Consider the following 108,871-nt stretch of genomic DNA (forward strand, 5'->3'; position numbering starts at 1 on the left):
TTGTAATCAATCGTTTACCTAATGGTTGTATTAGACGAGAAACGATAACGATAAGCCTAGATCTTCTAGTGCTTGATACCCATGGCATTGAAGACAAAGAAGAGGTATTATTGCTAATTCAGTTGAGAATTTCAGAGAAAAAAGAGCCCTTAATATAGCCTTTGTTAATTCATTCAAACTAATAACTTACAAAAGATATGTAGACGATACCCATGCTCGCTTCGATTCGAAAGAAAAACAAGAACTGTTCCTAAAAACTTTAAATGAACAAAACCTCTCCATAAAATATACTGTTGAACTTGAAAACGGAAAAAAATTATTACAAATACAATGAACGGATTTTATGAATTTCAAATACACCGTAAGGATGCGATAACCAATGTTCAAATAAAACCAAACTTCAACATCGACCCAAGCATAGTTACTGGGGTCTTCAAAGGGTTTCTTTGTAGAGCAAAACAAATCCGCTCCCAAAAACACCTCTTACAAGAAATTGATTTCCTCATAGATACATTTTTAGAAAACGGCTATAACAAAAGTAATCTTATTAAAATAACCAAAAACTACTTAGACCGCGTTTCAAAAAATACTACATCTAAACAATCAAATAAGCAGTTTGTTAAACTACTTTGGATACCTATTATTGGCCCTAAACTCCGAAGAGAGTTTAAAAAATAAAACATCAGAGTTATATTTACTTCACCTTCCAATTTAAATAACATACTATGCAACAACAAAACAAAACTACCACCGAACTCGAATCCGGGTGTTTACGAGCTTAAATGCTCATGCGGAAGTATATATATTGGTGAGACCAAAAAGAAAATCAGTTCAAGAAATACGGAACACCAAAGAGCCTGTAAAAATCAAAAATGGTCGAGTTCAGGAGCCACGGAACATTTTAGAACATGCCGTGGTACTTTTGATTGGCTGAATCCTAAAACCTTGGCAGTCATTCCAGAATACAGGATAAGAAAATATAGAGAATCCCTGGAGATAAATAAAGCAAGAATTCGACAGTTTGGGCAAACTGTTTTAAATAGAGATGACGGGGATAGTGTGAAAACAAAAACTTGTGGACCAATTTTGACAAAAATTTAACTGACGTCACTATTATATTATTTGATTGGTTTTTATATTTTCTGCTTTTTATTGTCTTCTTTTTTAAACGGTTGCTTTTATGCTGTTTTGTAACGTTTTATTCATTACCTGATGACGCTGACCACAATAGGTCAACGAAAATATTGTAAATATATTATTATATCTAAAATATATTTTAAAAAATAGCTATACGCTGCCTTTTTTATTAAAATCAATTTATATATATATATATATATATATATATATATATATATATATATATATATATATATATATATATATATATATTTATATATATATATATGATATATATATATATATATATATATATATATATATATATATATATATATATATATATAAAAGTTTAGAAGACAAGTACAGACAATCATAACATTACAAGGTCCACATTTAAATCCAACACGATCAATCATTAATTATGCTTAGTTACATTACATATGGCAGCATCTGCAAATGCTGATTGACTGTACTTATTTTGAGATTAAACTAAACATGTAACACATACATAAAGTCGTGTGACAATTTATTATCGACACCTATGAATTTTGATTATTTTGAAGTTTAATCTCATTTTTTTTATATGAAGAGTAAAAATTCATTATTGAAAGTTAATCTTTTGCTTAAAATAAAGTTTTAACTTATAAAATTAGTGCTTTTTTTTTTCTGGCAACACTGTTACCTTTGACAGCCATTTTGTATGATGTCATCTTAATTATAATCTTTTCGCTGTAAACTTGTTAAGCTTTATTACCAGAGTTTTGAATTTGTTTATTAGGTTATCTTCAAAATATTTATTTAAATCAGTAAAAATATTGTTTCTTGAATAATTCTTTTTTTTTTAAGGTGGTTTACCAGGAAATAAAGTTTATATTTTTCAAATTTTTCAAATTTTCAGTTTAGATTGTTTTAAGAAAATTAATTATCCCTTAATTCATTTCTGAAATCTGTTTTTCAGAAAAATAAACACAAAAGGTTTATTTTAAGATTTAAACGAGGTGGTTAAAATAATTTTCCATAGCAACGGCCCCTATCAACACACTTTTCTTTCTTGTTTTGGACTAATTTTTGTATACTTGGCATACTTTTCAAAAAATTGAATTTTAGTATGATGGTCTGTTCTATACCGTAGATTAAAAAAAAAAAAAAACTACATTTACTTTCAGTGTCATATAAGAGATGAATAAATGACAAAACTTTATATTTATGTTTACCTTTACTAATGAAGTTGTTTATGGATTTTATTTCTTTTATTATTTAAATATAGCTAATATAAAAAGTAATGGGAAATAAAAAAAATCATTTAAGAAAAGTGAAGAGGACATTCGCTGGGAACAAGTTCCGAAAAGCAAGTAAAACCGAAATAGTAACAACAACTTAACTAAAAAAATCATGTAGTGCTAAAAAGCTTAGCAAATTTAAATTGAATGAAAAACAGTGTTCAGATGATTTTAATTTAATTATGTATTTTGCTATTCTCAAAGAAATATTAATGCAAGTTGGTAGCTGCCCAGATTGTCAAAATGGAGTAACCATACAAAATGATGATTTAAAGAGAATGGGATTTTCACACAGTTTGAAAATCAAATGCACATCATGTTCATATGAATGGTGTGTTTTTACAAGTAATACTGCGGACAAAAGCACACAAAGTAAAGGCAGTAGTGCATTTGATATTAACTTAAGAATGATTATTGCTTTTCGTGAGATTGGTCAAGGGCATGAACCTATGAGTCGTTTCGCTTATATTACAAATATGAGTTGCATGAATGTATATGCTTTTCAACATAATCATAAATTGATTCAAGCTTTTTATGATTCTGCTGCTAAAGATTGTATGAAGTTTGCTGCAAATGAAACTAAAGCAAATGCTGTTGAAAAATCCACTACCGGTGTTCCATTAATCCAGGTTTCTCTTGATGGTACTTGGCAGAAACGAGGACATTCTTCTCTTAATGGTGTAGTTACTGTTATAAGTAGCGGTCGATGTGTTGATGCAGATGTATTAAGCAAGTATTGCAGAGGGTGTCAAATTTGGTTCAAAAGAAAACAACATTCTAAATATGAAAACTGGAAAACAAATCACAATTGTTCTTTAAACCACACAAATTTGTCAGGGGAAATGGAAAGGATTGGTGCTCTTAATATCTTTCAACGCTCATTGGAATTGTATGGACTCATATATAAGTACTATCTTGGAGATGGGGACTCCTCTTCTTTTAATTATGTAGTAGCAAGTGATCCTTACGCTGAGTATGGTATCAAACCAGAAAAGTTAGAGTGCATTGGACACATTCAGAAAAGAATTGGAACCCGTCTCCGTAATTGTCGTAAAGAGAAACATGGAGGGCTAAAGTTAACTGGAAAAAATAATCTGACAGAAAGGGCAGTTAATATCATCCAGAACTATTTTGGAATGGCTATTCACCAAACTGCAAAAATTGCAAATTAAATGATGCACAAAAGATATACCAAATAAAAAAGAACATTAGAGCAGTACTTTTTCACTGTACCAATTTCAACAGTCAATCACAACGCCATGTTTTATGTCCTGTAGGACCTGAAAGCTGGTGTAAGTGGAAAAAATCAGAAGATGACCAGGGAAAAGACAATTATAAACCAAAAGTTAATCTACCTATATGGGTTCATGATATTATATTAATTGATTTCAATGATTTAACTGATGACCAATTATTGAAAAAGTGTGTTCATGGAGAAACACAAAATTGCAACGAAGGGATCAATAATGTAATTTGGTCTAGGTGTCCCAAAATGTGTTTGTGAAGAAAGCTACCCTTAAAATTGGAGTGAATTCAGCTACATTGAGTTTTAATGAAGGAACATCTGGTCTTAAACGCGTTTTTGAGTATTTAAATATACCACACAGTGGTAAGACTGTAACCGGTTCATTGAAAAAGGACAAGCGTTGTGTTAGTAATATGGAAGAAAAGAAAAAACTTTTATTAAAAAAAGAAGAATTCAATTAAGGGGATTATCTAAATGCTGGTTTGATAAAGAACAAGAACTTGAAGCTAAAAAATCGTATGCTTTTGGAAGTTTTTAGACTGTTTTTTATCTTTATATTTTTAGAATGCTGTTTTCTCAATTTGTCATTTTTTGCTATTTACCTTTACGTGGAACAAGATATTTCCAGATCGGTTTAAGATATGGAGCTGAAATTTTCAGCATTTGCAGTTATAACTTAGATCTGGAGACTGAACTAAAATCAAGACATAAGGTGCTCTATTTACAGTGTTATTACTCATTGTTCATGATTTTTTCATGTAGACCCCCTGAAAAGTGGTATAAGTTATAGCAAATTTTAATAATTGGCCTTTCTACTTGTGCAATGAACTTCATTTTAGTTCAGGAACTAGATAATATAAGATTATTTGTGCAAAATTTCGAAAGAAAAAGATAATTTATCTTTGAGTTTTCTTGTTTCATCCATGTGTACAGTTTAATGCCTTTTTCGGCTAAAATTTGATGTTTTTTATAAAAAATTTCAGAAATTCAAATTTTTTTTCATAACTAGTAACTAAATTTCGCTATTGGAACTATTTTATTAAATATTCTGAAAAAAAAAATTCAATTTGACAAAAAAAATTTATTTCCTGGTAAACCACCTTAAAGTAAAAATAGTTGTATTTGAACTGATATTTTTAAAGTTATGAGTACCAAAGCAAATTCTTAACTGTAGTACTGAAATGTGATATTTTATTTTAGTTATGGGGGAAAAAAAAGATTTGTTACCACAAAAAATTGCTGAAATCAGGGCACTTTTAATAAATACTAATCTTTCTCAACGAGAAATTGCCAGAAAATATGGTATTTCTGTACCATAATGCGGGTTTCTGTACAAAATATACACACAAAAATGGCTAATACGGAGAACTTGATGCCAAAAAGGGTTGGTAAATATGGAAAGAAGAGAACCCTAACACTACACGGGGAAAGAATACCAAGATTCTAACCAAGATTATCTTAGAAAATAGACAAGGTATCAACAATAAAATAACTAAAAAGCTGAACCAATGTGGAGTCAAGATGTCAAAGAGAACGGTTCAACGCCGTCTTCACGATCTTGGTTACATTTCACGACGCACAGTGGTTCAAAATCCTTAAAAAGTGGCAAAAAAGGAAAAAAAATAAAGCCTTTAGTTTCTAAATACAAATAACTTTTAATTATGGTAAGGCCAGATGCATAACAATTTAAAACTTTTTTGAAGCCCTTGCAAGGTTATGTATTAATTTGAAGCACTTTATTGATGCTTTTTTATGACGGAAAAAAAAACGGAAATGTTCGATAAAATAGTCAGTTTTAGAAATTTATTTTATGGAGACATTAATTAAAGTGTTAGTATTTTTTTTATTAATTTATTAAAATTGTGTCAATTCACAATGTAAATGAATGATTTTTTTCTAAAGATTATTAGGTTTAAGCTATTACTCAGCATGAAGAAAAATATTAGTAAAAAATTTTTTTTTTATTAGTAACACATTATTTGTGGTACAAGAACAAATATGTTCCGCATAACTCCACGCTGATTTTAGTGTTTTTTAGTACTGTCAGCAATACACCATTTAATGGAATAAAATTTACCTGCTCCAATTTGCTCCAATCTAAAATAAAGCTTTTATCGTTTACTCGCTAAATATTATATTCAGCGAGTATACGATAAAAGGTTATACAAGTAGTTTCAATTGTATTCTACAAAATAGTGTGCCCAATGTTCTTATAAAAACAGAGCTATTATAAAGTAGCAGAAAATCACTTATCAAATTTTTTTAATCCTGATGAGTCTTTAGAGATGAAAACACAGTGTAAAATATAAAAATTTTGATAAGTAATTTTTTTATAGCTCATATATATATATATATATATATATATATATATATATATATATATATATATATATATATATTAAGCTATAATGTAAATGACAATAAGATTGTTAAACGATTGATAACTTTTGTGTGTTATGTTATAGATAATATATAAAACATGAAAAAGAATTGATCCTCTTCAAAAAATTAAAGAGCTAGATTTCAATAAAGTTAATCTGCTTGAATCTTTGTTTAAAGAAGTTTTAAATGTTTATAACCTTTACAAAGATGACTTCGATAAATCAGAGCTTACCAACTTAAAGAATAAGTTGTCTGTTTTTAAAGCAAAAGTGGGAGCTAAGTTAGATAAGCACAATAGAAACTATGACAGATTGATTTTAAAAGAAGATGTTTGGCTACAGGTAAAGAAACAGAGTTATTTGTTAATAATTTTCTTTATGCAATCATTCTATTTAATTAAGTTTCTATTTACAGGAGGAGTTTTTCCCCGATCTTGTTAAAATAATTAAATTTAAAGAAGATCCAGGTAAAAAAAATATATAGTTTGGGAAAATCTTGGTGAAAGAAGTAAAAGAGCTAAAATTGCCCATTTAGCTGAAAACACGAAGCACTGGCCTTAGCTTCTTTAAAAAGTGCAGCAACTAAATCCAACATTAATAGAACCAATTTCATTTTTATAGTAAAGAAGGCTTTGGACCCAGATAAAACAAATGAAATTAGGAAAAACATGTCTATGCTTGAACTTGTTAAAATGAAAGTTGAAGATGCTCTCAGGCTAAAAATTCAATGTGATCTGTCCGATGAACAATACCAGATAATCAGAAATAGCTCCTTATTACAAAATGCAAACATCTATCCGTCTCTTCATAAAATTTTAATTGAAAAAAAGAAATGCTATCCTGATAATATGACTTTTTCAGAAACATCTGCAGTTTACTCCCTTCAATCTCTTTTTAATCACACACTGTGTAGAATCTTGAGTCTAAATAGTTGCAATAAAATATTTTCTGAATTATTGGTTAAAGATATCAATCAACATGGAATGATGCATTTCAAAGGTGGTTTTGATGGAGCGTCTAGCCAGAGTCTGTATAAACAAAAATATTTAGATACAATTCTAGATGAAGTTATTAAAAATGAAGAGAATATTTTCCAAACATCTATTGCGCCTCTTAAACTGACTGTTAATGGTACAGTGAAATGGTACAACAAAAAACCATCTAGTACACATTTCTGCAGACCAGTATGTTTGCAGTACAAAAAGGAAATAGATATGCTAATTAAAGAAGAAGAGGAATGATTACGAATTGAGATTCAGAAACTTGAACCATATGTAGTAAGTTTAGAGTCAGAACCGGCTGATTCATCTATGATGACAGCAATTATAAAGTATAATTTGGATTTAACTATGTTTGATGGAAAAGTTGTTAATGCACTGACAAGTACTACATCTTCTCAAAGCTGTAATGTATGTTCAGCAAAGCCAACAGAGATGAATGACATTAAATTGATTAGATCTAAACCTGTCAATAAAGAAGCTTTATCTTTTGGCCTTTCACCTCTTCGCCTTTGGATAAGATGCTTTAAGTACATTCTTCATTTTGTATATATATTGAAAATTAGGTCATTTTATGCTAAAACCTCTGAGCAGAAAGAATCAGTTAAAGAAAGAAAAGCATTTATCCAAAAGAAGTTTAAGGAAGAACTAAGTCTTATTGTTGACATGGCAAAACAAGGTTTTGGAAACACTAATGATGGTAATACTGCCAGAAGAGCCTTTGAGGAATCGATTACTTTCTCTGAGATAACTGGTGTAGATGTTGACATCATTTCTAGACTTAAAACAATTTTAAAAGCAGTTTGTTCAGGATATGATTTAGATCCAAGCTCTTTTCAAAGTTATTGTAATGAAACATCAGATAAAATTCTTTCTGAATATAATTGGTATGTTATTCCTCCAAGCGTTCACAAATATTTAGAACATGGTTTACAGATTACCGATGCATTAGAACTTCCCATTGGAGTTTATTCAGAAGAATCACTAGAGGCTCTTAACAAAGAGATTAGAAATGCAAGATTAAACCATTCATGCAAAATTTCAAAGATAAATGTTATGAAAAACCAGTTTAACTATCTTATGATAAGGAGTGATCCAGTTATATCGAGCATCCAATTCACTAACCATAGATGTGAAAATGGGAAATTGCTTCCAGTAGAAGTTCTTTCTCTTATTAAACAGTCTGATTCTTTTGTGAAATTTTTTATTTATAGTTAAATTTGCTATCAAAAATTAAATTTTTATATGAATTAAAATTTACAATAGTTATAATACTAATGCTCAGAGCATTCTATTATATACTCTTTGTTGATGACTAAATTATTATTATTATTATTATTTTTTTTTGAAAATTCTTTCAATTGTTGTTTTTAGCAAAAGGGGAGGGGCCCGGTAATAATTATGACTTAAATTTGGATGGTCGTGTACTGTGTGATCACGCCTGATTACAAGTTGGAGTGAGTTAAAAAGAGATTTAAAAGTAAATCATGTATTATGCAAACTATTACTTGATTCGAGAAGTAAAATTAGTGATCGATCGAAACCGAAATTTGAGCCGAAACCGAAAGTACCAAAATTTCGGTTCAGTGAAGCCGTAGCCGAAACCGAAACCGAAATTTCGGCCGAAATTTGAAAATGATTGTTTAAAATCCCTGAACCTTTTATGATCACCGAATTAAAGCAAAAAAAAATATTTTACATATATCTAGCCAATCACCATGTTAATCACTCCTGCTTAAAAGGCAAGCGCTCTAACCACTGCGCCACAGTCGCACAAGAAACTTCAGACCTTCTTTGAAGTTTGAATCAATTTTTGAGATTTATAGGACTGCCGGTAGTTGTATTGCTTTTTCAGTTAAGAGATTTTTTAGAGTAAACCACTTCTTAAATGTGATGAAAGTCCGCTAAGTGATTGAAGTTTTGGATTGTACGATCCACGAGATATTTTCAAATTGCAAGTTCCGTATTTGAAATCACTAACTGTCACGGTAAAATGATTCCATAAACCAGTTTTTTATCGATTATTTTCCATTGTAAAATTTAGCACTGAGAAACTTTTGATGAAACTATTGGTTTGGGTTGCTTTACTTAAATGTTAATTCATTTTAAGAATGATTTGAGAATAGTAACTTAAAACTATTATGTAACGTGATTTCAATTAAAATTTTTACAATTGTTATAATTAAAAATTGATTTACTAACAAACAATCACAATTAGGAAATCGTCATGATCCCACTCTAAATTAAAACTTAAAAAAAATCTTATAAAAGTTTTGGTCCATTTCGGTTGCGGTTTGAACCGAAATTTCGACCGAAACAGGAAAAGTAAAAAAATTGTTGAAGCAGAAATTTCGGTTTCGGTTTGTTGAAGCCGAAAGTTTCCGTTCACTAAGTAAAATTAAAAAAAATCTGCTTGCGCGTGTAAAATTTCATACGCGCGTGTTTTTTAGATACGCGCACGTTTTGCTGGTTGCTGCGCGTAAAAATAACTTAAAATCACATAATTGATTTTTAGGCACAAAAAAAAAAACTATTCATTTAATACATATTAAAATGCGACGGTTATATAATTTTTGCCGTTTTTTCTTCACTTTGAGTTACTGTGCGACGTCCAGCTTAGAAGCCTAAACTGACACCAAAAATGATGCTAAAAAGTCTGAAGTAGGCAAAAAACTATAGGAATTTAACAGAGGATAATTGAAAATTGGCAAAATTAATTTAAATGATTTTAAAATATCCACATTCTTAAATCTAACTTTAAAAATTGACTTAACAATCCTTGTATAATATTTTAAGGTATGCTTTAGCAACGAGATTACTTTCCAAGTTTTAACAAAGAAGGCTCAATATGTAAAAGGAAAAAAAGGGGAAAAGTACTTATTGGACTGCATCATTCAAACTGTTAAACACCCCACCTCTGTGATGATCTGGTCAGTAATATGTGGAAGAGGAATTGGAAGGCCCTATATTGTCGAGGGAATAACGAATCAGTTAGAATTTAAAAAAAGTCCTGGTGAAAAAAAAACCTTCATGCAGGACGGGGCACCATGTCACACGGCTAAATCAATTAAAAAATATCTATCAAAACAGAATAATCCATTACTTGATTGACCAGGAAATTCTCCTAACCTAAATCCTATAGAAAATGTTTAGGCGCTCCAAAAGAAGCAACTATCCACCCAAAACAAAGTGTATTTAATAGAAAGAATTATTCTCCATTGGAATCATAATAAAAAAATAAAGGAAATGGCTGAAAAATGCCTTAAAAGTATGCCAAAAAAGGTTCTTGCAATTATAAAGGCAAAAGGGAGAATCGCCAAATATTGATCTTGAATATATTTGCAGTAATATTAAAATTATAAAATTTATTACCAATTTGTTAAACGTTTTTTATTTGTCAAAAAAATACCTATTTCTTATATAAAAATTACTTTTGAGTATATAAATCACAAAAAAAAAAAGAATTAAAATAATAGACTTTAAAACTTGATAATGTAAATTATTGTGGTGACCATAATAAATTGTCACACGACTGTAAATACATACATACACATACATACATACATACATACCATTCCAAACATTTACGACTCTACACGAAAAGAAATTATATTTAGCATTACTCTTACAGTATGCCTTTGTTAACTTTTGGTTATGACTAGAAAATTGTAAGTTTTTAATTGAACTTCAGATATTGAGTCGTTTATCCAATTTATTTCCTCATAGCCGTTCTATATTTTATAACGAAAAATAAGATCTCTTAAACGACGCTCTTCTAGAGTTGTTAATTTCAATAACTGTAGTCTTTTTTCATGTGGCATTTTTTTAACAGCTGGTATGAGTTTTGTTACCCTTCTCTGTACTTTTTCTAACTTTATGATGTCTTGCTTATATATATATATATACATATATATACATATATGTATATATATATATATATATATATATATATACATATATATATATATATATATATATATATATATATATATATATATATATATATATATATATACATATATATATATATATATATATATATATATATATATATATATATATATATATATATATACATATATGTATATATATATATATATATATATATATATATATATATATATATATATATATATATATGTATGTATATACATATATATATATATATATATATATATATATATATATATATATATATATATATATATATATATATATATATATATATATATATATATATTACTTTTCTGGCAAATTTCTCGTTGAGAAAGATTAGTATTTATTAAGAGTGCCCTGATTTCAGCAATTTTTTGTGGTAACAAGTCTTTTTTTTCCCCATAACTAAAATAAAATATCACATTTCAGTACTACAGAAGATCCATAAATGATAGAAATGTTGGTTGCCTTTCGTGTCTATTTCTTTGCAAAAATACGTATTACTGTATCAAGTCTATATCATCGGTATATAAGGTATACAAGGTAAATGCGCTAAGTCCATTTTTGGCAGTATGGAATTATTTATACCACTATTTAGTATTTTAAATTCTCTATTGTTTGATATACCACACAAATTTAATAAACCGATTATTAATAAGTTAATAAGATTTTTTATTTCAACTGTTTCACAAAAACCTAGTATTTTAACTATTACGCAAAGATTTATTTGTTCATTATCTAAAAATGATGTTTTTAGACTTAGTGCATTTCCCTTGTATACTGACAATACGTTTTGCAATGTCAGACACAATACTCTGTCTTGCTGGGACGTTAAGGCGATCCTGACTCATGGTAGACTTGAGATAATTTTTAATAAGTTTAGCTTGTTAAAGTTCCTTTATGCTGATGCTACTGTTGCTGGTGCTGTAAGAAATATCCTCAAACTGACACTGAGATTTGGAAATAAACTTCCTAGTTTGCACTCTGCCAAATAATTTAAAATATCCAGTGCACCAAATGTTTTGCCCCAAAATTGGCTTTGTAAATCATTGCTATGTGTTTCATTTCTTGCACAAAGTCTTTACTGACTATACCTTTAGAATATTTCTTCGCAAATATAGCTGTTTCATGTGTTAGTTTCTCCTCTTACATTATTAGGTAGTTCCAAAGAAAGCCTAAACTTTTGAAACATATGGCCTATAGAAATTCTATAGAACTTTTTGTTCTGGGGAATGTTTCAGAAATCTGTTTTGTGGCGCCAAAATGAACTATAAGTTCTCCATTAACATTATCCAATAGTACATAAAAAGTTTGCTTTCGGCGTTGGAAGATTCGCCTGCCTCACTCATTTTACTCACATTTATCTTGTGAAATTGTATTCTGCTATCGTTCCTAAACAATTTTATTTTTATATCAAGGCTAGATGTAACAAGCTTAGCTTTATTCCACATTTCTTTCCAGCTGTCACGAATAGCTACTAATTGTGAAAGTAAGCTTTCCATATTTGAAACTTCTATATCTATATTCGCGTTATTAGCTTGAATGACTTTGTTGCAAATGTCAATAGGAGTTTATGTTCTGTGCCACACAACTGACATTATAATGCAGGTATAGGTTCTGATATAACAAATTATTGCACGAATCTCGTTTCAAGTTATTGGAATAAGATTTAGTTGGAGCAAGTCTTCCAAAACTGAGTATATTGTAAAGGTGTAATTGTTTGCATAGTTCCGAAGTAGTTTATGGCTTCTGGAATACATTCAGCAGCATCATTACCACATAGATTAAGTATGCGGCAGCCACAAGGAAAAAAAATTGCAGTTGGAAACTGTTCTTTTATTATAGCTTGTGCTCCCTTGTATTTGCCTGACATATTTAGCGCATTGTCATAACTTCGAGCCCAACAATCAGCAAGTGGAATAGCATTACTTTATAACGTTTTTGTAATCATTTAAGCAATTGATTTTGTCACTACAAAGATTGTAGTGACAAAAACGGTTCTACCATTTTTGACACTACAATCTAAAAGTTTCAAAAATCGTTCCACAATTTTATATTGCGATTCATGACAAACTTGGTAACGTAAAATAAATATTGTTTGCTCAACATGTGATGAACCTGTTGTAGAATCCAAAATTTTTCCAATTCCACTTTAATTGATGATTCAATAAAATTATCGATACCGTCTTGCTTGGAAGACGCCGTTCTAACTCACGCCATGCTAGATAGAATTCTCTATGGCCATTACTCTTTTCATGAACCCTGTTACATAATGTCCGCCAATTGGAACTCGTTGGCTAGCCTTCAGCTGTAGTTAATGCAGATTCGGAAGCAATACTAAACTTTGAACAAACACTGTTCCTCAATAACCGGCAAGAAAAGTGATATAAAGAAGCCATATGTTTGCTCCATACAAGGCAGTCTCGGGTATGCTGTTCTGCATTAATGTTTCTAAACTTTAACATATCTTCTGGAAGTTTTTGATTATTATCATCTTTTGGCAATTTTAAAGGTAAGTCAATATGATCTCTTGTAACAAAATTATTTATTTCTAATTGAGAAGGAAATTTTGTTGTGATGAATTAAATGTCAAGTTTTGTACTTGATTGGTTAAGTTCTGTAGCGCAAGGTCCAGGTTCTGAATCAATATCTATATCAATCATATTTGTAAAAGGCTTTTTTGTTTTTTTTTACACTAGTTGCTATTTCATTTTTGCGATAGGAATTTTTTTCATGAATGCCCTTTTCATTTTTTTCTTTTTCCAAACTTACATCAGGATTTGTTTCTAACTCATATTTAGTATTTGTTTCTAATTCAACTCGTTTTTTTACACCTTTTTGAAAGAGTGTCCGCATTTCTTTTCTTTCATTGTATATGCGTTTCTTTTTTTCTTTTCTTTTTTGTGCTCCCGATTAGGGCTTCCAATTCGAACATGTTCAGGCTCGAACGTTTGATTTTTTGCCATTTTTTAAGAGGTTCAAGTTCGAACTTTTTTTCTCTAAAAGTTCGAACATTTGTATATGTCAAAATTAGGTTCTTTATTACCATTTTTTAACAGTTAAACCAAAATCTTTTTTAAACTGTGACTTTTTTAGACGGTTTTTGTTACTCTTAATTCTTGTTAAGCAATACTTTTTTTTAAAAGCAACACTTAAAGTTTAAGTCACAAATGGAATAATTGTAAACAAATGATTTAAAACGTTACTTTTAAGTTTTAAAGTTAAAATAGTTAGTGGTTTACATATTTCTAATTGTTAAAGAAATTCCATGGTGATACCCATAAAATAGATCGTTAAATCTTCGGAATTTAAAAAGAAAAGACGAGTTAATAAAAGTTTTAGTTGTACGAAAAAAAAAGTATGGATAAGTTTAAAGATGTAAGCACAATTAGAAGATTTATTTCGAATTTTCCGAAGAATTAAAAAGAGTTCAAAGTGTAAACTCTGTAAAATTATTCTCAAAACACTTCAACAACAACAGCTATTACAACCCAGGAAAAAAAGTTTTATAGAATTTACATAAACTTTCTGAACATTGGTCTATAGAAATTCTATAGAATTTCTATATAATCTCTGTTAATTTCTATAGAAATTCCAATAAAAATTTTTTTTCTATTTTTTATTTTATAGAAAAAAAAGTTTTATAGCAATTTCTATAGAAATTAATAGACATTCTATAGAAATTTTATAGCATTTCTATATAGTTTATATAGGCCATATGTTTCAAAAGTTATAGAAATTCTATAGAACTTTTTTTCCTGGAAAGGCATTTAAAAAATAAACACAAAATTTCTTAAATGCGAATACTCTGCGCCCAAGGCTGCAGCAAACATTATTGCTGCCAAAATACGGCGAATTGAAATTTTTTTTCAAGGATCACCATAAAACTTTACCTCAAATTTTGAGTCGAATTTCAGCTATTGATAAACTTTTCACACAATTGCTAAAAGTGAAACTGCGTTTTGTGGTAAATAACATTTTAAGATTAAAAATTTTATTTTAATTTTGAAGCAATGTATGAAAATATCTTTGCAATTTTTTACTTTTGAAACATTTTTTTTTTTGTATCTGCAAACTAATAATGAATTATATAAAACGTTAAAGTTTCATCGTCATTACAATTAAAATGTGGGAAAACAACGATAAAAAGTAAAAAATGTGGGAAAACTTAATTTTTTTATATATAGAAATGAAGAAGCGTTTTTTTTTAATTCTTTTTTGATCAGCATTTCGTGCCCAGGGATACCAAATCTCTCAAAGTCCTAAAACCGTTTGCGATCTTGCCATTAAATACTTCTGGTTAGTCAAGAAACAAGTTATAAGTTCTTTGAAAATGAAAACTTGAAGATAAACGTAAATTTAGTCTTACATTTGATAAGTATACTTCAGCAAAAAATAGAAGATATATGAACTTAAATCTACATCATAATGAAGGATTTCAATTGTTTGGAATGTTTAGAATCTAAGGTACAATGCCAGCAACAAAAGCCATTAAATTGATCAGTGATAAGCTTAATTCATTTGATTTAAATTTGGACAAGGGCATTGTAGCTTCTGCTACTGATGGAGTGAACTTCATGGAAAAAATGGTCATTAGACTAAACCTAAACATCAAATGTGTTACAACCACGCTATAAATCTATGTGTGATTGATGTGCTCTTTACAAAATACAAAATCGATGCACATGATTCTGATAATAACCCTATTGATGGTGATATGGAAGCTCTAGATTATGATCAAGATTATGATGAAGATGGGACTAAAGTTAGTGATGATATTCAAACTGCTCATGCAGTTAATGAAAATTCTATTCCATTATTGATACTTGAATATCAAGAAACTGTGGCAAAAATAAGAAAATTGGTTAAAAAATTTCATAGATCACCAGTAAGCAATGATGATGAACTTCAACAAAACATAGTTGAAAAGTTTGGAAAAGAAAAAGCTTTGGTTTTTGACTCAAGGACAAGGTGAAGCAATACTATTGATATGCTTGAACGTTTTTAGGAGTTGCAAACAGTAGTAGCTCTGATTGGTACGAATATTGATTTTCCTCTAACTAAAAATGAGCTTGATGTCATAAATAAACTTTGTGTTGCTTCAAAATCACTAATATTGTCCATTAATATTCTTTCAAAAGGAGATGCTGATCTTTTGTAATCTGAAATTGTGATTGAATTTACAAGGAAAAAACTTTATGAAGCACTTATAAATCATCTTGTTAAACAGATATTTGAATAATTGAAAGAATAAACATTTAATTCATCTCATGAAGTGTTTGTCAAATCTGAATGTCTTAAATAAAGATGACCTATTTGGCAACAAGGTTAAAAAAAAGACGTGTTCTAATCTTGCTACTAATCTTATTCAGAAATTATTTCAGCCATCTGATGATAGCTAATAGATAGATAATGACAAAAAAATTAAATACTGATAGTATAACTGATAAAGCAAATAGTATCAAAAATGAATTGAATTTAGCTCAACAACTCAAAACTTTTTATTGAATACTCAGACACTGAAATGAAACCTGACCATCAAGAAATTGGAACAACCTTTGTTTAAAAGGAAATAGCTGTTTTTGAAGCTAGCAAATCAAGACCCATGTATTAGATTTACTTTTCAAACCTCTTCAAACAATTTCTCCTACATCCGTAGAAGCTGAGAGAGCTTTTTCAAGCTTTGGACTTTTGCTACTAAAATAAGAAGTTCTTTAAATAACAAAACTTTAGATGCTCTAACTTTTCTAAAGCAAACTATAAAGAGTACTCATTGATATTATTTACTTTTGTCCTAATAATGATGATAAACAAATACAAGTTACTAATATCTATGCTTTTTTCATGTCGACGATATTTTTAGTACGTGTTGCGTTGTGTAATTATAAGAAACTCTTACTGACAAATTTAGAAAAACCGACTTTTACTGACAAATTTTACTAGAAAAACTTCCAGAACATGTGTGCAGGGGCGGATTAGGCCACCGGGACACCGGGATATTTCCCAATGGGCCGTCAGCAATACAACATTTTAAATTTTTATAATATTTTAAAACGTATTTTCTTTAATTTTTTTAATAAATTTCTAGAATAGTAATAAAAATTATGAGTTGAAATTTACTTCAGATTTTGCTTTATTCAACTTTGTTTTCACTATAGATTATTGTTTAAATAAAACGAGTTAAATAAAAACGCGTTAAATAATTTATTATACATATCATATATAGAATTTTTAATTTAATGTAATGCTTCTTTTATAATTTATTATTTTAATAAACATTTTCTAAATCAAAACAATATTATAAATATAATATAAAATATCTAACAAAAAAAGTAATTAGGTATTTATATAAATATTGGTTTTTTATTGATACGGTATTTTACTATTTAAAAATTAAAAGTAATCTATTTATATTTTATATAGTATGTATAATATTAACAAGAAATCTCTACACAGTTTATAAAATAAATATGAATGATTTATTATTAATGAAGATGTAGGTTTATTTTAATAAATATGTAGGTTTAATAATAATGTAGGTAATAATAATGTAGGTTTAATAAAATGTAGGTTTATTTAAAAAAATATTAAAATTAGTATATTCTAAAATTTTAAGTTATATTCTTTAAAAATAATCAGATTAACAAACTTCGCACAAATAACAATACAGTCGCAGGTCTTCCATTCATAACACTTATTTAAAAATAATCAATAAAAACTATCATAGTAGTTAAAAGGCTAATACAAATGTTTATTTTTTTATTTTTTTACAGGTGTGATGTCTAAGCGAAAAAGTGTACATGAAAAGTTACGTGAGAAAAACATAAAGCTTCTGCGAGAAGATGCTAAAACAACTAAATATCTACTATCCATGTTTTCTAAACTGAATTCAAATACCCTGCAACACCATGCTGATGCTGAGCCTGTTGATGAGGTTTAATCTCACGTTGCTAAAGAGACCCAAACAGACCTTGATGATGAAGATGGCGTTCATACTGACACAAATGAAATGACCCAACCAATCCTCATTCTAAACATTACAGCTTCTTCAAGCATGGTTGAACCTACTGGTGATAACAAAAAAACTACTACCCGAGTGAATGATTGGTTTAATAAGCCTCACCTGAATGAACTGACAACTTTTTATAAATATCACCCACATTAGCCTGAAACACGTCACTTTAATTCAAAAATGGTATATTATCGTCCTGAAGATGGTATGCAGCGTATGTTTCTTTCATTTTCAGAAGAAGAAGAGTGCCTGTTTTGCAGTGTTTGTTTGGCACATGGAAATGAGAAGCAGAAACCAAGTTCGTTTGTAACAGGTTTTAACAGTTGGACTCATATTCATCAACGTATTGTGGAACACGAATCGTCAAAGAGACACCAAGAATGTGTCGAGGCTTATCTACATTTCTCTGCTAATCGAACCATTCTAGATATGGTACAAGGTCAGCAATATAGTCTACGAAAACAGCAAGTTTTACATCGTAGATTGATCGTGGACAGAGTAGTGTCAATTGTCAAAGTGATTGGTAAACGTGGTATGCCATATCGAGGTAAGGCTGGTTGCGAAGCCATCAATGTTTTGGCTAACGACAGAGTGGATCATGGAACATTTCTTGAAATCGTGATTCTTGTTGCGAAGTACGATGAAATTCTAAAAGCGCATTTGAAGGAAATTATCGACAAAGGCATGCTGAATGATAAACAGGATAAGAGGAATAGAGCTAACAGAAATACTTTCATTTCCAAATCCACTGTAAACCAAATTATATTAGGAATTGCTAAATTAATGAAAAGTGCCATTGCTGAAAAAGTACAACAAGCGGGAATATTCTCAGTGCAACTTGACACAACTCAAGATGTAACACAAGCGGATAAATGTGCGATAGTCCTACGATACGTTACCGACAAAGTTGAGGAGCGACTTATTGGTGTTGTCGATTCACATTCTGGATAAGGCAGTGATCTGTGCAAATTGATGTCAAATGTTTTGGAACAAAATGGCATTGATATTACTAAATGTGTGTCAGATATTACTGATGGCGCGTCTAATATGGCCGGGGCATACAATGGATTTACTACATTCTTAGAAAAAGCGTCTCCTGGACACATTCACACATGGTGTTATGCGCATGTTTTAAATTAAAACGCCACCAGCAGTAATAAAGCTTCAATGACACTTTTTGGTATACTTCAAAAGGCTGCTATGTTTTTTCGTGAGTCCTACTTGAGAATGGACCTTTGGACTGATCACATAAAAAATGGCCAAAACATTCACAAACGACTAAGTGTTATCGGTGCTACTAGATGGGGGTCCAAACACAATGCTCTTCAAAAGTTTTTTGGTACGTTTCGCAACGGTGAAGGAGCATTATACACAGACGTCGTTCAAGTACTGGAAATAGCAGTCTCTTCCACTAAATTAAGTGTTGAAGCACGCTATGATGCGCAGTGTCTATTAACGTCCTTATTGAAGTATAAGACTGTACTGACGGGATTTGTATATCTAAGAATAATGGAGTCAACCACACCACTGTCCAAATACCTACAGACGTCTGGATTGAATTTCATAAAGGCGTTTGAGATGGGTAAAGTAACTATTTCAGAAATTCAGACTCAATCAATTTTGATCAAGTTAAGGTGGCTGCAGACCATTTCATTAATGTGTCCGCAACCATTCTTGACGAGAAAGAATGTGATTGTGTTACACAGACAGATTTGCCAATGGTACGCAAAAGAATAAGAAAAGTAATGGCAGGAGAATTAGCAAATGATGATCCACTTACAGATCCTTTAAAAAAGTTTGAAGTAAAGGTCCACAATGGTATTCTAGACACAGTGTTAAGAAGTCTGTCGACTCGGTTTGCATCACACGGTGAACTGTACTCTGATATGAGTTATTTTGACCCCAACGGATTTTCTGAGTTATTAGAATGTAATATTCCAAAAAAAGCCCTTCAGAAAATCTCATGTCATATTTCGGCAACAGGTGTGTAAATTTACTTATAAATATAATTGATTGGTTTCTTGTTAAATTTTATTAGTAATTAAGTATTTTTGTTTTCCAAATTGGTAAACTTCATTAAATTTTTAATTAGCATTTGATAAGGTTATCTCTTTTGTTCTTTATTTTGAATATTTATAAGATTATCTTTATCTTTTTATATTTTAGGCGAAGAAGCGCAGCTGTTGCTTGAGCTGTTGGACTTTGCAAAAAAGTGGCAAGTTTTAAAAAAAAAAATTGGAAGAGAGTTACGATTGCTCTGATCAAATCACGATTGATGAGGATGAGGTTGAAAATGAAGATGACGCCACCAACCATAAATGCGGCCCTCTAAAGAAGTGTCGCTCGTGCATTTACTGTTGCTACAATGTGCTTCGAAAATATAATCTTTACGGCAAGAGCTACTGCATGCTGCACAGGGCTTACAAATTCATGCTCACAATTTCAATTACCCAAGTGGCTTGTGAGAGGAGTTTCAGCAAGTTGAAATGTGTCAAAACAAGATTGCGAAGTCAGTTGACAGAAGATCACTTGGACTCACTGTTGATGATGTGCATTGAAAAGGACATATTGAGTAACATAACCAACGATGAAATTATTGATGAACTTGCTAAATTGAGTGGTGAATTAAAAAAGTTACTGTTTTTATGATTTTTAGTTTTTGTGATTTAAATATGAATTTATAATACAAATATAACACATGTACTTAAATGACATCTTTATTGATTTTAAACAAGTGTATACAAGTCCTTATTGTTCAATAGTGTTACAAAAGTATTTAAAAGTGAGGTTACAAGCGAATACGATTTAAAAAAAAAGGTCACTTGGTGGGCCTTTTTCATGATAGCATTTCCCGGGCCTTTTTAAAAGCCTAATCCGCCCCTGCATGTGTGCCATATATTTACAAATAAATTATAAAGTGATGAATATGGTCTTGAACTTTGCTAATAATAGTTTTTGTAAAACAAACTTATTGTATTTATCTGACAATTTTTTTCCATTTTTTTGTTGTTTGAAGAATTACTGCTCTTTTAAATTCTAAGACTTAATGTGGTAGCAGTGTAGTGGTAAAGCGCTCGCTGCATAAGCGAGAGGTTCCTAGTTCGATCCCCACCACGTCCCTGGTAGTACCGCGCTTAATGGGGAAACCCCCTCTAAATTTACCCAAATTTTATAAAAAATATTTTTATTTATTTATGCATTTTAATGTATGCAGAATTCAAAATTATTTGTTTTTTACTGATTTTAATCATTAAATCCTTCAAGTTTAGTATTTTTTTAAGGTACCTTAAAATTTATACCATAGCAATGGCCATAGCAACGGTTTAGCACCCCATTAAAAATTCTAATAACTTATGTGTATTTTTAAATAGCTGCAGTAAAATGCTTGGTTTGGCTTATTTACTTATCCAGCGAGCGAAAAAAGTCTGGTTTATCAAGTCAGATTACAGTTTTCTGTTATTCTGAAGCTTTTAAAATTGTCTATTTTCTTAATTTATTTAAAAAATGGGTAAAGCGTGTAGAATAAAATCAAGAATAATAATTAAAAAAAGGAGGAGAGGTTTCTTAGGGAAGAAATTTAACAGTCTTGGCAAAGAAAATATTGAAATGGAGTTAAATGATAATCCTTCTGTAACAATTTTGATTGATTCAAATAATACAGCTGTCAATAATATTAGTAATAGTCAATAATAGTAAATAACGAATCTGGAATAAATTTATTTTTTACATCTGTATCTGCGAAGAAAGTATTGAATGTTCCAGAGCTTTTACAAGAATGAAAATATCTGGATATAGGATTATAGATTGCTCTATATCTGATATATTTAGTGCTTTAGCATGCCCTCAATGTGGCGAGTGTTCATCCTTGTCATTGTCCGAAAAAATGCAAGCCAAAAAAGACTTGCCTCAAAGTTACTTATCAAGTACTTTAACTGCAAATATGAAAATGAGTTTTATACTTCAAAACAATGTAACAGAGGATATGATATTAATTGTAGAACAGTATACGCAATGCGTGCACTTGGACAGGGACATTCTGGTATAAAAATATTCACCACTTTAATGAATATGCCACAACCAATGAATCAAAATAATTATGATAAGTTACCTGTGAAAATAGGTGCTGTCACACAAAAAGTTGCTGAAGATACCATGTTTGATGCAGTAGCAGAATTGCATAAACATGTTGCTAACGATGAAGTTTTTGATATTGGTGTGTCATGTGATGGTACTTGGCAGAGAAGAGGCTTTTCATCATTAAACGGTGTCTTTTCTGCATTATCAATGGACACTGGAAAGGTTTTGGATGTCGAACCAATGTGCAGGTTCTGCAAAGGTTGCTTTTTAAAGAAAGATCTTTTAAAAACAAACCCTACAACCTATGCCCAATGGAGGAACTCTCACATTTATAAAAACAATTACAAAGGATCTGCAAGCAGTATGGAGACCACTGGTGCAAAACGTGTGTTTTTAAGATCTATTGACAAGTACAAACTGCGATATGTGAATTTTTTAGGAGACAGGGACAGTAAAAGTTTCATTAATGTCATAGATACTTACCCTGGCATTCAAGTTAATAAGTTAGAATGTGTGGGACACTATCAAAAACGTGTTGGTACACGACTACGAAATTTAAAGAAAAGAGAAAAAGGTCTCGGTGGGCGTGGTTGTCTTACATATGCAGTAATCGATCGTCTGCAAAATTTCTTTGGCGTTGCTATTAGGCAAAATGCTGGAAACTTAGCAGGTATGAAGGCAAGCGTATTGGCTACATTATTTCATGTTGCATCTTCCAAAACAAATAACTGCACTTTCCTCACTGTCCTACCGGCATCAATAGTTGGTGCAAGTTCAACTTTGATAAAGCAAATGAAATCAACACAATCAAACTGGGTCCAGGTCTTCCAATGAACGTAATTTTGAAAATTAGACCTATTTTTGAGGATCTTAGCAAAGATTCAGAACTAAAAAAATGTTTACATGGGAAAACTCAAAACGCAAATGAATCGTTCAACAGTATGATTTGGGACCGATTATCGAATACCAGATATGTGTCACTCGATAATTTGAAATTTGGTGTATATGATGCGGTAGCAAATTTTAATATTGGTATGAAAGATTCAGTGTTAGTTTTTGAACAATTAAATATGTTACCAGGTGCTTTCATGGTTAAAGGTTCCAATAAAGTAAACAATAAAAGAATAAAACAATCTAATTATAGAATGAATGAAAAGATAAGCTGAGGCGACAGTTAAATAGAGCAAAATTTTTTTAAAAAAATGACAATAATTTGGAAAAAGAGGGTATAACTTATGAACCAGGAGGATTTTAAATACTGTTTTTTAGATTTAATGAGGTTAATGATTGCTTTTTTATACATTTTTTGGTGTTATTTAATAAAAAAAATTAATAATTTGTTTTTTTCTCAGTATGAAGTATTTAAGACGCCGGCCAACATTGCTTGCCAACCATTCAAGAGTCGTTTCTAAAATTTTCAGTGGTTGTTTATTAACTGGTATAGAGTGTTTTAAGTTGAATAGTTTTTTTTTTTTTTTACACCTGTTTATGCTGTTTTAATACCATATTATTGAATATTGGACTTTGACTTCAAAATACCTAATTTTATATTTGTAAAAAAAATTCTGTTCAACTAAAAACACTCTTCTTCTCTATATAAACACCATATAAAAATTTCAACTTGTGTTATTTTGCTCCCTGCCCACAATATTGGCCGGCGTGAAACCTGTTTTTGCTGTTTTTTGGTAATTTTTTATGGTTTCCATAGCAACATGTTACCATTTTATTTTTTTTGTACATTTTTCTTATTTTTTTATATATGCTATTGATCTGACAAATTTTTTTTTTCTAAAAATTGATTTTAAAATTAGAGGGGGTTTCTCCCTTAACTTATTTCTCCGCGCAGCGCCCTTGTTCGTTAAGGTTCGTGTTTCGGAGTTATAGAGTTGAAAGAGGGCTATAACCACTACTAAGTAGCCTCCTCATCTGTCATTATTTGACATAAGTATAAGCATATAAATGTTTGGAGTTTGCTCCATGTCTAGAAGTTACCTATCTCGAACACCAAAAAATTCTTTCTACGCCTATGAACAACACCAACAACAAAAATTATACTTAATGTAATATAAAAATAGAAGCTCTTGTATCTATGAAAATAGAAGTTTTTTACAATAACATTTTTGATCCACATTGGGCAAGTTCGTGTACTTAGGGTTGTTCCACTTTATTTGAAAATTTTAAAGTTCTAAGTAATGCTTTTCAGTGGCTGATCCAGGATTTTTAAGGTTGAGGGAGGGGGGGGGGGGGGAGAAGTCGAAATATTTTTGTATTTGTACCACATTTGCGTGTGTTAAAAAAAAGCAAATGTTTCTCTATTTCTAAGATATTTTAGGACTTTCAGATTCTGATGGGGATGCATACCACCATTTCCCCCTACCCTTGGATCCGTCACTGATGCTTCTCAGTCAGGTGATTAGTCATCAAAATATTTATTTTTATTCTTATTGTGATTCGCAGAGAGCGTTGCTACGGCAAGTTATGATCCAAAAACGCGTTTTGATGGTTAATTTTTGCCGCTGGTATTTTAGATTGTTTTACAACCTAAGAGGAAATACTTTTCTATAAGTTCTTGTATATTATATTGTTTGTTACTTAAGTACTGAATGTGATGTTCAATAAATTTCCTCTCAATCGGGGTTGTGTGGGTGAGGAGTTTGCTTGACGAGGTAGATTATTGAACTTTGATTGGTGCAGATTTTTTTCTCGCGCTTCTTTTGGGACTATGATTTTAGGCGTTGATTATTTGTTAATTGTGCACAGAACTAGTGGCCAATTTTGTTATTTATTTAAGTGTTGCAATTAGGTAACACTAGATAAATTTTTTGAAAACAGTAGAGAGATGTGATTATATCAATGTCACTATTTTTAGACAAGTCTGAGACGTTGAATTTGGGCATTGAAAAAATTCGACCCTAGGTAGACGAACTTCCCCTAAAGTTGGGATATCCAAGATACATCATTTTTATATAGTATTTTTTATAGAACTTAAAAATCACTCAAAAAATTCTCTTTAAAAGTGCTACACAATTAAATTTAAAAACTGTTTATACTTAATGAGTACCATGACCCCCTCATGATCATTACCTAAGAAAAAACGAATATATGTTCCTTAGATAAATAACGCAATATTTTTTTCTTTCCATGTATTACTACAAGGGCTTCACAATTTCTATTGACCTATTTAAGACGTTAAAAATGTTTCTGAACAAGTTTAGTTTTAACAATTTAAAAACATGCTAAACGTTTTATTTAAAATGTTTTTATACAAAAGTTAACTTTGTATTGAACACAAAGCATGCTCTTCGATGGTTGCTTGGACAGCCCATCTTTCTCTTAACAAACGAAACAAAAGAAAGTAACTAAACACAGATATAGGCAGCATCGATAAACATTGATACCACAATGATGAGTACGTCATTACATAGAGCTGATAAATTACTGTAAAAAATTGCAATGCTGCAAGCCAGGTTAACAAACGCACAGGGCTTTTGAATATAAACTGAAACAAAAAAAAGTTAAATTATGCCGATTTTATTCAAATGTTAAAAAAATATTTGAATAATACAAACGTTATGTGAATAAAAAAAATATAATAGAAAACATTTAAAATGAAAATTAAAATAGAATTAGAAAAAAAAAAAAAAAGATAAAAAATGATAAAATGTTTTTGTTGTAAAACAATAAAAGCCATTTTGTTTATGTTATGTATTTCTTTTTTATACCACGAAAATTATGTAGTCAAAAGTCCCTGATAAGTCGAAATAAGGTTGATTATAAAAGGCATTTATACGAAGATTTCTTCAGATTTTTCTCTAGAATATTGAGATTGCGTTTTGTGAACATAAAAATTTAGGATATGAAAAATTACTCACATAAAATCTAGAATGATGTTTATCACCAGGAACAGCTGTGTTTTGCTTTTCTAAAGCTCGAAACACATCCTTGTTATAATGAACTAATGCTGAGTGAGGCCATATAGTTAAAGGAGACCATCTAAAAAAAAAAAAAGGAAAGTCAAACGGTAACAAAATCATTAACTATCAAAATTTCACATTTTCAACTTAAAATATTTCGTGACTGTAGGCATCAGAGAATTAGTAGCTTTTAATTCAACTTCTATTTCAAGAATAGTAGGTTTATTCATTATTTCAAGAAATGTATGGAATTGAGGATGTTTCTGATTTTTATATCAAATTATCTAGAATTCAGATTCATTTTATTAAGTATATTTATTTACTTGGTCTGATTATTTATTTACTTCGTCTTGATGATTTATTTATTTGGTCTTGATTATTTATTTACTTGGTCTGATTATTTATTTACTTGGTCTGATTATTTATTTACTTGGTCATTAATATTTATTTATTTGGTCTGATTATTTTTTTACTTATCTGATTATTTATTTACTTGATTATTTAACAAAATGTTGTAAAAGATTTTTTTGTTTACACCTGTTTTTCTGGTTGTTTTTCTGATTGTTTTTTTTTCACAATGAATTTTATTAAAATGTTTTAAAGTGTTGCTAAAGACTTGAATTGCAAATCTTTCTTGTTTTAAATTCCTTTTAATACAAATATAAAAAAAGATCACATTGATGTGAATTAATCCAAAAAAGTTTGTCTAATCTTTTTACACAAGTGTGTGAAAAATATACTAAAATACTTAAGTATTATAGTATATTTTCAAATGATATTTAAAACATAATCTTTTGGTTGTAGCAATTTACTGTTTCTTTGTGTGTGAGGAGGCAATTGCACACTCCATTATTTTGCACCTGGAAATTTTTTAAATTGACATTTAACATTTTGGAAGATGTATTGTATATATTGAAAATGTACAGGTTAACCCATTGTAAGAGATCCACATCACTTTAACTACCTATCTACTGGAAAATAGCATCTGCTGTTTTCAATTTTAAAAACTCTGATCCCACCAACTATCATGATAGTTAATACTTCAATATTTTACTTCTACGACTGACTTATTCACCGACTTGTGAAGTGAACACTGAAAGATTCTCTTGTGTATTAGATAGAGGTAGCGAGACAAGTTCTTGAAATATGAAAAGGTTTTGATAAAGCTTGGCATGCTGGTCTTCTCCTTAAACTTGCTTCATATGTTATATCGGGGAGACTTTTTGAGATTATTAATTTTTCTTTTTTACAACAGCAGTATTATAATCATCCTCAATGGGGAAAACTTTTTTTCCAATAATTTCTGGGGTACCTCAAGGTTTAAAATTAAAATTCTAAATAAGCTAAAGTTTGACACATAATCTTGTAATATCATTTAGTAACACCAACACCAAAAACAATTTGGTTTTTCCTTTGGGGAAATTGAGTTATTGAAATTTTTCTATAAATTTAAACTTTACATTTTAACATATTAATTCAAAATATTTATAATTTTAAATATTATTAAAATTAAAATAGAGAAATAACAATTCCATTAACATATATAAAATAATAAGTAAAATATCATAACTCATTAAAAAATGGAAGAAAAAATGTTTAGAAATTCAAAAATTTGATTAAAACTATCGATTCTAAAAGTGATTCGAATATTTTTCAAATGGTTTATTTTTATTTTTTTTTAAGCAATCAAAAACATAAAATAATAAAAATTCCATGTCCACGGAATGAAAGTTAAAACCAAGAAACATAAAAGGTAATTAAGATTATTTTAATTTAAAAATTTTTATTTAGCACTTTTCTGTTTTAAATTGTTTATCCTGTTCTTTAGAAGTTAAAATTTTTCAACAACAATGGATGAAGACAAAATAAAATCAATTATCTATAAAGAATGTGGCCTTCAAAAATATTTATGCCATCCTGAATGAAATCCAGTGTTGATTGTTACTACATTGGAACAATAAAACAAAAATGAGCTGTGACATTTTTACAATATTTTTGCAGTGCTGCAAATATATTGTAAAAATGTGTCAAAAAAGTTTAATTAATTTTTTACCAATTTTTATTAATTATATTTTAGGAACAAGTGACACAGTCAAGCAAAGATGAAAGCAAAAGTGAATTTTCCAATTTTCCACTCTCATAATATCAAATAGTAATATCAAAATTGTGACAAATTTCAGCTTGGGTTATTTTTTCTAAAATGACTGGATTAAATAACATTATAAAGATCTCCCATAAAGGAAGATAAAACTAATATAAGTATATATAAAGAAAAACAACAAAAAAAGCATGACAATTAATTGGCTAATTACAAATTCAATAAGTTTTATTTGTTTGAAAATTATGCCTAATTTTTGTCACCAGTGTTTAACATAAACAATAATTTAGGTCTCATAGCATAAAAAATTTATGTCCCTAAACATAACTCCATGTTTTTGAAAGTATAAATGGAAATTTAATTTACATTACAATATGTTGGAAATATTATCTATTTATTATACAATAATCTAGTCTGCATAAACATAGTTTAATAAATAGTTATTACTGAAAGTCGAATTTCATGTGAATAATAGTATAAAACCTGAATAAAAGAAACAAAAAACATTAGAAAAACAAAAAAGAATGAATTGGAATAAGCAAATACTTTGAAAATAATGAAGTTAAAGTTTATACAATTTTAACAAAAAATTTTTATAACAATAAAAAGAAAATATTAGGAAACTTTTGTATTACTGGTACATCAATCAATTAAAGATGGTTAATACTCTATGCTCAATAATTTGAGTTTTTTTTGTTTTTTGTTTTTTGTTTAAGATTATGTGTAGTTGGGCAATATGCTACCAAAAACAGTTGTTAACATATTTCCTTGTAAGTGTAAGATGTGAAATTAGCCAATGTATTAATTGAATTTTTGAAGATGCTTTTATATAAAATATGAAAATTAGATTACAATACAACATAACCCATGTCATTTTTATCGCTAAATCAATCACTTTTTGATAACATTAATTTTACAAAATAGTGTGGTTTAGACCTCAGTACTATTAAGAATAAATTTAGAATAAACCTTAAGATTTTCCTCTGATAATGAAAAAATTATCTCATGTCTACAAGACTCAAAAAAATATTTAAAAAGATTTCTGAAATTACATACATATCAGGTGTTTGTTTTTGTCCATCATATACTTCCCAACCTCCAAGGTGTAGAGCGCATTTGTGGAGACCATCAATATAATGATGTGGTACCATAAAATTCATAAAGAAGACAAATACACTTACAAATACAATTAAGATATGTTGTATTGCCCATGATTTATCAAAAAACAAAGATTTATTCTAAATTAAAAAAATATATATTAACAACAACCTGTTCAAAAAAAAATAAAAAAATTTAACAACAAAAATATTATTAAGAATTAATAAGGTTGCTCAAAAGAATGCTTGATAAAAAAAAATTGCAAAGAAGGCCTAAGGTTTGATGAAAAAAAGCAAAGATCACACAAAAGAATATTTTATGAAAATGAAATGATCATACAGAAGACTACTTTATAAAAAAGCAAATATCATATAAACAAGTTAAAGAGTGAATGTTTAAAAAGCAAAAATTACATATAAGACTCAATACTTGATAAAAAAGCACAAGTTACATTAAGACTCAATGCATGATAAAAAAGCAAAGGTCATACAGAAGAATGTTTGATAAAAAGGTATAAACTCAAACAATTTTTTAAACAAAATTTACTTTTTTTTTTTAGAAAATATTTTTCTTTCATATTTAAGCTCCTATAATTTCAAGTTGGCCAATTAAACTATTGGTATAAGAAAAACCCACTTAGAACCTAAATCTAATTTTTAATTTTAATGTGCCTATAATATAATGTAAAATCATTATTAATCAAAAATGTATAACCAGTTGTTAAGTATTAGAAAAACAAAAAGAAATGTGAAAACACATTAAATTTTATAACTTTAAAAAAAATATATTTTTATCTTAAAAAAGGTTTTTTGACTTGATTTGTGTAAAGTGAAAAAATGACACTGTGTAAAATAATTTTTTCTTTGGATTTAAAGTGCTATATTTCAATCGCTTATATCTAATGACTGTGAAATTTGTTTTTATTGAGACAGAACAAGAAACATTTTATATTTTCATTCAATTAGTTTGATAAGAACAATAACTGCATATTGAATAGACAAAGACAGTAAAAAATCACTAAAAAAGCTTCAAAAATGAGTAGATTTTTTAGATTTGCAAGTCTACTGTAAATCACTTTCAGTCCCCAATCGTAGTCTCCCATCATATTTTTGTTATACTGTAATCAATAATTAGGGCTGTCAAAAATACCCTTTAAACCTATGGACATGCAAAAAAAACAGTCAAAAAATTTTTTCATTTAATAATGTCATTTATATAGAGATGTTCTTTTACTGACTTTATTTTGCTGATTAGCAGTGACTGGATTTGAACTCGTATTGCATAACAGTCCAGGTTTTAATATTTCATTTGACATTCTAACCAACTGAGCTAACCAGCCACGATAATATTAATCATTGAGGAATAAATTATCTGATGTATCTGAATCAAAAACTCAAATAACTTTCCAAATCTTATGCTAAATGTTTTCAGAAATTTTAATGATTATAAAAAAACTGATGATAAAACTGATGATTTAATGATGATATAAAAATGATGATAAAAAAAACTGAAATTTTTAACAACAAGATTTTGAAGATCTTCTATTGCAAACCTAATTGTTAAATTATACTATTGTTAAATAATTGTTAAATCAATTAATGATTTTAAACTTTAAAAATGAATGAAATGAACTTTAAACTTATCAAATAATGGTTACTTGATACTTAATAATCCTACATGGCCAATAACTAACAGGAAGGTAATCGGGTGCCCGGGTACCCATTAACAACTTTTTGATAATGATATTTAAAGTCCAATATAACTTGATGAAATTACTCTGTTTGTTCCTTTGAACAAGTCCATGTTCTTACTGACTTAAAGTGACATTCTGCATCCCATTTTTATCCAGTTGCATAATTCTCCACATAGTTTTCATCTAGTTACTACACAAAAAGCCATGAACAACTGCAACATAACCGTTTTAAGTCACTCTCTCTGTCCTGTTCATCACACTCTATGAACCTCTTGATATGTGGTCTAAAAAAGATACTATATTGAAAAAAGATACCAAACAAATTTCTTAATAAGACCTAACTTGATGTGTAGTGATGACATTAGCATTTTCTGACGCTCAGTCAGCAATTCCTACTTCACATTACTATTGTCCACAGACCTGGTCCATTGGCCAGTCCTTTGTGTAATAGTGCACTTTAGTATCATGACTGTCCCAGAGGCAAATGAAACAAAGAAATTCATGAAACTGCCTTGTAGACTCATGATGAATGACACCGATTCCAAGTCTCTGATAATCTTACATTTATAGTTGTCATACTTCAAGAAACTCAGCAACATCTTGACACTAGTGATGGCTCAGAGTGATCATCTCTTGGAGATACACAGAGTAAGCCATCAGAATGAACAGGTAGTTGTTTCTATTGTTAAACAATATGGCTTTGAGGTACAAGGACGAACTGTCTATAAATAGGCACCATTCACTCATGTGATACCAAAAACCCTAAAAAGTCTGGTAACACCATCGCAGAAGAACAGCTCTATTAAACTAAAGAAACCAGAAAAGTTGCATGTTTTTATCCAATAAAATTTACTGTTTGAGCCTGGATATGAACTTGAAGCTAAGCATTCAACTTAGTAAGACCTAGGTCTCTGATTAAATTGTAGGTGTCTTTCTGGAAGTATGCCTTCATCTTCTCAATCACACCTGTGAAAATATAATCTCTAATACCTTCAGGAGAACAACAAGGCTGAAAATGATTTCAGTCTTGCTGTTCTCCTGAAAATCACTATGCTCTCCTGAGGTTGTCAGAGTAAATTTTGATTTACTTTAATTTTTCTAGTTTAATTACTATTATTGGGTTTAGTAAAGTGTTTTAAAATAATTTTTAAAATTTTAAATCAATTTTTAAAAATTAAAATTTGAGATTTAATTAAGTAAAATATCTATTAAAAGTGTCATTTTATGATTACATCTTCTATTCAAAACTAGGCTAACCAGAATACTCTTTTTTACGTAAAAGAACACAGCGCTGAAACTTATTCAACTTAATTTGTTGTTATGCTGTCCTACATAAAAAAGAGTATTCTGGTCACCCTAATTCAAAACGGATAAAAACTGTTTAATTGGTGCTTGTTGTTTTATTGCCTTTAGAAAAGGATCAAAAAAACTTATTTAAGTAACTCTTGCAATATTATATAAATATATATATATATATATATATATATATATATATATATATATATATATATATATATATATATATATATATATATATATATACACATATAGAGAGAGAGTCAAAAATAATGAATGGGACAACCCTTAGTAATGTTCCTATTGATCATAGAAACTACTGTACAAACTATACTTAAAATATTCCAACATAATTAGGAGATAAGCAATATAATTCTTGAAAATAAAATAAAACAATCATGATAAAAAGTCATTATAGAAAAAGCATTAAAATTTTTATAAGTGTGTTAAATGAGAAACATTAACATAACAATACCTGTGTAAATTTTAAAGGTATAAATGCAACATAATATGTACTAACAACAGAATTAAATAAAATCTGTTTCATGCGCAAATTAAAATCATTTCGTAAGCATTCAGTTTCGTATCGAACACTATCAGGTGACATTGCACAATGATCAGGTGACATTGCACAATGATCTTGACAACTTGAAATTGAACTACTTTTTATGTATCCATTAATTATGTATTTATCTATATTTGTATTGTTTTTTTGTGAAGATATATTATTTTCTTTATTTTGTGTATTTTGCATATTAGAAACTTGAGTGATTACATTGACTGGAACTTGTAGAGATATTGCTTGATAAAACAGAGAAGCATTTTCTAAAAGAAGATTTTGAACAAATTTGGTTTGATGAGTTCCAAGTTTGTAAAATAGAGGATAGTTAGAAACACTTAATGAACAACCAAATGTCCATATGTAAATAGCAAACCTGAAAAAAATAAGTTTGTGATGATTAGAAATTTGTAAAATGCAAACAAGCCCTCAAAAGTGCATAATAAAAGAGCTTATAAGTAGACTTTTACAAACATACATAAAAAATCACACGTATAAAAGTATACATACATTAGCATATAGTATACATATATACTATACATATATATACGTATACATATATATACGTATATATACTATACATATATATACATATATATACGTATATAGTATACATATATACATAGTATAGCATATAGTATACATATATACATTAGCATATAGTATACATACATGTATACAATCATAAATACATGTATAAAATCATGCATACATGTATACAATCATACATACATGTATAAAATCATACATTATAAATACATGTATAAAATCATGCATACATGTATACAATCATGCATACATGTATAAAATCATACATACATACATGTATACAATCATACATACATACATACATGTATACAATCATACATACATACATACATACATGTATACAATCATACATACATACATGTATACAATCATACATACACACATGTGTAAAATCATACATGCATACATGTATACAATTATACATATATGTATAAAAGCATACATGCATATGTACATACATACATACATATACACACATACAGCCCTCGCAAATGAGGTCAGCATTCAGCAATAGAATGCCAACCTTATTTGCGAGTCAACCTAGAAGTGTTTCAGATTAGCAAAAAATTGCTGACCTTGTTTCTATGTTTTGTGGTTGAACCTTAGTTTCACATTTTTTCTGCTGACCTGATGCTGACCTTACAAAGAATCAGCAAATTATTGCTGAGCTTATTTTTTCTAATTCCAAGGGCACATACAGCACATACAGCACATACAGCACATACAGTGCGCATACATACATACAGTGGTGGAAAAAATTTTTCTTATATAACTAACAACTTTGTTAAAAGTAGCTAAAAATTTACTAGAAAAAATAATAAATACAGAAATGGTTAATTTTTCTTTTTCTTTAACTTTCGACTACTATTACTTTTTAAATATGTGGGTTAACTCTGATTATTTATAACACCACATGCACAGAAAACAGAGTGACTATTGACTAAATATGGGATCCTCCCATATTTAGTCAAAAGGAGGATTACTGCTACCCCTCCCCTTCAAACCTCCAACCCTGGCTTCTTCAGTAGTCTCCTCCAACTGCCTAGCCACTGAGAAATGTTATACACTGTTAAAAAATTTGCCATAGATTCAACAGATGAAGCCCAGCAGCAAAGTAACAGCACTTTCTCTGTAAAAATTAACAGTTTCCATTGTTTCTATTTTCTGTAAAAATCAACAAAAAAAGTCTGTTAAAAAAGATACAGGACTTTCTCCAAATAATTCACAGTCTCCATATTTCATTTTTCCATACAAACTAACGGAGAAAGTCAGACAGCAAAGAGACAGCACTTTCTTTGTAAATTTATGGTTTCCATATTTTGTTTTTCTGTTCAAATTAACAAAAATATAAAAAACCGTTTAAAAATTACAAACTTTGGTAGAATGAGTTCTGACATTATAGTACAAGAAGAATTGGTTTTACGTAATGTAAAACCAATCTCCACTATCAAACAATGAAAGGAGAAATTTATTTTTGTGACTGCATTTAGAGACTAATTCGCCTCTTTTGTTTAGGAGATTGTTTCCTTTGTAAAATAATATTTCGAATTTCTCATTTAAACAGATAATTTCTAAATGGTTTTTTATATTTTTGATTTTGTACTTCATGGCTGATGATTGCCGATAGGCATGAAACTTTAAGTTCCATTAAAAATTGCTTTTTCTAAAAATTAAGTATAAAATGCTCTATTTTTGAAAAAATATATATTTTCTTAAATATTGAGCACTCTACAATGATCAAGAGTTTAGTATTTTTAATACTAAATCATACAACAACAATTGTGCCTAGTAAATAATGAAGATAAAATGTTGAAGATATGATCTTTTTTTTCTATCCTATTCTTTATTCGAAGTTTATACATTTTCTATGCACATGCTAAATTTCAAAAAGTTATTTTGACTAACAGATACCCTATTTTTACCCTTACTTTTAGTACCTAAATTTTGTTTTTCTAACTTCATTTTGGGGAGAGGGAAGGGGGGGGGGAGACGCTGGAGGATATTTAACACTTGTTTATAGAAGCCAATAATAATTATTAAAATTTTATTCTATATTAAATTAATTCTGATTTTTCTATATAATGATTTTGTGATATAAGTATTAATATTACATTTATAAAGTATCAATATAAAAGTAACATGCATTATATATAAAATACATGTTATATATATATATATATATATATATATATATATATATATATATATATATATATATATATATATATATCATATATATATCATAAATTAGTAAAATATTACTAATATTTGTCTAGTAATATATTGACATACAGTGAACTCCTGATATCTTGAACTTCCAAGGGACCAAGAAAATAGTTCCAGTTAGCGAATGTTTGAGTTATCGGGACATTTTATCACACAAACTTTTGCGGAAAAGTAAAAAAAAAAGTTTTGATCTCAAAGGTAAAAACAATACATTATAAATTAAAATATGTCCTAATGTCACTGTCTTAGTTTTAAAGAAATGTCTCTAATGAATATAATTGAGACTGCATTGAGCTTTTGTTGAATTTCTTTACCCGTAAGGCTGAAGGGCATATAGTCATACAACACCTGCAGTGCCTCCCGAATATCACTAACTTTTGGGCTGATCGATTGCAATATCATCATCATTATCTTCCTTGTCATTAGCATCATATTCATTTGCTGCATTTTTAACTTCTTCTACCAACTGTTCATCTGTAAGTAAAAGTACTATGCTAATTAAATTTTCATCTGCAAAAATAACATCTTCAGCTGTTGTACCTGGAGGGTAAAAATTATCAAATTTTTCTATATGATTTTAGATTTAATTTCATCTAAAACTGAAAAAACAGAAAGATCTTTTCTTTTATCAATAGTTACAACCAGCCTTTGCAATGCCAAAGATCTGTAATAAACTTTCAAAGAATGTATAACTCCCTGATCCATTGGTTAAAGTTTAGATGTGGTATTCGGTGGTAAAAAAATGAGCTCAATAAACTTTAGATTATCAACCATTGGGTGTGCTGGGCAGTTATCTATTATGAATGCTACTTTCTTCCTTTCTTTTGTAAACGTTGTATCCATTTCTTGTGTCCACTCTTCAAACAGTACTCTATCCATATAGATTATATTTTGATTTCTATATCTGCAAGGTATCCTTTGAAGCAGCGAGCTGATTTTGATTTTCCTATTACAAACATAGAAATTTTATCACCCACTACATTTGCTGGGACCATCTCTATAAAACGAATTTTACTGTGCTTTTCCCCTATACACACCTCAAATTGATTTAGTGACTTCTTAGGTTGCATACGAAAAAACAATCGAAATTCATCTGCATTTCATCAAGTTTATACTTGGTTAAAATTGTAGGGAGAGTTGTTTCCTTCCATGGCGTTGTCATTTCAGCTGTACAAGAGTTACCCTCTCCGCATACCGTCTTGAAAGAAACATACCTGTTTTTCCAATGATCAAGCCAACTGTTTTTCCAATGATCAATCAGACACTTGAAATCCCTTTATATTTATTTTTTCAGCAAGTTCTCTGGCTTTTGCTTTAAGAATTGCTGCTGATACTGCCACATTTCTACTTCTTACATTTAAAAGCCATTTAAAAACAAGATTATATAAATTTGAAAATGTTCCTTCTTTAATTCTCATGTGTTTTGATTCCCTTGCGTCTTCATGCATACAAAATTTTTTTCTTTATTTTTGATCCATGTTGACGGTGTATTTTTTGGAATGTCATATTTCATAGCAGACTTTGACAATCCTTCTCCAATTTCTCTTAAAGCTTTTCTTTAATTGATTTTGTGTTCATTTTTCTCTTTTCAGCGACAGTAGCCATAAAATGTTAACACAACAAATTTTATTATAATATTGCAATGCATGTTAGTATAACTTATACTATAAACTAAACTATCAAACTATTATTATCGTTTACATTGCAATGCAAGGGCTTCATTGCGGTTTTTTTATATTATTTTTCTAAAGTTCGAGTTATCAGAAAAATATTAGCCACGGGAACAGATAAAATGGTTCGACTAAGCGAATGTTCGAGCTAACGGGTGTTTGAGTCATTGAGTTTTTTTTATGTGAAAGTATTAGTAAGGGTTCAATGGGAACTCAAGTTACTGGAAGTTTGAGTTATCTGGGGTTCAAGATATCGGGATTTCACTGTATTATATCTAATATTATTGGACATAAATGTATCGATATAAAACTTACAAAGTCTGTTTAAAATAAAATCATGTTATTTAACAAAAATAATATAATAGCTCAAAATGCAATCGTTTATGACAAATTTGTCTCTATCAGATAATATTGCAGGCAGTGCTTATATCAGTTAATTTAGTTTAGTAATAGTATTTAACCTTTAGTTTTTTACCTTTTATAAAGTGATTTGTTAAAAGTATAAAAGTATAAAAGTTTTTATTTCAGTTTATAAATAAAAGTATTTCATGTTTTAAGATTTCTTTTACAATCACTTTATACATTACAAAAACTCTCGCACACGCACACACATAGAGAATCATAAGTATTATGATGTAATCTCCATGTTTATCTATTTCTTTTTGTCAGTAATCAAGTTGGCCATTTTACACAGGTAAATAAATTTTAATCACATAAATTAAAATAGTATATATATTTATTTTGTATTTAAAATTGGTTTTTTTTTTCTGTATATTATAAAAGTTGTTCTAAAATGAATTTTACTATAAAAGCAACTATTAATATTTTTTTTAATATTGTAATTATGTTATAATTGTTATTATTATCAGATGATAAAATTGTTATAATTGTTATCAGATGATAAAATTACTGTATAACAATTAGAAATAAAACATAAAGTTTTTTTTTAATTTTTCTTATTTTGTTGTTATATCAGTTTTACAGAACAAAAATGATATAACAACACACAATTGCAGTCTAACAACAATTCAACATATTTAAAAGTAAGTTTAATTTATGTGCGTTATATTTAAAATTCTCATAAATAAACAAAAGTTGAATTACTCCACTCTTACAATACTTAAAATTCTCATGTGTCTGTGTTTAACTTTACTTTGTTCATTTGAGACTGTTAAGAAAATAAAACTTTGTTGTTGATATTATATTGTTAGTAGAAACTATTTATTGTTAATAGAAATTTATTGTTAATATAGTATTGTTAATAACAATATTGTTAATAATAATATTGTTAATGATAATACTGTTAATAACAATATTGTTAATAACAATATTGTTAATAATAATATTCTTAGTAATAATATATAATATAAATGTTAATAATAATACAGTTAATAGATATTTATTGTTAATAGAAACTTTGTTATTGGTATTTATAACATTTTAAATATGGGGCTAATCAGTATACTAAATAATGACACCAATGATGTGTCAGATAATGACACCAATGTTGTGTCAGATAATGACACCAATGTTGTCAGATAATGACATCAATGACAAAAATGTTGCGTTAGATAATGACACCAATGATGTGTCAGATAATGACATCAATGTGTCAGATAATGACATCAATGTGTCAGATAATAACATCAATGTGTCAAATAATGACATCAATGTTGTGTTAGATAATGACACCAATGATGTATCAGATGACACTAATGATGTGTCAGTTAATGACATCAATGATGTGTCAGATAAACTAAAAATAAAGATTGTAATTTTTTTCTTAAACTTTTATTATGTTTTTTATTTAAAGCATTCTTTAATTGATATTGAAAACTTAGTTACTGATCAATCAACGCCAGTAATAATAGACGCAACACTGAGTAGATGTTTATTACTTAATCACTATACAAATTATGTTTACACATTAACATTAATGTTTTTTTTTTCATTCTTAGGCCTTACATTGTTATATGCATACTTTTTATTTTCTAGTCAATTTTTTTTTTATAAGTTTTTGTTTGGTGATATATTTGTTGTAAATCTTTGTTCATTTTAAGTTTTTATAAAAAAATTTAATTTATTATTTATTGTAAGTACTGTTTGGGTGCATTGTCTGTCTTATACTTTTTTAAATATTCTTTTCTTAATCTTTTTTTTTGTCTTGACAACTGTTAAAATATGCTTTGTTTGAAAAATAATTCTCCTTTGTGTTAATGTACTTCATTTTTCTTTCAGGTGTTCAATGCTCGTGTTTGACCAGCGAGTTTATATGCCAAAGTTTGGAAATAACAATAAAATTTTTTAAAGATTTTTAAAAACTCCTTTTTTTTCCCGTTGATTTTTGACCTCAAAAAAAAATATATATATATGTTTCTGGGTCATCCTACTCTTGGCAAAATTATTTAAGATTTTTTAAACTTTAAACATATTTAAATACACCTTTCCAACTTAAATTCTACCATTTTGCACAGCCGGGACTGAACTATAAGTGTGGTGGTAAAAATCTGAATATTCGGTAAAAAGGCTTTTCAAATATTTGTAAAAACTGAGTGTTTATGCCTGTTAACAAATTCAACACAATGGAAACTGTGCAGTCATAGGTTGTTCGAATAGCCATAATAAACTTATAAGTGGAAAAAACAAGAATGCAATGTTCATGAAGGTTTAAAAAAAGAACAATGTGGTTGTAATTGTCCTTTCAAACTTTACTGTTTTCCAAGTTCTTTAAGAAATTCTAAAGAAGGAGAAAAGTGGAAAGTTTTATTAAAAAGGGAAGGAAAAAATAAGAAAAAATGGACAGTGATGGTTTATGTTCTTATTATTTTGTAGATGGAACTCCTACCATTGCCAATCCAGATCCTACATTACATATGGGATATAATTGTACTGATATAAAACCAAGAAAAAGTTTATTTAAATATTTTCCAAAATCAAACTTTTCAGTTTCGAAAGATATTAGCACAAACAATAATGGAATGAATAGTTATACAACTAAAGATAATACCATTGAGTAATGTAATATTAGTGTAAAAACACAGTTATGTAATATCATTGAATTATATAATACTAATAATGATAATACAATTTATTTACCACCACCAAGCTGTGAACATTCATATGCTAGACATTCATTGTTAAATATGTGCGAAGGATGTAATGTAAAAAGTTCTTTAATTGATTCTCTTGTTAAAAAAATAAACTCCTTGAACATATCCTTGAAGCAACTAAATTAAAAACAAGTTAATCAAAGTAAGAAATTATCAAAGTAAGAAATTATAGTAAGAAATAAAGAAGTAAGAAACTATAGTAAGAAATAAAGAAGTAAGAAATTATCAGTTTTTTCATGTAATAAAGTAAAAGCAGAAAAAAAAACAACTTTTTTACAGGGATTTCTACAATAGGTTTATTTAATGCTTCTCCCTTATTATACCTTTCCTTCCATAGCTGAGATACTGGCGAGAACCCAAACATACCCAGATTTTTTGCAAGTTAAAATGCAAATTTCATTCACCTAAATATAGAAAACTTACAAATCGTGATGAACTTTTTTTAACACTTATATGACTTCGCCTCGGAATTCTTAATGAAGACATTGCAGAACAATTCGGGATTTCTCCTACTACCTCCTCTAACACATTTACTACATGGATTAAACTTTTAAGCAGTGTGTAAGGTAATGCTCTTATTGTATGGCTTCCGTATGAATCCATAAGTGAAAATTTGTCTACAGTATTTAAGAATGCATCACAAATTTTGTGTGATTATTGAATGTGCTGAAGTTTTTATTGAACAACCAAAATCTCTACTAGCACAAGCCTCAACTTGGTCTGATTATAAACAACATAAAACTTTTAAGTTTCTTGTTGGAATTTCTCCCAGTGGTTTCATCACTTTTTTATCTGATTATGGCCAAAGATGCTCTAATAATTTTATAACTGTTATGACCAACGATGTTCTAATAATTTTATAACAAAAGATAGTGGTTTTTATGAATTATTAGAGCGTGATGATGAAGTCATGGCAGATCGTGGATTTCAAATCCAGGAAGAACTTTTATTAAAGTTTTGTAATTTGATCATTCCTCCAGGTGCTCATCTTAAAAGTCAAATGATTGCATCTGAATGTAAATAAACTAAATAAATAGCTAACTTAATACAAGTGGAGAAAGTAATAAATAGATTGAAAACTTATAGAACTTTAAAGAATGTTTTTCTTTTAACAATATTGCGTCAGGTTGATATTGTAAGAGTGTGTGCTGCACTATGTAACTTAAAACCTGTGTTGGTCAATAATGCAAGAGATGGAAATATAAAAACTTAAAAATTTGAATTATACAGGGTGATTTAATCAAAAGTATAAACTTTAAAATTGAATAAAAATTGTAGATCAAATCAGATTATTAAGTCCGATACACCATTTTAAAGATAAATTAAAAGGAAATTGAGTGATAAGAATTTATTTTTTATTTTTTATCAATATGACCTCCATTTTTTCAAATTAATAAATGATATCTTTTTGTAAAATTCAAAAACGTTGATTCCAAAGCCGAAGTGTTTATTTTTTGGATTTCTCTCGTGATGTTCTCTTTTAAATCATCCAAAGTCTTCGGTAATGGCTTATAAACTTTAGACTTAAGATAACCCCATAGGAAATAATCACATGGATTGAGGTCTGGTGATCGTGGAGGCCATTGTTGCTTGGTAATGAATTTCTCCCCAAATTTTCTTTGTAACCACTCTTGAACCATATTAGCCGTATGCGGAGTAGCCCCATTTTGTTGAAAGTAGTATTTTTTGTGACTCAACTTTATAGTGCTTAGACCAGAAAAAAATTTTAAGCATATCCAGGTAATTGTGCTGATTTACCGTTCCTTCAAAAAAGTAGGGTCTGTAGATTTTTCGGCAGGAAATGACACACCAAACCAAAACTTTGGCATCGTGCAACAGTTTCTCTATCCAATCCTCAGGTCTCTCATTTAGCCACATTCTGTTATTTTGCTTGTTGATCGACTCAGTAAGGTAAAAATAGGCTTCATCTGTAGTGATCAACCATTTGTGAACATCCTTTTCCAAGTCCAGCCACCATTGAGCAAAAATGACACTTTTTTCATAATCAAGTGGCAATAGTTGATGAGCACTCTGGTATTTATACGGTTTGAGTTGTAAATCTTTGAGAAGAATATCACGGCAAAGGCTGTATGAAATTTCAACATCAACTGAGGTTTTTCTGATCAACAATGTAGGATCTTCGAAGAAGAGTACTTTCAGCTTATTTCTGGCATTAATTCGAATGTCTTGCTCATTCCTCGGTTTTGGTGGCAAATCAAGTATTGTTCCGGTTGTATCAAATTTTTTAGATAATTTTGTGATAGCTGTTGCCGTTGGACATGGTCTGTTCTTAAATTTACTTCTATAAGCTCTCTGAACCAGACTTACGCTCTTCAACGCGACCAATTTTTTTGTTAAAAATATGCGTTTTTGAATATCTCATGGCTATGCTGTTATTTTAATTTTTTTGAAATTATTAACATTAAATTTCCTTTTTAATGAGCTTTAAAATGTACTATCGCATGTAATGTATTTGCAATCAAAAAATTAATTATGTTAATTTAAAGTTTATACTTTTTTTTAAATTAAATCACCCTGTATTTTATTTGTATTTTTTACAATATTCCCCCTATTTCATAATAGACTTAGCACTTGGAGTAAAGCATTTTGCTTAGTTGCTAGTTTTTTTTAATTTTTATTCCCATGTTTCCCCACTTGTGTTTGGAATTTAATGCTGTTATGCCATTTATGTTGGCTCTACAATGCTATTTAAATGCCATTAATAGTTGAAGCAATTTTTTACCCTTACTGATGTTAACGTGAAGTAGCTTGCACTAGATTACATGACCAGTAACAGGTTGCACTAGCTTACATGACCAGTAACAGGGTGACTTGACCTATTTGCTAAATAATATTAGGTTCTTAAATTTTGTTTACATATTGATTAAAAAATACATTATCTATTGTTGAATATGAAATTATTTCAATAATGCATACAAACGCATTATTGAAATAATTTTGTTTATAATAAACAGAAAGTAAACGGAAAAAAAGAGGGGGTAATAATATGCGATGTAATTTTTAATATAGAATGAATGGCTCCAAAGACTGACTTGATCATTATTTAAAATGCAAATTAGAAATTAAAAATTTTTAAAAACGAAGAACTCACAAATTAATATGGTTAATCTAATTTATAAGGTGTAGAAAAACAAGTCAATGTTCATTGAATTCTTGATCTTGTGATTTCCACAAACTTTTCAAATAAAATTTTACAATGATAAAATTTATTGATCATATGCTAAACCCTCCAGCAAACGAATATGAAAAGAAAAAATTAAAATTATTTTTATATTTGTTAGTAAAATATTTATATATTCAGAGCCAATGACACCAGGGGGCACTGACCCTCCCAACCACTTTTTTCTAAAAAACCTTTTTTTTTTTAAATTTCTATATATAGAGGACTTTTTTTTAGAAATGGACAATTGTAGCCCTCCATTCTAAAACTCATGACATCAGCCCAGATATATATAAGTATTATTAAGTTTGTAAAAAAAACTTATTAGTGATAAATTTTTTTTGCAAATTTTCCACTGAAATTGAGAGTTCATTTATGCCCATTGTTCATTGTCCAAAATATTGGTTTTAATTTCAAAAAATATTGTAATTAACTGGGGGAGGGGTCCCCCAGTTAAAGAGCAGAGCTGACAACACTGGAGGGCACGTGCCCCAACTTTTTTTCTAAAGGACATTTTTTTTTTTTTTTAAATTCTAGATATGGAGGACTTTTTTAAAAATTGACAATTGTTTCTCTCCATTTTGAAACCCGTGTCGTTAGCCTTGAAGCAATTCTATTGTAATTGTCACTTCTAAACATAAAGAAATTTTTAATCTTGAATGTCTGAAATGTTATAAAAAAGCTACATAGCTAAAGGGTTTCATTGCTTAAAACTGATAATAATTTTGTTACATTTTATTTTAAAATAAATAATGCAGACTTTTTGGTTAGGGTGATTGTCCTGTTGCCTACAAAACAACTTTTCAGTATATATGAGAACTATGTATTACCCATTGCCCTTAACAATCATTAGATATATAGTAATAATTTTTGAAATCCACTAAGACTTTTCCTATTGAATCAAAATTCATTGGTAGATTTAAAACAATAAAAAAATCTAGAAATATAACCAAAATTTTTTTTGTAAAATAACAAACAGCGCCACATTGCAGTCTATTGTTGACTAAAAATTGTGCTCAAATAATAATTATAATAATTCTTTTTAAAATTACACTTGATTGCATCCATTTTTTTATTGTCAAATTCAATGTTTAATAAAATTTGCATGAGGTGTCCACACCATAAAATATGAATGATGATGCCTTGTTGAAACAGCCATTTGTGCAAGGCATTGCATATAATATGCATGATTCTTGTTCAAAGAAATGCCAACATCGTTTTTAATTAAATATGGAAGTTTTACACTTTGATCAAGTGAGGACAAGTAATTTATAGAAAATGAACATTTTACTTCAAGACATGCAGGTGGACAACACAAACAAGTAACAATACGTTCAGGACTACTACCAATGAAAAGAATATCTCTATCTAAAAATAATCCACAATCAAGCAATGCTACCCTTTATGACTAATTTTTAAAATTTCATAAAAATGATTTAGAGCATTTTCTTCCATTTCTCTACCATACTTTAATGCGGGTATAATTGGATTAACAAATGACATCCCAGATATACGCTGATTTAATTCCCACATATCTGCAACTATTTTATTTTTTTTGTTTATTTTTGTTCAAACATCTTTTTGAAGCTGTTATAATACTTTTTCTAAATTTGTACCAGTTTTTATTTTGATTTCTGGTTAACTGCTCTATTTCTTCAATATTTTTTAGTGTCATATAAATTGTTATATTTTTTTCAAATGTAAAAATATTTTTTGATATTGCCAGTATATCATCAACACTCATTACACTTGATTGGGAAGTACTAATGTCATTTTCAACTTCTAAATGAAAGTCAATCTCTGGTTTAGGTACAGCATTAAAGAGGATGGAACTAGGTGCTATGTCTTTTAACGCTACAGCAATATCCTGGAGATTAAGCTTTGTAAAAGAATCAGAAATTGGATTAAATCTTTTGTGCTAACTGTCTACAAGCAGCCTTTTTTTTTTACTATGCTCAGAAAAATCTTCTCTGCTAAAATCTAGATATTTTATTTTAACAGGCAAAACATCTTTACGATTTGGAAGCCACTGATTTGACCCATTGTACAAGCTGAATTTGTTAAACCCATTCTAACAGCAGCTTCAATTTTAAACATTGCTGCAGCCACATGGTTACAAGTTTGGCTCATTCCTGCCATACATGTACAGTGACAAGATCGAATGTCCTTGCTCTTCAAGGTTACAATTAAAGTAGCCTTCTCATCTATATATAGGCCTTCTCAGCTTTGGGGAGGTGAAGTAACTTTGGGGAGGTGAAGTAACCTTGTTATTGAAAAAAGTTTTTTATTTTAGTTGAAGCTCGCTTTTTCTGTCAAAAAATGTCAGCATAATATACACCTCAATCTACAGACTTGATAATTTATTCAAGCGTGTTTTATTTCTAAGAGTTTTAGTACATAACCTCAGCAATTTTTTGTTTGCTTACATAATCGATCTTTTACACAAACAAAAAAATCAATGAAGTCATGTACTGAAACTCTTAGGAATAAAATGCGCTTGAATAAATTATCAAGTTTGTAGATTGCGGTGTATATTATGCTGACTTTTTGGACTACAACAAAACAGAGAAGGCGAACTTTGACTAAAATAAAAAAGTTAGTTTTTCTTGGAATACATTTATTCTTTTGTTTTAATCAAAACAATTTAGCCAAACATTCTATCATTCTCTTTGATATGAACACAACATGCCTCTGAGGTTTTGGACCCCTTTAAAGATATTTAGACTTTAAATGATTTTTAACCTGGTTTCAAATTAAATTTAATTAAAATGCAGTACTTTCAAATACGCAACTGACATAATTTAACTTTTAATGATTACGCAACAAAATCTCATAACAAGGCCTGGAATGGGCTTCATTTTCACATTTGATTTTTTTTTAAACCTCTAATTTGAATTATCAGAACTTGAGAAAATCAATTGAAACCAATCCAACCTATCTAAGCAGGAGTCGGAGCTCTGTAACATCTTTTTCAAACAATATAAAAAAATCATTTACAATAGCGATGTAACCTTTGTTACATCATTGTAAATGATTTCTTTAAAATGTTTCTTACTTTTAAACTATTTTCTTGCAACAAAAGAATTTTTTTTTGAACATTTTAAATTCACCCCAATATGCATGAGATGTTTTTTAAACGTCTAAATACCTATTAATACAATTTAATACCAAATTGGTTTAAGTTTGGTATTAAACTGTATTAATATGTATTTTTAGACGTCTAAAACAAGTATTAATATCATTCAATACCAAATTGGTTCAAGGGTTAAATCAAAAAAAGATCACGTGTTCTAAATATTTCCTTAATTACCATAATCTCATGTCAATTGTTTATTTTTATTTACAAGGTCAATCTGTAATACTCAAATTATTGCAGTAAAATAATTAATCTTAATTATTAAAGTTGAAGAAAATTTGAAAGCAAAATTTTACGTCATTTTTATAAAAACACCACAATTATTTGTCTCTTGACCCTGATAGAGGGAGAAAATTTGGTGAAAAAAACAAAACTTTATCCGAAAGTAGATTAAAAAATTCATTCAAAAGTTTTGAAAGATTTTTTTATTTCATGTTTAAAAGTAATGATCATCTAATAAATGCAACCCCCTCAAATTGAGGGGGTTGTAAAAAACTTTGATCTACTGGAGAATGCAGTTTTTTTTTTCCAAAATAAAGTTTATCATGACAGAGCACAGTGATTCAGAAGCACTAAAAATTTGGCCAAAATATAGTTTTTTGAGTAGCATAATTTTAATAATGTTATTAGCTAACTATTTTCTACTGTTTCTTGTGATTCTAATGGTATAAAAAAATAAATACTGAAATAATATATTTAAACGTTAATATACGTTTGAAATTGATCGAAAACAGCTTTTTTTTTCATTAAAATTTTATCATTATTAAAACTTAATTTTCTCCCTATATACAAAGTTTTTTATTTTAGTTTTTATAACATGCAAAGATAATAGATAATTCTATTTTAATTTATAAAAAAAATTTAAATATGTATTTATACAAGTTGTAAAAAATGCATTTAAGAAATGCTTTTTTTAACGATTTTAAACTGTTTTTTATGGTGCTAGGACTTTTTACCTTAGACTTCCTTCACGAAGCCAATTCTTTTTTTAAAGAGAGTTTGTATCATTCTATAAGAAATCAAAAAGGTTAGCTGCCCCAACTTGCCCCATTCGGAAATAATGTAGTTTTAAAAAGTTCATTTTATAGAAAAAATTAGCAACTTTCATGTTTTGCGAGTTTTTCCTGACATGTCTGAACAAAATTTTTAATTTAATTTTATTCTAGTGCATAGCTTATGTAGTTATCTCTGTTGTAGAATATATATATATATATATATATATATATATATATATATATATATATATATATATTTATATATATATATGCATACAAAAGTTAAAATAATTTATCTCTCTTTTTAGTTTAAAATGAATATAAAGTTTATTAAACATCAGCTTTATTTAGTTATTAAGACAGAGTTTTAGTCGATAAAAATGAATTGCTTCAAAATTTACTTTTTGATTACATTTTGGAAGTTAATCAGACAGACTTGCGTTCTTCTAAACAATATAGAAGTATACTAAAAATAATGGAAAATTTTATTCAAAACTTAAAAAAGAAACTTTATACTCATAATCGACATTGTGATCGCTTTGAAATTAAAGAAGCAAGTTGGCTTCAATCAGATCTAGTTATTCTAGAAAAATTAGAAGAACATTCCATTGCGTCAACTTTTAATAACATAACGTATCAAAATGAAAAGAAAACACTCGGAAGAAAATGCCTTGAATGGGAACAATCAAGCAGCAGAACAAAAAGAAGAAAGAGTGAAAAAATGGGAACAAACCATACTTATGACGAGTTGATCTTATCTGCTACAGTAAGTTCAAGGAGAAGTCAATGCTATAGTCTGTGTTTTACTTTAAACCAATTGGTTTCTTCCCCCAGTCAACCCAATAAAGTAGCTAATATGATTAAAAATGAAAAACCTATTATAAAATTATCTCCAAAAGAAGGTTTGGCTTTGATGGTCTCAGCTGGTTTGTCCCAAAGAGCTTATCAGAATAAAGGATTACAGCTAAGGAAAGAAATGCAAATATATATCCTTTATATAGTGATATTTTATTAGCAAGAAAAGAATGCTATCCTGATGGCATTATATTTATGGAGCAAAGTGCTAAAATTAAACTTCAAAGTCTTCTTGATCACACAATAGTTCGTTTTTTTCAAATTGATTCAATCATAACTCAAATTATGCAACTAGAGAATAACGATAAAACAAAAGGAATATTAAGTTGTAAATGGGGGTTTGATGGTGCATCTGGTCAAAGTGAATATAAGCAAAAATTTGGCAATGATAGTTCGAAAGACTCTGATTTATTTAGTACCACTTTTATTCCTTTGGATCTTTCATTTGGAAACATTTCTGTTTGGGCAAACCATAAACCATCAAAAATTAGATTTTGTCGACCAATACGAGTTCAATATCTAAAGGAATCAGAAGCTATTTTGAAATTTGAAAAAGAATATATTCAAAATCAAATAAATTTACAAGAGGATTCAGAGTTTGAGTTGATAAATGGTTTAGAAGTAATTGTAACTAAAGTTAAGTTTAATTTAAAATTAACAATAATTGACGGTAAGGCTGCCAATGCAATATGCTCAATTTCTTCACAATAAGTTTGTAATATATGTTCAGCTTCTCCTAAACAAATGAATTCTATTGCATGTGGCTCAATACCAATTCCAACTTCTAATATAGATAGCATTGAATTAGGTCTTTCTCCATTGCATGCTCGGATAAGGTGTTTTGAATGTTTGTTACACATTTCTTACAGACTTGAAATAAAAAAATGGCAAATTCGTGGTAATGACGACAAAGAAGTTTGTGGAAAAAAAAAACAAATCATACAAAATAAATTCATCGAAGAATTAGGGTTAAGAGTAGATTTTCTTAGGCAAGGTGGTTCTGGAACTTCAAATGATGGTAATACTGCCAGACGAGCATTTAAACATTTTGATTTATTTTCTTCTATTACAGGCATAGATAAAGAATTAATAGAACGTTTAGCAAACATTTTGAACATAATAAATTCAAGTTATGAGATAGATACAATAAAATTCAGTGAATATTGCACTAAAACAGCAAAGCTTTATTGTGAAAGATATAATTGGCTTTATATGCCTGTATCTATGCATAAGTTATTGCTTCACAGTTCTGAAATAATTTCAAAGTTCTTGTTGCCAATTGGATTATATTCAGAAGAAGCTCAAGAATCGAGAAATAAAGATAATAAACAATTCAGACTTCACCATTCAAGAAAAGATACAAGACTCCATACAATTGAGGACCATCTTCACTATCTTCTTATTACAAGTGATCCAATAATATCAACTATAATAATTTCCCAAGATAGAAGTAAAGTTAAAACAATTCAATTATCAAAGAGCGCTCTAGAACTTGTTAAAAAATCAAATAAAAATACCATTGATGAAATCCAAAGTGATAATGAAACTGATAATGAGTACAATGAGTATGACAATGAAGACGAAGATGAAGAAAATTATGAATTAGTTACTGAGGAAATAGATTACAAAGATGCATATGAACATAATGAATATGACAATGCTGATTGATTTTAAAGCTTATTTTTCAATTTAGATGAAATATAAAACGTATAGATCATGTTAGCTAATTATTTTCATAATTTTTTATTTGGTTTTCAAAATAATAATTACTTTAAAACTTAATTAGCAAAAATTGCTCAAGGGCAAAGTGGTGGGGAGGGGGCCCAGTAAAATTTGCTACCCCCTGACCATACTTAACCCTTTTTAAAATATTTTAAGTCTTCTTTCCTTGTCTACTTTTTTTACATCTTAGAGTAAATTTTCAGCAATTTTGAATAAATATTTTTGACAAAATTAATTTTGGCCTAATTTTAAGTTATTCCTGATCACTGTGCAGAGGTAAAGAATAAAAAATTATTAATTTTATTATTAAAAAAATTAAAAGATTTTAAAAACAACTTTAAATGTACTCATAAGATTTAAAAAAATTTTAAAAAAACCTCTAGATGTACTCATAAGGTTTATATAATGCTTCTATAAAAGGATTTTTTTGGTCCTTTCAGACAAGGTTGATTGTGAATTTGACAGAGTGTGTAACATTTCAAATCAAAGTATTTAGTATCAAAGCTTAGTGGACCTTTAGTATAAAAAAAGACTGACAAATAGGTAGAACATGCTAGGACTGCTGCTAGATCAACAAAGAGTTTTGGTTTGGACAGTTACACACCTTTTATGACCACATATATATTATTTTAATCCAAGCTTAATTACTTTGAAACTTAATTATATAAAAATTTAAAACTTTGATATTTTCTAATGTCTACTAAGCAAATAAAAAACAAACAAAAAATATCAATCAGTTGGATTTGAACTCTCATCTAATGCTGATATAACAGTCGCACCTCATAAATGACGCAACTAATCAACTATGCACAACATCAACATGACAATGTTTTATTTTATTTTTTTTAATTCACCTCCCCAAGGCCAAGAAGGCCACTACAGATGAGGAGGCTACTTGTGGTTATAACCCTCTCCCAACTCTATAACTCCGAAACACGAACCTTGACGAACAAGGCCGCTGCGCGAAGAAATAAGTTGAGCGCGGTACTACCAGGAACATGGTGGGAAATGTATGAAAAACCATTAGCCCTAAAGTATTAAAACACTTTTAAATTAAGTTTGAACTAATGATTTTAAATTAAGTTTGAATTATTGATTGAGGCACTAAATTAAAAAATATATTAGTTTTAAGCTTTTATTTTCTCTGCTTTATCCTTTATTTATTGTATCATTTGTTAAGTTCATTTCTCTTTTCATTTTATGGTTTGTTTATTTTTAATTTTCTCTTTAAATTAGTTTAAGTTTTTCAGCGCACTTTTTAAAACACAAATTATTAATATATTCAAAAACTGTAGCCATGTTGTCAAAAAAGACATTGTATGCATGGTCACATAAGGGTCCATGGTCAAATGAAGTTATGCTTTGACACAAATAACATCAGTATTTTGGAATGGGCATCTTAAAGTCTGGACTTGAATCCAATAGAAAATTAGTGGTATTTTATGGACAGAAAAATTGGCAAATGAGCATTTATACGCAAAGACAACTTGAAAGAAGCTATAATGAGGGCATGGGATAATATAACAACAAAAGAGACCCAAAATTTGATCAACTCAATGCCAAATCATCTAGATGAGGCCATCATAGCTAAAGGAGGCCCCACTCGATACTAATTTCCATGGAATTTGATCAATTTGACATTATTTTTGAACTGTATGATTATTTTTTTTGCAGTTTTATGCAGTCAATTTTATGCATCATTAGATCAATTGTGTAAAATGCAATAAGTTTAAAATCAATTATTTCACCAATACACAAACAAATTTTTAAAACAACACTTGATAAGATATCTAAAAAAAACTTTTAAATATTTTAACGGACATCTCAATTTTTTGATGTAATCTTTAAAATTATGATTTTTTTTTAAGTGTACAATAATTTTTTTGCATACTGTATGTATATATATATATATATATATATATATATATATATATATATATATATATATATATATATATATATATATATTTATATATATATATACTTAATAAATAAATAAATATACATATATATATATATATATATATATATATATATATATATATATATATATATATATATATATATATATATATATATATATATATATATATAATATATATATATATATATATATATACTTAATAAATAAATATATAAATGCAAACATTTTTTTATAAATATTGATAATGCAGTATAAAACTTACGGATAACATAAAAATAATAAATCTTCTATTGCACTTGTTTGCATAACATTGAAAAGTGACCAAGAGCACATTGCCATTATTAAAAGTAAAAGTGTCGCTTTCACACATACTGTAAACCAATACCCAATTGTATAAATTACTTCTGAAGCAAGAGTCTAATATCAAATTTAAAAGATTTAATGAGTATATTAAACATAAAAGATATTATGAATGCATAGTAAAAAAAAAAAAAAAAAAAAAAATTATTTTTATAAGCTTTAACAAAAAAAAATATTTATATAAAACAAATCTTAATAAATCTTAGTAAATCATATAAAATATAAAAACATCCTCAATATATAAAACTAAAAATATTATTTTTTTTATTTTTATAAATGGTTATTATTGTTACTGATAGTTATTATTATTATTTTTCTATTATTACATGCACTACCAAAATAAAATCACAATCAAAATGATATCATCATGAAGATATAAAACTTTTAAGTTTGTACCATGCTTGGAAATCATCACCAACAGAAATCAACACAAAAAAATCCAAAATCAACCTGTTAAAACATAAAAATATGCAACACATATTTTATGTACCTTGTAGAGTGCATCAAACAAAGAATCACACAAAAAGTAAATCAATAAATGTTAAGAAATTAAACTAATGTTATTATTTTTTTCTTAAAAACAAAACCTTAATGTCAATGAAATTTTTTAAAGGATAAGATCATTAATGAAAATTAATGAAAAACTATATTTGACTATTTATTTCTTTTTTAGTATTTGAATAGAATTCCCTATCTTAAAAAGTGTTTTCCCTCTCAACAAGACTTTGCCCCTAGTACTGCACTCAACTAATTTTCTGTGCAGTGGTCATAAAAATGGCTAAAATTTTCCTTTCTAAATAAATACAAATATAAAAAATTTAAAGATTTAAATAACCTTTTTTTAAACAACTTTTTTTTAAGCAGAGGATTAAACTTCCCCTTAATTACTATTCTTCTTCATTAGTGGTTTTTTTCAAAATGAGAGTAAGTTTTAAATATTTCACTTGTGATTTTTTTTGTGCTTTGTGCGCAAAATTGAATTGTAATATAAATGTTTAAAAACAAATCTTGCATAATAAAGGTTAAACCACCTAATTAAATTTGAAATTTATTTCGCTCTTTTAATTTACCTATTAATAAAAAATAATAATATTACCTCTGCTTAGTTCATGCATTATTTTTTCTGCTTTTTAATACTTTCAACTTTTTTCCTTAAAGTTAAGAAATTATGAAATTGAAACATTTTTTAATTTAAGATTTTACAAAGACAATTACAATGCCAAGCCTTTAGGTAGCAAATCTAAAGCAAAGGATATCAAAAAATATCAGTTAGAACCAAGTATTTGGACCATATCCAGAGTAGTTTTTACACCATTCATAGCTCACTTTGTTAAAAGAGTCATAATTACAAACAACTATATTATCACTCCATAAATTCTGTTGATATTGTAACCTCAGTTTTTTGGATACAGTTTAATTTTTTTTTTCTCATCTACAAATGATCCTAACCACAAATATACATATTTACATTGTTAAAAGTTACATAACAGCAGTTGTGATTTTAAAGTACCACATTTAATTAATTAAATTTAATGTCAAGTCAGGTTATCCTGCTACTGGTAACATGTAACCCAGTACAATCTGCTTCATCTCCTGCTGCCTTGTAGGATACGCTTTTTTATGCAAAAGCTAGGAGAAGCTAAAAACTCTGATTTAAAACACCCCTGCCCTGGGGCTATTGGTTGAGTAAAGGCTAGAGATGGTGTCACGATAAAAATACTCATCTTGGGCAGATGTTAATTGCATCCGGCTACTGTCTTGTAGAAAGCCTCCTAGGCAAAGACTTAAGGGGAAAACAGATTTTATCTGTTGACCAGCTTCGCACCCCTTCTTTATCTATTAGGCTAGCACATATGTATTTTTAATACATTATTTCCAGTTTAGGATGTTAAATACTGAATCTTCTTGACTCAATGCATGGGTTTTGCTTGTGTCTCTGTTTTTATGACTAGGCGACTCATTCTATTAGGTTTTTATAACGTAGTTTTATGGTTCTGAGGCCGGCTGGTAGTCAGGTTTCTTGAATTCTGTGGTAGCTCTCACAGAGGCTGATTCCATTGATAGCAGAAAAATATCAAAGTATTAGCAGTGCCATGTTGCACATGGATGGTGTCCCTGTTTATACTTTGGTGTGCATTGCAGAGGCCACATTTGGAGCCCTTTGTTGCGGCTTAGGGTTTATTAATAGTAATGAGGCAATTGTTTGGGCTATTAAATAGAGTAATGAGTACTACCCATGCTTTGAGTCAAGTTCTTTAACAAATTTAAAAATGACTAAAATACAAAAAACAATAAAACACAAAAAACTATCGTAATCACCAAGTTCTCTAAACCTATCATTCACTAATATTTGTGGTCTTCGAAGTAACTTTTCTACTGTTGAATCTTATCTCTTGCAAAGTTCACCAGACCTACTTGCTCTTTGTGAGACTAATTTGAGTTGGGCTGTCTGATCTTGTGATCTTAGTGTTGATAGTTATCTTCCTTTAATTCGTAAAGACTCCAACAGTCACGTGCTTGTCATTTACATTTGTAAGACTTTGCCCATTTGTTGGGAAACTAGGTTTGAATCCACCGACTATTCTTTTATGTGCTTTCGTTTAGCACCACTTCACTCCATCGCCTTCTTTTTTGTTCTATATTGGTCTCCTTCATCTCATATTGACCAAGCTCTCTCTCCCTTTATCTAGATCAGGTAGATTCATTGCTTGACATTCGTATCACTCCAGCTTCTCTATCTAAAATGATTTCCTGCTTAGACTCTTCTACAGATTGTGGTCCAGATAACATACTTGTTATAGTCTTGAAAAAGTCTCCGGAGCTGTTGACTATTCTTTCAAAACCATTTAACAATAGAATTTTCTCTTCTTTAACATAGTTTGGAAATTTTAAAAGTAAGAAAACATAGCATTTTAAAATTTTTAAAAAATTTAAATTTATTGACATTTGATAATAAATTCAATTTAAATAAATAAATTTAAATGAAAAGTTTTTTAAAAACGGAAAGTAGAAAAAATTTATTTAACTATGTTTTAAATTATGCATCATGTTTTCATAACTATAACTTATAATATTAAACTCTATAAGCTTTAAACTTTCTTATTTTAAATAATAGTAAAATTGCAGTAAAAGTGTAAATAAACAATTTTAAATAATAAAAAAAGTAAATAAAAGTTTTTTAAAAAGTCATAATAATCATAATAATCAAAAAACTTGATTTAAAAAGCAAAAGAAGAACAAAAATATTAACATTTGAATGAATTAATAAATAAATTGCTATACAATAAATATGCTATGTAATAAAGCTTTTTTAGTCTATTTAAAAGAAATATAAGTATATTCTTTATATAATTATTTATAAATATTATATATAAATTATCAGTTTAAATAAATATTTATTAAACGTTACAGCCATAACGCTTCTCTCGTGAGTACTCGCAATAAAGGGTACTTATAAAAGAAGCAAAAAGGAAATAAAGATGATTTTATTCTTTATACTAGTTAGTGAATAAAGCATATAAATAAAAAACAGCAGCAAAAATCAATGTTGATGTTAAAGCAGTTAATGTAATATTTTTGACTATTTTGGTTAATTATTTTTCTTTCGAAAAATGTTATTTACCCAACTGCTAGATATTAGGGCGAGGTATATTATATACTAGCTGGATTACCTGGCGCTTTGTGCGGGTTTCTGTCACTCTTAAACTTGACTAAATTTATCTTTTCCAAATTTCATTGTGTTTAATGTGAGTTAAGTTGTTTAAATTTAAGAAAATGAAATTCTTATTTATTCTGAACAGAAACATATAAAGGTTAACAAAGTTACCAAATACTACAAGTACAGTCTGTTGTTACTGGAGGGCATTCTGATACACAACATTGACTGTTTTATTTTCTGGAGCAAGTGTGTAGAGATTTTGAGATGATCCAACTCTTGAACAGGCCACATAGAGTTGGCCATGAGAAATGTATGGTCTTTTTAGGTTGATGACAACAACCTGCAAAGTTGACTTGTTTATTGTCATAGCGATTTGATGCCAACAAACCCTGTGACTTGTTTATTGTCGTTGCAAAAGAGAATCGGACTGGAAACTGCAGGTGCTTAAAGTGCAGAAGAGAATTCTTGTCATCGTGAATGAGTGGGATTCTTGGAATAAAGATATCTTCACCTTTTGCACAACCTGCTAGAATTAAAGCTTCAATTACATGTGGCATGCACTTTTTGATGCCAAGTTGAGTTCAGGTGCATCCAAGTTGCATAAAATATCAATATCAAGATGGTCGTTACATCAGTACAAATGAAGCAGTGTGGCGGATTCTTAGGTTCCCAATCCACAAACATTTTGGTGCATCTAAGTTGCGTAAAAGAATAATTGGTGCGCCAACTTTAAGTTCAAGTTTGTGGGATGGCATGCCACTTGGTTCTAAGGAATTCAAAAACTCTACAGGATATTCTACAGCATTGTTTATGTCAGTTGTGGTGTCAACTGAGGTGAAAGTATGCACCAAGAGGATATCCTCAGCCATCCAATTCTTGTATTGATCCCAGAGGGTCTGTGGTTCAGATGGGTGACAGCATGTTATAATGATGGTGAAGAGTTCACAAATTTTGAATGGTGATCGACAAACAACCGCTTCTTCAAGACAATTGCGCCAGTGTTGATCATCTTCAAGAAACCCATGCCGCAAACATGCCTCTTGGTATGACTGATATAGTACTCCGTCTACTGTCTTCAACATCTCAAAGGATGTTGTACCTCGAACTGTGAACAGGAGCAGACGCAAATGACAACACTCAGAGAAGTTGGGGTGAACCGTGTAAACCCTTCCAATGGCTGGAGACATGAAGACATCTTGCTCTGGATTTCTTGTACTTTAACGTCAACGCTGCCGTCTCTTTGCAGGAGTCCATGTGTAGTATTTTGACACCTCAACATACAGTAAAGTCTGTGCAAATTCTTCATGATGACAAAGTTCAAAAAATGCAGTCAAAGCTGTCCGAAGTGGAGCTTCAGCCTGTTGAGCCATGTTGTCTTGATGGAAATAAACTTGCTGACCATTCTCCAGGTGAACATGGAGATGTTGAACAGTTGGGAAACGCATGTGGATTGGGAAGCTAAGAATCCGCCACACTGCTTCATTTGTACTGATGTAACGACCATGTTGATATTGTTGCACCTCATCCTGGACTGCCTGATCTCGTGTCAGGCAGTCCAGAAAGTCAATTTGGTCTGGTCGAATCTTCTCCTTCAGCCACAATAGAAGGGGGGCATGGGGCAGTCCACATTTTTGCCACTCTATAGCGTAGCACCAGCACTGTGGCTAACCAAAAACCCAACCTTATGTGATCACATCCATCAGCCGAATTAGTTTCTGATTAAAGACTCAAGTGACCAAATCATGCTGCGTGATGCTTTCTTGACCAGGATACTGAAGTGTCTTTATTTCTGGCCATGCTGGATTACAGGTGAAGGTGATGAAGAGGCATGGTTGTCCATAAGTCCGCACATAAGCCATTGCATCTTGAGCATATTCATGCATATGCCGAGGACTACCAATAAATGATGGCAGGATAACCTGCTGACTGATATTTGTTGCATTAGAGCATCACCGCGAACTGCATCTACCAGGTTGATGTATTCAGTTGCTCGAAGTTGTGTCTGATTCAAGCGGATCCACTTCAATTGCTCGGATTCAACCTTTGCATTTACATCAACCAAAACCTGATGAGTTAAGTCTTCAAAAGCCATCAGCCAGTTGGTAATCCCAGGAGCACTGCTTTGAACCATTAGCATGGATGCATAGGTATCCATGCAGGAAACTGTCTTGCGTGGGTAAGGATTGCCTCGGATGATCTGTGGTATGAAGAAATGGTAACCAACTTGGCCATTCCAAAGAACCAATGGGTACTGTAGAGGATATATAACTGGTGGAATTCATCAATTCAGCTTATTGTGTTGTCATGTTTCCTTATAACAATGTCCCATCGCTCAGCATTTTGGTTGCCCAAAATAATTGCTACTTCATTTACACTTTTTTCTTTTCACTTGTCCATACAACCGTTTTAGTATTATTTGATAGTTTTTTTTGCAGCCTACTAAAAAAACACTTTACTTTTAACTAAAAGGCTTGCTTAAAAAAAAGTAAAACTTTTTTTTTTTCTTAGCTGGTTATTGATACTAATTGCTTATAAAAAACTTTTTTCCTAGCAGGTCTTTTCTTTACAAAAGAAAAGTGCAATTAAAAAGAGCTAATGTTGGAAATATTATTTTTGTTAAAATAATGAATACAAATTTCATTTGTTTTGATTGATAATAATATAAAAAGATAATAATTTTTCTTAGAAAAAAAAGTTTTACTTTTTTTTTGCGAGTGATTCAGATACCAATTTTGCGTTAAATGAAAAAATTGTCTGCTATATTTTGCCTGGCTCTTTTTCATAATTATAATTTATTTTATACTTTCTATTTAACCAACTTTAATTACTTAAAACAAAAACTATTACACCATTTTGACGTTTAATGATCTCAAACTTTTGAGATTATTAAACAATCACAAAACTATTTTGTCAAAATTCTTTTGATCATTATATTTATTAATTAAACTTTAAAAAAAACAAAAAACATATCTAGTTATTGTTTTGAATTTATTTCATTCAAAAAAATTTCTTTTCATAAAAATTCATTAACATTTCATTAACTAATAAAATGATTTTCAATCTACATTTATATTGTCAATCAAAAATATTCAGAATTTTTAACATTCTGTACTTTTGCTAAATTAATAATACTTTCTCTTTTTATAAAAAGGCTACTATCCTTTGATTCTCAAAGACTCCAATAACCACATGCTTGACTTGGGGGTTTACATACACATTAATTCACCTACTTATTGTGAAACCAGGTTTGAATCTTTTGACCATTCTTTAATGCACTTCCGCTTAGCACCTCTTCATTCTATCACCTTACTCTTTGTTCTTTATTGTTCTCCATCTTCCTAAGACGGCACTCTTTAAGATGTAATTTCTGATCAAACTGCCCTTACTCTTTACCCCTCTTCCAACATCACTGTTATTGGTGACTTAAATGAGTTGGCTCTAACACCACTTACCCTGCTGGCACTAAAGCTTTTAACTTCTACATTTCTTAATCTCTTACTCAGATAGTTAACTTTGTGACTTGTTTTCCTGACAACCCTAATCATTTACCTTCACTCTTTAATTTATGTCTTGTTTCTAATCCTAGCTTGTGTTCAGTTTCTCCCTTTTCTTCCTTAGGTGGTTCTGACCATACAATGATCTCTTTAAACCTTTGATCTCATACTTCTTTTTTTCGTACTCACCCTATCATCGCACTACTTCCTACTACCCTAAAGCTGACTGGGACTCTTTTCGTGATCTCACTCAACTCCATGGTTTTCCCCCTCTTGTGCAGCTGCTATAATTTTGATAATTTTTTTCACCTTTTTTGAAAGAACAACTCTCTTGAGAACAAACAGTTATTTATTATTGCAAGAAATTGATGTAAAAAGGTAGTCAGACACTAAGCTCTATTATTCTCAGTTCACTAAATCCTGTATCTAACTTCTCAGAAGTTAGGCTCTGGAGACTTTTGGCAAATCTTCAACAGTGTCGTTAACAAAAGTAGGTCTAACATTCTATCTCTCATTTATGGAACTGATCTTGATACCTCTCTTAAGGATAAGGCAGAACTATTGCAAAGAAATTTTCCTTTAACTCAACTCTTGAATCTTATGGTCATTCTCTTCCTTCCATTCCAATTAAACAGGTTAACCCATTGTTAGACATTCAAATCACTCCAGCTTCCGTTGCTTAAGTCATTTCTCAATTAAACTCTTCTACAGCTTGTGGTCCAGACAACAATCTTGTCATAGTCTTACAAAATTGTTCTTCAAAACTCTCTTCAATTCTCTCTAAACTATTTAAAAAGTGCTTGACTGAGTCTTGTTTTCCTGCCTACTGGAAAATGGCATCTGTTGTTCCAATTTTCAAAAACTCGAGTGAACATTCTGACCCCTCCAATTATCGTCCGATTAGTCTTCTTTCTGTTACTAGCAAGGTCTTTGAGTTTTTCATAAACAAATTTTTCACATCCCATCTTGAGTCAAACAACTTACTGTCAGACAACCAATACGGTTTTCAATCCTCTCGCTCTATGGCTGACTTGCTCACTGCTGTGGCTAAAAGACTTTATCGTACATTAGGTGGGTGTGGAGAGGCTAGGGCTATTGCTCTCGACATATCGAGAGCAATTGCCCTATCTCGACTAAGGCTTTCAACAAAGTTTGGCATGGTGGTCTTCTCCATAAGCTTGTTTCATATGGTGTATCTGGGAAAGTTCTTGAGATTATCAAATCATTTCTTTCTAACCGCTTTATTAAAGTCATCCTCAAAGGCCAACACTCTTCTTTATTTCCAGTAACTTCTGTGGTACTTCAAGGTTCTATTCTTGGTCCTGTTTTGTTTCTTATCTACATTAATGATCTTCCTGACATCTATACATCTAAAGTAGCTCTTTTTGCTGATGTCTTGACAAAAAGTCTTCTCTTTTTTTTCACAAGAAACAGGCAGCTAATCTTGAATCTGATCTCACTTCTGTAACAGAAAGGGGCTTTGTAAATTTTAACTCCAACAAAACTCAGTTATATACTGCAAACAACTATCGCAGTACTGTTGACATTCTTATATTATTGAATGGCAACCCTTTCACTGAGTCCTCTTCTTTACGCCTTCTTGGATTATCGTTTACTATCTGCTAAGCTTGGCATCTTTCCCACCGCCTTAAAGTTGTAACATTTCTCTTTTCTACAAATTTTATCATAGTCGCTGCTCAAAGGAGCTATTGTCTCTAGTTCCATCAATTAAAAATCATTCTCGCTTGACTTGTCATTCAGCAAAGTCTCATTAATTTACTGTATCTGTTCCTGCATGCTCTAAAAAACTTTTATTCGTCTAGTTTTTTTCCCTGCACTTCAACCTTTTGGAACTCTCTCCCATCTTCATGTTTTCCTGACTCATACAACCTTTAACATTATAAGGCTTCTGTCAACCGTTTCCTTACTCTATAACTCTCTTCTTTTTTTCTAGTAACTCCCAACTTAATAGTGGTTGCTTGCAGTCTTGTTGGGAGTAAATCAGAATATATAAAAAAAAGGCAATATTTTGCCAACCTTAACCTATGTTAAGGTTGGCAAAATATTGCCAATATTAGATGTAATGGAGCATATACTTGACCGGAATCTAGACATTTTATTACAGAAACATCGATAACTTCTGAAAACAATAATACAACAGCAATGATAAAAAATTATGGATATGATTTGTAACACAAAATAAGAAAAGAAAGAGATAAAGAAAAAAGCGGCAGGGTAGGAGTTATGTTAGAACAATCAATTAAGCACAAACAAGTACCAAAAAAACAGTTTCTCTCATTTGAAAATGTGTGTGTTAAAATTACTGTAACCAAGCAATTAACAATTTTAATTTGCATTTATAGACTAATCTTTATCTCTCACACAACACTTCTGGACGAAATCCTGGATTTACTCTAAACAATAGTATGAACAGGTATATGTATGTAGTATGAACAGGTTACACATATGTTATAGCTGGTGATATAAACATGTTCCTAGATACTAAAGAACCTTATAGCAGGCCTTGTTAAGAAGCGTTACGCAGCTCGCATTTTGCTTGTGAAAAGGCGATTTGCCTACGCGTTCAGCAGTTTTGCGCTACGCAAAAACTTATATCTTTTAGAATATTTAAATTATCTTTTGATTGTCGTTAACGTGACGTTTATTCAGAAGAAATAAAGTCGTAAGGAAAAGCATTTAACTGCAATTGTAAACTTATAGATTTTTTGTTAAAGAAACAGTTTGTTAAATAATTTTTTTGTTGATGTTAAAAATTAGTTAAAAAAAATTAAGTGTTTTAAGTTTTATCTTAAGGAATTAAATATATAAATTTCTTTCAAATATAAAATTTATTTTTAGTCATAATAGTTTAAAAAATGCACGATTTATTTTGATGTAAATATTTTATTAATAAGATATTTTGTTTATTGTTAATTCAATAACGTAAAGTTTTTATGACATTCGTTTAATTTATGAAAATAAATTATGATCACGAATATGTTATCAGTAACTGATAAACAACAAAAAAAAACTCTTTCTTGTTTAAAAACATTATTAAAATGAGTTCACAAATTAAATAAGAAAAAATTTATTAACAGTTAATAAAATAACCAAAAACCAACTGTAAAATCATAAGAAAATAAACAAACATTTTACGTTTTATGAAAAAAAAAAATTTTTTTTAAATAAAATTTAAAATGATTTTTTAAATAAGAACTTAGATTTTATTTGTAACTTTTGTAATAGTGAGAAAAAAACAAACTGTTTGCATGATTTTTAACACGTTAATAAAATAACTTTAATTACAATGCGGTACTTAAAAAGACGCGAGTGCGCAATATAACTTCTAACAATGCAAAATATATTTGATGAGTTGAGTTACTTAGAAATGCGTTATGCGTTTTCGCTACGCAAATCTCGTAACAAGGCCTGTAACAGCAAAAAATTTAAAGAAATACTAGATGTACAAAATCTTACACAACAAGTCAAACAACCAACTCATAAAATGGGACACATACAAGATGTAGTAATTAATAAGCCAAATGAAATATCAGTAATTATGCTAGCTGTGACAGACTTAGATTTGAGTGATCATTTTCTCGTTGATTTAGAAGTAGATTAGATTTAGAAGTAAATTGAAGTAGATTGAACTAGAACAAAAAATAGAAAAAAAGATGAACCATACTATCACATTTAGGAATTTAAAAACAGTAGACATACAGTCCCTTAACAATGAAATGATATACAATAAACCAGAGATATCATCAGTTGAAAATATAAAAGATAATATAACAATATATAATCAAATAATGAAAGAAATTGTGCACAAACATGCCACTTTGAAAACTAAAATAGTAAAAATAGTCAAACAATCTTCATATAGAATATTAATATGGATACAAAAAACATCACTCAACTGAAACACTTTTACTTAAGCTTACCAATGATATATTTGAACTCTTTGATAAACATACCTTCAGTACTAATGTTACTTGATTTAAGTGCTGCCTTTGACACTACTGATCAGTAAAAACTACTTGGGCTATTAACTAGTGAATCGGGTATATTATACTTAGCTCACAAGTGGTTTGAATCATTTTCAGTTAACCGCAACCAAAAAGTTGAAATTGGTAACTCATAGTCCTGGATCCAAAACTTTTTAATATCTATATGAGACCACTATACAAATAACTGAACATAATCAATGTTAAAACTTTTGGATACTCAGATGATCATCAAAAATTGGATACATATCTAAATGAATGAGTGAATCATTCTTATGTATGCAAATGATTTACGAAATCTTATTAAATCTTTAAATTTTTGTAAAATAAAAAGCAATTTTAATACCGACTAATTAATGATGTCAAAAGAATATGGTTAAAACTTTTACACAACCTGATAAAACATCAAATTTATATCAATTATATAAAGACCAATAAACTGTTGACCAACTTTATTTCTATGTTTTGCGAAAAATCAGAGTCACAAATAAATAAAACTTAAAATATGAAGGGGAAAGTTATGTTAAAAAAATCATGAAATTTTTAGCAGAATTGAAGCTAGTACATCATCTAACTACTTTACCACTTTAAAAGATTATAAAGACAATTTTTTAACAAATCCGAAAATCGTTGTTGTTAATAATGAGCAAATTTGAATTATAAACAGTGGTTTGTTTGATGTTGCAATAGGTGCTTTTGTTGGTGCAGAGGTATGTAAGTTTGTCTGAATTTTTCTTATTTTTCAAGCATTATAACAAAACAGATTTTGACTTGAACCGAGATGATGGATTAGCAGTTTTTAAAAATGCTAGTGATACTAGATACGATAAAAAACTCAAATTTAAAAAAATAACAATCTCTACACAATGCAATATAAAAGTTGTGAACTTCCTTGATGTTCCAGCTAATTGATGAATAAACTGGAACTTCCTTAATGGTCAAGTTAATTCATCTAATAAAACCATTTTTCAAAACTCTGTCCATTTGTATTAGGATGCATTAAAAAAGTCTGGTTACAAATTTAAACTTAATTACATTCCGAAACTCTTACCATGACCCCCACCCCCATCCCCCACCCCACATAGTAAAAATGTTTCTACCAAAATTGATTAACTCTTTTTAGATTTAATAGACAAGCACATCCCAATTGGCTATAAATACCACAAAATTTTTAATAAAAATACTCAAGAGGTGAGTTACAGTTCTATGCAAAAGATCAAACCAATTGTTTTTTAACTCGCATAACCACCATGTAATGAAAAACAACACCCCAGATTCCAATGAAAATTGCAGAAATGACATAACATCAGAATGCTATGATGTAACATCAGGATGTTATGATGTAAAAAATATAGGTTGTGCGAAAAAATGATTTCTTTTGTTTATAAAAGTGAAATAGAAAATAGAAAAGTTGGACTTTTTTTATAATTTTAAATAAGTAATAAATTTAAATAACAATTTTAAATAAGTAAACTTTTATAACTTAAATATAATAAGGTTATAAATTAAATAAAGTTAGGATTTTTTTCAAAATATAAAAAAAAACTCACTTGCTTAAGTAATAGCCACCCAATATGTCGTAGCAAAACAATCATAAGAAATGCTATCATATATAAATCTATTTCATAAAAATTAGCTTTATATATGTTGAGATACTGTATAAACATAGCTAATGTTAAATAAGCAAGAAGAACTATTTGAAACTGATAATCATTTATCACTGGTAAATCTGGTGATGGTATGTGCAACAACGGAGGTGTAGCAAAGTTCAAAGCAGGTTGTGAATTAGAACTGTTACCATTTCTATAAAATACAAAATAAGTCAATAGACGTATATCTGGCACAAGACGCACCAGTAGCTTTATCTAGAAAAAGTATTTAGTTAACCCTTGCCTAACAAGGAGGGTGACAGGTTTATTTAAAAGATTGACAACACTTATTCATTTTGGATGTTAATTTTTCTATTGAGCATTTTATTTAGAAAACATAATTTATCTAGAAAATAATAATTAAAAATAAAAGTTACTATTAAACTGAATAACATTTTGAAAATATTTAAAAAAATATTATTAAACATGATTCCTGTAATATAAATAAACACTTTTAAGGTGTCTAGTGCACTTATATTTATCTACCTTAGTGCAGACATCTCTGTTTACTGAGCATTTTAGTGCTCCTATTTTAGTGCAAATATTTTTATTTTTTTTTTACTTTACTTGTTTTCCGGCTTATATTCTTTTAAGCGCATGCAAAAAAAATAAAAAAATTATTCATAACAATGCTTTATTTTAATGCTTTATTTTCATGAAATCACAATAACTGGAATCTCTTACATTGTAATCAACATTATATTAAAAAAAAAACTTGTTGATGTCATTGCAAACCTATCAGAGGCTATTACTAATGTTTGTTTATAAATGCACTATTTAATTTTTACCAACTATTTTTTAAATTCTGAGTAAAAAAACCTTAAAATTGTAAAAACAATTGCAAATAAAAAATAAAAAGATTATGTTTATACTCGATTAAAAATTATAAAAGTAAAAAGAATTATGCACCTTTCACACCAAAAAAACTGAGTTTTAAAAGTGAATAAAACTCACTTTTAAAACCGTGTTTGGTTTGAACTTATTTTTAAAATTTTACGAAACTGAAAATTACTGATGTAAAATTTTTTTTATATAATAATTCAGTTACATCAATTTTGTTAAATTTTTTTAAAATAAAAAACTTTAATATGATTTAATATGATATGATTTAAAATAAATAATGAGTTATTAAAAATTTTCTTAACTAAAGTTAACTCTCTGAAATATTACAGTAAACAACCCCAGCGAAGTAACTTTCATTTGGAAATGATAAATCAAATTTTATTCAGCTATGTCTTCAGCCCTTGGTTAGTTTGGATAAAATCAAGATCTCAACACTTTTATTTGATAACATGAAGAAATATTGGTCAGAATCTGACTGGACTGCAAATATAAGAATATCAAAAGAAGCATTTATATACTTATGTTCAGAATTAACACTATATATAAAAACAAAAAAAAACTAACTATAGAAAAACTGTTTCAATTGAACAGAAAGTTGCAGTAACTTTGTATTTTTTCTCTGGGTCTTCTGACATTTGAACAATAAGCAATCTTTTTGGTTTGGGTACAACTACCTACCTCGAGAAGCAAAGGTAAAAGAAATTTGAAGAGATATCAAATTATCCACTTGTAGTTGGTGCAATAGATAGGTGTTATAAAAAAATTTAAGCACGGAAAGAGAAACCAAAGTACTAAATTAATTGTAAAGATTACCATTCAATAGCATCTTTTCATAGAAAATCGTTCGTTGGACAGGCAAGTCTCATGATTCTCGTGTGTTCAAAACTCTCCTTTACACTTAGAATACCAGCAAAAAAGTTTCTTACCAAATAATTTATCAAGAAACATAACAGGAAAAATATCTCCTTTTTGCTGAATAGATCTCGTGTAGTGGCAAAGAATATTTTTGGAAGGCTTAAAGAAAGATTTTAGTGCATCTCCAAATGAATTGATTTATTAATTGAAAATTCTGTTAAAATAGTGCATGGTGAATTCTTCAAAATTTTTGTGAAATTAGTAATAAAACTTTTCCTAAAGAGTGTTTGCAAGGTATCAATGTTGATATGGATACGGGCTCTGGAAGAAATAATTCTGTTCGAGTTAAAGCAGAATAAATTTGGTCTGCAATAAAACAATCTCAAGTTGTATAAACCTTATTAGTGATTGCAACACATAGTTTTTCAAGAAAAAAAGGTCTTTATTTGAATAAGTATTAGGAGTTAATAGTAAATAAGAGTTTAAACTTAAACTCATCAATAAATTAGCAAGATAAACATCATCATAAAATTACTAAACAAGTTTAATTCTTAAATCAGATGAGCAAGACTGCAATGTGTATTTGTTATTTTTACAACTTAGCAAAAATACACATTGCAGTACGCACTGCTCCTTTTAAATTGTTTTAAAAAAAAGTTATAAAAAATAGACTTAAAAATATAATAAAAATACTCTGGTAACCATGAGGGTAGAATAGAGATAGCATCTTAAAAAAAAGAATAAAATTAGTAGATGTAGCAGATTTCTACGAGTTAAACTAATAAATAAAATATAGTTTAATATCTCTTTACACTCTCCAAATTTCTAATTCTTCCCCATCCATCAAAATGTTAGCATCTTTATCATTTTTTATCCGTACATTAGAAAGTTTTATTATAACTTTATTTCAACTAAATATAAATTCATACAGAATCAATGTAACTAACTTTTTCATACTTATTTCAAGCAATTCTATCTTAATAAAAAAATCTTCTCCTTTTTCTCTCATTATATCTGACCTTGAGCTTTTATGAAACTTTTCATGCATCAAGCCTTTTATGAAACTTTTCATGCATCAAGCCTTTTAAACAATAACTCAGAGACATTTTTTTTGCTTACATTGAAAAAGTAATTACTACTTGAAGTTGATGCTGAGCATTCAGATAAAAAGTTGCATTATCAACTGGGTTATCGCAAACAGAACTAATTTCATTTTTTAACTTAATTTCCTCTGGTTTATAGTGGTGGCTCTAAAAAATCATTATCTTGATTTGTTACCAAAGAACTTCTTACCAGATTGTTAAATGTGCTGGTAGTTAGTCTTTCTCTTAGAACTTTATCAATTTTACCAAAATAACATGGAACTTTATAAGCAGAGGCTCCGGTAGCATTTCTTTTATTACCCATATAATTTCTATATGCACAAATTAGCATGTGGATTCTTGTTTTACAAGAATCTCCATCTCGGTCTAAGTAACCTGCTGCTTTAACATACACAGCCACATCATCCCATATTTTTTTCTTTCTTGTACATGACTTTAATGGTGCCTAAATGTTTTTTTCTGACCATTTTAGTATAAACACTTTTGTTTCAGTATCATCGAGGCCTTTTAAAAACTTTTTTTTCTGTGTATTCATTATTTACTTTAAGTTACTTGAAATGAAATTAATGATATTTAAACACAAATGATTACATGTTATTATAATTAGCATAAATATATACTTAATTGTATATCATATATTATATCATACATGGCAAGAGTGATATTATGAGAGATTATTTTTATACATGTAATGTGTTGAAAAAATCTCTCTCGAATTTAAATTATATATATATATATATATATATATATATATATATATATATATATATATATATATATATATATATATATATATATATATATATATATATATATATATATATATATATATATATATATATATATATATATATATATATATATATATATATATATTATATATCAAACTCACATTAAGCTATATATATATATAGCTTAATGTGAGTTTGACGTCATAAAATTCTCTATCTTTTTATTTTTTAAAGACATCAAAATTACTGCAATATAATATATTTCCGCAAAACGCGACTATAAAAAAAATAACTCAATTAACAAAAAACAATAGAAATGCTATATTGGAATGTTTATTTTATTTAAATTTTTTAAATTATTATTAAATAATTAAATGAAATATTAAATTTTTTTAAATGTTTCACAAACTTTTTTTTTCTCAACATTAATATATGCATTAAAAAATTTATTTATTATTTAAAATATGGTTTTTTTTTATTACTATATCTTAGTTTTTTAATTTCTGCTTTGCTACTAAAAAAACAATTTTTTATTTTTAAAAAGTTAGGAAGTAAAAAATTAAAAAATTAACATTTTATTTATTTACTTTACCAGTGATTTGTATTTCGTATGTTCAAAATGTATGTTTTCTGCAAATTTTTGATGCAGCCTTAGAATTCTTCTACAATTTTTAGTAAAAGAAAAAAAAAATAGTATAGCACAGAATGGCAAGAAATATTGCAATAAAAATGAGCTCTTTATTTTTTCAAGAAAAAGTAAAATTAAAATATTGAACAATATTTATTAATATTTTAAAATAAAATTGACAGTTAAGTTCTACTCAAGCATAAACTTTAATTTTATTATCTATATAAACTTATATATATATATATATATATATATATATATATATATATATATATATATATATATATATATATATATATATATATATATATGTGTGTGTGTGTGTATATATATATAATAGATGTATATATATATATATATATATATATAATATATATTTATATACAACATTATACAATATATATTTTCTATCAGTTAATTATTTCACGAAGAGTGTCTGTTAAAATATCATCTTCGCTATCAATATCATTATCTGTGTCATCTGTTTTGCTTGTTTCAATTATTTGATCAAAGTCTACTAAACTTATCTGAACTTCTTGATCAGATGTAGTAGTTAGACATTTTCTACGCTTTTGCATATATTTTGCGAGAGAACTCTCAATAATTTCGTTATAATCTTCAATTTAATTGCGCCATGTTGTATACATTCAGTTTTGTCCATACGGCCTTTTGTATTTATGCGTTTTTTATCCCCTGTTTTTTGAGCATCTTTTAAGCGCCCAGTTTTTTGTTTTTATGCGCCTAAGCTTTCAAGGCCCTTTTATTTTTTATAAGTAATGAGATAAATATACGTGTACAAATTTATAAATGTTTTTTTCACTTTTTATATAATATTTTCCATTAGTCATATCTTCTTTAGTTCCAGCCTGAGGTCTTATAAATACTTTTCCTTTATCTTTCTTATATATATTTTCTCTATCTTTGTTTTTCTATTTATCCTAAGGCTCGCTTCTAGAATTCTTCTCACATATATATTTCTCATGCACGCGCACCCCTATCACAGGCTCTAATTTTTTTAATTTTTTATTTTCTAGTGTATAACCAGAATTAATTCTCATAAACCGGTTTGATATGTTTTTATACTGAGGCAAGAGCAGCTCGATGTATGCACACTCCACTGCGCCAATCCCTATTTAAGTCAGTCGATGTATGCGCTCTATCCCTATTTTTTTAAATTAATTTAAGCATGAATTATCTACAGCACCTGCACCTATTTTTAAGCAGTAGATACATGAATACTCCATGACACATGCCTCTTTTCCTTAAGAAATTTGTCATATTAGCATTCCACTGCGCATGCCCATATATATTTTTTACACATAAATATTAAGAACCTGGTTTATGGAATACTTTTTGCATTTCTTTCTACGTATTTCTTTCTACAAATCTTATTTAAAATAGCTTCTAAATTTTAGAATAATGATTAAGTTTTAGCTAAGTATATAAACGTTTAGATCATTTGGACATAACATTTGGCCACAGAGACCGGGGTTCAAACATATTTTTCTCTTTTTACTTTTTTCACTTGATTCCATTTAGCTTTATGAGATTTACTCACATATTGATCCATATCAATATTAATATACCTGTTGATTAGTTCATAGATTAAAATTATTTCTTTAGCATGAAAGACATAAATAAATGCACACATGCATTTATTTAGTAGGCCTCGATCATCATATGTCGTTCACACACTTGTGATGGGCCAAATTGTCTCATACTACCTTTTTTCTATTAAAATATACGTAATTCTTTACCAATTTTTGATATAAAATAGTCTTATATATAGCATAATCAATTAAATAAATAAATAATTTACCAACAATAAAAGTTAAAATAGTTTTAATATGTCAAAATAAGATAGGATAACTTTATTTAATTTTTAATGTGCTCCACCTTTAAATTTAAACTTCATTAACCAGAATAATAATTTTTGTAATATATTCTCATCCTTACCAGTCAACGCCCTTAGCATCATATATTTGGTCTATCGCTATGGTGATTTATCTTGAGGTGGCATTCTTCTGCTGTTCTTACGCATTCCTCCTTATGCGAGGTGTCAGTTAAGGTCTGGCCGCGAGTAGATCAACCGACTGAGCGATAAACATAAGTCCATTCTACTTTATTGTACGCACTCCCCTGTTTTTTGGCTTCTACTAAAATGCTGGTGAAATGTACGTAAACAATAAATAATATAAGTTATTTTGCTTTAATTTTGAGCTCTGATACTGGACATCTATCCAACATCGTCTAATTTTATTTCTTATGCTTACTCTAATATAATCTTTTTTCCTTCTTCCCTGAAACTCCTACGGCCTATTGTGTTCCATAAAAGTAAACTGGTTTTTGAGTTCGGTTGCCAATTATAAATATAATATTTAAGGTAATACAAAACTTTAATAGTAAATAAATCTTCTACTTAAAAATAAAACGGGTAAAGATTGGTTTGTGCGCTAACTTTATTGGAAAGTCTGAATATTACACATACCTTAAACATATTAAAAACTAAAAGAATAATTTGAATAACTTTTTAATCGATTTTTTTTTAAGCTTTAAGGATTTTTCTGTTCACTTTTTGAATAGCGCATAAACTGTTAATTATGTAAAGCTGCTGTTAAAAATAAATACATTTTGAATAAATAAATATTTTATATAAAGTATGACATTGTAAGACCTTATTTTTATTATATATTTTGTATTGGTTTGCTTCAAGCGTGTTTGCGTTCAATATTTGCGCTTTTCAAGCAAAACAATCGATCATTACCAAAAAACAAAATAAAAATAAAAATAACATAAACAGTGATAATATAAAATAAAACTTTTTTGTTTTTTGTTATTTGCTTGTTTTTTAACTGTTCAATAGAGGTTTAAGGAATTTCTTTTTATTGCTTTAAAAACTTGTATAAATAAATATACTTGGGCTTGCTAAATAAAAAAATGATACATAAAAAAATTTATCACAACATTTAATTATAAATATTTCTTTTAAGTTTCATTTAGTAACTTTGTATACAAAGCAAAAATTGAATAAACTTGTTTTTTGTTAATAATAACAATAAACAATTTTATTAATGATTTTTTATAAAATTTGTCATTATTTATCAAATATACAGCGGTGGCCAAAAATTAAAGAACACTCTTTTTTTTTTCAAAATTTATTTTTAACCTTAGTATAATTTTATTTTGGAAAAAGGTATCAAAAAAAGAAAAATATTTTTAGAAAGAATTTCTATTGTATTTTATATTTATTATAAAAGAATTTATAATTTTTTTACAAAATAATGTTCAAAAATTAAAAAACTGACTAGTAAAAAATATAAATGGGAAAAAAAATTGGACAAAATTTTAAGACCATTTTCAAAAATATTTCAAAAAGCAATAAAAAAAATAATTTAGAAACGTGTTGTTCCTCCATTTGTTTTCAAGCACTCTTGTACTCGTTCTGGCATTGAATTCATTAAAGTTTTGATTACTTCATCAGGCACATTCTTCAAATGATGAGAGATAGAAGATTTTAAATCTTCCAAATTGTAAAGTTGTTCTTTACCAAGCTTGTGATTAAGCCACGACCATAAATTCTCTATTGGATTCAAGTCTGGACTATTGGCAGGCCATGGAAACCAATCGCTAACAACATGCGCTTTATGACATGGCGTATTATCTTGCTGGAAAATAAATCCATCTTGCAACTGCCATAAATCAATGCTAGGAATAAGTGAGTTTTCCAAAATTTCGATGTACCTTTCTTTGTTGAGTCTACCATCGAATAAATGAAAAACCCCAACTCCACAGGCACTCATACAGGCCCAAATGCCTATTGAACCACTGCCTTGTTTTGTTCGTTTCAAAATGAATGACTCATCGAACTGTTCGCTTGGAAGTCTACGCAACATTACGCAACTTTTTCTGTTGTCTACCTCAACGTTCATTTCATCACTAAAGACCACACGGCTCCACTGATCTATTGACCAATTTTTATGTAGTTTGCACCACTCTTTCCTGGCAAATTTTTGTTTTTTATTCAAGTGTGGTTTTTTTGCAGCAGCACGCCATAAATAATTTAAATTGTGGAGGACCCTTTGCACAGTTCTAGGGTTTGCTTTCAGACCATTTGACAGTGTCCATTTTGTAGACAAGTCTGATGATGCTTGTCTGTTTTCTTTCATTAATCTCACTAACGAGCGAACATCACAGTCATTTGAAATTTTATTGCGCCCAGTCCTATGACGATCATTAATTGACAGGGTCTCTTTGTATCGTTGAATTATGTTAGTAATGCAAGAGTGAGACCTTCCGAGCTTTTCTGCTATTTGTCTGATGCTATAGCCTTCTTCTTTTAATACAAGAGCAGCGTATCTGTCTTTTTCTTCAATCTTTGCACGCATTTTTGCAATATTTTTATATCCTTATTGCAATTCAAAAAATAAATGTTTATTTGATATCAAAACTCAGGTTTCGACATTTTATTTTATAGTCAACGTAATAAGCAATTAAGATAGTTAAAAAAAATAATGGATTATTATTTTTAATAAGTGCAAATTAAAGATTTGAAAGTGGTCGTTAAATTTTGTCCAATTTATTTAAAGAAGATTTATAAGTACTCATCAGTTTTTTAATAAGTTAAACGCTATTTAATTAGAATTAGATTAAAAAAATTATACCACTTTAATCCCTATGTTTTAATTAACAAGATATTAAAAAAAAAAAAATAATATGTCAATTAGAATCTTCTTAATTTTATTTTAAAGATTAAGAAATCAACTAAAAAATGAGTGGTCTTTAATTTTTGGCCACCGCTGTATAGTATACTATATATTGTGATAACAAAAAAAACTTAATAAAGCTTAAACTTTTTCATTAGTAAATAGCGCATATATCCAACATAATTGTCATTTAAACTTTTTTACATAATCGCCAATGTGGTTTTTTGTAAAACTAATTACTTCTATCTTACCGCTTAATGCTTCATGTAAATCGCTCTAGGTGTACGTAATTTGTACGTAAAATGCTGGCAACTTAATGCTTTAAAACAAGCACTGTATATATATATATATATATATATATATATATATATATATATATATATATATATATATATATATATATATATATATATATATATATATATATATATATATATATATATATATATATATATAGCGCTGAATTGTTTTCAGAAAATATTGCTGATTAATATGCTGATATACATAATTTGCTCTAATTAAGTTTGTCTAACTATATCAAGTTTCTTTTTAATAAACAATTAGGCAAATGTGTAAACTCAATGTCCGTAAATATTTTTTCTCCCTCAAAGTTGTTAATATTTGTTAATTTAGTACATTTAATATATATTATAAGGATGTAATGGAAGTATATTGGAAGTGAAATATAATATTTTGTAATAAAAACCATTTTTTATTTAATTTCATTCATTAAATTAATTTATTAAAGTCACTAAACTTTAATTCAATTTTAAAAATGCTGTCAAGGTAATTAGTAATATTAGAGTCATTTGTTTGCAGAGGTCAAAAAAGTTGAATTTCGCATGCCGTATATAAGTATATATATATATATATATATATATATATATATATATATATATATATATATATATATATATATATATATATCAGTCATGGACAGGAAAGGCGTGCGATCGCACTCCAATTATGAACATGCAAGCAATTTTTTGAAAGCTTGACCACAGTTTTTTAGATTAAAAATGCGCTGAAAAAAACAGACAGGAAAAAAATTATAAACTGGCTAAACTATATATAAAAATAGTTTATATAAAAAAGTTTATATAAAAAAGCAAGAAATCTTAACGAAAGAGAAAAAAAAATCAACTAATATAAATCTGAAAAACTAAAACTGTGATTTTATTATTAATTATATTTTGCAATTACGTTAAGGTTGAATAACTCATCGCGAGTTTCTGATTTGACAAGTTTCTGATTTGACAAGTTTCTGATTTTTTTTATATTAGGAGAATAGCAATTAAATCTTTTTTTCTTTTTTTTTAATGTTGAAATAAAAATATTTATATAACTATTTTTTATTTTTTCATGTATTTTTATGTACCAATTAAAAAAAAAAATACATAAACAAATAAAAAAATAATAATATAAATAATTTTAATTTAACATTAAAAAAAGTTAAAAGATTTTTTTTTAATTCTCTTAATGCAAATACAAAAATTTTCAGTTTAATAACCTTTTCAAACCAATGCAACGAACTATAAAACTTCGATCTTTTTTAATGTTTTTATAATATTAGGCGAACTCTTTTAAATAAAAAAAACTTACATCTAATTACCATTTAATAAAAAACTAACTTTATTTGAATTATTAAAAAGTATTTTAAAAAAAAGTTTATTGAAACACATTCGTTGTCGTCATTGTTTATAAAATTAAGAATACAAATTATGTAAAAAAAAAAAATCATCATCTTGTCGTCGTTGTTTACAAAAATTAAGAATACAAATTGTTTAAAAAAAAACAACTCATCATTAAAAAAAACAAAAAAACTTTTGAAGTAAATAAAAGTTTTATATAATATTCCATTTTTTTTAATAATGTTTTAAAACTTTATTTAAAAGCGTTGAAGTGTAAAAAAATTTTATTAGAAAGTTTACATAGTATAACAAAAAAAAAATAACTTTGTTATGTTTTCAATTATGAAATTTATGAATTCATCAAAAAGTTTATTAAAAAAATCGTTTTCATCATTGTTTATAAATTTATTGTTCAAATTATTTTAAAAACATTTATACTCATCGTAAAAAATATAATTTTTAGTAATATAATATCTTTCGATAATTTAAATAAACGTCTTTTATAGCATACAATCTTTAACAGCAATTTATCGCCTTATTAGCTTAAACTTTATTTAGCACATTTTTTAAACATTTTCAAAAATCTAAGACGCCGTGGTTAAGTTGCTGCAAAAAATAATAAATACATGGTCAGGAATAGAGTGCAATCACACACTTTTCCTGACAATGACTGATATATATATATATATATATATATATATATATATATATATATATATATATATATATATATATATATATATAGAGAGAGAGAGAGAGAGAGAGAGAGAGAGAGAGAAAACGTGGTTGTATGTTGTACAGCGCATGTACAATCACCTCCCATTATTGTATTTTTTGTTGCAGTAACATAATCCCAGCACCGAATACAGGTGGAATGCAAATAACATTTTTAATATTTATTTTTATTTTGGACCAGATAGCTTCCACTGGGTTTAACATTGGGCTGTAGAATCCTAATCATAACAACTGAGCCAGTGAATTTTCAAACACCCTTTCCAAACAAGTGTGACATGGAGTATTGTCTGTTACAATGACCAAATCCTCTAAACGATTCCCGGATGTAACCCACTGGTTAAACAAAGCCAACATCCACTTGTTACATGAATCTGCTTTAAAAGATCTTCTGCAAGTTTCCATCATGACAAAATTTGTTATTGATATAGCTGCAATGAAATGTATGTTTGCACCTTTTGAAGAAGGTATTTTCATTATTGCTCTTTTCCCCTCTTTGGCACATCCTTGCGTTTTTCTTCAAAAAAGATTAAAACTTGTTTCATTGACCATTGTTTCATTGATCATGTTTCATTGACCATTGTTTCATTGACCATGTTTCAATGACCATTTGTGATGTGTTCGTTAATGCTCCTAACATATTCAGCTCTTTTTTGTTTGTTTTCATTACCATTCAATGTAGTAGGCTCCTTGTGCATTTTTTTAAATGAAAATAGTCTGCCTTCGAGGTAATTGGCAACTGTGGTTGTGCTGACGCTAATACTAAATTGTCTTAATACCCTTGTTTTAATGGTCACCAATGTCAACTGACAGTCACTTTTAATCCATGTTAGAGTGTTTCTTCGATCTAATCATCGGTTAATTTTTTTGGTTTAAAACCCACCTCTCCCAATAAAATTTAAATTTCTGCTGTGGACCCAATTATATGCTGTCTTATATTTGACACCTAAAGTTTGCGCCAGAGTCACCCAATCGTCGTTTCGCTCAGCACATTCAATTACTCTTCTATCATTCAATGAAGATAAAACATGTTTTCTTTCAACTTGTTTAGTTGTATGTATTTCATGTCTACAAATTGGACCAAGGTTCTGGTTGTTTTAAAGAATTGGTTGTAAACAAATTTGGTGAAATAAATGCTTTCACGGATTCAATTTAATAACAGACTTTCTATTCATAGTGTATTGATAAATAACACAACGATCTTTCAATTCCATTACTGTATTACTGCATTGCTGGTGCATACAAATGCTAAATTTGATATTATTAACTTATTAAAATGCATGTCCAAGAAGATCTTTTATAATGACCTTTATACTTACATTGAATTTGCAATTACAAATAATGTATTCTCATTTACATATTGCAATTTCTCAATTACAACTCTTTTTTTTTCAAACTACATATTGCAATTTCTTTTTTACATGTTGGGTTTCTCAATTACATTTTAAAATTTCTTAATTACATAATGTGTTTCTTAATTACATATTGCGACTTCTAAATTACATGTTGTATTTCTCAATGACATCATACTTTTCTTAATTACAATTTTCAAGTTCTCAATTACATTTTGTAAAGGTGTAGTTACCTGATAATAAAGAGTATATGTTCATGCATGACTTGGCATAAAGCTTAGAGTGTTACTGCATTCCTAGCTGAAAAAAATGTGTGCATTTTCGCCTTATCCGGGTATTTCACCTGATATGAACCCCGTGGAAAATCTAAAAGACAAAACAGGAAATTTCCAAAGAAATCATCATTACCAAGCAGCAATTGATAGAAACCCTTATTAGAGAGTTGCATAATAACCCCAGTCTCCAGGACAACACAAAAGTCTGCATAGAACGCATACCCTGATGCCTGAGAGTCATTATTGCAGCAAAGGGTTGCATTACAAAATATAAGGATGATTACCTTAACGGTCCTAAAACTTTTTATAAAAAAATAAACACCTACGAAGAAGTATTTATGTTGTTTTATATTCTAATAAAGCCTTTTAATGATAAAAACAGTAAAAAAAAATAATAAATGCTAAAAAATAAATAATAAGTTTAAACTTAAAAATTAGTAAAAAAGTTAACTGTCACAAAAAATTTGGCCACCCACTGTGTATATATATATATATATATATATATATATATATATATATATATATATATATATATATATATATGCATATATATATGTATGCATATATATCAAATGTATATATTTTTTCCATTTTCGAATGATCATATATAACTTTTATTATAAATACTTCATTATAACTTTTTTTTTTTCAGGGAGATTTATTTAACTCTCGGCTCTCCAACTACAGTTTTAAAACTAAACAACATCGCACTGTTGTTTTACTTAACTTGCATTTTTAAACCCATTTATATGAAATTAGGTTTTAAAATGCAGCGTTAATGAAAAAACATGTCACAAGTTTAAATAACAATGATTTAAGCAAGTTTAAATTTTGGTGTGAATTAAATGTAAACTTTATTTTAATTTTTAATAATACAAAAAAACGCAAGCAGAGATTACTTACAAACTGTGCACAGCAGTCTATTAAGCAAGTACTTTTTTGTGTTCTTGCGGTAAATTATAAAAAGAGATGTCTATTAGTGACCGACTACATTTGTAAAAAACATAATAGTTGTACAGTTAAAGAGATCTCTAGAGTGCTAAGTGCACTCTAGAGTAAAACCCTTCTAAAGTCAACAAATTTGGTCTGACACATTTTTATTATTAAGGGTCTAAAAATATGTTAAAACCTTTTTGAGTTTTTATATCTTCTGACAAATACACGAGAATTTTTTATTAGGAACCTTAGAATGTCAGGTTTAACATCAGTTTATTTTCACAGCTGAATATTTAATAGTGTTTGGTGCTCTTGTCGTTTATACTTTCTATATTCCACCTCAAAGCAGTAGCTTATGATACTTCAGAATTTTAGGTAAATGAAACTTAATTTCTAAAAAGTTGAAAAGCTATTTGTATTTAATTTCCTTTTAATGTTACTAAATATTCTGGCTGTAAGGCAGAAATTCATTTAATAATGTTAAACATAAATATAAAACAGTTAAGCTAATTGAATGCTCCACAAGGATAACAAGAGAAAATGGAAATGCATAACTGAACAATTTTTTTCTTTTGTTTGCTTTATATTTTATGTTTGCTGTCTTCCATGAAATTGGTACTACACCTTCGTAAATTGATTTGTTAAATAATAAAGTTAATGGATTAGAAAAAGCATTTACACATTCTTTTGATACAAAAAATGAATTCCACTAGGACCAACCAATTTTCTTGGGTTTAAAGCATTTATCATATTAGTAATTTCATTTGAGGTAATACTAATAAACTGTAGTGAATTTAAACACTTTTTTTCAAAGTTTGGTAAAACATCGTTATCTTCTATAAATACCTATTAAAAATATTCATTCAAAGTGTCAGCAACCTGTTTTGGTTCATAATGATACAGAGATTAGAATCTTTAGTTGATATTAAACAATTTTTGTTATCTTTTGATGTAATTATGCAGCAGTTTTAGGTCTGATTTTGCTTTTTTAGCTATGTATTTTTGTACTCTATTGTAGCTTTTTTAAATTTTTTATATACTTCTCTTTTTGCTTTTTTATATTGGGATTTTTTTAAACTACCCGTCCATAAAGAGAATCTATTGATAGACCAGAGAGACAAATCTATTGACCAGAGTTTTTCTTTTTGATATGATTTATAATTTTTGATAAGATTTATTCTTTGTTAAGAAATTTTTTTCTGTTATCATGATTAATTTTTACTAATGGCATATATTTTTTACAAGCTGTTTGGTAATGATAATTGAAAAGCTCACAACAATCGTTTATATTTTTGTTCAAGAAAATCCAATTTATCAAATGTATAATCCAACAATCAATCAAATGTATAATCCAATAATCGTTTATATTTTTGTTCAAGATAATCCAATTTATCAAATGTATATAGTTTGATATCTCATGATAATTTCTTAATTTAAAATTTTTTAAATGATGTCAATCTTGCTTACATATGTTTCACTTATAATATATTGCCATGTTATTATATAATGTCCTTGATTTCTGTTACCTAAAGGAGCACTATGTTGAATCCATTTGACTCTATTGGCATTACTTACTGTTATTAAGTCTAGCATGTTTGTTTCATGACAAGTGGCTCTTTGAAATATTGGATTTACAACCAGGGATTATCCAGGTCATATTTTTAAAAAATTTGGAATATTTTTTCTTAAAAATATCTGGAAAAAAACTGGAAAATAATTTCCAGAAATATCCAGAAAAAAATCCGGAAATATAAATGCATTTGTGTAACTAAGAATATCTCATGTGATTGAAAAGAAAATCATTATTTGTACGTGCATACAGATAATGTACAAATAGTATAAACATTACTTGCCAAGCCCAATGACACAGGTTTCGAAGCACAATCGTCAATTTCTAAAACATACTCTTTATATCTAGAGATTTCTAATAAAAAAAAGGTGTTGTCTAAAAATAAAAAAAGTAAAATAATGTTGTAGGTGTTAACCCTTAAACAGTCCTGTGTTTTTTTAAATAACGGTCGCTATAAGTCCAGCTTTTTTTTTGAAGTGGTCTTTAAATGTTCAGTACTTCTGAAAAACATTGTGTTTTTTTACTAAATTAAAAAATATTTTTTACCATTTTCAACACTATATCAGACACTACAAAATCTTTTTATTCAAGTTTGAGAATATATAATCATACTATATAAACACAAAGTTTTAAAAATATGTTCACTATTATTCAATTTTTGTATAATAATTGCATGGAAACTGCACAAAATCCTACATCACATTTTACACATTCATATCTTGAATCTTTTTGAGTTTTTTGTTTGTAACATACTAAATACCTTCTCTGAGCATTAGCCTTTCTTAAGATGCAACCAGCGCTTCATTCTAGAATTCGCTTATAGTATTTTTATAATTTGGGAAGAAAAAAATTAGTCTCATTTACTATAATGCTGGATCTTACTATAATGCTGGATACTAGAATGCTGGATCTTCTTGACTCAATGCATGGGTTTGCTTGTGTCACTGTTTTTATGACTAGGCAACTCATTCTATTATCTCCTAATGCGGGAACAGCTCTAAAACTCAGTTTTATGGTTCTGAGGCCGGCTGGTAGTCAGGTTTCCCGAACTCTGTGGTAGCTCTCAGAGAGGCTGATTCCATCAACAGCTGAAAAATATCAAAGTATTAACAGTGCCATGTTGCGCATGGATGGTGTCCCTGTTTGTACTTTTGGTGTGCATTGCGGAGGCCACATTTGGAGCCCTTTGGTACGGCTTAGGGTTTATTAGTAGTAATGAGGCAATTGCTTGGGCTATTAAACGGTGTTCTGAGTACTATCTATGCTTTGAGTCAAGTTCTTCAATCTAATTTAAAAATGAATAAAGTACCAAAAACTATAAAACACAAAAAACCATCATCATCACCAAGTTCCCTAAACCAATCATTCACTAATATTCGTGGTCTTCGAAGTAACTTTTCTTCTGTTGAGTCTTATCTCTTGCAAAGTTCACCAGACCTACCTGCTCTTTGTGAGACTAATTTAAGTTCGGCTGTCTCATCTTGTGATCTTAGTGTTGATGGTTATCTTCCTCTAATTCGTAAAGACTCCAATAGTCACATGCTTGGCCTTGGCATTTACATTCGTAAGAATTCACCTGTTTGTCGTGAAACTAGGTTTGAATCTACAGACTATTCTTTCATGTGCGTTCGTTTAGCACCACTTCACTCTATTGCCTTTCTCTTTGTTCTATATCGCTCTCCTTCATCTCAAGACTGCACTCTTTTTGATGTTATTTCTGATCATATTGACCAAGCCCTCTCTCTTTATCCATCAGCTAATATAGTTGTTGCCAGTGACTTTAATGCTCACCACTCTGAATGGCTTGGCTCTAGTGTCAGTGACTCTGCAGGCAAGGCCACAACTTTTGCCTTTCTCAATCCCTAACTCAAATAGTCAACTTTCCAACTCGCTTTCCTGACAACCCTAATCATTTACCTTCTCTACTCGACTTATGTCTTGTTTCTGATCCTAGTTAGTGCTCATTTTCTCCGCATTCACCCTTAGGTTCTTCTGATCACAGTTTGATCTCTCTAAAACTAATATCTCATTCTTCTTTATCACCTGAATACCCCTATTACCGAACATCGTTCAACTACAGTAAAGCTGACTGGGATTCTTTCCGTGACTTTCTTCGCGATGGCCCTTGGGTAGAAATCTTTCAACTTCCTGTCGACAAATGTGCATCTTACATAACTTCGTGGATTCAGGCTGGCATGGAATCTTTTATTCCCTCTCGACGATTCCAGGTCAAGCCTCACTCTCCTCCATGGTTTTCCTCACACTGTGCTGCTGCGATTGCCAATCGAAACCGTTACTTCCATATCTATCAGCAAAACTATTCTCCAGAAAACAGGCGTCTGTTTATTACTGCTCGAAACAACTGTAAAAAGGTTTTGTCTAACGCAAAAAACCCGCTATTCTCAGGTCATGAAATCTCGTATCTCATCTCAAAAATTAGGCTCTCGTGACTTCTGGAGAATCTTTAATAATATCAATAATAAGGGCAAATCTATAATTCCACCTCTCTTGTATGGTTCAGACTTTGTCACCTCACCTAAAGACAAAGCTGAATTGTTTGCTAAAAACTTTTCATCAATATCATCTCTTGATTCCACTAGTTGCGTTCTACCTGATGTTGCCAACAAACAGGCTGATCCATTGCTTGACATTTGTATTACTCCAGCTTCTGCACCTAAAGTGATTTCCTGCCTAGACTCTTCTACAGCTTGTGGCCCATACAACATACCTGTTATTGTCTTGCAGAAGTGTTCTCCGGAGCTGTCGTCTATACTCTCAAAACTATTCAACAAGTGCTTATCAGAGTCTTGTTTTCCAGCCTGCTGGAAAGCCGCATCTGTTATCCCTATCTTCAAAAATTCTGGGGAGCGATCTGATTCGTCTAACTACCGTCCGATAAGTCTTCTTCCTATCATAAGCAAGGTTTTTGAATCTTTAATTAACAAACACTTAATTTCTCATCTTGAATCTAATAACTTACTTTCTGACCATCAATATGGATTTCGATCTTCTCGTTCTACAGCTGATTTGCTAACAGTAATAACTGACAGGTTTTATCATGCATTAGATGAAGGTGGAGAGGTTAAGGCCATCGCTCTTGACATTTCAAAAGCGTTTGATAAAGTTTGGCATGCTGGTCTTCTCCATAAGCTTTCATCTTATGGTGTATCCGGCAACATCTTTAAGATCATTGAATCCTTCCTTTTCAATCGTAGCATAATTGTTGTCCTCAATGGACAACACTCTTCTTCTTATTCTGTAACTTCAGGGGTTCCTCAAGGTTCTATCCTTGGCCCTATACTCTTTTTAATTTACATTAACGATCTTCCAGATATTCTCACATCTAAGGTGGCATTGTTTGCTGATGATACTACCATTTATTCTTGTCGTGATAAGAAACCAACACCCTCTGATTGCTTGGAGGGGGCATTTGAGCTTGAAAAGGATCTCACTTCTGCTACAGCATGGGGCTCACAGTGGCTGGTGAACTTTAATTCAGATAAAACTCAATTTTTTTCAGCCAATCGTTATCGCAATAATTTAAATCTTCCTATATTTATGAAAGTTGATGTACTCGATGAGTCACCTACTCTTCATCTTCTTGGATTAACTCTTACTTCCAATCTCTCTTGGAAACCATGTATCAAATCGGTTGCAAAATTAGCATCTGCTAAGGTTGCATCTCTTTATCGAGCTCGCCACTTTCTTACTCTGGATTCTATTCTCTATCTCTATAAATCTCAAATCCGGCCTTGTATGGAATACTGTTGCCATATCTGGGGCGGATCTTCTAATGAAGCCCTTTCTCTTTTAGACAAGGTGCAAAAACGCATTGTAAACATAGTTGGACCAGCTCTTGCAGTCAACCTCCAACCATTATTACATCGTCGTAATGTTGCTTCTCTTTCTCTTTTCTACAAATACTATAATGGGACTGCTCTAAAGAGCTAGCATCTCTTGTGCCATCTACTAAAATTCATTCTCGTGTTACTCGTCATTCAATTAAGTGTCATCCTTTTTCTGTGACTGTTCCTAAGTGCTCCAAAAACTCTTATTTGTCTAGTTTTTTTCCTCGAACATCAGTTCTTTGGAATTCGCTTCCTTCATCTTGCTTTCCTGATTCATATAATTTGCAATCTTTTAAGTCGTCCGTCAATCGTTGTCTTGCTCTACAATCTTCATCTTTTCTCTTACAGTAACTTCCAACTTTAATTAGTGGCTGCTTGCAGCCTTGTTGGAAGCGAAAATGTTTAAAAAAAAAAAAAAAGATCACAAATTTCATCTGTAAAATGAAGTTCAAACAAATAAAGAGGATCATTTTTGACTATATTCTGGTTGTAACTAGAAACACCGCTAAATGCAAAAGATTGAACTCTATTACCTGGAGGTTCAGATGTCCATTAAAGTATGCATGAGGATTCAGAAAGCTCATTCTCTAAGGAATTGTCACCAGAACTTAGAGCATCAACTAATGCAGGCCTTTTCTCTTCTAAACCTAACTCTAACAATTCTGGTTCTGAATTTTCTCCATCAGATAAACTACATTCTTCTTCTGAAACCTCACTCTACTCTTCGTTTTTATCAAATATATAATTTTCTATATCTTCATGAGTAAATATTCGCTTTTTAGATAATAATTTTTGCACTGAAACAACTTTCTTATCTGCCATATTAAAGTGAACACATGTAAAAGTGAATTATTGAAACTAAAGCTCTGTAATTAAGTAGTAATAAATTTTGAGACGATTAGACATAATTATTGATGAACAAGAATATGTAAGAATAAAACAAGAGGAGATGCATAAAACCGTAATATTATGGCATGGACATTTGGGAACCACTTTAAGTTTGCATAATAATACAGCATGGACTGTTAAAGATTTATAATGATAACATTTTTAGGCGCGGCTAATAAAGTTCAGGGGTTCCAATCCTCTATTATCAGAAAAAATAAAAATCAATAATAAGTTCTCTATGGAGAACTTATTATTTCAAAAAATTAGATTTTTAGATGAAATAGTCGAAATAAGTAACGATTAATATACACATACAAATAAGAAAAAATTAGTTGTACTCGTACAAATAACTTAACTAAATATAGGGTAGAGTTTTTGATAAACAATACCCTTAACTGTTTTAACTATTTGATGACAAAGTTCCATGAGAAAGTTCATTTCACATCGACAACTTGTAACTACAACCTTGGAAACTGGCAATAGATATAGTCGATAAACAGAAATAAACAACTTTAAAAGGAAATATAAACTGTTTCAAATTAAAATTTTAAGAAATTAGACTTTAATTTGAAAGTTAAAGTCCTCAAAAAGATGTCTACTTTCTTGAGATCTTTTACATTCACACACAACTTCACAATGGTATATATATATATATATAATGGTATATATATATATTGGTAACTCCTAACTGGTTGTCAGAAAGTTTTTCCATATTTTGTTGACACAAAAAAAAATTAAAATACAAGACCGGAATTTTTATTTTATTACTCGATAAACTGCCTGCCCCAACCAAACCCTCAGTCGAGTAGCAGCACTCCCTTGCAAGTCAGGCTATAAGATGATCGATATGGCAGCACTCCGTTGCGAGTCAGGCTATTTGTCAGTCGATGTAGCAGCACTTCGTTGCAAGTCAGGCTATAGTCGATGTAGCAACACTCCGCCCATAATTTACAGTAAAAAAAAAAACTTAAATTATCTTTTGATATTGTTTATGTGACGTTTATTCATAAGAAATAAAGTCGTAAGTAAAAGCATTTAACCGCAATTGTAAACTAATGGATTTTTTGTTAGAGAAACTGTTTGTTTAATAATTTTGTTGTTGTTGTTAATAATTAGTTAAAGAAAATAAAGTGTTTTGAGTTTTATCTTAAGTAATTAAATATATAAATTTCTTTTTTAAAAAATGCACAATTTATTTTGATGTAAATATGTTATTAATAAGATATTTTGTTTATTGTCTATTCAATAACGTAAAGTTTTAATGGCGTTCATTTAATTTATGAAAATAAATTATGATCATGAATATGTTATCGGTAACTGATAAAACTCTTTATTTTAAAAACATTATTAAAAAGAGTTCACAAAATAAATAAGAAAAAAGTTATTAACAGATAAATAAACAAATATTATGTTACGTTTTATAAAAAAAATTATTTTTCAAAATAAAATTTAGTTCCTATTTGAAAAAAATTGGAACTTAGATTTTTTTTTTTAACTTTTTTTTATAGTGAGAAAAAAAAAACTTTATGATTTTTAATGCGTTAATAAAATAACTTTAATTACAATGTGGTACATGAAAAGACGTTAGTGATGCAATATAACTTCTAACAATACAAAATATATTGGCTGAGTTGAGTTATGCGTTTTCGTTACACAGCGAAATCTCGTAACAAGGCCTGATATATATATATATATATATATATATATATATATATATATATATATATATATATATATATATATATATAGATATATATATATATAGATATATATATATATAGATATATATATATATAGATATATATATATATATATAATGCGTTATGCGTTTTCGTTACGCGTTTTTTATTACGCAGCGAAATCTCATAACAAGGCCTGATATATATATATATATATATATATATATATATATATATATATATATATATATATATATATATATATATATATATATATATGGCTATTTCCATGGTGGAAGAGATAAATTTCGTGTTTAAAAATTTCTTTTTTCAAAAGGTTTTATTTCTTTAATTATAGTTTAAACACCTTAAAATTATTGTTAAAATAAATTTTGAGTAGAAAATTTTTGAACCGAGTAGATAAATTTGATGAATGTTAGCAACTGTTTGTTCTTTTTATTATTCCAAAAAGTGAGTAAAATTTGAGGGCGAGTTATTGTAATATTTTAAACAAAACATATCCATATTTTTGTTTAGAAAGAATCTTTGAGATTACATATATGTCTTGAGTAAAAAAACTTTTACTCTTTAAAAATAATTCAAGTGTTTTTTTGTCTCATACACATCTGCAAAAACTACGTTGCGTCACTGAACTAAAAGCTAAAAAAGTTTAATTATGGCAATGAAATTATGCTTTATGGCGAGGTTTTTTTAGAAATTATATATTTTAATGTAAACTTTTAATCATTACTAAAAAAAAAATTGGTCAAAAAGCATTGTATTAACATATAGTTATAGTTTAAAAGCTGTTGCGTCACTGAACCCATCGACGGGATAATTAGCATTTTATAAAATAGCGCGGTAAGGAAGTCAAAATATCATCCAAAAGTTCAGATTTCGTTGTGGGTTTTCCAATTTTTCAAATTCGAATAAATTTTTGCATTTTAGTATTGTGAAGGGCTATTAGTAAATATTAGTAAACTTTTGGATTTATGTTAACATTTTCTTATAAAGTTGTAAATTTTTAAGAAATGGAATCAAAATTAGAAGTAAAAAAAAAAACGTTATGCAGAATACCAAGCTAATTATGTTTCTCGGAATGCTGATAAAAAGAAAGAAATGTCCAGAGTTAGATCTAAGAGATATCGAGAAAAATTGAAAGCCGATCCTAATAAAAAAACAGCTTATGCTGCTAAAGCAAAATTAAGAGTTTTAAAGAGTCGCACTTTAAAAAGAAAACTTTTAAATCAATATCAAAGACCAAGCTCATCTTTTAAAAACGTTCAACAAAGACAAAAAGCATTGAAAAAAGTTTTAAAAGCACTACCAACTTCAAAGGAGAAACAATCTGAAATTTTTTCTATTCTTTCAAATAGCTCTGCTTGTAAAGATAATTTGGGTCTACCTCCAGCATGTTCAAAGCTGTATGGTCTTTCTGAAAGCGATGTTTTAGCAGTTGTAAACTTTTATAATGAAGATGAAGTTTCCCAAATATCACCAAATAAAAAAGATGTCACTCGAATTCAATTATCTGACGGAAAAGCAAACAATATTCAGATACGTCATTTATATTATACGCTAAAAGAAGCTTTCGAGTTATTCAAGGAAAAGCATCTGCACATAAAAATTGGACTCAGCAAATTTTGCGACCTTCGTCCACGCAATGTAAAATCAGTTACAAAATTTCTGCATAATGTGTGTGTTTGTAGTTTGCATGAAAATATGTGATTTGCCTTAAATGCATTAACAAAGTCAATTCAAGCGTCTTCAATCAAAGTTGGATCTGAAATGATAAATAACTTTGTTTGTGAACCGTACACATACGATTGCGCCTATGACAAATGCGTTGCATGCAAAGGTATGAAACAGTTCGATAAACACATGCAAACTGTTAATACATTTGGTTTCGAAGTATCCTGGGACGAGTGGAGAAAGCCTGAAACTAAAACATATGCAAACATTGAAAAAATTTCAAAAAAGTCTACTGTAATAGAACTCATCCAACACATATCAGCGATGCGTGATAAGTTCGTTTAACACGCATTTGTAAAGAAAAACCAATCAACAATTTTTAATAAACTGAAGGAGGTTTCGATGAGTGTTAATTCTGAAATTGCGGTAATCCAAGTTGACTGGGCTGAAAACGCTAGGTGTTTCTATCAAAATGAGCCACAAGCGGCTCATTTTGGTCAAAATCAAGTTTCTATCATGACCCTAGCAGTCTGGAACATTGAGTTAAAACATTTGCCATAGTTTCAGATTCAACTGATTATATTAAGTCTTCCGTTATACCGTACATTGACAAAATCCTTCACTTTATTCCTGATCAAGTCAAAGAAGTACACATGTTCAGCGATAATGCCACTTCTCAGTTCAAAAACAAAAGCATTATGGCTGCAATGGTTGTGTTTGAAAAACGTTTTCATAAAAAATTCTTCTGGCATTTCTTTGCAGCGATGCACGGGAAAGGAGTGGTTGACGGAATAGGAGCTACTGTTAAGCGAATCGCAGCCCTGAGAGTTAAAACTAGTCAATACGAAATCAGGTCAGCAGCAGATTTTGCGTTAGCATTACAAGATTTGCAAATATCTGTAATTCACATGTCAGAAAACAATACAAGACAACAAAAAAATGAACTTGGATTCAGTTCAATTTTAAGTTATTCAAGAAAAATCAAAGGTATATCAAAATCACATTATTTTTATGTTCAGAATAATAACGTTGTTCCGATGCTATTTTCACCTGAGTATAATTAAAATTTATTACAAAATAACAAAACTTTTTAAAATGATTTTAATTTTGTCTTTTTGTTTTGTCACTGAACGTTGCGTCACTGAACTGATAGTTTTTTTTCTGTAAAATAAAACGATATGAAAACTTTATTGTTTGTGGCTTTTTTTATGACTACCTTATTGCCAAATGAATAAATTACAACAAAAAAATCTAATAAGTCAAGTAAGAATTAAAATTTCAGCGAAAACTCCATTTAAAAGTATGATAAAAAAACACTTTTTTGCGTCACTGAACTCATGTTTTAATTTTTGCTATGTAGCAGTGTTATGTTAATACAATTGTGTTTAGTTTATATTATAAAATTTTAATTCAAGATTGATTTAGAGTAATAAAAAATTATTTTTGAGTTTTTTTTTAATTTCTATTAAAAAAAATCTCTCTGCATGATGCGTCACTGAACTATGGAATTGGCCATATATATATATATATATATATATATATATATATATATATATATATATATATATATATATATATATATATATATATATATATATATATATATATATATATATAAGATCAGGCCTTGTTTTAAAGCATTAACTGGAGCACCATTTATATATGCGGTAAGCCAATTCTGTCAAGTCTAAAGATATCATTTAAGCGGTAAGTTAAAAGAATTAATTTTTAATTTGTTTGTTTGTTTGTTTTGTTATAATAATTGATTTTATCAAAAAAATTAAAAAAAAAAAATTATTCAAACTTTAAATGACATCTTATAAAGATTTTATTTTTTTATAATTAAAAAAAAACTTATTTTATGGATAACTCTATTATTCATTTTTTTGCTTGAATTTACGCTTGAAGCAATACTCTTGCAATTTCTTTTTTTTTTTGCATAAAATAATAGTTTAGAAAAATAATATTTATATAATATTATGTAACTAACAAATTGCGTGATATCAAAAAAGTGACTACTGAAACTGCCTTATAATTTTGAAAAAATTTGAATAAAAAAATTATATATTTTTAAATTTAAATAGATATTTTTTTTCTCGGTTTTTCCTGCTTCTTTTCTATATTTTACAAAAAATATTCATAAAGCGTACTTTTAACTTTTTAGCCTTAAGGCAAGTGAAAGTAAAATGGTATATGTTTTTTAATAAATGGTGCCTGGAAATTTCGTTTGTTACAAAAAAAAGTAATTAACTTTAGTTTTTTATTCTTTGCAATAATATTTTTTTTTGTTAAAGGGATCCCCAAGTGCTAAAACAAGTTTTGTTCATATCATAGATAAACATTAGAAAATAAGTTAATTAAACTTTCCAAAACAAATTATTGAATGAGATATTAACAAAAGCATTTGTTGTTTTACCATTATTATTCTAAGTTTTGCTATCTATTTTACAGACCTTTAAAATAAAATTTAACATTTTATGTTCCTTTAAAACTATATTAACATTTTTAAGATCATATCAAATTCAAAGTCTTTAAATCAAAAAAAAATTATATAAATCATATATATTATGTTCAGTTTCTTTAACAAAAAAATTCACAGTTGCGGTTACATATTTTTTTTACAACTTAATATTTTGAAATATGAACATCACTAAATGATAATTAAAGGATAGTTTAAATATTCCAAAAAAGTTTTTGCTTAATACAAATCTGCTGAATGTGTATGAAAATCACACTTTTGCAGGTAAAATGCCAGCTGCATTATGCTTCTTATCAAGGCCTGATACATGTTTGTTTACATAATCAACCTTTTACATAAACAAAAAAATCAAGAACATCATGTACTTAAACTCTTAGGAATAAAACAAGCTTGAATAAATTATTTAGTCTGTAGATTGCAGCGTATATTATGCTGACTTTTTGGCCTACAACAAAACGGAGAAGACAAGTTTTGACTAAAATAAAAAAAAAACGTTTTTCTTGGTGTGCATTTATTCTTTTGTTTTAGTCAAAAAAAACTTAGCCTTAAGATTTTTTTTATCATTCTTTTTAATATGAACACAACATGTCTCAGAGGTTTGGGATCTCTTTGAAATAGGAAATTTTAAGAGTATTTTTGAAATTTAAGTGTATTTTTAGTGAATTTAGGTCCTTTTAGGAGGTTTTTCAAATATTAGGATATTTTAGGATTTATTAGGATGTGTGGCCAATCTGTAATGTAGTAGCATGCTAAGTTGTACGGGTAGCCCGTGGGCTATGTAGTACTTATGTAATTCTATGTAACATTTATGTAACATTCCTGATTGTTTTTTATGGGTTGACCAGTCGGTAGTGTGAAAATATTAATATATAGCTATTTGAAAGCTAAAACCAGCAACAAGGGAGTTAAATCTGCTACAGCAGCATGGAATGGCACAACAGCAACTCTACTTACAAATGGATAAAATTTGCATGGCTTATTCAAACTTAATTCATGACTAGCAATTGACCGGGGCCCTGGCTTTGGCTAAAAATGAGACTTTTTTCAAACCCGCCCCAGGCTAAACTATGAGATTTAGCAGGGGTTGATAGCCAGGGCTAGAAAAAAATTTATAATACTTTATATATTATAATTTTATGCTTACATTTACTATTTATTAAATACTGGCATATATTTATATATTTTCAAACTCTAATTCACTTCCAAGAAGATTGCAAGCAACCACTATTAAGTTATGAGTTACTTTAAAATAGAAAATAAGTAAAAAGGTCAAAGTGTTTTCTAGAGTTTTGAAAAATTGGAACTACTTATTTTAAAAAAATATTATTAAATATTATATAGTTAATAAGATTAAATGTTAGACTTAATTTAGTTAATGAATTGTTGAAGACTAACCATAAGTCTCTAGAACCTAACATCTGATATAAGATACAAGATTTAGTAAACTAAGAATAACAGAGCTTAACATCAGTTGGGGCCTTTTTAAATTGGCTTCTTGGAATAATAAAAGGACATTTGCTCTTAAAAGAAATGTTCTTGGAAAAAAGATGAAATAAATAATTAATAAAGCAACTGCTCAAGATGGTGAAAAATGTGAAGTAAAATCAGGTTTGATTTTGAAAATTGAAGAGTTGGAATAAAAGCTTCCAAACTTTTAGTTCAGAAGGAATGAAAGCTTCTGAGATAGCAATATGCATACATATTATGGACATAAACACATATATTTGCTATTTATTTAGATGCATACATACAATATCCTTTCATATTTATATAAACTTTAGTATTTATATGGTGTAGTATTTGCTAAAAGAGAAAAAGAAGAAGAAGAAGAAGAAGAAAAAGAAGATGATGAAGATGATGATGATGATGATGATGATGATGATGATGATGATGATGATGATGATGATGATGATGCTGATGATGATGATGATGATGATGATGATGATGATGATGATGATGATGATGATGATGATGATGATGATGATGATGATGATGATGATGATGATGATGATGATGATCTTATCTTAAATAACATCGTGAATAGTAAACAACCCTGGTCGTTTACTATTCACGATGTTATTTAAGATAAGATTGTCTTTTTGTTGCTTGATAAGACATTCATTATACCCAAACATGCCTTAAATGCAATTTATAGCTTGTTAACAACAACTTCCATTATATGTTTGCAATAACAACTTTCCATTTGGAAAGAAAGCTATTTTTTTGGTAATTACTTTAGGCAAATACTGCCTATTGCAAAAAAAGAGCTAAGGTTGATGCTAAGGGTTTACAGTTGTTTCTGGCGATAAACAGGCATTTGTTTATCCAACTCAGTTGGCTCTAACAGATTCTAATTTATCTTTTTTTCTGAAAAGTTGTCTGGTTCCTGTCCGATTGGCATTTACAATAAAAATAAATATAAGTCAAGGTCAAATATTTGAAGATGGTTACGTTGTCCTGTAAATGTCAGCTGTTATAACTGATTTTAAAAAGTACCTTCATAACAATATGTGTAATGTCTTCAACATTAATTGTTTTCTAAGAAAATTGACGAATGTGACTAAAAAAATATAACTCTAAAGTAGAATAATATTAAAAAAAAAACTCTAATTAATAAATGAATTTTTTTTTTTTTTTTTTTTTTGTTATTAAATTTTATCACATCAAATAAAATAAAGATGGCTAGAATAATAGAACAGAATGAAGTTTTAAAGCTTAAAGTTAAAAAAGCAATAAATAGACAAAAAAACTAAAGCCAATATTCGATTAATTCATCTTTTAATACTTTGCTATGCTATGTGCACCTAACTTTCAAGCGACAAAAGAGGAAACAGACAATAAAAATCTCAAATGAGGTCAAGACCAATAATTTCTACCATTTTCTGTAACTTATTGAAAACAAATAAAAAATAAGTGGGAGGTGCGTATCAGACTTACCATGACCCATTACATTACAGGTCCGGATAACTCTAGTTTCTTATAATTACTTGCTTTCTCGCTTGGAGCTATTTTTAAACTTTTCAAATAAGAAAAAAAAATTTCAGAAAGTAGAAGAGTAACAAAAAAACTTTTTTTAATTTTTTTTGTTTGCTTTGTTTTTTTGTTAATTTACCTCTCCAAGGCCGAGAAGGCCACAACAGATGAGGAGGCTACTTAATTGTGGTTATAACCCTCTCTTAACTCTATAACTCCGAAACACGAACCTTGACGAACAAGATCGCTGCGCGGAAAAACAAGCTGAGTGCGGTACTACCAGTGACGTGGTGGGGATCAAACTCGGAACCTCTTGCTTATAAAGTGAGCACTCTACCACGACACCACTACCGCAATATATGAAATAATATACCGCAATATGAATACCGCAATATGAAATAAATATGAAAATAAGCAGAAAAACGACACAAAATAATATTTATAAGATAAGAAATCAAAAAAAAAGCTAAATATATATTAAAATAGAGTTTTAAAAACTTGGTCAAATGTAACCTTTTTTTTAACTAAAAACTAAATTTTTCTAGAATACATTATATATAAATAATAATATATATAATAAATAGATATAATAAAAACAATTGTTGCTGACGATTGTTTTACTGATGTATTTATTGATACAAAACAATGTAAAACTTAAAAAACTATTAATAAAACAGAATTTTATTTCATCCATGAGGTTGAATATTTAAATATCAAAAAAGCACACGAAAATGCTCATACATAACAAACATATATATAGTAAGTATAAAAATATTTGGTAATTTTCTTAAGAATGTAGAAAAAAGTAAAAAATGGTAAAAGCCCCATATTTATAAAAAGTGAAAACCCCATGAAGAAATTAAATGGCCTCTTGGGCCACCACACCTCTGTATCCTGCATGCTGTTGTTCCTGATTTACAACTTACACTCTTTTTTCATTATATGCTTGTTTAAGTTTGTTAATTTTATTTTAAAAAATTATCAAAAGTTGCTTCAGTAACTTATATAGTTTTTAGGAAATGGTTTCTCCCTTTAGCTGTCAAGTATATATTTGAAAACAATAAATATTGTAAAAAAAAAAGAGAAAAAGATCACCTTTCTGAGGCCTGCTTTAATGCTGTTTTAAGAACTACTGACTTCCTTATTACTGGCATGAACTGTTCCAATATTAAAGTTAAATTTTTCACCAACCAGAATTTTATACTGCAATTACATAAAAATAACTGTAAATTGACTGCAAACATTTGAGTTGGTTAAAAAGGGCTTTGTATCATACGCCAGATCCAAAACCAAACAATTATAATGAATAAACAAGCATATATGTATAAAAGTTTATTTCTCTAAAAAGAACTTTAAAAGATTATATAAAGCAAAAAACTTTTACCTCTAATAAACTGCATTTTTAAAACAGAAAAACTTAAAGAATTTAACATCAAATCAACACTATTCATTTGGCAGCCATAAAGCAAACTTATTAACATTTTGGTTAACACTACCTTGCTAGTCAAGTTATTAGATTAGATCAGAATGCCAACTATATCTTTTAAACAAACATCACATTTAAAGTGAGAATTTAGGTTTAGATAGGCCACATAAACATCAGACAAAAAAATAATTTGTTTTCTTTATTACTCTTTTTCTAAAAACTTTAAGTAGATTCAAAATCAGTAAAAAGTATATCAAAATGCCAACTTTAATAAAAATTTTATTAGATAAAGTTAATATAATTTTATAAAATTTATAAAATATATAATTTTTTAAAATTTTATATAAAATAATTGACTATACACTGAAAATACATTACATGCCAACTTTTGCAGAACTTAGCATGTATGTATGTAAGGAAATTTGGCAGAAACATTGCCATATGTAGGCATTTTTTTGCAAAAAAACCAACAATAATTGCCATAAAAAAAAAAGTCCCTTATTTCAGATTTTGGGCAACACCCAATTGTCCCCCAAATACATTCAATGCGGTCGAAAAAGGTCTAGAACAGCGCTTGTGTGTGTGTGTGTGTGTGTGTGTTTATATATATATATATATATATATAAACATACATATATATATATATATATATATATATAAACATACATATATATATATATATATATATATATATATATATATATATATATATATATATATATATATATATATATATATATATATATATATATATATATATATATATATATATACAGGGATCAAAATGTCGAACTTTTTTGTACCAGACAATATGTCAGATAAAGACTCAAGTTTGCCGGACATGGCTGATAAAAATTAAAGAAGTTCGATTGAACGCCATACCTGACCACGCATAAAATATTTTGTTTTTAAAACTTGACCACATAATTTAAAAGAAAAATGATAAACAAAAAGAAAATCTTAAAGAAAAAGAAAAAACTAAGCTCTAAAAACTTTTATAAAGGAAAATATATTTATACTAAGTTTTTTTATAATTACTACACAATGAGAAACACATTGTAAATTATTAAATACATAAATTTTTATGTAAATTTACGTCAGGTCAGGTTATCCTGCTACTGGTAACATGTAACCCAGTACAATCTACTTAATGTCATGCTGCCTTGTAGGATACGCCTTTTTAAGCAAAGGCTAGGAGATGCCAACTCCAACTAAAAACACCACCTGCCTTGGGGCTCTTGATTGAGTAAAAATACCTCTCTTGTGATGATGTTAAATGCATCCAGCTACTGTCTTGTAGAAGGCCTCCTAGGCTAATACTTAAGGGGTAAGCAGATCCTATCTGTTGACCAGCCTCGCACCCCTTCTTCATCTATTAGGCTGGCGCAGATGTATTTTTAATACATTGTTTCCAGTTTAGGATGTTGAATGCTGGATCTTTTTGACTCAACGCATGGGTTTTGCTTGTGTCCGTGTTTTTATGACTAGGCAAGTCATTCTATTCTCTCCTAATGAGGGTACAGCTCTAAAACTCAGTTTTATGGTTCTGAGGGCGGCTGGTAGTCAGGTTTCTTGAATTCTGTGGTAGGTCTCAGAGAGGCTGATTCCATCGATAGCAGAAAAATATCAAAGTGTTAACAATGCCATGTTGCACATGGATGGTGTCCCTGTTTATACTTTTGGTGTGCATTGCAGAGGCCACATTTAGAGCCCATTGTTAAGGTTTAGGGTTTATTAATAGTAATGAGGCAATTGCTTAGGCTAATAGACAGTTTTCTGAGTATTATCTATGCTTTGAGTCAAGTTCTTCAACAAATTTAAAAATGAATCAAGTACAAAAAATACAAAACACAAAAAACCATCATCATCACCACTTGGTGATGATGATGTGTTTTTTGTGATTAGTGAATGATAGGTTTAGAGAACTTCTCTAAACCCATCATTCACTAATATTCGTGGTCTTCGAAGTAACTTTTCTTCTGTTGAGTCATATCTCTTGCAAAGTTCACCTGACCTACTTGCTATTTGTGAGACTAATTTGAGTTCAGCTGTCTCATCTTGTGATCTTAGTGTTGATGGTTATCTTCCTCTGATTCGTAAAGACTCCAATAGTCACATGCTTGGCCTGGGCATTTACATTTGTAAGAATTCACCCATTTGTCTTCAAACTAGGTTTAAATCCACAGACTATTCTTTCATGTGCTTTCGTTTAGCACCACTTCACTCTATCGCCTTTCTCTTTGTTCTATATCGCTCTCCTTTATCTCAAGACTGCACTCTTTTTGATGTTATTTCTAATCATATTGACCAAGCCCTCTCTCTTTATCCATCAGCTAATATAGTTGTTGTCGGTGACTTTAATGCTCACCACTCAGAATGGCTTGGCTCTAGTATCAGTGATTTGCAGGCATCAAAGCCGACAACTTTTGCCTTTCTCAATCCCTAACTCAAATAGTCAACTTTCCAACTTGCTTTCCAGACAACCTGAATCATTTACCTACTCTACTCGATTTATGTCTTCTAACTGATCCTAATCAGTGCTCAGTTTCTCCACATTCACTCTTAGGTGCATCTGATCACAGTTTGATTTCTCTAAAACTAATATCTCATTCTTCATCACCTGAATCCCCATATTATTGTACCTCTTACAACTACCTTGTAGCTGATTGGGATTCTTTCCATTATTTTCTTCATGTTGGCCCTTTGGTAGAAATCTGTCATCTTCCTGTCGACAAATGTGCTTCTTACATAACTTCATGGATTCAGGCTGGCATGGAATCTTTTGTTCCCTCTCGACAATTCCAGGTCAAGCCTCACTCTCCTCCATGGTTTAGCTCAAACTGTGCTGCTGCGATTGTCAGTCAAAACCATTACTTCCATATCTATCAGCAAAACAATTCTCCAGAAAACAGATGTCTGTTTATTACTGTTAGAAACCATTGTAAAAAAGTTTTGTCAAACGCCAAAGCCCGCTATTCTCAGGTCACAAAATCTCATATCTCATCTCATAAATTAGGCTCTCATGACTTCTGGAGAATCTTTAATACTATTTTTAATAAGGGCAAATCTTTAATTCAACCTCTCTTATATGGTTCAGACATTGTCACCCCACCTAAAGACGAAGCTGAACTGTTTGCTAAAAACTTTTCATCAATATCATCTCTTGATTCCACTAGTAGATTCCAGTAGTAAACCGGCATCTTTTATCCCTATCTTCAAAAATTCTGGAGAGCGATCTGATTCTTCTGTCTACCATCCTATTAGTCTTCTTCCTATCATAAGCAAGGTTTTTGAGTTTTTAATTAACAAACACTTAATTTCTCATCTTGAATCTAATAACTTATTTACTGACCATAAATATGGATTTCGATCTTCTCGTTCTACAGCTGATTTGCTAACAGTAATAATCATTAGGTTTTATCATGCATTAGATAAAGGTGGAGAGATTAAGGCCATCACTTTTGACATTTCAAAAGCTTTGGATAAAGTTTGGCATGCTGGTCTTCTCCATAAGCTTTGTTCTTATGGTGTATCTGGCAATATCTTTAAGATTATTGAACTATTTCTTTCCAATCGTATTATAAAAGTTGTCCTTGATGGACAGCACTCTTCTTCTTATTCTGTAACTTCTGGGGTTCATCAAGGTTCAATCCTTGGCCCTATACTCTTTTTAATTTACATTAACGATCTTCCAGATATTCTCACATCTAAGGTGGCATTGTTTGCTGATGATACTACTATTTATTCATGTTGTGATAAGAAACCAACACTTTCTGATTACTTGGAGGGGACATTTGAACTTGAAAAGGATTTCACTTCTGCTAAAGCATGGGGGTCACAGTGGCTGGTGAACTTCAATACAGATAAAACTCAATTTTTTTAGCCAATCATTATTGTAATAATTTAGATCCTCCTATATTTATGAACGGTGATGTACTCGATGAGGCATCCACTCTTCATCTTCTAGGATTAATTCTTACTTGCAATCTTTCTTGGAAACCATATATCAAATCAGTTGCAAATTTAGCATCTGCTAAGGTTGCATCTTTTTAGGTGTAAAAACGCATTGTAAACATAGTTAGACCTGCTCTTGCAGCCAACCTCCAACCATTATCACATCGTCGTAATGTTGCTTCTTTTTTTCTTTTCTACAAATTCTATAATGGGCACTGCTCTAAAGAGCTAGCGTCTTTTGTGCCATCTACCAAAATTCATTCTTGTGTTACTCGTCATTCAATTAAGTCTCATCCTTTTTCTGTGACTGTTCCTAAGTGCTCCAAAAACTCTTATTGGTATATTTTCTTCGAACATCAGTTCTTTAGAATTCCTTCACTTCCTTCATCTTGCTTTCTTGATTCATATAATTTGCAATCTTTTAAGTCGTCCGTCAATCCTTATGTTGCTCTACAATGTTCATCTTTTCTCTTTTAGTAACTTCCAACTTTAATAAGTGGTTGCTTGCAGCCTTGTTGGAAGCTAAGATGTTTAAAAAAAAAAAATTAAATACATAAATTATGTAATTATTAAATACATAATTAAATATGTAATAAAAATGTATAATACAAATACAAATTTATTAAATATATAAATTACTATGTAAATATATTAAATACATGAATTATTAAGTTTACTTATTACTTTATTAAATAAAGTAACAAATTAATTATGTTTACAATAAACACATTTTATTTAAATTATCAAAAAACACTATACATAGTAACATTTATATAAACATGTATTTTTTTATAAACTTTTTCAAACTTTTTGAAGGATTAATTTTATAAACACTTTTAATAGCAAAAATTTTTAGTGCAAAAACAAATGTGGCATAACAACTCCAACTTAATAGTGTAATAAAAAGTACTAGTTTCAATAAGCATTAAAATAACTGCAAGAGCAGTTCCACCTATGTTTAAAATGCATTTTTGCCCCTTGTTTAAAAGAGAAAGGGCATTATTTGAAGATCCGCTCCAGATATGGCAACAGTATTCTATACAAGGACGGATTTGAGACTTATAGAGAAAGAATAGAAACCGGAGTAAGAAAGTGGCGAGCACGATAAAAAGATGCAACCTTAGCAAATGCTAATTTTGCAATCGATTTGATATATAGTTTCCAAGAAAGATCAGCAGTAAAAGTTAATCCTAGAAAATGAAGGGCAGATGACATTGTTCATAAATATAGGAAGATCTAGATTATTGCAATAACAATTAGCTGAAAAAAATTGAGTTTAATCTGAGTTAAAGTTCACCAACCACTGCGAGCCCCATGCTGTAGCAGAAGTGAGATTCTTTTCAAGCTAAAATACCCCCTCCAGGTAATCAGAGAGTGTTGGCTTCTTATCAAGACAAGAATAAATGGTAGTATTATCAGCAAACAATGCCACCTTAGATGTGAGAATATCTGGAAGGTCATTAATATAAATTTAAAAAAATTTAGGGCCAAGGATAGAACCTAGAGGGACCCTTGAAGTGACAGAATATGAAGAAGAGTGCTGTCTATCAAGGACAACTTCATTACTACGATTGGTTAAAAAGGATTCAATAATATTATACAACCTGATACACCATAAGAAGAAAGCTTATGGAAAAGACCAACATGCCAATTTTTATCAAATAGCCTTATATACATATCATATACATTATATACATAGCCTTATATACATATCAACCCTTGGAATTAGGAAAAATGAGGTCGGCAATAATTTGCCGACCTCAATCTTTTTGAGGTCAGCATCAGGTCGGCAAAAATTATTTGATACAAAGGTCTAACCATAAAACAAGGTCAGCAATTTTTTGCCGACCTCAAATACTTTCAGGTCGGCATATATAAGGCTATTATATTTATATATATATATAAATATATATATATATATATATATATATATATATATATGTATATATATATATATATATATATATATATATATATATATATATATATATATATATATATATATAGTTTGTTGCACTTGGGAAGCAAGAAACATTCTGAATGTTTTTATTTTTATTTTTTTTAATAAAATGTTTTTATTATTATTAAAATGTTTTTATTTTTTTTACTGTAAATCATGCGCGGAGTGTTGCTACATCGACTATCTTATATCCTGACTCGCAAGGGAGTGCTGCTACATCGACTGACAAATAGCCTTACTCGCAAGGGAGTGCTGCTATATCGACTGACAAATAGCCTGACTCGCAACGGAGTGGTGCTACATCTACTATCTTTTAGCCTGACCCGCAAGGGTTTGGTTGGGGCAGGCAGTCTATCAATTAAGAATAAAAAAATTCCGGTCTTACATTTTAATTTTTACTTTTTGTCAACAAAATATGGAAAATTATAAATATATATATATATATATATATATATATATATATATATATATATATATATATATATATATATATATATATATATATATATATAATAGCCTTAACCTCTCCACCTCTATCTGATGTACAATAAAACCTATCAGTTATTACTGTTAGCAAATCAGCTGTAGAACAAGAAGATCAAAATCCATATTGATAATCAGAAAGTAAGTTATTAGATTCAAGATGAGACTCAAAAACCTTGCTTATGATAACAAGAAGACTGATGGTATAAATGGGACGGTAGTTAGGCAAGTTAGATAGCTTCCCAGAGTTTTTGAAAATAGAGATAACAGATGCTGCTTTCCAGCAGGCTGGAAAACAAGACTCTGATAGGCACTTGTTAAATAGTTTTGAAAGTATAGACCACAAGCTGTAGAAGAGTCTAATCAGGAAATCACTTTAGATACAGAAGCTGAAGCAATATGAATGTCAAGCAATGGATCAACCTGTTTGTCTGCTATATCAGGTAGAACGCAACTAGTGTAATCAAGAGATGATATTAATAAAAAGTTCTTAGCAAACAATTCAGCTTTGTTTTTAGGTGAGGTGACAAAATCTGAACCATGCAAGATAAATAGGACAACAAATTTGCCCTTATCGAATAATGGATACAGATAATAATTCTCCAGAAGTCACAAGAGCCTAATTTTTTAGATGAAATACAAGAATTTATATCATAATCTCTTTTTAATTTGTTAAGACCCCAATAGTCACAGGCCAAGCATGTGACTATTGGAGTCTTTATGAATTAAAGGAAGATAACCATTAACACTATGATCACAAGATGAGACAGCCCAACTCAAATTAGTCTCACAAAGAGCAAGTAGGTCTGGTGAACTTTGCAAGAGATAAAACTTAACAGAAGAAAAGTTACTTTGAAGACCACAAATATTACTGAACGATAGATCTAGAGAACTTGTTGATGACAATGGTTTTTGAAGTTTTATAGTTTTTGATACTTTAATGATTTTTAAATTTGTTAAAGAACTTGACTCATAGTACAGATGGTACTCAGTACACTATTAAATAGCCCAAGCAATTGCTTCATTACTATTAATAAACCCTAAGCCATAACAAAGGGCTCCGAAATGCGGCCTTGACAATGCACACCAAAAGTATAAACAGGGATACTACCCATGTGCAACATGGCACTGTTAGTACTCTGACATTTTGCAACTGTTGATGATGTTGTCTGAGTACTACTACAGAGTTCCGAAACCTGACTAAAAGCTGGCCTCAGAATAATAATACTAAGTTTTGGAGCTGTGCCCTCATTGGTACTAAAATACATCTGCGCCAGCCTAATAGATTATGAAGGGGTGCAAGGCAGGTCAACAGATCAAATCTGTTTACTCTTTAAGTCTTTGCCTAGGAGGCCTTATACAAGACAGTATCCGGATGCATTTAATGCCTCCCCAAGATGAATATTTTTATATTTTTAGACACCATCTCTAGCCTTTACTTAACCGAGAGCCCTAAGGCAAGATGTGTTTTAAGTTGGAGTTGGCTTCTCCTAACCTTTGCTTAAAAAAGCATTTCCTACAAGGCAACAGGACATGAAACAGGTTGCACATGTTACCAGTAGCAGGATATATAATATAAAATTACTACACACAAAATTATTGTGCAACAATTTTTTTATTATGTAATGAATTATATGTTTTATATATTAATTATAATGATTTATATAAATTTGTCTTATTTTGGGCAAAATATAAAATATAATGCGCAATTAAATTTTCTGCTAAAAGAAATTGTAATTATATAAAAACTTTTATTATGGAATTTTAAATTTTCTGCTCTGTATTACAGTAAGAAAACATAAAATATTTTTATAAGCAGTAAAATTTTTTATACATTAGCAACCTTTTTTAATTACTTTATTTCATACAGCTTTTTCAAAAAAAAAACAAAGAATAATGAAAAACGGATCACTGCCCCAGCCCAAACCATAGTTAATGTAGCAGCACTCCTTACATGTTCTACTTATTTAGTCAGTCAATGTATGTACTGAAACCCCCAGTAGCAGTCTATTTAAGTATGACAGTATAAGCAGTATCTCCTCATCAACTTTTAAACTTTCAACTGTCGCATTTGTTGATTGTGTCAAAGCTAAATAAACTTCTGTTCAAAATTTTATTTTTTATAAACAATGGTAAGTAAATGAAACATTTTGTAATAAAACATGTATATAATAAACAAGCTAGCAAAATAAGTTTCCATTTAATAATTAAATAGAAACTTGTTTTGCTAGCTTACTATATACATATTTATATAACCAATTAAAATTGTTGTATTATTTGTATATTTAATGTTTTTGAATTCGAAATGAATAAAGTTATAATTATTTGAACTTGAGATGAAATTTATTTTGTAGTTATATTCTGGTTTAACTGTTATAAGTTTTTTTATTCTTGCGAACTCCTTTAATAAAATTCTTTCAAAATCTCGAAATTATAACAGTGGTTTATATGCAAATAAGTCACTGGTAGAATTTTTGCATAAATCAGCGTATAATTTTTCAAAATCTTTTATAAATTATATATTTAATTCTAAAATCAGTCACAAAAACTGTATGAGATCCACTAGGTTCCAGATTCTCATTGTATATTTTATAATACTTTTTGATTTAGCTAATTATTCTCACAATAAAATGATATGTTGTGGTGCATTAACAGGAACTGTCATTGTAAATACTGTTTTGTTTTTGTTTTTATCTACATGCCCATAACTAGCTGAAGTGGAACAATTTCACTAGTGAAATGCAATAAATTTGACTTCTTGTCAGAAAATGATTTACTGCACTAGCAATCTTATTTTTCAATCTTAAATAGAGATTTAATCTTCCAATGAGGCTCCAACTTATTCTTTACATTTTTTTTATCTTTGTAGTATTTATTCCAAAGAGGTTTATAAGTGACTTAATGTGTTTTTCAAATCAGAGAGGCTAAAATTATTCAAGCCAAATTCTAATAAATAGTATGCATCTTGTACCATAAATTATTATGATACACAACAAGTGTTGTATATCATGAAAATCTTGATCAACAGAAAGCCTGGTTGATCAAGATTTGTGCAAAAATCATTTGTAAAAAAAACTCTTCACAACTCTTAATATAGACCATAACTTATAATAAGTTAATTCATTCAAAAATATACAAAATTTTGATTTTTTTTTAAGAAAAAGAGATTTTTTTTTTAAGAAAAGTTCTTAAAAATAGTGAAAATGTTATATCACAAGCATCTTAAAATACTGAATTTTTTTGCTGTTACTTACTTTAATTACATAATACCCTATGTAATATGCAATTAAGGTAAGTAATGTAAAAGAGAAAACAATTAAAAAAATTCGAATAGTAAAAATACAAACAAATTTTATATATAATATATAAATATTACTTACAAAAGTTTTACAACTGTTTTAAATGATGCAATAAAATAATAGCTATTAATACAAGTTAATAGCTATTAGCACCATGTTACTTTACATTCTTAATTATATGCAGCAAATTTGAAAATTCAAATTTTAAAAACATAACTGCTCATAAAACAAGTAAAGACAAAGTGATATTTTGAAAATTGTTTTTCAAAAAAATCATCAAATTTTTTTAACAAAGTGAACTTTTTTAGTGTTTTGCAAGTCTACTACTTACTCCTCATATTTACTAGTATGCATAATACTAATGTAAAGATATGTAAAAGTATCATGCAGACCTAAGTCTGCATGATACTTTCACATATCTTTACATTAGATTTGCAAATTAAAAAAAAAGTAAAAAAAGAAATATATATCTATTTAAGTGCAACATACATAATTTCTATTACAATTTGATATCTTTTTTTCTCAATATTTTTATAATGCATTTAATTATTATATAATAAATAATCATTTACTTTGTTCTATTAGTACGCAGTTGATCATATGAAATACTTTCATCGACAAAGCATTTATGGGGTGTCTTCACATGTTCTATGTTATATCTTTATATTATAACCTTAATTTTAAAACTAAAGTTTATTCAGATAGACTAAAATTGATTTTAGAATACCAGCAATGTCTAAATTATGGTTATATCTTAATAAGAAAAAAGTCTTGGTTACAAAAATTTGGCAAAAGTACTATATAAAAAGCTGCGAACAAAATTAGCGTTTTTTAAATACGCGTCTTTAAATTATGACTAAAAACTTTTTTTTTTTTAAACCGTAAACAACTTCAAAATCGTTGTAAAACGTTCGGTTATAACTTTCAGGTGAGCAAATGCGAGGTTTTGTGTTTTTTATAAAATCCTAGCTCGAATATCGAATGTGGTATCATTTATATAAAAATAATATATATTGCAAAGAAGTATTTAGTATAACAAGACTTATTGTAGGAAACTAATATATTAAAATAAATCTAAATGGTTTGTTGTATGTTTATTAACAATATAAACAGTGATTATAACTTATGCTAAATTTTTGAACCTTGAAATCTTTTAAAAGCTGAAAGAGTTACAAGCTTTGAATTTAAGGCTTATGAATAATAGAGTTTTATTTGAGACTACCTGTCCGTAAACTACGGGTATTGGTAAATCTTTTCGACACCAATCGTTTTTATACTTATTTTTTATTTCACTATATTTTAGTACACTGTAGAAGAATAATTAAATTAAAAATTGCTCTTAGAGCGAAAAAAATTAGTATGCGCACTTCTTCCGCAAACTTAGAGCTTATTAAAACTCTCACCCCGTTTATTTATTTCGAAAGAAAAAGTCTGTATTTAAGTTCTTCCTACATTCAAAACAAAAATTGTCTCTACTGCATTAGATGCACAGATTTACCTAACTAGTTATGTAAATACATAAGGGATAGTCTATAAAGTACGTACGCTCGGATGGGGGAGAGGTGTCATGCAAATAGCGTATTTGAGATAGGGGGCAGGGAGTCAATTATAAAAATAAGGAGACGCTAAACTAAAAAAAATATCATAAAATGTTGGGTAGGTAGATTAAAAGCGTAGGTACTTTTAGGATGGTGGAGGGTACTCAAAAAAGGTATAGCAAAATGCGGAGGGTGGAGGGTTTTGAAATAAAAACGTACATACTTTATGGACAGCATCTAACAAAAATCTCTAAGATGATTATCGCGTGACATTTCTCTCGGTGCATTTTGAAATTTAAGGCTATACTAAAACTCCAACCTTTTCATTAAGACAATATTTATTTACAAAGCAAAAGATGAACTGGAGAAAGTACCTAATTAAGCAAATAAGTTAACTCTATCTGTTAATTTTTTTTGTAGCAACTTTTACAATCAAAAGAGGGGGAAGGGTAGAGATAGAGTTAACAACTATCATAATAAATTTTTATACACTTTTTTTAAAATAGAATAGACATAAATACGAAAATTCAAAGCAAAACAGTTTTCGCAAAAAGACCTTATACTGTTGAAAAGTGTTAAAAATTTTCTTGTGTTATAAATACACAATCCTTAAATATACGATCCTTAAACTAAGCGTAACCGTATCAGTAGTACTCACGTTTACACTTACAGATATTTGTACATAACGTATTATATTATTATAAGTGAGTTTCTTACATTCATAGCATATTACATCTATATTAAAAATGAAGTTCTATTTAATTATAACTTATTTAAATATATTTTTTAAAATTGCATTTTTTTTTTTTTCCTGAGAAAATATTATGGTTTTTAAATATTTCTTACACCAATATATATAGACATTTTAAATTATATATATATATATATATATATATATATATATATATATATATATATATATATATATATATATATATATATATATATATATACTAAGGTCCAAGATTAGAGATCAAATTGTCTTGCAATAGAGTACCACGGATTTCAATCTAACTTTTATTTAGTAGTACCTTAGACCGGGGTTACTTTAAATAGCGGGTTAACTAACCTGATATTTTTTTCAAGTTGTAGTTATGAAAAGAATTTATATAAAACTGTTCAAATTTTAAACATCAAAGTATTTAAAACAGATTATATTTTGATTATTTAAAGTTTTACTTTGCATTTTATCTAAGGAGTTAAGGTGGCTTTTTTAATAGTTGCTCACGTGAGAGATAAGCGTCAAGGTAATATCAGATTCTAAACGTGCCTTGATGAATGTCACCTAACTCAGCTTGTCAATTCTCAACGTATCGTAGTAGTTGACACATCGAGCTCACTAGCGCACTTTTCTTTTTTTTTCTCTTTTTTTCCCAACATATTCACTTCCAACAAGGCTGTAAAGCAACCACTACTAAAGTTGGAAGTTACTGGAAGAAAAAAGATAAAGTTTGTAGAGCAAGATAACGATTGTCAGACGACTTAAAAGATTGCAATTTATATGAATCAGGAAAGCAAGATGAATGAAGATATTCAAAAGAACTGGCGTTTGAGGAAAAAAACTAGACGAGTAAAAGTTTTTAGAGCACCTAGGAACAGTCACAATAAAAAGGATGAGACGGCAAAGTAACACGAGAACGAATTTTTATAGATGGCACTAAAGATTCTAGCTCTTTAGAGCTTTGCCTATTATACTATTTGTAGAAAAGAGAAAGAGAAGCAAAGTAATAACGATGTGATAATGGATGGAGTTTAACTGCAAGAGCAGGTCCAACTATGTTTTCAATGCGTTTTTGCACCTTGTCCAGAAGAGAAAGAGCATCATTGGAAAATCCGCCCCAGATATGGCAAAGTTTTCCATATAAGGCCAGATTTGAGATTTATAGAGATAAAGAAAAGAATCCGTGAATCGAGCACGATAAAAAGATGCAACCTTAGCAGATGCTAATTTGGCAATGGATTTGATATATGTTTTAAAGAAAGATTGGAAGTATGATTTATTCCTAGAAGATGAAGGGTAGATAACTCATCGTGTAAATTACCATTCATAAAT

General features: G+C 29.0%; 2 protein-coding genes across 2 annotated transcripts; one reads left to right on the forward strand and one right to left on the reverse strand.

Moving 5' to 3' along the window:
- The first annotated feature begins 17,501 nt into the window (after positions 1-17,501).
- On the forward strand, positions 17,502-20,681 carry LOC136078103 (uncharacterized). Its single transcript, XM_065792954.1, has 3 exons — positions 17,502-17,526; positions 17,734-19,955; positions 20,139-20,681. Exon 2 carries the CDS (start codon positions 18,153-18,155, stop codon positions 18,921-18,923), a length of 771 nt encoding a protein of 256 aa, XP_065649026.1. The 5' UTR covers positions 17,502-17,526; positions 17,734-18,152; the 3' UTR covers positions 18,924-19,955; positions 20,139-20,681.
- A 4,477-nt stretch (positions 20,682-25,158) lies between these two features.
- LOC100209699 (transmembrane protein 39A) lies at positions 25,159-95,511 on the reverse strand. The gene is made up of 7 exons (XM_065792955.1): positions 95,254-95,511; positions 65,142-65,394; positions 52,338-52,492; positions 32,624-33,083; positions 29,118-29,299; positions 25,922-26,042; positions 25,159-25,548 (listed from the first exon to the last, which is right to left on the reverse strand). The coding sequence occupies exons 1-7, from the start codon at positions 95,400-95,402 to the stop codon at positions 25,321-25,323; spliced, it is 1,548 nt and encodes a 515-aa protein (XP_065649027.1). The 5' UTR covers positions 95,403-95,511; the 3' UTR covers positions 25,159-25,320.
- Between the last annotated feature and the right edge of the window lie 13,360 nt (positions 95,512-108,871).

Source organism: Hydra vulgaris, chromosome 03, assembly GCF_038396675.1.
Source record: "Hydra vulgaris chromosome 03, alternate assembly HydraT2T_AEP".
In the NCBI taxonomy this organism is placed as follows: domain Eukaryota; kingdom Metazoa; phylum Cnidaria; class Hydrozoa; order Anthoathecata; family Hydridae; genus Hydra; species Hydra vulgaris.

What these genes read in the sequence shown, in the direction of transcription:
- LOC136078103 (XM_065792954.1), top strand. Translation starts at nt 18,153, where the DNA reads ATGGTATATTATCGTCCTGAAGATGGTATGCAGCGTATGTTTCTTTCA.
- LOC100209699 (XM_065792955.1), bottom strand. Translation starts at nt 95,402, where the DNA reads ATGTTTGCAGTCAATTTACAGTTATTTTTATGTAATTGCAGTATAAAA. An exon ending in TACCTTTAAAATTTACACAG is followed by an intron (nt 29,300 to 32,623) that starts GTATTGTTATGT and finishes TTTTTAATTTAG; the next exon opens with AATAAATCTTTGTTTTTTGA. An exon ending in AACATCATTCTAGATTTTAT is followed by an intron (nt 25,549 to 25,921) that starts GTGAGTAATTTT and finishes TTTTTGTTTCAG; the next exon opens with TTTATATTCAAAAGCCCTGT.